Source organism: Ananas comosus, linkage group 3, assembly GCF_001540865.1.
Source record: "Ananas comosus cultivar F153 linkage group 3, ASM154086v1, whole genome shotgun sequence".
NCBI classification, from domain to species: domain Eukaryota; kingdom Viridiplantae; phylum Streptophyta; class Magnoliopsida; order Poales; family Bromeliaceae; genus Ananas; species Ananas comosus.
The window spans coordinates 15,998,308-16,140,294 of record NC_033623.1 but is presented as its reverse complement, the minus strand read 5'-3'; the positions used below and the strand labels follow the sequence as shown (position 1 = coordinate 16,140,294).

Genomic DNA, 141,987 nt, shown 5'->3' with positions numbered 1-141,987 from the left:
CGTAACTCCATTTTGGATAATAACAGTTTATAACTTTCGAAATTAAAATAATATCCTTTTAGGGCCCGTTTGGTTCGAGTTATGTAATATTACAAAGTATCTCAACATATCTAGATATTTTGGATTTCGGCGTGAGATTACTACTGATGCTGCATTAGCGCGTTTGGTTTAATGCAGTAATGTAATACTAGATTACAGTGTTTATAGCATTAATACTTTTGGTTCAGTTTATAAAATTTAGTAATCCTGACATAAAAGTATAGTTTTTCCAAAATTGCCCTTGTTGTGGTCATTTGAATATTATTTTTTGCGAAAATGACGAATGGAGGGAAAGAGATCGTGATGATTACCTGGGAGGACGACGCAATAGAAAATGATAGGTGTTCGTGCGAGAGAGAGAAAGAGAGAGAGATAGAGAGACATCGAGAGGGAGAGAAAGCGGCGTGCGAAAGAGAGGGGGAAGGCGAGAGAGAGATGAAAATAATATTGTTAATTAGATTTGGGGTTGTTGGAGGGTAAAATTGTCATTTTAAATAATATATAGTATTAACGGGTTTCAGTAATGCAAGATACACGACCTCCCTCCCGTTAATATTTTCGATGTAATCCTGCTCGATTTGTAATGCTACATTAACGACTAGATTACATAGCGGATTAACCAAACACAGTTATCCTGGCAGGATTGCCTGTAATCCTGTCAGGATAATTCGAACCAAACGTACCCTTAGGGAAGAATCATAGGCAGAATTTAAAGAATTTGAGATAGAGCAATACTATTTGGATGTATATCTTATATACCTTTCATCCGAGCCTCTGTTTAATTAGACTGCAGCAATTTGGGTGGGTGTTCCTATAGATTGTGCGAAAGTTGCAGCCAAACCTAATTAACATGCCTGGTTTAGATAGAGAGGTAATTAATAGATAGTGAATTCTAANCTTCGACCCCACCGAGGAGGCTCACCGCTACTCCATCCTCTGGACCCCTAACTACATCATGTAATTTACTACTATACATATTTATTTATTTATTTATTTTCTTGCTATATTTCTATCTTCGTTTGCTGCTCACAGAAAATTTAAGCCGCCACAGAACAAGAATTGTAGGCAGAATTTAAAGAATTTGAGATAGAGCAATACTATTTGGATGTATATCTTATATACCTTTCATCCGGACATTACATTTTTTACACTAGCCTTATTAATTTTATCATAAATTATTAAAAAAAATATTTGTATTTTTGGACGGAAGGATACAATTAACAAGATTTATGCATGACTTTTGGGCGTACATTTTCTTTTTCCTTTTTCTTTTTCTTTTTTTTTGTTTTGGAGAAATATAAAGACGCCTGTTTTGACATAAGCCAAAATAAGTGTTTGAGCCTCTGTTTAATTAGGCTGCAGCAATTTGGGTGGGTGTTCCTATATATTGTGCGAAAGTTGCAGCCAAACCTAATTAACATGCCTGGTTTAGATAGAGAGGTAATTAATAGATAGTGAATTCTAAATTTCTGCGCTAGAAATTATAACCTTTTTTGTTTTGGTATTTTTCTGGTTGATGCATATATGGTACGAGATTATTCGAATCCCAACCAATGCGAAACAGCGGATTGTTCTGAAATTTTGTGAATTGTGAATGTTCAGTTATATATATATTATTACTAATAGTGGACCACAATTTAATTTAATTTAATTTAATTTAATTTAATTAAGCTCCGTTTCGATTGTACTATCATGTAGATTCTACGTGGACGACGTGCCGATAAGAGAAGTCGTCCGGAGCGAGGCGATGGGCGGCGACTACCCGTCGAAGCCGATGTCGGTGTACGCCACCATCTGGGACGGCTCCACATGGGCCACCGACGGGGGCAAGTACAAGGTCAGCTACAAGTACGCCCCCTTCGTCGCCGAATTCTCCGACCTCGTCCTGCGCGGCTGCCGCGCCGACTCCGCCATCCAGCTCGATCCCTCCTCCGCCGCTGCGGAGCACTGTGCCGACGCCGAGCTCGAGCTCATGACCGCCGACTACGCCGTCGTCACGCCGCAGAAGCGCGCCGCCATGCGCCGGTTCAGGGAGCGCTACATGACCTACACCGTCTGCTATGACGCCGTCCGCTACGCTGCCACGTTCCCGGAGTGCAAAAACTCCCCGCCGGAGCAGGAGAGATTCTGGGACTGGGGCGAGTCCAAGTTCGTCGCCATGCGCCGCCGCCGCTCCAACAAGCGCCGGCCCGGGGCCAAGCGCCAGGCCGACGCGTAATTATTCGTTTAAACATAATATCATATCATTCCTGGGTTTACCCGCTCTTCTATTATACAGTGAATGATGGCTTAATTTAATTACAACCACTACGTACGTGTGTATATATATATATATATATATGGTTCTTCGTATTATTATTATTATTATTATTGTATACATATATTGAGTGTGAGGGGATGACAGAGGATGCATGTGATCGGTAGGATTAGCGGGGGATTCTTTTTCTCTTGTGTAGTTTAATTGTGTAGGGTTTGTGATTCAATATTTATTCATTCTTTTGGGTGGCGGAATAATGTATGTGTTCGGTCCATGTAAAGATGATGATTGGTTGGTTAGATTCACAGTTTTTGTAATTTCTGGTGGATTCTTTTGTGTAATTATTAAATAAACAGGGATTATTAATTATTTGTTCATTTTCTTCGTCAATGTGGACTCTCTCATTTCTTCTGCGCATTCAAAATATTTTGGTGGATGTAATTAATGGATTGCTTGATCAATATGCTTTGTTGTTTTGCTGTCCTTAATTTGTATATATATTAATATATAGCCCTGTTTTAATGGGCGGTAGGAGAGTCAGAAGCGGAATAACATTGAATGCAAACGGAGTTTTACTTTCACATGGGATGCAGCTCCCATGAAATATTTAAAGGAAGAACAATTTATGCCAAATGTACTCTTTAGATTACAATTAGAGAACATAATGGAACACACCACCAGTAATAACAACTAACTTTTATACACAGGAAAAAAATTTAGTGAAAATCTCTTCAACGAAGCGTTTAGGTGTCCAAATCTATCGCCACATGCCACCTTTTTTTTTAACCAAAATTACAATTTCTTTCTCTAGTATTTAAAATTCTTTTTAAATTTTAAAACTTAAAAATTTCTAATGAATTATTATTATCTACATGAAAACAAAATTAATACGAATCAAAACCTTATTAAGAAATATTGTTGAAAAGCTTCCTAAGAAAGGTTTATTCTTTTGTATGCGCTTGCCCCAGCCCCATGCGAGGTGGGATATATAGGGCTACAATGTGAACTCTCAAGTGTCAACCACTATGCTATTAATATGAGCAGCAGGTAAGTGTGCGTGGGGTCATGGATGCCTCCTCAGTGCCTTGGATGGTGAGGTAAAGCTATACATATATGCATATTTGAACAATGACATCCCACGTACATTTCTTTTGTATTTGGGGACTTGTGTGGAGTTTAGAGGGGGGTGGTGGTGGTGGTGGTGGTGGTGGTGGTTAGCTATTCGAGCTTAGTTGTTGCCAGCTATTAAGTCACTTGGAGGATTCCTTTTCTCGTGCTCGTGATATCGATGACCACTCCTCAAAAAAAGTAGCTTCTATGTACTAATCAATTATCTTTGAATTGGGGACCTTAGAAATGGGGCCTTTTTAATTGGTGGTTTTATGTTTATGTTCATGTTCATGTTCATTAGAGAGAAAATTATTCTTGTGGAATTTTACCTCGCCACTTCTAATTTACTTTCTTTCATTAAATAAACAAAAACAGTTACGTACAGCAGTCCTTTGTTTTCTCCTCTCTCTTTGTTTTCTTTTTCTTTTCTTTTTTTTTTTTTGAGATAATGATAACAAGTTATTCGCTTCAACCGTGATTATGAACTATTAAATTTTTAGGCAATTGCGTTAGCTGTCAGCTTCGTTCTTTTTTTTTCTAGAAAATAAACTTAAGTATAAATATAAAGTAACTAGATTTCAAATTTGAAATCTCTGACATCAAACGGTGAGCTTTTAGTCAAGAATGTTAATTAAGTACGGTCCGGTTGTTTCGTTCTCCCTCCTGAAATTTCATAAAAAAAAAAACAAAAAAAGGACTAGTATGAATAACATGTGGTGGGCTTAAATTTGCCGTAGCTTCCATGTATTGTAGGCCGGGCTGGGCCGGTCCGGGTTAGTTATGTAATGCGCGGGACTAAACGGAAATAACTGTTTTTGCAGAGAGTAACAGAAATAACGGTTTGACCCTCCATCTATTACACGAGAGAGAGAGAGAGAGAGAGAGAGAGAGAAAGAGAGAGAGATATGAAAGGAAGGAGCGAGAGAGGCAGAGTAAGAGAGCGAGGCGCGGCTCAGAGAGATGATATTGGGTTGTTTTTCATGCTTCTTCATCATCTTCTTCTTCCTAATTAGCTCTTATCTCTTCTCCGCGTCTCTTCTCTCTCATATGCATGCCATCATGATTCGATCTTTTTTGCTCTCTTTATTCTTGGGTTTTTCTCCGGGACGCATTATGATGGTTTCCTTAAGATCAGATCGCATTGCACAACAATATTAAAACCCAATTGAGATTTCCTCAATCGAGGAGAGTCGAATCTGTTTATGTACTTCTATTTTTTCGTTTGCCTTTTTTGGATTTAATTTGTTTACGAAGCACAGAGTGATGATTCTACGTGGGGTGTATGTAATTCTTTTGATCTCTGGGTAGAACGCGGCCTCAACGCTTTGTTCGGGCTGTAGCAGAGCCGCTTCTTGAGCTTCGAAAGCCAATGTATGATTTCGAGCGCTACAGTGTTTGGCTGTTTAGCTGGGAATCTGACCGAACTGACGGTAAGTTTACATCTTCTTTTTTTTTTTCTCGTTACTTTTCTCTGTATTATGAGATCTTCCTACAATATAATAACCATGTCTCTATAGCAATTTTGGGAACAATTAGGATAAATGCAAACCACTACGTAGTACGTACTTCAGTTATTGCCCCTTTCCAGTTAATGGTTTTTTGTGTCTTGTTGAATCTTGAACAAGTAATTGTTGTGGATCAAAATCAGAGACAGAGAGACTGACACCAAACTTGCTAATGATATAGGATAAATTAGGTGAATATTTCTTCGAAGCAGGATTAAGTCATGGTGCATCTAATATACCTATCTCATTTCTAATGACGCCACTGCCATTACAGAAAATCCTTTGCGATCTTCTATGTAGTAACTAACAATCTTGAGAATCAGGCCAATGTGGAGGGATTCCTTCTCTGCATTGTATATGAGACTGATAGCATTCGTATTACTACTTAAGAACGTATTTGTTCGTAAAGAAGGGAGTACAAAAAACTGCGAGTATGCAACATCTCAATTGGCTACTGCCGAGGAGAATGTCAGGTCATACATAAAGAACTCAAAAGTGATAAGCTATTTTTTTTTTTTGGGGGGGTTACCTTTATTACCGAAGATCATCTGAAGAAGAGAAAGACATTTCTCAGCCTCGAATTACAGTGTTTAATTTCAAATAACATGGCTGCAGCTAAACTGGAGATGAGGGACAGCAACCCTCAGGCTACATTTGAAATGGACAAGAAGAGATGTGAGACCTTCCTAGCAGAAAGACAAATGCTACTACGGAAGCATGAGACGGAGCATCAGCAGCTGCCGCTGCTGCACGTGAAGAAGGGCATTGAACACTCACAACTTCGGAAAGCACGGAGCTTAAGAAACCTATCATTTGGCATAGAGCAGTACTTGGACTCTTCGGCAACCAAGGTGGGCTTGTCACAGCCTAGCGAGTGTGAGCGGCTACCATCCATGGCAGCACCCTCTCTACAGACCTGGCACTCCGGTGAGGAGCAGTGCTTGGATCAACCGCCTTATACACGAACAAGCTCACCACAAGTTGAGCTCCAGCATGGTTTATTCATCTCAGATGCATGACTCTGTCCTCTTGGATCACCTCGATCCGCTTCACCTTAGTAGTCATTTCAGGAAATGCCACTCAGACATAGAACATGGTTATCAGATTAAACTGCACTTCATTTCCTACTACATTTGACAGAAAAGCAAGCACCTTGACTTTGCATTCACTCGCCCTTACACCGTGGCATTCAGATACTGTTCACCCTCAAATATTCATCTTAGCATGCAGCATCAGCATGATTTCCATCCACTGGTTTAGTAGTGATTGGAATAGGTGAGAGAAGGATTAAAATGTAAATGATACATGCACTGTGACCCCTTTTTTCTTTTTCTTTTTTTTTTTCCTTCGCATAATTCTTTCATTTCACACCATGTATCAAATATATTCTGGAAGAACATTTATGGAATCTGGCTGTGATTGTTTATCGTGCCCCTGCGGCCATAGAGTTGTATTCAAGAACGTGGCATGAGAACCATCTGTGCTCGCTCCATTACCCTGCCAGTTTATAAGGGTGTTTGGTTTTGAAAATAAATTCTCCAACATTTGTCATAATCATCCTGTGAATTCTCCAACCGTGCCGAGCCAAGTACCAAAAAACACAAGTAAATTAGAATAGAAAACGAACTGGTACAGAATTTCACGAGGCACAGACAAGTGCTTTTGGAACCTGATGTTCATCACTTTGCAATCAACAAAGTGAATGCTAGCGGAAAACAAAATATACAGTATCTAGGGTTCTGAGAGAGCTAACTTAATATAAATGTGAACCTCTATAGTCAAAAGGCGAGCAAGTCGAAGAGATTTCAGAACAACTGTTCGGCCTAAATATATGATGTAGCATTCCTACTACTTGTTTCGAATATAACAGCTGATTGGTCTGAGGCTGATATATTGAGACTCGAGATGTTGTATTTTATCTTCTTCTTCTTGAGGTTATATATGCCCTAGTACCCACACAGCACCGACAACGTACGGCGAAACGGATGAAGATTAGCAGCCTCTTAGTAGAAGATCAGCTCATCAGTTAGCTTTTGAAACTAAATCAAAGAGATGCAGCAGTAAAGCTTGGCCAGCACCTGAATATTTAAACTATCAAAGGTGTGTGAATAGCGGGATCTTCAATGTATTGGGACATTGCACCTTCGTGATTCCCAAGTCTTTCCTATAGTTGCTGGCACGCATGGCAGGTAAGTATTAATCATAAAGCTATGTTAAATCAGTATACCTGCAGGGACAAGGGGTATGTATTGCAAAAGGAGCCTTTACTGACAGAATTATCCTGGAAAATCTTTTGTTTCTTCATCATTTTGACTACTAATTTGTTTCCTGAATTTAATACAATGGAGCAATTTACTAATTTGTTTTCTGGATTCAATACAAGGAAGGGGGCAGTTTACTAATTTGTTTTCTGGATTCAATACAAGGAAGGGGGCAGTTTACTAATTTGTTTTCTGGATTCAATACAAGGAAGGGGGCAGTTTACTAATTTGTTTTCTGGATTCAATACAAGGAAGGGGGCAGTTTACTAATTTGTTTTCTGGATTCAATACAAGGAAGGGAGCGGTTTCTGAGCAAACATCAAGCAAAAGAATTTGAAGACTACTAAATTGCAGGAAAGATCCCATAGATCACATTCATGCATATAAACCTTAGAATTTGCAAACTACACAAATAAAGCCCTGCAATATATGTTAAAGAATACTCTAGATAAGCAGTTTAAGCGCTATCAGTTGTCAGTAGATTGCAAGTTTCGAAAGTATAAACAAAATTAGGTAAAATAAGAAAAACAACAGAGCACCACAACCATAGTTCATATTATCAGAACTTCATCATTAACTTCAGATGGTTTCTTCAAAATGAGCAGAGCATGCAAGTCAGAGCTATGCTAGCACCCATCAAATACTCAAAAAAGCTGAAAGTAGGTGGAAGTTTAAAAAAACTACACAGCAAAAGCATTGTCATGTCATTCGACATAGTCAGAAAAATAAACTTAACTAATTTTAAATTCTTAAACCAGAAAAAACTGGAAAACAGAATTTATTATGAGAATACCCAAGTCCAAATCTAAAGAAAGCAGTACCACATAATGGTCCCACAGAACACCATAACCAGCTATAGTTTCATCAGCCTGAGAATCTAAGATCAGAGACACCATGACCTTAACAGAAAGAATTTAAGAAACCCATTCATCTACACTCAGAAACCAGCACAACCACCACCACGAAGGCGCAGGACAAGATGAAGAGTAGACTCCTTCTGAACATTATAGTCCGACAAGGTGCGTCCATCCTGCAGCTGTTTCCCAGCAAAGATGAGCCTCTGCTGAAACCAGGGGATACCCTCCTTATCCTGAATCTTGTATTTGACATTTTCTACGGTGTCCGAGCTCTCCACCTCGAGAGTGATGCTCTTCCCAGTTACAGTCTTCACAAAAATCTGCATTCCACCGCGGAGGCGAAGAACCAAATGAAGGGTGGACTCCTTTTGGATGTTGTACTCTGATAAGGTCCGGCCATCCTCCAATTGCTTCCCAGCAAATATGAGCCGCTGCTGATCGGGAAGGATTCCTTCTTTGTCTTGAATTTTACCCTTCAGGTTTTCAATTGTGTCAGAGCTCTCAACCTCGAGAGTGATGGTCTTTCCAGTGAGGGTCTTCACAAAAATCTGCATCCCCCCTCTCAAACGGAGAACAAGATGGAGAGTTGATTCTTTCTGAACATTGTAATCGGACAGAGTTCTCCCGTCCTCGAGTTGCTTGCCAGCAAAGATGAGCCTCTGCTGGTCTGAGGGGATGCCTTCCTTGTCCTGAATTTTTGCCTTGACGTTCTCAATTGTATCAGAGGTCTCAACCTCCAGAGTTATGGTCTTTCCGGTAAGGGTCTTGACAAAAATCTGCATGCCACCTCTCAGACGTAGGACGAGGTGAAGGGTTGATTCTTTCTGAACATTGTAGTCCGACAGAGTGTGACCGTCCTCGAGTTGTTTGCCTGCAAAGATGAGCCTTTGCTGATCCGAGGGGATGCCCTCCTTGTCCTGGATCTTGGCCTTGACGTTTTCGATCGTGTCGGAGCTCTCAACCTCCAAGGTGATGGTCTTTCCGGTGAGAGTCTTTACAAAGATTTGCATACCGCCTCTGAGGCGAAGGACGAGGTGGAGGGTTGACTCCTTTTGGATGTTGTACTCTGAGAGTGTGCGGCCGTCCTCGAGTTGTTTACCAGCAAAGATAAGCCTCTGCTGGTCCGGAGGAATGCCCTCCTTGTCCTGGATCTTCGACTTCACATTTTCAATTGTGTCGGAGCTCTCAACCTCCAAAGTGATGGTCTTGCCGGTGAGAGTCTTCACGAAGATCTGCATCTGCTACGAACAAAATAAATATTGCACAGTAACAATCAAAAATTAAATATCCGAAAAAGAGAAATCCATCATAAGTTTAATTCTTTCGTGCTATCGTAAGATATCAACAGATTACAATAATTAGAAAGAAGGATGAATAACAGGATCAGTCGGCTTAAAAATCCACAACAACTTTTCTTGTACCATATGGTCTCTTGATCTTAAGCACAAAAAATAGCCAGTAATGTTCTAATCAATAGGAAAAGCGGAGCAACGCATTTAAGAACCATTAAACAAGACCAAATTTCAATCACATAAGGTCCTACACCAAGACTTGCATATATAGGCATCATAGAGAAAACCTTACTTGACTTAAATATCTCATTCCAAATAGCAAGAAAATTACGGATAATCTAACACAGTAAAGATCATTAATGTTGAAAAAACCATACGAAAGATAGAATTATTACAAAAAGAATCTAGGATCAACACATCAATGCCGAACAAAACATCCTAAATCATACAAAAAATATACAATTTTCCGAAATCATACAAACAACTCGCGATAATAAACAGATGATCGCAAACCACACACGACAGATTCCAAATTCTCAGAAATAAATAGCATTAAAAGCACGAGAGCAAAAGGAGAAACGAACAATAAACAATACCTAGATACATTATTAGACACAGCAATCGTACTATTACTTGGTATTATCAATATCAGATGAAGGAAACAACAAATTAAACATATAAACAAAAAAAAAGAAGAAGAACTCATAGATCGGAGAACAGAAGAACTCTAGATCTCCATCTATCAAGGATCTTGAGATCAGAAGAGGAACAAAATACCTTTCAAGAGCTTGAGAATTGCGAGAGATTTGTGAACGAGGCGAGAGAGAGAGAGAACGATGAAGAGAGAAAGAGATAGTAGTAGGGTACGTGTGCTGCGTTTATTTACAAGGGTTTGAGCGTGTATTTATAGGGAAAAAAGAAGTTCCGATCCGGTTGAAAGGACGGTCGAGATTCGTTTCTTTTCCCCCATATCGATTTGATTTCGGGCTGGTACCGGATTGCGTTACGTTCGGCTCAAGTCACGAAAAAGATCTGCGCCGGAAAAGATCTGGTGCATATCCTACTCGGATTCTGGATGAGAATGGACCAGATATAACAATTTCTTCGTGGACTGCCCTGTAGTAAGTGACAAAAGGTTTAATGGTTGATATTGGTACCGGATTGCGTTACGTTCGGCTCAAGTCACGGAAAAGATCTGGCGCATATCCTACTCGGATTCTGGATGAGAATGGGCCAGATATAATAATTTCTTCGCGGACTGCCCTGTAGTAAGTGACAAAAGGTTTGATGGTTGATATTGGTACCGGATTGCGTTACGTTCGGCTCAAGTCACGGGAAAGATCTGGCGCATATCCTACTCGGATTCTGGATGAGAATGGGCCAGATATAACAATTTCTTCGCGGACTGCCCTGTAGTAAGTGACAAAAGGTTTGATGGTTGATATTGGTACCGGATTGCGTTACGTTCGGCTCAAGTCACGGGAAAGATCTGGCGCATATCCTACTCGGATTCTGGATGAGAATGGGCCAGATATAACAATTTCTTCGCGGACTGCCCTGTAGTAAGTGACAAAAGGTTTGATGGTTGATATTGGTACCGGATTGCGTTACGTTCGGCTCAAGTCACGGGAAAGATCTGGCGCATATCCTACTCGGATTCTGGATGAGAATGGGCCAGATATAACAATTTCTTCGCGGACTGCCCTGTAGTAAGTGACAAAAGGTTTGATGGTTGATATTGGTACCGGATTGCGTTACGTTCGGCTCAAGTCACGGGAAAGATCTGGCGCATATCCTACTCGGATTCTGGATGAGAATGGGCCAGATATAACAATTTCTTCGCGGACTGCCCTGTAGTAAGTGACAAAAGGTTTGATGGTTGATATTGGTACCGGATTGCGTTACGTTCGGCTCAAGTCACGGGAAAGATCTGGCGCATATCCTACTCGGATTCTGGATGAGAATGGGCCAGATATAACAATTTCTTCGCGGACTGCCCTGTAGTAAGTGACAAAAGGTTTGATGGTTGATATTGGTACCGGATTGCGTTACGTTCGGCTCAAGTCACGGGAAAGATCTGGCGCATATCCTACTCGGATTCTGGATGAGAATGGGCCAGATATAACAATTTCTTCGCGGACTGCCCTGTAGTAAGTGACAAAAGGTTTGATGGTTGATATTGGTACCGGATTGCGTTACGTTCGGCTCAAGTCACGGGAAAGATCTGGCGCATATCCTACTCGAATTCTGGATAAGAATGGGCCAGATATAACAATTTCTTCACGGACTGCCCTATAATAAGTGATAAAAGGTTTGATGGTTGATATCCGAGATTTTAAATTCGAATCCTAGTTAATTCACATTTTTAGCTAAATTTATTTCTAATTGAAATAAACGGAGCGGGTAACGTGTTACCTATCTCTCAAAAAAAACAAAAAAACAAAAAAACAATTTCTTCGGCTCAATATTGATATCTTGGGCTCCCTTTAGCCCAATTTGTAGGATGAACACATTACATGTTTTTATTTTTTTGAGAAAAAGATGGTACGCTAACCACTTCATTCATTAGAATAATGAGCTAAGCTACAGGAATGAGGCATCATAGGTCTCAGAGAAGAGCAATGCTACCGATTACAGAAGTGTCTATTTGCCGAGAGAAATTAGTCCCATAGGTTCATCAACTAATTAATTTTGTAAACTGCTAGAATGGGGTCCGACTGACCCTTCCTAAAAGTCGCATAGTTTCTGACCTCCCAAGTAACCCACCAGCAGACTACTAGTCCAATTAGCCCTGTACTCTTTGATTGCGTTCCATTCCTAACCATCCACCTATCCTAGAACAAATTTACGTCATCTTCCAAATCTCTAGATTGAACACTCTCCAAGATCATCGTTCTCTTCCAAATTCTCTTCAATCCCACACAACACAGTGACACAAGAGCTGTATTACCGTGTAAGAGGCCTCTTTTTGAGGAGCCAGAAAACACTTTCACTTTTAGGAATATTTGAAGTCTCCAAATTCCTCATGCCCTCATCACTCAATACTGTAAAGGCAAATTTCAGCATGAATCGTCCGTCAGGCTCCATCGCCGATGCACACTATATTACGTGCTTTGTGTAGCCCAATACGATGGTGGGGTAATTTCTGATCGGACCTGACCAGTATTTGGGCTGAAGATGGTTTCTCTGATCCGCATCTTTAACACCCGGGCACCGCCCACCAATCAACCTCCAGTTGTAAGTTGTAACTGACGCGCCAATCACAAACCGTCTAATGAGTTGCAGCTATTTATGTATTGAAAAAGTAGGACAAGAAGAAATTAAAGTGTGAGGTGCTTATAGATGGTGTTTGGTTGAATCTTACTCTATTTCTCCGCGGTCTACAACACTCTATGGTAGAGGTGGAAATAATAGCCACAAGCTGTTCGAGCTTAGGCCGGGTTCAGCTTGTTGGCTCCTTGAGGTCCAGCACAAATATAAGGCCCAAGCAAGAACCGAGTCCCACATTGTGGGCTTCGTGAGTGTTTTCAATTGATCTGCTGCTTTTTTAAAAAAACAAAGGTTAAAACTGATGGGCATTTTACTAAAAAAAGGCAGTTCTTGATTATATAATTATAGAGTTTTGAAAAATAAAATAAATACATTTCCACACAAAGAAAAAAGATGTAACTATCCCCCAAACTAGGTTTAAAATGAAATTAATCTGCAGCTTCATTCGTTTACTAGTTATAGTAAGAATAATTATGCATTCCAAATTAATAGTTAATACTCGGTGACTCGATTAAATTTCTTACATTTTGCAACACGAAGTAATTCTAAGATATAAACATTATGCTTTTCTTTTGCGGTCCCAATCATATACATAAACATCAGGCCCCGGCCAATTTGGGTTATACTAAATAACTGATCAGAAACCTTTATAAACCAACTAAGAATAACACGGAATTATAAACTAGCTAGAGAAGGATTCAGTTGTACCCTCTATTTGGAAGAATCAGAATACGGGGCAATTCGGGTTGTCCGACTGCACTCCTTTCGCAGTCGGGCAACTCGCAAGCTCGCAGTGCTCACCGGCCGTCCCCCACCAATCAATTCCTTTGTTCTCCATCGACAGCGAAAAGTACAAAAGCACCCCCATGAACGCCACCCCGGCATCCATCGCCGCTGAAAGGATGTAATTGTACCTCTCCCACCACTTCTTCTTGTACCTAAACACAAAGTAGTTGAACACCGTCCCGACCGCCACCCATGCGTTGTAGTTGAGCGCGGTGGCGGGGGGCATACTAGCCGTCGCGCCGATGAGCACAGGGAGGTTTATCAACGGAATCCATGATTGTTTAGGAAAGATCTTGTGGAAGATCCAAACAATGACCGGACCAATGGCACCGCCAAGGAAGAACCAGTTAAGGGCGCCGTAGCTGCCAAGCGGGCCAAAGATGCGTCGCGGGCCAACCAGTCCCCAGATGACGGAGGCGTCAAAGAAAACGCGGTCTCCAGGGCACGTCCACGGGCTGTCCGGCGGGAGCAGGTTGTCTTGGCATATGTTCGTGATGGATTCGAGCAGCCACCACGCAACGCCGAGGTTGATAGTGCCAGCGATTATGGTGCCGACGAACTGATACAAATAGAAAAACAAATGATAAGATGAAAATAACTCTATGTAGAGGTTTCAATTGGAAAGGAGTTTTAGACTACCTGCACAAGGAACATGGACTTGGGGGGGATTTTCATGTAGTGGCCGAGCTTGAAGTCAGCAAGGAAGGAGACGGCTTGAGACATGCTCATGTAGCCGTATACTTTGAAGCACACGTTGGCAATGGGCTTCCCCGGCATTATCAAACCCATAATGTATTCCGTTATCACGTTCAGTCCAGGCGTCTTTAATTTATTGTTTGTTTATTTGTTTTTTCATACAAAAAGAAAGAAATGGTTAGTGACATCTCTTACTTAAAACTATTCATCAAAAATGGCTAGAGGCATGTATTACCTGGTTCGTAGTTGCAGTGATTATGCTGATAGGAAGAGTAAACACAAAGGCCACAGCACAGGAGAAGAGAAGGCCCCACCATGGAAGCTGAACTTGGTCCTTCAACACAGTGCAGAGTATTAGGGACACTATAACTGTTGCTACTAGCAACAAGTGAAACCACCACCCGGGTATGTCCTCATATTTCCTCATTAATTTTGTATGAATGTCGGGTTTTCCTTTATACGAAACACGGAAACGATCGTAGATCTCCCTGAACAATTATATACATACAAGTATGAAGCACAACGCAAATTAAAAGAAGATTGCAAAGTAAAAGCTCATTTGCAAAAGATTATGAGGTAAAATGCAATTATAACTACTGAAATAACTTCTTGCAAAATATTATGAAGTGAAATTTCAAAGCTAACACTTGATCAAAGGATACATAACAACTAACGAGTTGCAATTTGTTGTCAATCCTCCGTATCAGTTTGATGAGATAAAATGATTCATAGAAGCATAAATTTCATTTACACTCGAGATGGATTCACACCTTCCATAGAAGAAGCCGACATGCGTGAGAGTAGATGCAATAGTGGCAAAACTGAGACCATAAGAAAGAGCAAAGAACATGCTGAGATGTATCTTCCCCTGCTGCTGGTAAGCCTGCATATCTATCTCAAACTTGTTGTTCACGATTGCGGTGATATTATACGGTGCCCCATTGGCTGTGAACAAATGAGAGGAGAATATCGGGAAGGTCTTTGCACTGTACAAGTTGAGGCCCCAGTATGCCACCGGGATGATGATATAGAGGAAAATAACATAGCCAATGAAAATGTTGACAATAGCGAAGAAGGGACAGACGAGCGGGCTGAAGAGGAATGAGGCAACTGCAGTCCAGTCAAGGGTGAAGGCGCCAATCCCAAGGCCCTTCATGCCAGACCCAAGTTGCTGGGCTGTGACTGACTTGGAGAAGGCCCAGCAGACCCATGAAATGCTTGTGAGTGTAGGGAACAGGTAGCCTGGGACGACATACCATGCAAAGCTGCAGATCATGGCAATGACAAAGAATTTGGCCCGCGACATGCGACGATCTTCCTTTTCGTGCAAGGCCCTATAAATTCAAAAACATTTCTGATATTTAGTTCCAGTGCTTAATGGTGGGCTTATCATGTATTAAGTAAATTTGAAGCCTAGTAAGATGTTGCCTTTTGAAGTTTGTTGATCATTTACAGACCCAAAAAAATGTACATCAGCTAGTTAGATGTTTTTGTTAGTCTTCCATGCCAAATAGCACAAAAAGTGCTCATAATTTCAGTTTTCATCGCTATATAGATTCAGATACTGTGCCAGTGCAAGAAATCATAAAATTTTGTTTTGATAATATAAGATAAAAATATATCCAGCAATATTGGCATCTCAGGATATGAATACCTTTAGCTTAAGATATTGACATGTTGACCTTGTTATGTCACAGAAAGAACATTTCAAATTGAATACTGCATATACAGACAAGTGCACGCATGGCAACGTAAAGAACTCCAAAATTCTACAAGTCTAATGTCATTATCAGAGCTCCAAACCAATGTCCAACTGTTGACAGATGCTTTTATTTTGTTGAAAGAATATTGAAGTGCTAATAGTTACATCCGATAACCTAGGATAAACCTAATTTACTAGGTCATCCATGGAGCTGCCAAAAAATGCATCAAAGCGACTGGATTACAAAGAAAAAAATAATAATAAGCTCGTTAATCACATCAGCGCAATCCAATGACAACCTTGTAGACTGGATCTACAAAATAATTTCTAATCCCGTATCTTCTTCAAGTAACGGCCTAGGTATCATAGCATGTGCCCAAAAGAATAGCCCATAACTGGATACTGGATTTGAAAACTTATTAGCTCGGAGCATTTCAGAAAATAATTCAGTTGTGGACTATACCCAACTATTGACTACATTCAAAATGTGATTTTATATGTTACTGATTTGTTGGCATATGTAATTGAAGAGTTCTAAAGAGTTTAGACAGGTAACATAACGTGCCATCTACAATTGGTAGAATATCAATATCAATGCTTGGAAAATTATTTGTGAGGAAGCTGAAAGTATGTCCCTAACTTTAACCAATCTCACTACGTTGTATTTGTCCCACATGTTAGTTTTCCCTATTTCTTGAAAAGTCATGCTAGGCATTTTCTATATATCATTTTCTATATAAACTTGACGTGAAAATAGGATGAAAAAGACTACCTAACTTATTCCTATAAAACTTGTATAATATGACCCCTCTTTGATTAATGACCAAAGTCACCAAAGTGAAAGCAACATAAAGAATAGACAGCGGAATCTCTTGAGGGCTTGTTTGGTTCAAGGGTGGAATTGGAATGGATAATGAAATGGGAATGAATTGGAATGGTAATTGGATTGGCTCACTCCCCCAAGACATTTGGTTTATTTGTGGATTGGAAATTGGAATGAGTTATTCACATTTCATTATTTGGTTCGTATAAACTAAAAAATTATAGGATACTATAATACTAATTTAACTCTCAAATATAAGTTTATATTATTTAAAATTTATGAAAAATATAATACTATTCTCTAATAAGTTTTTCAAAAAAAATATCAAATTTATTTTTAAAAACTTTTATTGATGTGGGTTAGGGATAGGGTTTTAAGAGAGGATAGGGTTTTTTTTTTTTTTTTTTTTGATGAGAGAGGGGTAAAGAGATCGTATACAGGAGAGGATGGTGAGATGGTCGCATGGCCTCGAGAACTTAGTGAGTTTCTGGAATAAAATGTCAATCCGGGCTAGAAGACCGGAATCAAGTTGAAGGCTGATGGGCCATTTCCATTCCAGTCCGAAATAGGAATCCTAAACCGATTCCTGCGAACCAAACAAAATTAATCGAATTTGATCAAACCGATTCTCATTTCATATCCAAAATGGATGAACCAAACAAGCCCTTAGTGTGATAGTAAACAGCTAGCATTAGGGAGCAGAATCTCCTAAGATGAATAGAAACAGCTAGCGATAGGCAGTGGAATCTTCCAAGATGGATAGTAAACAGCTAGCCAGTTTTAACTCAAAAGAATAGATCCAACTATTTTGCTTTTTATAGTGAAAAAGGTTCGAAAATTGTATCTCTTCTTCCCTAATGCTGCAAAATGTTCTTTTAAATGTAATTTACCTAAATACCAAATTTACCATCCTATCAAATGCATAAATGTCCCAGCAAAATTTATAATATATATCCTACAAAAAACTAAATTATTTGTGTATACAAAAATTTGGATTAATTAAATACCTCGGTATTAGTAAGTGGAAAAATTAAGCAAAATCAATCATTTTGTATAAGAGAGATCATTAGTTTGTACGGTGGGCCTAACAACTATGCAAGTATCTCCTTTCTTGTCCCCTTATAATTGTTAGCCCGAGTGTAGTGGAAGACATAATGCGCCATCATTAGTAGAATATTTTGCTTGTAATGGAGGGTCGGGTCCAATATGAGTTTGTGAAATTAAGCACCATCCAATTTTTTCTCGGGTATTTCTCCACAAAAATGGAACACCAGGAGTTTCCTAACTAAATTTTGTCTCTTCTTTTTTATTTTAAAAGGATGGTTTCAACAATTTTGAAAGGAAGTGTTCATCGTGCCCCCAAATTTGCCTGTGTAATTTGTTGCCCATTTAGTTCATTTATAATTTACAAAAATACCATATTCTTCTCTCTGCTAATAACTAAAGTAACCCAAAAGTTAATTAACTTTTAGCTGTCGCCTACCTTTCTCCCATCCGTCCCCATCTGGGTGCACGGGTGGGTCAACAACGAGGAGAAAAATAATACCAATCCAAATCCTACCGATCAACATTTCAATAAAACATCATTTTCCACACGATCCTTAGTGGCAATCTTTATGCGGGCTCTGATAAGAAATACAAAGGAGAGTTGACAATAATATCATTATTTACCGTAACTTTTAACTAGTTTTTGTTTTTGTTTTTGTTTTTTACTTTTATTTTCTGATAAAATTTTAAAATTTTGTTTCTTATTTTAACATTTTTTAAGTAAAAAATATGTTCATTTGGAGGAAAATTACATATTTGGTATTTTTAGCACAAAATCTTATCATGTGATAATATCTGTCAAAATTAGCGCACCGTTTAGTGTTCAATGATAAATATTTCAAAAAAAAATTAGGAAACTAAATTTAGGGGGAAAAAAAACAGAAAATCATTCAAAAATTTTCATAGTTAGCTCAAAAAAAAAAAGAAAAAAGAAAAGAAAAGAAAATTTCGAAAACTTACCGGAAGAGCGAGACCTGGACGAGCGTGCTCGGCCACCACATGTGCGCCGGCTCCACCACGTACTTCCGCATCAGCCCCGCCCATCCGTACCCCAACACCTAACAAAACCCCACAAACAATAATAAACCCTCACCAGTAACTAAAGATCATCAAACCCCCCACCAAATAATAATAATAATAATAAGAAGAAGAAAAAAGGAATAGACAAAAAAAAAGAAAAATAATCGCGATCGATAGGGATTCGGGGGGGGGGGGGGGGGGGGGGGGGGGGGGTGGAAGGGGGGAAGAGGGAGACCTAGTGGTGATGATGAGCACTCAGCCGGCGAGGAAGGAATGGTTGCGCCTGTAGAGGCCTTGATGATGTTGACGATGCCGACGGGTAGGCGGGATTGCCGTTGCCGAAGGCGTAGCCGGCATTGGCGAAGATGGAGATGAGGACGTGCTCCTTCATGTTGAAGGGCCCCGGGTTGAGCGAGAACTCGCGGTGGCCGAGGCCGGGGATGCGGAACTTGGAGGAGGGGAGGACGCGGGCGAGGAAGTGGCCGGCGGGGAGGGAGGCGACCTGGACGGTGATCTGGGTGATGATGAGGGGCTCGGTGCGGTAGGCGAAGAACTGGTTCAGGAACGACATGAGCGCGCAGGCCAGCGTGCCGATGAACCACATGCGGAACGTCCACACGGGGAGGGACGGGTCGTCCGCGTTCGTCACCGTCAGCCGCACCTCCTCGATCGGCGACACCTCCTCCTCCTCCTCCTCCTTGTCCTCCGCCGCCGCCTTCTTCCGGTGGATCCGCGCCGCGTCGATCTCCATTGTCGCCGCCGCCGCCGCCGCCGCCGCCGCCGGAGAAGGAGGAGACCTGGAGGAGGGGGGTTTGGTGGGAGGTAATTGGGATTTACGAAGGGGAGCCCCACTTCAAGCGATTCGAGAGGGAGTGGAGAGGAGAGGGGACGGATTTGGATGGCTAGAATTTGGACGGCTAGAGATGCGAGTTGACGAGAACGCCTTTTTTGGCAGTGTGAGTAGCCCAAGTTTGGTTCTCGCCAAAGAGGAAAGCTCTCTAATCACACCAAATTAGTCATATAGAAATGATTAATAATATATATATAATAAAATAATATAATATATAATAAAAATATTGTTTTATAAATAAATTAAGCTATATATAGAAATAATTAAAAATACAAAATAAATATATAGATGGGATTGATGAATATTACTATATAATCGTGATTGATTAAGTCATATTAAGTAGGACATGTGACCAACAAAATTTTTTTTTTGAAATAAATATACTATGCTGTTCATTTCGTTTATTTTTTTAAAAAAAGAGTTAACTGAAAATATAAATTAATTAGGATTCAAATTTGGCAACTCGGGGATCAATCGCAAAATTTTTTGCCACTTGCATCATGGACGGTCAATTTTTTCTTTTAATTTTTCATTTTTTTGGTTCTAAAAAATAATTTTTTCATATTTTGTAAATAAAAATATTTTCAATTTTTAATTTTAAAAAATAAAAACTATTTTTTATAAATTATGAGAAATTTTATTTTTTTTTTAACCAGACATGTGAAAAATTAAAAAAAGGTATTAAAAAGGTTTTAAAAAAAAAGGATTTCATACTTTTCGGGAAACCGTTCTACTTCGAAGGGTTTGTTTGGAAATTTCAAAAAATATTTTTTTTTCCAAAAAAAATAAACCAGTTAGATAACTTTTTATAGGANTTTCCGGGAAACCATTCTACTTCGAAGAGTTTGTTTGGAAATTTCAAAAAATATATTTTTTTCCAAAAAAAAAAAACCAGTTAGATAACTTTTTATAGGAATGTATAAAATAATTGTATTCATATCCTATTTTCAGTTAAAATTGAAAAAGAAAATCTATAAATTTTAGAGAAAAATGAGCACAAAATATTTTAGCTATTGATAGTTCTCTCTCTATAAAGATGGGATATAATTTGGCAAAATTTACACCAACTTAGACTGATGCAAGCACTTTAAATTTAAAAAAAATCATTTAAAATAATATTATTTTGAACAACTTGTATATCCTTGGGGGTATAATCCAATGGTAAAATGACAGATAGTTTTATCCTGAACACGGGATTTTGTACTTTCATAGGTATTTAGAATTGAGACTCAAAATTTTGACTTTGAAATATGGGATTTCATACTTCCATCCATAAATTGAGAAAAAATATGAGATTTTGTTCTTTCATGTGTAAAAATTTTAGACTCGTAGTTTGACTTTTGAAAACATAGAATTTCATGCTTTCATGTGTATTTAAATTTAAATTAAGACTTTTGAAATATACACAAAAGGTGTTTAAAGAGGGGTTCTAAAGTATGAAAGCTACTCACTTTTTGTTTTGTTTTTTTTTTTTAAAAAAAAACAAAGCTGCGACTCCAGGGAATATATTTATACTTTTAATAATAATAAATACATACATACTTAATTGGAACATTTAGAACTGCTCATGAACTGATCACACCTTGGAAATCAAACTCTAGGGTCTGTTTGTTTGCACGTAAGTGCGGTGGAAGTGGGAAGGGGGAAGTAGTTTTCGGTGAAAATTGGTCACTTCCGTTGTTTGGTTCACCGTAATGTTATTACGCCCGTAAGTCTACTTCACCTAAACTAATGAACTTGACTTCACCCTCCCATAGGGCGAAGTCAAATTCGGTGAACTGGAAAAAATGCAAGAGTGTTAGGGTTACCTCTTCTCCTCCTCTCCTCCCGACCCAACTCTCTCCATTCTCTATCATTTCCTCTCCTCCCGACCCAACTCTCACCATTTTTTTTTCTCAGCAGACCCCATAAAACAAAAAAAAAACAATTTCTCCCTCATTTTGTTTCTTCAATCCTTTCTTCTCTCTCTAGCCATTCATCTCCTTCGATCTCAGATCTCGCATTCCATTTCCATCTCTTTCCCTATCGCAGTTGACAAGGTTTGCAAATAAATTTTTTCGTCTCTGATTTATTGCAGTTTTTTTTTTTTTATTGCAATTTTTAACATTTTTATTTACTGCAGTTTCAATTTTTTTTTTAATTTACTGCTATTTTTATTTTTTTGCTCTGATTATTAAAGATTTAAGATTAGTGTTGTACCAAATCATGTTTTTTTATTTACTGCATTTTCTAATTTTTTGGCCCTTTATTTCTGATGATGGTGGCTTTTTTTTTTCCGATGAAAAAATTTGGGGTGCGGTGGGGTGTGGGTAGGGGTGGGGGATTAGAATATGTCCTTTTTCATCCTATTGTTTCAATTCCTATGGAAACTTTTTCTTTCATGATGCTGATTCCTGTTCAGATTATTGTATTGATTCTCCATCAGAAGAAAAGAAGGAAAAAGAATTGATTCTTCTAGCTTTCAATCTTGGTTTTGCAATGGTGTTGTGAAATGGTTTAACCTTGTATTGTGAAATGGTTTAACTTTGTATACATGATGTTACCATGTAGAGTCAAGCAGAAAATTTGTTTTGTTGTATTCAAATGCACAAACTGTGTTTGGATTTGGATTATTAACACATGATGCACAAACTGTGTTTGGATTTAGATTATTAACACTAATGCCACGTTTGTTCTTTGATTATTAACACATGATGAAAATTATAAAGTTTCTTTTTAATGTAGAAAACTTTTAGTTTAGTTTATTTGTCACAGATATTAGTAATTTTTTATAATTCTTATTTGAATCTTCTTCAGTTTCAGATGGACAATAGAGATTTACTTTTGAACTTACATCGTGCTAATCAAGTTGGATTTGTTATTATGGTGGTGTGTGTAATATTCTTTTTACGATTACGTGAAAGGGATCGAACATTAAATAAAGAGCCATCTAAATTGAGGAATTTACATAGAAAAGCTCACATGCGTAGTTACGTTGAAACAAACAGCAGAAGTGAACTAATTTTCATCCCAATTCCACTTCAACCCAAAGTCCACTTCTACTCCAAGTCTACTTACGTTGAAACAAACAGGTCCCTAGTGTAGAAGAACTTCTCAATTTGTTGCTTGGCATTCTGGGGCGGTGGGGCCCGATCCTATTCCAGGCCGCCAAACTAAAAATTACATCTCAGACAGCTGGTACTAGTGACTGGAATCTAAATCCAAAATTTTCGTCTATTACTGCTGGAATGCCGACACTCTCAGTTGGCACGTGCATGCAGTTTCAATCCGGCAGCACTCCTTATACAAGTCAAAAATATTGACCTTGAACTTCAAATTTATATATATTTATTTATCTTATTTTAAAGCATGTGATTCTTATAACTGAAAGCTGTTATGCATATGTCATGAATAAAAGAAGCTATACTATCTGAAAATGAGAATTCCAGTTATTTTTGTGAAGGCAATGTAACTGATTAATGAAAATACATCTCAATCTACCATCATGTAGCTCTGTAATATAAAAAATCAGACATTTCGTGAAAGTTATATTTTAGATCATTTTATGAAAGAAATTTTAGACTTTGGCCCCATTTGGTTCGGAGACCAAACGGAGTCATTTTTTACCAGGATATTTTATCCCGGTCAAAGTTTGCTATTCCCGGTTATCCCGAAATAACAAGCTTTTTACTATTCCATCATTTTGGTGGAGTAGTGCTATTCCAATTCTTAAATTTAAACTTAATTAAAATTATAAAATAAATTAAAAATAAATTATATAAATATAATATAGTTAATTATTTTTATTAAATACTATTATTTAAATATTATAAAAAATTTTAAGATGAATTTGAATTTAAATTATTTTTCTTAAATAATATTATAAATTTATATTTATTATACATAATTATATCATGTTAATTATTAAAATATTATTTTTATTACATAATATTATATAATNTTTTTTAAAATTTAAATTTGATCTTAAATTTAAAGTTAGATTTTAAATTTTAAATTTTAATTTCAAATTTTGAAATTTAAAATTTTAAAATATAAATATAAAATATGAAAATTTAAATTCTAATATAAAGAAAGAGATAATATTATTATTTTTTATTTATAACTATCCAATTTAATTCTTATTCCATCTTACATAATCAAACGTTATTTTTTTTATTTCCAGGAATAACCCAATTTTCATCCAAACGCAAAATTAATCTAATTCCCGCTTATACCTCAATTTATACTTATTTCTGAAATATTAATTTTTAACTTATTCTCCAATATTACCTTATAAAATGAATACTTTTCTAGATTAGACGTGTGATTAAACAGCGGAACAACTTTTTCGTAAATACGTTTCCATAAATTACAATTCTGATTAGACTGCATAACAACTTGGTACTATGGATCGAGGACCACAGCAAACTTGCATTTGTACTACCATTATTATAACTTACTAGTCGAATTATAATTTTGTCAAATAATAGAGCCTATTAAATGTTATGTAGGTACTAGGTTGTCTTAAAAAATTAAAACTACCAATGATATATAACTCGGGAATGGTATCGAGAGTTTACTTGACAAGTCAACTCTAGTGCTGCAAATGTTTTTTTTATCTTGCTATTTGTTTCCGTGCATGTGGATAATTTTAAAATATAACTTATCAATTATGTTTCGGGATATCTTTTTGAATCCTTATAGCATATTTCATGAGCTTGCTTGCTCTAAGCTGGATACATATTTTAATTTTATTTCTGTTTTTACAAATTCATTCTCAAATCTATTGACTTTTTTATGAGGTATTTTGTCTTTCTCTTTTCTGACTATTTTAAAGAATTGATAGGGAGAGGTAAAATTCTAGTTACATCATATTTTGGAGACATGCTTTTTGTCAAACCGAACTAAGAGCGCTTTCAAAAACTTATTTTACTTGTGACTAAGCATCAACATAAATCTTGGCCACTGAATTATTAAGAATTTGTTACCTGTATCCGGAACATAAATCCTGACAATAACATAAAAAAAAAATAAAATTATTTGATTAAATAAAATAGATATTTAGTTTTTTATTTAAATAAAAAATATCTTAAAACATATCTAATAAATTGGTTTTTGATAGAAAGACCTTTGCTTTCCTGTAATAATTTATCTATAGTTAAGATCCTATTTTGATGTCGAAGTAAGCTATATAATGACAATTTCTCCTCTTTTTTTTTTCTGTACGATTAAGAGTTTTTTTTTTGAGAAATAGATAGCACGCTACCTACTCCGTTTATTTTATTAAGAAATAAACTTAGCTGGAAATGTGAATCAACTAGATTCGATTTGGGACCTCGGGTACCAACCACCAAGCCCTTTGCCACTTGCTCTAGGAACGGTAAGAGTTAGGAGTTTAATTTTTATTTCTAAAATTTTATTATTAGCATGCTACCTTTTCCTCAAAAAAAAAATATATATATATTTTTAGATTAGACAATATATCATATTATCTCAACTAAGTGGTGGTTTATCACATTCATTCTGTACCAAATATTCTAATACTTTTTTAATAAATTTAAAAACTTTTTTTTTTCTTTAAAGTTATAACGTTATCTTTAATTTTTAGAAAAACTTCAAAAACCCCCTTGTGGTTTTGCATTTTTTCATTTTAGTACCATATGGTTTAAAGTATATCAAGTAAGTACCCTTTGGTTTCGCACTTTCTCACTTTAGTATCCTGTGGTTTAAAATGTATCAAGTTAGTATTCTGTAATTTTATTTTTGTATCAAGTTAGTACCATGTGGTTTTAATTTTTTCTTAATGAAATATTAAACCACAGGGTACTAAAGTGAGAAAGTGCGAAATCACAGGGTACTAACTTGATACACTTTAAACCGCAGGATACTAAAGTGAGAAAGTACGAAACCACATTATCACAGGTACTAACTTGATACACTTTAAACCACAGGATACTAAAATGAAAAAAAATGAAATCATAAGGGGGGTTTTTAAAAAAAAATTGAGAAAGTGCGAAATCACAGGGTTTATCACATTCATTCTATATCAAATATTCTAATACTTTTTTAATAAATTTTAAAACTTTTTTTTCTTTAAAGTTATAACTTTATCTTTAATTTTTGGGAAAACTTCAAAAACCCCCCTTGTGGTTTCGCATTTTTTCATTTTAGTACCCTTTGGTTTCGCACTTTCTCACTTTAGCACCCTGTGGTTTAAAGTGTATCAAGTTAGTACTCTGTGATTTTATTTTTGTATCAAGTTAGTATCATGTGGTTTTATTTTTTTCTTAATGAAATATTAAACCACAGGGTACTAAAGTGAGAAAGTGCGAAATCACAAGGTACTAACTTGATACACTTTAAACCACATGGTACTAAAGTGAGAAAGTACGAAACCACAGGTACTAATTTGATATACTTTAAATCACAGAATACTAGAGTGAAAAAAAAAAAATGAAATCACATGAGGGGTATTTGAAGTTTTTTCTTATATTTTTTTTTTCCCACTGTTATCCTATAAGAGAGATGTGGTCCTTCTAACTAACTTGGATTTCATTAGGCAGATTCGACTCGGCAGCCAACACAGGATCGGGTCGCTTTCCGGGTCCGAAAGCGACGGGTGGATCGCCGGCTGGCAAAAAGAGGGATGGACCCCACCATCGGTGGGCCCGGAGTGGCGGGGTGTGTGCGGTTGCGTGATCCTGCTCCGACCTTTTGGCGCCTGATTGGGATTCCCGAGATTCCGGTTCCCAAAGCTGAATCTCCAGCGCATAAGACGCTCCCTCCTCACGCGATCCCAGCTGTTTGCTTTCCACCTATAAAGTATTCTAATCTAATAATAACAAATTTGGTGTTGATACCAAGATTTCAAATTCAAATTCTAATTGATTCGTATTTTTAACTAAATTTATTTTTAAATAAAATAAATAAAGCGGATAGCGTGATATTTATCTCTCAAAAAAATAAAATTTATGGGCAACAACGAAAAACCATGCCCGGTTATATATATTAGTTTCTAATCTAAAATTCAAACGAAAAGAGAAAAATTCAAACTCGCCATTCGAACTACTTTACAACCTGACATTTGAACAGATCGACTTTATAATGATCATTTGAATCTTAACCTTTGCTCTTTTGAACCGACTGTTTCTAGAGCAAGTGGCAAAGGACTTGGCGGTTGGTATCCGAGACCCAAGTTTAAATCCTAGTTGATTCATATTTCCAACTAAGTTTATTTCTAAATGAAATAAACGGTGCGGATAGCGTGCTACCTATCTCTTTCAAAAAATAAAAAAAACTTTTGGCCTTTTAATTCTGGAAGAAAAATTTGAAAACCTTTGGCCTTTTAATAGATGATCCATTGTAATTTCTAACTAGTCCAAGGCTTAAAATTATTCCAAACAATTTCTCATAGAAATATTTTTTTAAGAGATTAGGTAGAAAGTTATCCAATTTATTTATTTTATTTAAAAATAAATTTAGTTTGAAATATGAATCAATTATGATTTAAATTCAAGAACTCGAATATTAACCACTAAATTTTTTGCCACTGACTCAAAGTGACGAACGGTATTTCTCATAGAATATTAATCTAGCTTGAAATGGGACATTTTTCCTGTCGCTGTCTTTCCCCCGACGGCGCCTGCCAGCAGTGTGGGCGTTTACAATGTGGCTTTATTAATTATCTGTCCGGCATTTCTTTTTCAAAACTGGGCATTATTGACTTCATCCATCCACCCTTTTTTTTTCTTTTCATATTCACATGTATGTTCACATTCAGAGACTTCAGTATATGTATAGTTCATGCATATTCTACGCTGGGGCCCCTGGCAATATGATCTACAATTAATCGCATCTATCTATTATTAGGAAAAGAAGAATGGGAAACCGTGTAGCGATATCTAATATTTTTAAAAATGGGTTGAGTTTTGCAGCTTTTAGTTATTTGATCTTGAGTGACAAGTAGAAGTAGTAATTTTTCTACGACTTTTTCTGTTTGCTTTTATTTGTATTTTCTGTTTTGTTTACCTTTAATATTTTTCGAGGCCACATTGCCTCAACTCTTGTAGTCAAATTTATTTGCTAAATGAATGAAGCGGGTAGTGTGTTATCTTTTTTGTAAAAAAAAAAATTCAAAACAAAGGTGAATATTTTTTGCATGATAAGCCTACAGTGCGCCAGCAGTTTACAACAGGGGCGAGAAGCAGGAGGGTTTAGCTTGAAGTTTTTTTATGCATGTTCTTCTAATCGGTGAAGAAAAAGTATTATAAATTATTATTTAGTGTCCTCCCTAATTAAAATTGTTTGAAAATATAATGTTTTAGCTAACCAGTGAGTGAGAAAAGAAACTTGTACTTTTTTTTTTTTTTCTCGTAGTTAAATTATAGAACAAAATAATAATTTTAATATAATTTTAAAATTTTGTCAATCATCAAGTGTGCCAATCCTGCATATGAGTTTTGGCTCTGCCCCTAATTTACAATTATATGGTTAGAAACATAGCACAGTCGAGAGAGTGGTTCAAAGATCAATGACGAAGGATCGTTTTAGCCTAAGCCTAGCGGTGAAGTGCTAAACATGCAATATGTATAAAGTATCTTTTCAGTTTATACTGAACTGGATTGGTAACACTACAAATTAATTTTCAACAGCTCTTTTACTTTTTTCTAAGGCATGAAGCTAAAATCCTTTAGTAGTTTTTTTTTTTATTTGCTCACACTAGGATTTGAATCCGGAAAACCGAGTACCACCGTCTAACGCTGGCCAAAAGGGCTGCTGTGGCTGGTTGTAGTTTTTAACAGGATTACTTTATCACCTTGCTAGTTGGATTTTATTTTATTTTATTTTATTTTTTTAGAGATAGGTAGCACGTTATCCCTTCATTTATTTTATTTATAATTAAACGTAGCTGAAAATATGAATCAACTAGGATTTGAACTTGGGTCTCGGGTACCAACCACCAAGTCCTTTACCACTTATTCTAGAAACGGTCGGTCTAGTTGGATTTTATTAGTTTTGATTTTATCTTGAGTATCTTGTAGTATACATCTTAAATCAGTTATTTGTTTTAATAAAAATATCAGCAAATTAAATATCTATATAACTTATTTTTTAGAAATTTTGGTTTTATCTGTGTATCTTGTAGTGCATCTTCAATCAGTTATTTTTTAAAATAAAATATCAGCATATTAAATATCGATATAAGTTATTTTTTAGAAAAATGGATACTCAAATGGCAAAATACTATATGATCAGTAGCCAAGTCGAGTTTTCAAATTTGAAATCCAGTAAAAATAAAACCAGCTCTCAAACAAAAGAATAATATACGTAGATTTTTACTTTATTAAGAGTCTCCGCCGAAGGAAATTGCAACATTAATGTATCTTTCCGGACTTAGTATCTCGCAGACGCTCGTTAATTTAAACAGTTTGAAAACCAGATTTAAATTTCTAAACTTTATTTGCATAGTATACATCACTTCAGAATACTCTTTTAACTTATTACCAAAACAGCCTTATATATTATATTATTATATTATTATTATATTATATTTTATTATATTAGTAGAAAAACTCGATCGCTTCTCCTTAGTCGACGGGCGACGGCGCATCAAACCGTTCACTCCGCGGCCGCTCTGAAAAACACCGTCCCGATACGCTACGCCATTCCCCCGAAGATATTCCCACAGGGGCATTCTCGTAATTTTAACAACGCGAGATTCCCCTTCTCCCCGCCAATTATAACTGCCTCCCTCGTATCCCGCAACAGCATATCCTCCTCCCTCTTCATCATTGCTATTCCCGATCAGCACCCAATTTAATTACCAAGCACAAGCATTAGTCGCAGTAGAGCCCCAATGGCGACCGCCGACCCTGCCGTGCGGTCGCCTCCTTCGACGTCGTCGAGCAGGAGGAGAAGGAGAAGGAGAAGGAGAAGGAGGAGGAGGAGCTCTCGCCGATCGAGCAGGTGCGGCTGACGGTGGCGAACACCGACGACCCGTCCCTCCCCGTGTGGACCTTCCGCATGTGGTCCATCGGCGTCGTCTCCTGCGCCCTCATGTCGTTCCTGAACCAGTTCTTCGCCTACCGCACCGAGCCCCTCGTGATCACGCAGATCACCGTCCAGGTCGCCTCCCTCCCCGTCGGCCGATTCCTGGCCAACGTCCTCCCCACTCGCAAGTTCCGCATCCCGGGGTTCGGCGACCGGCAGTTCTCGCTGAATCCGGGGCCCTTCAACATGAAGGAGCACGTCCTCATCTCCATCTTCGCCAACGCCGGCTACGCCTTCGGCAACGGCCCGGCCTACGCCGTCGGCATCATCGACATCATCAGGGCCTTCTACAAGCGCAAGATCTCGTTCGCCGCCGGTTGGCTTCTCATCATCACCACACAGGTGCTCGCTCGCTCCATTGCCTGGTTTTCTCCTTAATTATATATATTAAGTATTATAATTATTGTTATTATTATTTAATTAATTATATGCGCGCATTGTGATTGTGGGGATATGGATTTTAGGTGTTGGGTTACGGGTGGGCCGGGTTGATGAGGAAGTACGTGGTGGAGCCGGCGCACATGTGGTGGCCGAGTAACCTCGTGCAGGTCTCGCTCTTCCGGTTAGTTAACTCTCAAAGCTATCCTTAATTTTTCCCTTTTTGTTGTTGCTGCTTCTGTTGCTGCCGTAGCGTTTGCTCAGTAGAATTAATTGAAGTTTGAGAAGTAAAGTGCTGAATCTAATAGTTTGAACCAAAAATTATAATGCATTCAGATTTGAGAACTAAGCCATTGTTTGGTTGGGGGTTAAGGGATGGAATAACCCCTTAACCCCTATTTTATCCCCAAACACTTCAAAAAATAGGTGGGGTTAGCTAACTCCACCTAACCTCACCTCAAATAAATTATCCCGGATTAGCTAACCCCACTTAACCCCACCAAACTCCAACCAAACACTATTTTTTATTCATAATAATCCACTATCTTTCTTATCACACCTACTCCAACCAATCATTATCCTTCTTTATCAATCATTATCTTTTTATCCCACCTACCCAACCAAACACTATTTTTCATTATTCTAGTCTAACTCCAACCCCCAACCAAACACAAAAAAATTTTAACCCCACTTTAACTCTGAACTTAACTCTATCCCTGGAATAGCTACTTTTTCCTTAACCCCGAACCAAACGGAGGCTAAGTGTTACATATCCTATAGTTTGAACTAAATATATAATTTATTCTTTTTGTATTTTATTTTTTTTTTTCCATATGAAGTAAGGGCGGAGCACCAATTAATTTTATTTTTATTTAATTAGTAACTTCATTCAAGGAAAGAATCTTTTAAATTGTTTAATAAAATTTAGAAAGCTTAATTATTAAAAATTAAAAGTCGAACAACCACATTTTAAATATTTCGGAAGATTCTGAAGGTAAAGTTAATTGCTCATCAAATTATAAATATAACTTTGAAATTTGAAACTAAAATCAACATAAAAGCATATAAAATTTTTCTAAACCATGGATCATTTTGAATCGATTCAAAATTTTATTTTTACTATCCAACTTTCAATTTGTTTGATTTGATTAATTTGAATGCGTCGTTTATCTTTATAGATTTAGTACACTTTATATAATTCTCGTAATTATCAATTATTAATATAAGTAGTTAAGTTCAACTTCATCAATTTTTTTCATCTTTTAAGTGCTCAGTTATAAAATTAAAATTTATATATAAACAATATAAATTATATAAAAAAATTTTATAATGAAAAATTGAGGGAAAAAATTAGATTAAATTAGAAAAATGAAAGCCTAACCCCGCTACCTCTGTGAGAGAGAGAGAGAGAGAGAGGAGAGAGAGAAACAAAAAAAAACAAAAAAAAAAAAAGAAAACCAAACCGCACAACCCCCACCGTATATAGATTTTTTCACGACAAACAAATCATCGACACAGATAAAAGTTTTGCGCTTTTTTTACTTAAAAAAAACGCGAGAAGAATTGTGCTGGCTTTTTGAGCAACGTGACAAAAGCTGTACGTTTGGTTTATCCAACTCAGAATTGTTGCTGTGTATATTTCCACCAAACTTTATGTAAAGTATTTCTCTTCCTATCTTTACAACGTAGAAGGAAAAAGCTTTTTGTTCGGCCATCGCTTTGTCGTGCAACTTTTTAAAGCATTACGTACGTTCTCTTCATTTCTTTGGCTATCACAATTATTATACTTCTTCTGCTTAAGAGAGTACAGTTCATATCTACTCCTTGATTAAGATGCATAGTTGTTGTTTGATTTAACTTGCATCCATGTGTAATAACTGCGTTACAAAATTCTTGTAATATGAGTCTCCAGAACCCGTGGAGATGGTACGTGTGAAATTAATGCTTTAGAAGGGCCACCTAATTGTGGCTTTTCTATAGAATCTACGCGCTACATCGACCTTTCAAACTGGGAATAGTTTCTCCATTGTCATGATTTGTTGAATTCCTTGGAGGATTAGTGCCTCATTGCGGCCTCACAAAGCAAAACATAATTCAAATCCATAAAATTAGCTAAAGCATTTTGAGAGTCAGTGTTGCAAAAAAATTTGCATTTTTTCTCTCCTCCTTGATTGTGTCCATTCGCCGGAATTTGTGGACCATTTGCATCGATTGAAGATTCTTATAGGGCTCCTATAAGGAGAGGATTTTGCTACGTATAAATGTCCCTACTCAGCATTAATTCCCTGTCACTTTCTGGATGGCACCTTTTAATTCTTCAATGTACTAAATAAATGTTTGACTTTGCTTCTGTAGTAATTTACTGGCGAAAGATCTTAATCATATGACAATTGACTTGTTACGTACCTAATTTATTTGGGTGTCTTAAATTTTTTAAATTTTCACTTTTAACAGGCATTTATTTACTTACTTTTCCGCCACACCAGCCATAGTCCTCTTTACGTTCTACCTTAATTTGCTACAGATTCTGGGTACAACATTGGTAAACACTTCTAAGGTCACTGAGGAAGAATCTTAATAGTTAAACACATGCATTGAAAATTTTCTATATTTTTAAGAGAAATTCTCTATTGTTTCTCTCTTTTTTCTCTAATATTTTCATATTTTTGTTTTCCAATTGTTCATACCAAGTTACCAACTGCGTGAATACTAACAATTCTACCTAAAACAAAACGGAGGAAATATACGAACAATTCGGACCTCCTTTATTTCTGGAATGCTCATGACATACAAATTATGTTATGGATAACGATGATCACTTCATCTGCAGGGCTTTACACGAGAAAGAAGACCGCCGCATGTCTCGGGCCAAATTCTTCGTCATCGTTCTGATCTGCAGCTTCTCGTGGTACGTCGTTCCGGGCTACCTCTTCCCGACCATTACGAGCATCTCGTGGGTCTGCTGGGCCTGGCCCAAGTCCGTAACGGCGCAACAGCTTGGCTCCGGCATGAACGGGCTCGGCATCGGTGCTTTCACCCTCGACTGGAGCACCGTCGCCTCCTACCTCTTCAGCCCGTTAATCACCCCCTTCTTCGCCATCGTCAATATCTTCGTCGGCTATCTCTTGATCCTCTACGTAGTCATGCCGGTGGCATACTGGGGGTTCAACCTCTACAATGCAAAGACTTTCCCAATTTTCTCCTCGGATTTGTTCACGGCTGCTGGCCAGCCGTATGATATCAACGCCATCGTCAACAACAAGTTTGAGATCGACATGACTGCGTACGGTAAGCAGGGGAGGATAAACCTGAGTTTGTTCTTTGCTATAACCTACGGCCTCGGATTCGCGACCATTGCGGCTACGCTAACTCATGTTGCTTTGTTCTATGGAAGGTAATAACCTACTACTATACTACATGCTCTGATTTTATGTGACTGTACCTATCTCACGTTACTCTGCCAAATTGCCGCTCTGTCTCTCTATGTACGCACACATTGGAAGCTATGTTCCACGTAGAATAGAGCAATGCAATGTAAAATCGGTGCAAACTAGTACCATTTTGATTGCCGGAGCCATTTTAGTTGAATTCTGAGATTTAGGTCCCAAAAAATACCAATTTTCTTAGAGAAACATGCGATTGTCACAAAGTGCAATTGCAAAATCATTCGGCCCAAAGATGTAATCCTCTTATTCCTCAGCAAGAACTATTTTACTTTTTTAAGAGATTCGAGTAAGTTATGTCACTCACGATCTAAAGCGAAACTTTTCCAGAGAAATATACAATCGGTACCGAGCTTCGTATAATAAAGGAAAAGTGGACATCCACACGAGGTTAATGAGGAAGTATGAAGACATACCCAGCTGGTGGTTCTATTTACTGCTGCTGGTGACAGTTGTGATCTCCCTGATTCTGTGCACTGTGTTGAAGGACCAAATTCAACTTCCATGGTGGGGCCTCCTCTTTGCTTGCGCCATGGCCTTTGTGTTCACTCTCCCCATCAGCATCATCACTGCAACTACCAACCAGGTACAAATAATCTATTTCATTTCATACTTCAATTTTTAGAGACATAAATTTATTTATTTGGTACATGATAATCATCCTGATTTGTTTTTTTTTTTCTTTCTTTTTCTGAATGAAAAACAAAGACTCCGGGACTGAATATTATCACAGAATACTGCATGGGTCTGATCCTGCCGGGAAAGCCGATCGCCAACGTGTGCTTCAAGGTCTACGGTTACATGAGCATGGCGCAGGCCGTCGCCTTCCTTTCCGATTTCAAGCTCGGCCATTACATGAAGATCCCGCCCAAATCCATGTTCCTAGTTCAGGTAGTATTCTCAAATCATCCTACTTGATCAATCAACTTAAAATGCGGTACACTTTCTGGCGCTACAACTTAACCATTAAATTTTACTATATTGATTGTCTGTTTTCAAGTAGATCGATTTCTTGCGAGTTGCAAATATGTTTAACTGATTCTGCTAGCCTACGTACATGTATGCATGTAACTGAAAAGCGTAGTTTGCGATTCTAACTTTTATTTGTGTGATGAAAATGGCTAAACTCTCGCCGCCGCTTAATTCAGGCCGTCGGCACGGTGGTCGCCGGTACAATCAACATAGGCGTGGCATGGTGGCTCCTGGGCTCGATCACCGACATCTGCCAGAGGGACCTCCTCCCGCCAAACAGCCCGTGGACGTGCCCCAGCGACCGCGTCTTCTTCGACGCGTCCGTCATCTGGGGCCTGGTGGGCCCGCGCCGCATCTTCGGCCCGCTGGGCAATTACGGCGCGCTCAATTGGTTCTTCCTCGGCGGTGCTGTCGGCCCGGTCATCGTCTGGGCCTTCCACAGGATCTTCCCCGCGCAATCGTGGATCCCCCTGATAAACCTCCCCGTGCTTCTTGGTGCAACTGCCAATATGCCGCCGGCTACTGCAGTAAACTACACGTCGTGGGCGGCGGTCGGGACGGTGTTCAACTTCTTCGTGTACAGGTACCGGAAGAAGTGGTGGCAGAGGTATAACTACGTCCTGTCGGCAGGGCTGGACGCGGGGGTGGCGATGATGGGGGTGCTGCTCTACTTTGCGGTGACGATGGAGAACAAGAGCCTCAACTGGTGGGGGACCGCCGGCGAGCACTGCGACCTCGCGACGTGTCCCACGGCCAAAGGGGTCATTGTGGATGGCTGCCCGGTCTTCTGAAGGCGTCAGGCTTCATTTCCGTCTCTTTCTTTGATCAGCTGTGTATAATTCAATTTTAGGGTGGTGAAACTGGATTGGAATTGTTACAGGTTAAAATCCGCAAACTTCGTTAAATAAAAACTTTAATTTATCATTTGATACAGAAAATGCGAGTAAAAATTGTAAAAGTGTTCTGCAGCATTGCTTAGTTTATCAGATTTTCTATAATAGTTACTGCTTGATTGATTGGAGTATGTTTTTACAGTATCATTTATTATTTCAAGCTCTACTAAGCCACATCCCTAATGTAACTTCTCTATCGGAGAAGTAGAAACATGTTGAGCAGTGCTTCTGTTTTTTATTTTATTTTTTTTTTTTTTGTGTTGTTATTATTGTTGATTAGCTTGCACTGACCTTAACTAGCTGTTTAATAATCTTTCCAGGCCTATATTTTAATGTCCGGATAATGTACAGTGATATAATGGTGTCATCTTTCCAAGTTGGTTTTCCAATTTCCATGAGCTTGCTTTTGCCGTTTTCAGCATTTGTACATGACCAGTTCAATGATATCGTTATATGTATTGCAAAATCACACTGCGAGTAAAAGACCTCTAGAAATCAAATTAACCTTTGATTTTAACAGCGTACTCATATGTTTCGGGCGAGCATATCCATTTAGTAGGCCGTCTACAATTAGGCTGTTGCGTCAATCGGGGGCCCATCTAGGACAAGTTGTTGCCGTCCTAGATCCAAAAGCCCGAGTCCCACATAGCACCAACAAATGGTCTGGGCCCATCGGACTATCATGGTTTTGGGCCGCTCGTTCTTTCAGACAATGTACAGTGGATCAGATCAGGCCCAACCTGGCCCAAAATATAGAAAGGGCCCAGATGTGACTCTGACCCTAGCTTAGGCTTCGTTTGGGATTGCGGAGAGATTGCGTTAGTTCGGTGAGAAAGTACGTTGAAAAAATATACTGTTTGTTTCCATACGTAATATTCCGTTCCGCAGGGGTGCAGTCCCACCGGAGAACGCAATAACATATCCCTATATGCTTTTTCAACAATTTCATTTTATCTAATAGCGTTACATAGGCCTTAATACCAAACTAAGCCTTAGCAGCACTGGTCTAATTCACCACTCAAGATGATTTAACATTAGAGCACTAATGACGAACGGTGGATCGGATAGCCTAAGCATGGGAGGAGGGAGGGTTCCTTAATCTCTCTATATTATCCAGCCAGCCGAATCAAGGGGAGGGATTTGACCTTCATTTTGATGAGAAAACTATCGTCCAGCAGAAATAATAATATTCAAACGAAATTTTTCATACTGTATGAAAATACGATAATAAAAAAAAAAAAAAATTGTTACATAACTTCAGCTCATATTTATCATAGTCTTTGATGAGATATTTATCATTCCAAATAGCTTCATAAAATTCACGAGTTACATATTCTACCTGGAGTCGCTCAGTCACCTGGGGTTCGGAAAATTCAGTTTTAAAAAAATCTCATTCACATTCGCCTAGCACTGTCAAGAAGAAAATTTAATATACTTTCAAGATTTCGGAAAATGACAACAGTGGAGGTGGTACTTCCAAGGACCCAAACCATCAATTACAGAACATGGCTCGGCCAATTCGACGCCCCTGCATGAAAGTAGAAACGAACATAAAAAGGAGGATTGGACATTAAAAGCTCAAAGTCATAAATACGGTCATAAAAAGCATTAACTCCACCCAACCAACCCCGCTGCGAACAAAAAGGCGCGCGCGCGCTCCCAAAAGGAGACCAAGCTAAAACGAAGAGTTACATTACGTACACAAACACGCCAAATTAAGCTAATAAAATTATGCAAAACAACAAAGGAGACCAACAACATGTTTAAAGTAACGCAAGAAGGAAGTCAATACCCGAACCAACACCCTTCTCCTTTCCCACTCCCCGCTTTTTTTTTAAGGCCCAGAAGCCATTTTGGGCTTCCTCTTTTCAAATTTTGGGCCTTAAAAAAGGGGGAGAGCATTCAGGGTCACACCTGGTGCGCTCTTGACTCCCCTCCTCCAACAAACCCTAATTTCACAACATTCCCCCAACCACTACATCACACTACACAACACAACACAATTAATTCATCGCTCTTGATCTTATTACATATATTAATAACTAGCCAGCCGGCCTTCAACATGTTTAATTCACTGGGAAGCATATCTTAGATGGCAGTGGGTAGGTGGAGATTGCCCGGATCCCATCAATGCCGCACCAACATGACCAAAATGCCCTTCGCAAATTTGATTATGAATTGCAAATAGAGTAAAAGCTCGGAGCAAGTGAAAACTTGACAACGCCCATGGACTATACACGCGTACACAAAATATAAGATAACCAAAATGCCCCTGACTCGATAAGGGTATTTTGGTCATTTTGCGGCTCTGCATGGGCCCTTGTCAAATTCTCTCTTGCTCCTGTACAAAAAATAATCTAGAGATTTTAGTTACTAAATACTCAACAATTATAATATATATGTGAAAAGCAGAGGTGTTGGGGGGGCATTTTGGGAATATCGATCGGTATAGACGGATTGCACCAGGCAGTATAGCAGTTAACTCCACCACCTTTCTGCTTCCCCTCACGGGTCAGGCGGCGCCGCCGTCCCGGCCGGTTCTGGCTGAGGCGGCCCGCCGAGGGCGGCGCTAATCTGGCGAACTGCATTGCAGAGGTGGTGGTTGACGGCTGTCACACTCGAGAGGTTCAGTTTCGCTGATGGGACTGCACTCGCCAGCACCTGCATGCTGATAGTTAGGAGGCATCCCGGGGCAACAGCAGCAGCGGTGGCGGCGGAAGCACCGCTGCCATCACCTTCGGGGGTGGCGGAGGAGGTTCGCGATGGCGGCGGAGGAGATGGGGAGAGGACGAAGCCCATGGGGAGGAGGGGGATGTAGGAGGGGTCCTCGCCGCTCATCGCAACCTGGACGGCACCGACGTCGACGGTGGCGTACACCACAAGGCTGCCGCCGGAGGGGTGGGTGTTGCTCTCTTGCAGCAGGAGTTCCACGTTCTGCGACGAGTTGCTTGACGCCTGCATGCATTCCACGTGGCCATGCATACATGCATGGTATATAAGAATTGGNAAGCGAAAATTCTCGTTCTTCAAGCTGTCATTCTCCGCCCGCAGTACTACGTTGTCCGCCCGATCTTGTTGCGCCTAATCCGTCCAACAACACCACAGCAGCATCAAAATATTTTTACCTTCTTTTTTTTTTTTTGATTTTTTTTGGTTGATACAATGGGAGTGTGCATAGTAGAGAAGGCAGGAGAGGTAGGGCTAACGTGCGCACCTTCATCTGGGTGCGGCGGTTCTGGAACCAGAATTTGACTTGACGGGGTTTCAGGCCGAGTTCCTGGCTCAGCTTCAGCCGCTGCTTGTCGTCCGGGTGCGGACATTCCTTAAACAACCTGATTAATTATTTTATTAACAAAATTATTATTATTATTAAACAAAAATACCTCTCGAACTCGATTACATTTATTTATTTTTGTTAAATACAAATATAACGAAAATCATTTTTTTTTCTTGTTTTAAAATATTAATAGTATGGAACAGGAGTACTGTGATGATAATCTCACGTTTCCATTTCTTGAATCTGGTGCGCGGTGTGGCGGTGGTAACGCTTCTTCTTCGCACTCCCCGACGGCGTTTGCTGCTGCTGCTGCTGGTGCTGCTGCTGCAGCTTCTGGTGTTCGTTATCGTGCTCCTCCCCGCAACTGAGGCCGTCCACGTGTCCGCTGCCGGATCCGAGGCCGTCCAAGTGTCCGCTACCGGAGCCGCCGCTCTCGACCTCCTCCTCCTTCGCCGCTCCGCCCCTCCCCATCACCATCACCCCCTCCTCCTTCTTCGCCCCCCCACAACAAAACAAAAAAAAAAAAAAACGAAAACGAACAGGGACGGGCACCATCACATCTCGCGCTTAAGATTTTTAGTGCCGGAAAAAGGAAAACGCTTACTAAAAATAGGAAGGGGAGGGGATAGGGAGAGATACGGAGGGATCGCGTACTCACAGGTACTAGAGCAGCGGAGAAGGCGTGGAAGGGCATATTGGTCATAAAACCCAAGCTAGGGTTTCGGATCGGCGAGGAGAAGAGGGAGTCGGGGGACACCACGTTCCCTCCCCCGCCTCCTCCCACCATCGACGACATCACTTGGCAATCCCCATACATTTTTACCGTGTACTAAAAATCAGATGAGCAAATCGATCATCAGATAAAATTTTTTAAAAAAATTCAAAAAACAATCGTGAGAAAATAATAGCGTACCACTGTGGGTGGGGTTGGTAGTATTGAGAGAAAATATGGGAGAGAAAGAGAACTCGCTCTTCTTCTTCTCCTCCTCCTTTGCAATCGCTTCTCTCTCACACTCACACCCAACTCAAGAAGACACTAGTCCCATGGACTAGAAGAGAGAGAGGAGCGTTCTATTTCTCTCCCTCTCTCCCTCTCTCTCTCTCTCTAACACTATTTCTTTGGGGAGACTTGCTCTTTCTCTTTCGCTTTCTCTCTCCTCGACGCGCCATTACTGGGGTAATTAATTACTGGGTTTTACCGTACGGGGTAAATGCGGGACTTTAACTGCGCGAGGGGACAGAAACCGATCACCCGCCAGAGAATTCGCCTCCCGAGCCACCGCCACGTGTCGGTCGGCCAGGCGTGGAGAAGGGGAGGTGACCGAACCCCCCAAACTCCTCCCACCAAAGTCAAACCCCCACCCAAAATCTCTTTTACACCCTTACTTCGCGTTTGGTGCAAAATATGTGCTGCCACCGCCCGACTTTGCAGAAATTTACAAACACGTCCATAACTTGATTTTTTCAACATTTTGATGCACTATTCAATTTTTTAATTTGTTTAATTTGAATTATAAATATTATTTTAATTTTAAAATTTATGTGTAATTTTTATTTTTTATAGAATTTACTTTATATACTTCACGCGATTCTTAAACTATAAATTTTTAAGATAAAAAGTAATTAGCTTAAATTTTAAACTCAAAGATCGTTTAGTTGAATCAATTCAAACAAACTAAAATATTAGACAGTAAAAGTAACTTTAAAAAATTTTACAGTTAATTTAAACCGGTCATACTTCAAATATGTTTTATATTTTCTTTTACCTAAACTAGGTAAATTCGTCAAAATTTTCATTGAATTTAATTATATTTTAAATCTCTATTTTGACTACAAGTCTGTGCGAGTCCAAAATAAACAAACGTTCCATTATAATAATAACAATAATAATGGGGGGTTGTTTTTGCTTCAGTTTTTGATGAGTGGTCGGTTGATGGACGGCTATGATTCAAGTAGAGGGGACTGATGGTGACACCGGGATCGTAGGATTAGTGGGCCCGAAAGGATAGGGTTGACGGATAGATTTATTTTGTCCAATAGGGGTTTCAGTGACGTGTTGGGTCAATAACAGACAAAGTGACATGATGGGGGTGGGAACCACCTTGTGGGGCTCACTCTCTCCTATTTGGGTCCAATTCAACTTACTATCTTGGACAAGCCCAACGTTATGAAATTTTGACAAACAGGCCCAATTTTATTTCGCTTCCTTGTGATTGATTTCCGAATTTTGCAATTAAACCCTCCAGTTTGAACTGATACAAAATAACTAACCGCTTTATGTTTTTAATTGATTTGTAACCATTTATTTTTCTTTTACCTTAATTCTTGTTAGAAGGTACTGCATTATAATGAGAGTTATAAAAGAAGCAGTAAATTTTAAAAAAGTAGAAATTTTAAATTTGAAAACAGCTAAAAAAATGTCTAAAATGAAACTACAAGCGATGCTAAAGAAAATCATTCATAAGATTTTATTAGACTAATATTAGGAAACGATCTAATTAGCAAAGTATTATCAACTGCATACTTGGAAGGTCTAAAATGTAGCTTGAGGACTCCCCTAACTAACAGAAAAAACAGAAAAAAGATACCAAGTAATGTTACAATACAATATAACTTCATAGCTCCACTCAACTGCACTAAACCAGATACAAAAATTGAGTCGTGCATTTGCAATTGTAGGGAAATTAAAATTGCATGAAACCAAATAGGTGCAAGTAATAATTTCTCCTTTCTCTTTCTCTATACTTTTCCATCCTCTCTAGGAAACTATTGCTTGCACCTGGTATACGAGTGTATGAAATAATAACCTCTATATTTGCATAAGAGATATGTCAAAATTAAAATTTTATCTCATTTAATAATTTTAATTAATTAATTTTATGCAAATAAACCTACAGTTATTAACAGTTGATTNTACCTTGATTCTTGTTAGAAGGTACTGCATTATAATGAGAAGTGATAAAAGAAGCAGTAAATTTTAAAAAAGTAGAAAATTTAAATTTAAAAACAGCTAAAAAAATGTCTAAAATGAAACTATAACCGGTGCTAAAGAAAATCATTCATAAAATTTTATTAGACTAATATTAGGAAACGATCAAATTAGCAAAGTATTATCAACTGCATACTTGGAAGGTCTAAAATGTAGCTTGAGGACTCCCCTAACTAACAGAAAAAAGATACTAAGTAATGTTACAATACAATATAACTTCATAGCTCCACTCAACTCCACTAAACCAGATACAAAAATTGAGTCGTGCATTAGCAATTGTAGGGAAATTAAAATTGCATGAAACCAAATAGGTGCAAGCAATAATTTCTCCTTTCTCTATGCTTTTCCATCCTCTCTAGGAAACTATTGCTTGCACCTGGTATACGAGTGTATGAAATAATAACCTCTATATTTGCATAAGAGATATGTCAAAATTAAAATTTTATCTCATTTAATAATTTTAATTAATTCATTAAAATTTTATCTCATTTAATAATTTTATCAAATTCATTAAAATTTTATCTCATTTAATAATTTTAATTAATTAATTTTATGCAAATAAACCTAGAGTTATTAACAGTTGATTACTAATAAATTATTAAATTTAATATAATTTTGAGCTTAGCTAAGTATAAAATCTGAAGTAAAAAAGTATACTAAATTAAAAGAAATATAATTCTTCCATTCGTAATTAAACAAATAAAATGAATATATACTAATTAAAAAAAACAAGATAAAGACATACTATATTAGTCAAAATAAAGATATATTAAAATAATTAAATTAAACTAGAAAAATACAAATAATAAATACATACTATCTTAATCATAAATTATGTATTACAATATTTGTAAGTGTGAGAGGAGTAAAATAGATATTTAAACTATATTTTTAATAGAATATGAGTACTATGAATGGTTTTAATAATTTTATAATTTAAAGGGCATTTTTTATTTTTGATATTGACATTTTTTGGAAGGTTGCTATGTTACTAGGGCGGATGGAAGGATCGTGATGAAATTAATTCTATTTTTTTTAAAATCATGCTTATATTATGCTGATGCAAAATTGATGTAATATTTTTGTGATTGAAGATAAGATAATAATTAATACCTCACCTTATTAGTCAATTAAATTAAAGCTATGCTAGTCAAATTATATGTTTTAAGAAAAATTATGCTACTTAATTTTAATAATTTAAAAAGTTCCTGCAAAAAGTGATCGTGAATTAAAATTTTGAAGACCAAAAGTAGTATACCCAATAGTTTCGGGACAAAAAGTCTAATTTAGCATTTTCCTTTCATTAAAGAAAAACTTCAAATAACTCTATTGTGGTTTTATTTTTTCTCATCTTAGGACCCTGGGGTTTAAAGTGTATCAAGTTAGTACTTTATGGTTTTGCATTTTTTACTTTAATATCCTGTGGTTTAAAATGTATCAAGTTAGTACGCTGTAGTTTCGTACCTTATCATTTTAGTACCATATGATTTAAAACCTTTTAAACCACATGGTACTAACTTGATACAAAAGTAAAAATACAGAGTACTAACTTGATAAATTTTAACCACAGGATACTAAAGTGATAAAATGAGAAACCACATGGTACTAATTTGATACACTTTAAACCATAAAGTACTAAATAAAAAAGAGAGGAACCACAGGGGGCCTTTTGAAGTTTTTCCTTCATTAAACCCCGATCGCTTCGTTGCTCCTTTCTTTGAACCTTTTCGCCTCTTTGCCTTCTTGCTACCGATCTCCCTCTCTTATTAAGGTATTCGAATGAACCCATTCTTTAAAAAGGTTTTGGAAATGGACTAATCTTTTTTTTTTTTTTTTTTAATCTCTCCGTCCAAACGAACCATCAATTATTTTGATTTGCTCCTCTTACGAAGGACGGATTTGTAGTTTATTTGCTAATATTACCATCTATCGATCTGAGTTTGTGATCCAACTAACAAAGCGTTCCCTCTGATGGGCTTTGATAATGGCTCTCGTTGTTGTTCTTTAATTTTAGAGAAGATGAAGTCTTCGGGCTTATCTTATATTATTATATTGGGATTTTATTTTATTTTTATATCGGGTGAATGTTATTGAAGACGCTCCAATGTATCTTGAATAGTTCGCTATTAATTGTTCTCTCGATTAATAATTAATTAATCATATTTTTTTTCCCCTTTAAATAGACTCCCATATCTTTTCGTTCGCTATTTGGTCTAAACCGATTTGCTAACACAAACCAGAGTTTACTTCTTTTTTATCTCTATGCATTCGTTTTTTTGTTTTGACCAAGCATTTTGGAGTCGTACGATTGATGTGATCTATGTTTCTATGGCATTTGGATACATAATACATAGGACATAAGGGTTCTGTTATTTTATTAGGGTCTCTGATGGTTATCTTTTGTCCGGAAAACATTTACGTGTTTTCTCAACTTTAATTTGACATGTTTGTGATTAGTTTCATTTTCTGACCTAATTTTTATGCGTCTGCTTTTGTCGTACACCTGATGCAAGTCAGATGCAAGTCAGATGTGTTGAATCATATTTTCCTCTTTAGGGTTATCACATTCGACTTTATCTTCTTTATGTCCTATCCGGCTGCTGCAAATTCTAGAATTATAGAGATTGCAGATCTTGTTTACCTATTGTTTGATTCTACTAGTTAATGCAATTTTAAGTAAATAATTCTGAAAGATTTTGGAGTATTTCTCAACAAGTTTTTAGAAATAAAAAGATTTCATTTCTAAATGAATACTGCCCGAGTACTTTTCATTCGAATTCTATTGATTTCCTCATACTATGTGTCTATTGGATTTCTTTTTCTCCTTGGAGTCTCTATTTTCGATCTACCGAAACAAACAATTATTTTCCATCTCAGCAGCAGCATGAATACCTTTGCCAATGGACTCACCGGCAAGGCCGTCTCTTGGGCGACAGAAATGGTGAGGCGTGGGAGGTTTGAGCTATGTATCAGAAAGTAGAAACGCACGTATCCGGATGCTGCAGAGAAGGAGCGACGATTTGCAATCTTTTGCAAAAGAATTGACTTTATAAACAAGTTCCGTGCAAAGAAGCGAATGGTTAAGGGACCACGTTGCCGGGTTGGGCTAAACCAGTTTTTCGACATGACGCATGAGGAGATAGTTGGAAATTATTGCGGGAGGACAGCGAGAAGCAGGGCAAATGAGGCCAGGGCAAATGAGGTGAGCAAGCGGATCCGTTCTCTTTCTCTCAACAATGCAGTGTTTTTTCAATTTCTAACCTTTTTTTCCATCAGCTTGGCAAATCGACAGAGTTTCCATCAGTTGAGGTGGGTGCTACCAGCGGGCAAGAGATCCAGAAGAAGAAACTCTGTCTGCTATGCAGGCAGCCACTCCAAAATATTGGTCCGGATGGTGCTGTTGCTGTTAAGTAGATTTTAGCCTTGCTGGTCTGTGGAGGTTTCCGCTATTCCACTGATGTTCTACTATGCTTGTGTTATAACTTACGACGGAACTTGTAGTACGTAGGAGGCCGTATAAGCTTATGTTATAACTTATGCTGAAGTCTGTCTAAGGACTCATTTACTCGTGATTTTTGCTTTTTTCTAATGTTTCTGCTACTTTTATATCTAAATTTGGCTCCATATAAAGTGTGATGGTCTGATGTTTCGAATCTTTAAGTTGGTTGTGGCAGCAAAACTCATAATCTTCATAGGATCAGTCTATTATAAAATTTTACAATCTTTATAATCTTCAATAATAATTGCGCGAATTAAATGTCGGAGGAATTATAATATTTTTAATTTTTTTATTACTATGAACGAAATTTCTGTTTTTTTTTTTAATATCTATGAATTTTAGATAATGTGATTCAAATGCCTCTTGACATAAACAGTGAAATACTGTTTTACTGCTTTATCTCTTAGTAGGTGAGCACGGTGTAGGGATGTAAATGGATACCGATATCCGAATTTAATTCTAATCCAAACCAGAATGTAGTTGATTTTACCTAATGTAAATGGATATCAATTCGAAAATAAATATTAAAAAAAATCTGACGAATTTGGGTTCGAATTTAGATATTTTTAAAAAACTCGAACTCAAATCAGAATAAGAACAAATTTAATATGATATAATATATAAAAAAATTCAAACCATTAGATTTGAATTTAAGGGCTAAAAAAATACTTAACACTTTTATAACCCAAACCAAAATACATATATGTTTATAACCTAAACTTTAATGTTCAAATTTCAAAGCCGTCCCAAGTTGTGCCGAAACCCTAGGAGTTAAAACATTGTAGTCTCCTATTAATTCCTCTTCAAGAAGTCAAGAGGGTTTCTCGCTTCTTTCTTCCTCCAAACCTATGAGAAAAAAAGGTGAGGATTTTTTAAAAATAATTTGAGAATGAAGGTTGTTTTTTTTATGTAGCTTTTTTTTATTCTTCTTATCTATATGTCTTTTTTCTTATTTTTTAAGTTTAGTTTTTTAGTTCTTGTGAATTGTTGGGTAATGAAGTTATCTTTTTTTTAAAATTTTTTTAAAAAATTTGTTTTGTTTTTCTCTTAATTAGTATTTTTAACTTTACTCTCTTAGATCTTGTGAGGTGTTGGGTAATGAATCTTTTTTAGTTTTTTAAAAATCTTTTTGTTTTATTTTTCTCTTAATTAGTAATTTTAACTTTAGTCTCTTAATCTTATGGATTTTTGGACAATGAAACTATTTTTTAAAAAAACTTTTAGAAAATTTTATTTTATTTTTCTTTTAATTAGTAATCTCTTGGTGCTTATGGGTTGTTGGGCTATGGAACTATTCTTTCTTTTCTAAATTTTTAAAAAAATTTGTTTTTTTTTTCTTAATTAGCATTTTTAATTTTAGTCCTTTAGTTCTTATGAGTTAATTTTTTAGATCTATGTATTTTTTTAAACTTTTATTTTTCTCTTATGGTATGAATATTTAATATTGTATTTGAATATGTATTTTTAAACTTTAGTTTTTTTGTATAATATATTTTGAAATTTGGTAAATATTATTTTCGGGTTCGGGTTTTCTGGTTTAGAATCGGGTTTCGGGTTTTTGGTTGCGTTCAGATTTGTTCCGGATTCGGATTCGAGTTTTTGAGTTCGGGTTCGGATTTCGAATTTTTGCTTGGGTTGGGGTTTCGAATTTTTGCTCGGGTTCGGGTTTGGATATAAATTTTTAAAATCCATCGGGTTCGTATTCGGATTCGGGTTCGGACTTCAGATTTGATAGTCATGTTCGAATTTGGATTTTTAAAACCCGTCGGTTGACATCCTAGCATGGTGGCTGCGTAACTATCCAGATCCAGATAGCGGTAGCAGGTGTAGAGATAATCACACACCCAATTTTAAGCCTGCTTACCTCTCAAGATTAGGGATGTAAATGGATATGAATATTTGAATTTTATCCAAATTCAAATCCGAACAGAATGAATTTTATCCGGATATAGATTCGGGTATGGATATAAAAAAAAATCCGATGGATTTGAGTTTGAATATGAATATTTTAAAACAACCTGAACTTGAACCCGAACTCAAACCCGACCTGAACGCGAACAAATTTAATATGATATAATATTTAAAAAATTCAAACCATTAAATCTGATTCTAAAGGTCAAAAAAATATTTACACTTTTATAATTTAAACACAAAAAATATATATTTTTATAATCTAAATCTTAATTTTAAACTTCAAAATCTCAAAAAAAAAAAAAAAAACTACTTCAAAACCTTCTCATTTTTCGAGCCCTCTCCAAACTCTATTTTAAAATGTCAAAAAAAAAACTATTTTAAAACCTTCTCATTTCCCAAGACCTCTTCAAATTCTAATAGTTAAAATCTCCAAAAGAGAACTAGAGAAATGATTATAGACTTGTATAGTCTCTTGTTAATTCTTCTCCAAGGCTATGTTTGGTTGGGAGATAAAAATGGAATAAAGGGTTTATTCCATCTTTATCCCCCAAACACAAATAGAAAATGATAGGAACACTAATTCTTTTCTTAACGAGCTATTCTATTCTAAAAATAGCTCGTTAAGGAAGGAATTAGTGTTTCCACCCCAAAGTGGAACAAGCTGGGTTATCCCAGTTTGTTAGCTGGGATAACCTAGCTTGTTCCACCCGTGAAGAGAGAGAGAGAGTGTGTGTGTGAGAGAATTTTAAATTATTATAAAATTTAAATTTCGTAAGTTTAAAAATTAAAATTTATAATTTTTAAAATTATAAAATTTAAAATTTAAAATTTAAAATGTTTAATTTTAAATTTTAAAATTTGATATTTTATTTTTTATTTAGAATTTGATATTTTGTATTTTTGAATTAAAATTTCCTCTTAAATTTAAAGTTTAAAATCTAAGATTTTAATTTTTAAAATTATAAATTTGAGATTTTAAAATTTAATTTTGATTTTTAAAATTTAAAAATTTATCATTTAAATTTTAAAATATAAATATAAAATATATAAATATAAAATATAAAAATTTAAATTCTAATATTGTGGTATCCCTGGTGTTTTGCAGTTGAGGCTTGTCGACAGCTCTAGAGAGTGTCGGGACAAGTCCGAGTCGCGTTGGCGCGAAAAAGACGCAAAACAGACTCAAAACGACGCAAGAGTAGGAAGTTAGCACTACAATTTGCAAATAGCAGATTTTTCAGCTTGCTGTACTGGTACAACTATCAAGGCGTACCGGTACATCTTATTGTAGCAGTACAACATCCGGGGCGTACCGGTACACTTCACTTGTTTCCTCACAGACTGCTCTCGGGTTGGCATTTGTACCGATATATGTGCCCGTGTACTGGTACACCGGGGTATGTAAGGGACTTTTTGATAATTTTCTTGCCTTGATTGTATCACCATTCCTTCTCCCTCCCTATATAGGATCGAGAGAACAGAGATGAGAGGATTTTCTGCTCTCTATTCTCCTTGTGCTTGACCGTGCATGGTGGAGGAGCTCGGTTGGAGTTCGAGTGTCACCGACGTGGCACCACGGTGCAGTTCGAGCGTGCGTTCGTCACTGTAGCATAACGAGGAGGCCAGGTGAGGGTGCGATTCCGCCGTTCTCGACATCGCGCCGGATTGGTATCGAGGTGGATTAATCGTCGGTTTAGTTTCTAAGCGCATTTATATATATAGTCGGCATGTGTGCGAGGTAGCAGGTTGTTTATTGCAATTGCTCAATTTATGGATTCTAGTATAGTTATTCATAAAATATGAATTGGAGCCTTGTCATTTGTTTGTATCTACTAGCAGATGTTGGACTTAGATTTGACTTATGAGAAAACTGCGACTATTACCTGTCATATGCTTAAACTATCTGATTTAGCTTTAGGAGCCGTTGTAATTTTGTATCGCTGCAGTATCGGTGTGGTGGATACCCCGGATAGTTTAGATTTTAGTTACGCTCATACTGGGATGCCGAGTATATTTTTTCGATAACATTCAGACTGTTCCGAACTGTTGGGAGCCGTCAGGGTTGACGGTGGATCTATATCGCCATTTTGACATCAGATTGTGCCGAGGCACGTGATTTGTTGATTGTTAGGCCAGTTGGACTTGATTTACTTGACTTTGGCTTGTGGGAGCTTGATTGAGCTCGACAGAGATACGCTTGCATACTCGGTTGGGTAGCTCCCACGAGTGTCACTCCGGAGGCGGGCGCTGTACTTTTGCGTTGGTGTCGTTCGTGCAGATTGGACTTGCTCTCCACGGACTGTTAGTGTGGAAATAGCTGTATAGTCTCAACCGGGCGGGACGGGTGTGTTCACAGTCCCAGGGACGGGTAGGCTTACAATCCCGGTTAGATTGGATCAGGATTGACATTTTCTACAGTTGATTAGTGTAGAGTAGGATAGTGTAATGATTTTTAGCTGTAGATTTCTTCCAGCTCTTCCTACTATCCTTACTTTTTACTGTAGACTTAGTGGGTGGACCGACGATGCGAGGGCCGCATCCACTGAGGACTACTTGTTTTTACAGTAGTTCTCATGCCCAGTTGTTATCCTATTTTTTGCAGAGCCTGCTGCTCTGGCTACTGCTTCCTCGGAGACTGATCATGGTAAGGGCGTTGCCGGTTAGAGCACTTTCCAGTTGCTGCTGTTCCAGTGGTTACCAGCTGCAAGTAGTACTAGTTTCTTAGTTTCTTATACATACTTGTAGTTGTTGTATCTCGCTGGGCGAGCATTTTTGTATACCTGGATGTTCGTATGTATATGAAATTTTTTTCTATTTTTACCCGTTGGACTCTTACAGTTCTATACTATTATTTGTAGTATTGTATGATTTACAGGTACAGCTATCACTTCGTATATAGGAAAAATTGCTTTGTATACGGCGGATTTGTCGACGTACCCGAAAAACGTGCAATCCGGGGCGTGACAAATGTAAAAAAATAATATTATTATTTTTTATTTATAACTACTCACTTTAATTTTTATTCCATCTTTTTTTTTTATTTTCAGAAATAATCCAATTTTCATCCAAACGTAAAATTAATCTAATCTCTGATTATACCTGAATTTATACATATCCCCGGAATGCCCATTTTTTACTTATTCTCGAACCAAACGCAGTCCAAGAGAGTATTTTGGCTTGTTGCTTTCTCTCCAAGAGACATAACCTCAAACTTAAGAGGAAAAAATGTGAGGATTTTTTTTTTTAAAATGAGAATTAAATTTGCTTTTTTATGTGGATTTTTTTTCATTCTTCGTATATATCGTTTTTTTTCTTATTTTTTAAATTTAGTCTTTTATTTTTTATGGACGGTTGGAAAAAAAAACTATATTTTAAAATTATTTTTAAAAAAATTAGAATATCAATCAAATCTTAAATTAATACTTAAATTAGTACAAAATTAATATTAAATTTGGAATATTAATTAAACCTTTCTTAACATTTTGCCTAATTTGATTAAAAAAATACCCTCACATAAAAATCACCTTGTAATCTGCTACATAATAAAATTATATTTTCAACCTTCGTTATTATCGTTTAATTTTTTTTTAATAAAATAAAATACTGAATCATTTTCCAAAAGAAGATGTATATCTTACATCCTTCCATTCAAAGGATCTTTTTTTAGGCTAAATTACAGAAAATCCCCCCGTAATAACCCGATTTTTCACTTTCCCCCACTTATATTTAAAAACCTACACTTTGTCCCCCTGTAAAATAAAAAATGTTCACAGAGGGATTACGGTGTGTAAAATGACCATTTTGCCCCTCGGCATTGTCGTCTTCTTCCCCATCTTTCTCGGCCGCCCCCTCGTTCGGCCGCGATTTCCACCTCAATCGGCCGCGATTTCTCTTCATTTCCTTCTCCACCTGCTCCCTTTCTCCTCCTGCACCCTCGCCGCCCTCGATTTCGGCGACAGTAAGAGAAAACCGAGGTGGGCGACAGTAGGAGAAGAGCAAAGAAGGCGAGGGCGAGGCGGCGGAGGACGGCGAAGGGGATATGGGTGAGGGTGAGGCAGTGGAGGATGGCTAGGCGGCGAAGCGGCGAGGCGGCGAGCCGGAGGAAGGCGAAGCAATAGAAAGATGGCGGAGGGGTATTTTCGGCATAAAAATATATTTTTTAACGGAACCCTAACGGTAGGGGGTGAAGTGCACATTTTTTATTTTACAGGGGGGCAAAGTGTAGGTTTTTAAATGCCAGGGAGGGAAAGTGAAAAAGCGAATTATTACAAGGGGGTTTTCTGTAATTTAGCCTTTTTTTTAAGCTAAAAATGCAAAGTTTTTAATAAACTTTGTATTGGGGCTGTAAATCTTAAAGTCCTGTGTAAGTGTTCATATAGTATTTTTCTCAAAACAGTTAAAGTTTATTTTTTTCACTTTCACAAAAAAGAGTTTGTCTTTTCTGCTAGACCATAAAAGATCATGCTAGCTTGCTTTTTTTTTAATGGAACTAAATAATTTTAATCTAAAAAAATAAGAAATTTTATCAAATTCATTAGCAATTTTATCTAATTTGATAATTTTAATTAATTAATTTTATATAAATAAACCTAGAGTAATTAACTGTTGATTACTAATAAATTATTGAGCTTACATGTATAAAATCTGAAATTATAAAGTATACTAAATTAAAAGAAATAAAATATAATTCTTCCATTTGTAATAAGATAAATAAAATGAATATATACTAATTAAAAGAAATAAAAAAGGTTACAAAATTAGCGATGTTGAAATGTAGTCGAGTCGACTACATTTCTTGAGAAAATTTATGCTACTTAATAGCTTGAGGACCAAAATATTATGTCAATAGCTTGAGGACGAGAGGTATAATTTAGTTTTTTTTTTTCTTTGGGATAATTTAATATGCCCTTCTGGGCACTATTAATTTTATCAATAACTTTCTAAAATTGATAATATAATGAATACCCTCTAATATATAAAAAATTATTATAGATATCCTCCACTCGTTAAAATTCGTTAATGTTCATATGAAATGGGGTTAAATTTTTAAAATATCATTTTTACCTTTATCTCTTATCAATAGTAAAATTACTAATAAGCATTTCAAGACAATTTTTGTAAATATAAATTTTTAAAAATAAAAAATTAGTTTATATTTTAAAGCTAAAATACCATTGACTAATCAAAATCAAATAAAGTGAACAATTGCAAAGTAAAATCAAATTTTGGAAGATCGAATATTCAATTCAAAATGATTTATATCTCGGATAAATTTTGCACAAATTTATCTTATATTTATTATTATAGGAGTCCGACTACGATACTATTGATAGCATCAAACACTTAGTTCTATCACATTTTCTGTCGTTAGATTAACTCCTTTAACCATTTTTCTCTGTTAGATCATATTATTCAATCAACCAACCACTCAACCCCAGGGGACTGCTATCATCTTAACTGTATATCGCTTCATCTAAGGGCTAAAACTTTAATCGCACCANAAAAAAATCCTCAACTTTTATTTTTATTTAAATTTTTATACATAGTTATTTATTTGCTAAAATAAAAATAAAGCTACTAGATTTAGTGAAATCATAAAAAAAAAAAAACAAAATTCTCATTTTTTGTACACTAAAATTAGTTAATTTTATAAAAAATTAAAAATTAATGCGATGTCAACTAAAATATAAAAGTTGTGGGGAGCTGTTTTAAAATGATATATAGTTGAGGGAATCTCCATACATTTTTACTAAACTGGTGATATTAAAAGTTAACCCATTTTTAATGTTAATTTTTAATGTTTATAGGGGTTTATGTTATATTTTAAACTTTAGAAGGGCATACATGATATTTTGGGTATCTATGAAATTGTCCCTTTTTCTTTCATTAAAGCCCGATCGCTTTCGTCGTTCCCCTTTGACCCTTTTCGTCTCTTCGCCCTCACTCGTCCGATCTCCCTCCACATCTTTGAGGTATTCGAATGAATCCCTTCTTTAAAGAGTGTTTTGGAACTAGATTACCCAATTTCTTTTTTTTTTTTTTTTATAATCTAAGTTCGTCTAGTTTATTGTCGTTTTCAATCTGACGTCGTCTAGGGTTTTGTTTGTGTTTTAACACGATAGGATTTTATTTTATTGTTGAAATTCAACCTCGGTTTGGCCCAGATGAGAAACAGGGAAACCCTAGACGAAGGAATATTGAGAAGTTCTGAAGACGACCTATCCCTTTTGAAAGCACTGTAATTGATGGCATCTAGGTCTCTTTTTTACCTGTGAAATACATGTTTTTGTGCCTCTTCTGCACTATTCCGACAATCTCGGAGGAGGATTTCGCGTAGGGTGCTCATCTGGGTTCATCTAGGTTCGCTTCCTGTTCAGATTTTCTATTTCTAGTGTTTTTTTTTTTTTTTTTTTAAATTCTGGAATCGGACCGCTTTTACCCCTTCTTTCTCTTTCCAATTGCTTGTAAAATCTATGAAAGTGTTACCCGATGTGGGGATCTTCATCTTCTTATTTGTAATTCAACAAACAGCAAAACATTAGTCGTGTCCAGGTGTGAGTGGTTTGTCGTTCTAAATTTTTTTTCTTTAGGTTTTACTCTTTTCTAACCTTTTTTTCTTGAAATTGCTTTCTTTTCTTTTCATTTTTTAAATCTCTCCATCCAGACGAAGCATCAATTATTTTGATTTGCTCCTCTTATGAAGGCAGGATTTGTACTATATTTGCTAATATTACCATCTACCTGGGTTTGTGATCCAACTAACAAACATTGACTCTGATGGCTTTGATAGTGGCTCTTTTTGTGCTTTTAGAAGCATGAGTGCAAGGCCAGTTTGCCAGAGAAGTTTTAGCACCGAGATAAACGGGTTGGCTGGTTGCTGTTCCGGTTTGGAACTGGAACTGGAACTGGAATACTGGTTTTTGAAACAACTGATTCTGTACTGAAATATATATATTCGCCGACCTGACCTAAATCGATTTGCTAACACAAATCAGAGTTTACATTTAATATATATATTTTTTCCTATTCTTTCTCAATATCTTGTAATCTGTTTTCTTCTTGCTCCAAACAGTTTTATGTTTGTTCTGATTATTTTTTGTTGGTCAAGCAATTTGGAGTCGTACGCTTGATCTGATCTATGTTTTCTTTGGCATTTGTATACATAGTGCGCCAGACATAGGGTACTGTCATTTTTGGGCCTACGATAGTTATCTTTTGTTGAAAAGAATTTAGATGTTTCTCAACTTTTATTTGACATGTTTGTGATTAGTTTCATTTTCTGACCTAATTTTTATGGTCTGCTTTTGTCGTACACCTGATGCAAGTCAGATGTGTTGAATCATATTTTCCTCTTTAGGGTTCTTACATTCGACTTTATCTTCTTTATGTCCTATCCGGCTGCTGCAAATTCTAGAATTATAGAGATTGCAGATCTTGTTTACCTATTGTTTGATTCCACTAGTTAATGCAATTTTAAGTAAATAATTCTCAAAGATTTTGGAGTATTTCTCAACAAGTTTTTAGAAAAAAAAAGACCCCGAGTACTTTTCATTCGAATTCTATTAATTTCCTTTTACTATGTGTCTATTGGATTTCTTTTTCTCCTTGGAGTCTCGATTTTCGATCTACCGAAACAAACAATTATTTTCCATCTCAGCAGCAGCATGAATACCTTTGCCAATGGACTCACCGGCAAGGCCGTCTCTTGGGCAACAGAAATGGTGAGGCGTGGGAGGTTTGAGCTATTGATCAAAAAGTTCAAACGCACGTATGCGGATGCTGCGGAGAAGGAGCGGCGATTTGCAATCTTTTGCAAAAATGTGGACTTTATAAACAAGTGCCGTGCAGAGAAGCGAATGGTTAAGGGACCACGTTCCCGGGTTGGGCTAAACACGTTTTTCGACATGACACATGAGGAGATAGTTGGAAATTATTGCCGGAGGGTAGTGAGAAGCAGTGCAAATGAGGTCAGGGCAAATGAGGTGAGCAAGCTGACCCGTTCTCTTTCTCTCAACAGTGCAGCATTTCAATTTCTAACTTTCTGTCCATCAGCTTGGCAAATCGACACAGTTTCCATCAGAGGTGGGTGCTACTAGCGGGCAAGAGATCCAGAAGAAGAAACTCTGTCTGCTATGCAGGCAGCCACTCCAAAATATTGGTCCGGATGGTGCTGTTGCTGTTGAGTAGATTTTAGTCTTGCGGGTCTCTGGAGGTTTCCGCTATTCCAGTGATGTTCTACTTTACTTGTGTTTTAACTTATGATGGAACTTGTAGTATGTAGGAGGCCGTATAAGCTTATGTTATAACTACCGCTATTCTAGTGATTTTCTACTTTGCTTGTGTTATAACTTATGATGGAACTTGTAGTATGTATGAGGCCGTATAAGCTTATGTTATAACTACCGCTATTCTAGTGACGTTCTACTTTGCTTGTGTTATAACTTATGATGGAACTTGAAGTATGTAGAAGGCCGTGTAAGCTTATGTCATAACTTATAATTGATGGTGGCCAAATCTGAACCTTATATATAAAAATTCTTTACTCCTTGCTCCTCATTTTTCTACTGCTGCTTCTACTGCTACATTTACTTTTTTTTCCTTATTCTGCTACTATAAGTTTTGGATTTTTTAAAGTCTTCCATTATCTCCTGCTCATTTTGCTATTTCTGTTGTTAATGATGCTACTATTAACAAGTGGTGTTGATGGAAAAGTAAAGCATAAGGCAAGCTTGATGGCCTAATGGCAATTCTTTATAGTACCCAAGGTATTGTACGGTGAACATTCTAAAGAGGGTGTCTTTTATTGCAATTTTTGCAATTGGCGAAAAAGGGGCCACATGCGAAGGAGTTATTATTTCATATGAGAATTTCAGAAATTTCTGTGAGTGGATGGACTCATGTGAAACTAGACTGGGAGTGGATCATGTAGGTTCAATTTTTTATGAAATTTTGAGATTCCTGTGAAATTTGGCACATAGTTGAAGCTAGAGAAAGGAAATCATTGGGGAACCTTTCACAAAAGGATGATGTTTAATGCAGTAAACTGCAAAATTTTTCAATGAGAACGGTTCTGTGCAAATTGAGCATCACTATAAAGATTGTGTGCACGAGAAGATTAAATTGTATTTGTTACATAAAATTATATAGTATACATATATAGCTATATATATATATATATGTATCTATATAAGTATATGCCCTAAGCCTACCTACCTTGATCAGCTTCGTCTGGTTGACCTGAGGATTATTTGAAGCCCTGCAACTCGTGCCTTGCTGTTGGAGATTTGGTGGAAGCCGAGCTTGGGTCTCCTGCCGACGCCATCATCATTGCCGCCGGCAGGTGCAAGCTCCGGCACCTCCACCATCAGGCCAACCTTCTATTCCATGGCCATGTTTTATGTCTTTCTTGGCAGCAATTATGTTGTAGGTGGTTCCGGTACCGAAATAAGTACCCCGGAGCCCGATTTGAGTTGGTTTTGGAGCTGTAGCTCCCGTTGATGCATAGGTTATATTTGGCCGTCCCAAAAAGCTAAAATATGGTATCGGGGGACAGCGGGCATGAATTAGAGACATTTGGGGTGAGCTGTGACACTTCATGAGATGCAGTGGTATCTCGGTTTGTTTATGCAATTTTCAACGAATTCAGGAGATCGGTAAAAGTATCTAATGTTCCTTTGTGTTGTGGTACTGTGTGGGTGACTTTATGTCACCAATTGATGATGATCATGTTGATATTTTCTATAGACAGTTGACTTCTAGAACCATCACTTCGAGTTGAGGACTCGGGTACTTGGTGAGATGGGTGATCCATTCTCAAGTCGGTAAAGTTGTATCTAACCACGTTTTCTTTCCGTTTGATCTATTCTATTAATTGAGTAGGACAACTTCCATTGACTTCATATTGACTCATGCTTTTACTTTACATACCTATTGATTGCCATGTTGGTTATCGTATAGATTGGTAGACTCTTGATTGAGCTCTCTTGTATCTCGTGTATGACATGTAGGGTAGGTGATGACTTGGCAGAATATACACTTGGTGTTTATTCCTTGATGAGTTGTGATTACGTTAGTCGGTTGATTTATCTAGTATGAGATTGACCTAGTCGATCGGTGTTCATTCCCGCAGATTTTGATCTAAGGATTGGATAATGTACTCCGTCGTGATTGAGTCTTTAGCATGCTCACGTCTGTCACTTGCATTATCTTTCTCTTTTCTACATACTCGTTTAGTGTAGCATGCTAGTCGATCCGGTTAGTTTGGATTTTGATATTTTCATTGACATCCACTGTGGTTATCTCTTAGCTCCTAGCTCCTATTGTCGTCTACGAGCAGTGGTTTGACTGTTGAGTCTAGATTATTGGGATAGGGTTACTAATCCAGGGTACTTCAGTTGCCAGCACAGTAGGAGGTGATGTTTCGTAGACAGGGTTCGCCACCCTGAGTTCTCACCCCTAGATTTGATATACATCGCGCTTAGATAGAGTTAGCGACTTTGAGTACGTTTTGATGTGTTCCTCCGGAGTGGTATTTGGTTTACTGTACTTGAGACCTATAGGCAAGTTTAGGCCGAGTCGTTGTGATGAGCCACAGGGATTGGGTATACTTTGAACTATTCGTATGTCCAGTTGATGTATAGTATCTCGATTTGAGTCATGCATGGTATTTAGTAGTTGTTTAGCCTACGGTAGCGGCTTTCATCGTGAGTGGGTCATGTTACTGTGCGTTCTTCATCTTGCTACAGTAGTTGGATCCTTCAGGTTACAATATGACTTGTTTAGAGTAGCGATACCTCGTACTTGATTGTTTATGATGACTACTCGTTAGTTTTCTTTTCTACTGTGGTTGACTTGTATTCTTCATTTTAGTATCTGATTCATGTTACAGTAGCGGCACTGTTCTTGTATTTAGTTCATGATATCTGTTTGCCTAATCTTTTTCCTACTATTGTTGATTACTCGTTTACCTTGCTTATTGTACTCATTGTTTGCCAGTGAATGCGGCTTGCCCTCGTCGGCTGATTGCCCTATTGGGAAATATATTTATATTACTATATACCGACGATTTAGAACTGTTCTAGTAATTAGTTAAAGCCGCTGCTAAAATATATTTTTGCCAGCGCTTGTGTTAAGTGTTACTAAATTAACTGTCACCATAAATCACCTGTTTTGTAGTGATCTCAATTTCTAGTTTCAGATTTAATGTATCTCAGTACCTTGTGATCTGCTTGTAGTTATGTGATATCATATGTAATTGGAGTTTTGTTGCTTTTTGGTTTTTCCTATTGTAGTGGTTTAGTTGATTCTGGATTTTGATATTGGGTTGATTGGTAGTTGTACACTTAAATCATCTAGTTCACTTGATTGTGGTTCTGTATTTGTGCTTCTACGCCGTGTATGTATAGGAGAGATTTTATCCACATGAATAGAGAATACCCTGTGTGTGTGGTAGGTCTGTGCATGTCTCGAGCAAGGCTTATAAAAAAAAATTGATATGCTTTCTGTAATTCTGTTTTCAAATTTGGATGAATTTTTCAAAAATTAACTTTCCAAAAGGATCTGGGACGTGACATTCCTACATTTATTAGTGATTCGAATACTTTTGATCAGCATGAAAGGGGACAAAAAAGAGACAAAATCCTACATATCTGATCATCATGCAAGGCGATACTCATTTTCTTATGAACTCACATTCATATCCTAGCTTTAAAGTGCATCTTTTACACTATTTGTTACCACTAAGAAATTTGGTTAAAAATATCTAAAAATATAAAAAAGATAAAAATTGTCCGTGTCCTATATTTTTGGAGTCGTCAATTTCCCTACCAAGGGCTTTGCAAATTCCTTCACCGAATTTCAACAAGAAATAAGTTTTTGATTCTAAAAGAGGTAATAAGCATTCTATAAGTTTCTACCTATTTATTATTGAGCTATTTTACTGTACTAGATTAAACAAAAATATTGAGTTTCTTTTCAACTATCTAGGCATAGCAGGCTTGGGTGTTTTTTATTTTCAGCTTGCTTGGTAATTTTTTGTTTCTTTTCTATGTTTCACTAATATCTAGAATTTTTTTAATGTGATATATAGATCAATAAAGAATTCATAGTAAGACTTTGAAAGGAGATTTCTTTTGCTTTATTGGTTGCACTATTTCATCCTTACCATTATAGTTCTTAGATTTGTTTTTTTTTTTGTTTCTTTTATTGCTTACCGATGAATTATATTAATCTGCATCATTTTTTTTCATATTGCTTAACTTATATGTTTTTTATTTTTATCAATTACTTAGATAAATATATGCCACATTGACATCTTTATAGTATAATTTTGTACACTCTATGAGTTGATAATTTTACGTAGACTTTAATTAGAAAAGAAATTGCTTGGAAGACGTTATCAAGCACTTTTTACTAGGTTTGTTTCTTTGTGCTTCAAATTAGTTTGTGAGAACTTTAGACATTTTATTTATTTATTTAAATAATTTTAGTTTTTTTGGTGCAAATGACAACATATTAAAATGATATATCTTTTTGAACTCTTTGTTAAATTAGTGTTCTCTTTGTAGTAATTTCCTAACAAACTTACAGAAAATTAAGGATTGATTATTATTATTTGATCATATGTTGTTGTGTGATGCTAACAACTTCTAAAATTTTTTTTCATCAGTTTCGTTTTTTGGTCGCTAAAGTTTTTTTTTTTTTTTTTTTTTTTTTTTTTTTTTTTTGAGAGAGAAAGAGAATAGTAGCACGCACCGAGCTTCGTTTATTTCATTTAGAAATAAACTTAGCTAGAAATGTGAATCAACTAGGATTCGAACTTGGGTCTCGGATACCAACCACCAAGCCCTTTGTTGCTAAAGTTAAACAAGAAGTTATTTGGGTTACGCAATAACTGACAGAGTAGAATTACCATAAATACTAATTAAGTAGTCATATTCCTTCAACAGGCTAACTATAGTATACAAGTTGTTAGTTCATAGCTATATGAAAATTGAACCTTTATAATTTTTCAGTGAGCCTTATTGAAATAAAAGTAAGTAGCTAAAACTACAATTGTTAATTTCTAAATTTTTTGCATAGTTGTTGTATATTCCTACAAACTTTTCTTTCAATTTTCTTTATATTTTACCGATTGTCCCTAGCAAGTGGCAAAAGGCTTAGTGATTGGTACCCGAGGTTCCAAATGTGAATTTTAGTAGATTCACATTTCTAGCTAAGTTTATTTCTAAACAAAATAAACGACGCGAGTAGCATGCTACCTATCTCTAAAAAAAAAAAAAATTTACATTCTTTGCTAATTCTGTTTCGTTTCTTTGTCAGTGAAGTTAAACAAAAAGTTATCTGAGTTGCATAATAACTGAGAGAGTAAAATTATCAAGAATACTGATTACGTTGTCATATTGCATCAACAGGCTAACTGCAATATGCAAGTTGTCATAAAATATATGAGAGCTGAGTCTTTATATTTTAATTAATAGTGAGTCTTATTGAAATAAAAACGAATAGTTAAAACTAACTATTATTATTATTATTTTTTTGCATGGTTATTATATATCCCTTCATACTTTTGCTTCAAATTTTTTGCATTCCTTGCTAATTTTGTGATGGTAGGACAACTTAATATCCATATGCAAACATCATAGTCATTGACTTTTAAGTGAAATTTGATTTGGATAAGAAAAGGGAATATATAGGAAGGATGAATTTCTTTGTATGATTATATGATTAGTTAAATGCGAATTTTAATTTGTTTTTTTGTATTTGCACAAGATTCTATGTGCTTTTTTAGAATATCTATGCATTTGTAATTTTTTATTCATCCAGAATTCTTTCTTTTCGTATTCTTTCTCTGTTCTCTCTTGTGTTGTGTTTTTATTCTAAAAGAATTTTAATATATTTTTTTACGTTATTAACCAATCAAATATGATTTTTTTTTTTTACGTTTTTATTTGTTTATTTAAACTAGATACCTATCTCTCTCTCAAAAAAAAAGTAACCAGTTTTTATTATATTTTAATGTGCAGACTACATGAAAAAGATACTACAATTTAATTAATTTATTTTTATCACATTTTAAATATATAAATAAAAAAAATAATTAGTATCATAATCAAATAAATATAGTTAGCATTATTGATTGTATTTTTTTTATTTACCTTTTTTCATGATAAATGACTTTGGCCTAGCTCAAAGTAGGCCGAAGTTGTATATATAACTCAAATTTCGAAACTATTTTATGGTGAACTAAATAGCAAAAGTGATTATTTACAGATAAAAATACTCTTTTTACGAAAGGGCCCTCGATTGCACTCGAGCTTAATTATTTTGCTTCACATGTGCTATTTGATTGCCTATACTATAAGTACAATAGATTGTCCTATAACTTGCATCCTCCAAACATTTGTAAGCAAAAGATTAAAGGTCTTACCCGAACCAGTCCATGTTTTAAGACGGAGTACCTGGATTCTAAAAATATAAATTTCACAATTTAACATTGCATTCATTTTTCTTTTTAAATTATGCAGAAAATTTTAACAAATTTTGAGTAGATATGACTGTTTCTATCAAAAAAAGAAAAAAAAACTTATCTATTCTATTAACCAATTTCAAAATATTCCATCAAATAAGTCACAAAGACTTAATGCACGATATATTATAAAATTAGAAATAAAGTACAATTCAAATGATAAAGTTCATCTGTTTGTAAAAATGAAGGCATCGCTGCATTAATTAATTAGGCCAATAGTATGAGAGCTTATGCAATTGTGAATGCACATACAACACAAAATGAAAGAATAATATGGAAAACGAGTTGGGTTTTAAGTTTGAGATATTTCTTGTTTCGTCTTCAGTTGAAGAGTTAGAACTAACTTAGAAGGACAGATCAGCACAGTTAGAAATAAAGTTTTAGCAATCAATCAATAAGAATAATACATTCATAAATGAAAGCACCCTTTTGGATTTCTGGAGATCGCCATTCCATACGAGAAGCTGAATAATATTCCACAACTCAAAACAGTAAAAAAGCCATTGAAACTAGACAAAGAGTGCTGCTGAGCTTTAAACTCCAGAATTAAAAATACATTTTTTGCATTCGGCCAGCACAAAAGTTCCACAGGAATTAGGACATTACTCAATTCAAGCTGTTACACTTTGCCTCTTCTCTATTGCCAACAAGAGAAAGACAGTATTCCTCATCAACTCATTACCAAAGAACTATGAAGCATAAAAACGGGTGTTCTCTGCCAATCAAAATAGAAAAACAAAAAAGTTTAAGCACATTATCTATGTACTGACTAGAATAAACAGAAAATATTCACATGCATAGATCAGCCAACAAACATGCATGCGCGTTCATCTGGTACATGCACACTCTGTATACCAAAAAAACAGAAAGGTAAAACAGCACCTGTCTACTAATTAACAATCAGGCACAAGGAAGGGACCTACGACATGGATTCACCATTTCATTATTATAAAAGTAATAAAAAAGCGACAAGAAACTGCTAGCCTACATGAATACACCATCAGGAATCCCATTCCAAACATGGTTACAACACCAATTAACACTCAACAAACAATACAACAATCACTGATTAACGGTTGTAGGAATCTAGCATAAAGTATTTTAACAGATGTTCTTTTAACAACAAAAAGAAAACAACTAACCAAATCCAGCACTCTTTACCAAAAAAAGAAAACAACAAAAGAAAAACAGTATTCCTCATCACAAGGCTCACCAAATCCAGCAGGACCATCACCATCATCAGCATCTCCTAGCTAACAGCTAGCCCCTAGTTCAAACTCCTTCATCAACTCATTACCAAACAAATGCATACTGTGAACATCAAAACGGGTGTTCTCTGCCAAAGAAGAATAATTAAAAAAGTTTAAACACATTATCTATGACTAGAATAAACAAAAAACATGAACATGCATAGATAAGCCAGCAAACATTGACGTTCATCTGGTACATGCACACTCAAGTATACCAAAAAAACAGAAAGGTAAACAACACCCGTCTACTTAACAATCAAGCAAGCACATACTTAACAATCAGACACACGAAAGGGACGACATGGATTCACCAATTCATTATTATAAAAATAATAATAAAGCGACAAGAAACCACTAACCCTACATAAATACATCATTAGGAATGTCATTCCAAACATGGTTACATACCAATTAAAACTCAACAAAGATAACCTGCTTCATATAAAATGAACATTTATTGCTAACAATACAGCAATCCCTGATTAACAGCTATAGAAATCCAGCATCAAGTATATATTTTAACAGATATTCTTTTAACAACAAAAAGAAAACAACTAATTAATCATCTTCCTTTAACAACAAAAAAGAAAAAATAGCTAACCCGTCAAAATTTAAAAATGAAAAGAGAATAATCTAGAAAAAAGAGTCAGAAATTGGTTACCTGATATCCAAGTGAACTGAATGGATGTAAACAATTATACGGGATAAGATGCTTCCCGATCAATTCCTGCAATCCCTACTCCACGTTCCATTCTCGCATACCCTCCTTCGCCCCAGTCATTTCCCCAAAAATTTTTTACTATCCAATACTTTGTCCCGTCCTCTTCTCCGTATCCAACAATTAGGACCGAGTGATTAAGTGTGATAACACTCTCTGGCATGTCGCTTCTGTTTATAATACCGCCTTCGTAGCGGCCAAAATAGTCGTTGGTTTGGATTCCACAGACAACCGGTTGGTGAGCAACCGCTTTCAAAATTGCCTCTTCATCACAAGAGGGGATATATTCAAATCCCCGAATATTAACGGTAATATAATTAAACCCTATGTTTTTATCTAGATGCACTAACTGTCTAGACACACAATAGTCGAGTTGCCTATTAAAATTTCTAGACAATGTCAAACACCTACAACCTACGTGAGGATAAGCTTGCTCAGTAACTAAACCACGCTTTTGCACGACTTCCCAACCATCGTGCTCAGACCCGCCATTGCATCCCTTACTAAAACCATCCAAAATATACTGCGTGGATAATTCGATTAAATGGCCGGTCTTTATCTTGACCAAACCTTCAATTGCGGCTGAGGTAGCGAAAGCCCAGCATGTTCCTAAAATAATTCAAAAGTTCATTTAAAATAATTTAAAAATCAAGTTACTTTTAATAAAATAATTTTATATATTCCGTATAATGTTAGATTATAAAAATCATAAAAACTATATGAAAAATGCATGCTCATGTTAAAAAGGGCACCCTAATGGTAGCTTTAATTTCGACCATCATTGTGATCAATTAAAATACAAATTTGTTAAATAAATTGATATTTTTGTAAAAGTTCCTACTTTAGATCACAGTTTATCATTAAAAAGTAGTGGAATGTACTTGTTAATTCAAAAGTAGAAGTAATCTTATAATTTAAAGATTTTGCATCAATTTTTTTATACTAATCTCATTACTCTATGTGCATTTTTTTATATTAACGACTTGAACAGTGAGATTTAAAATTTTGACAAATTTCATATGTGTATAATAAGCATTAATTTTCATTTCATAAAAATAAACTAATTAAAATGGCAGATTGAACAGCATAAACGGAACGATAAAACATATTTCTTTAAAATAATATAAGATCCAATATATATTAAAACAATTATTCAAAAATAGTAATTCTATTTATTTTCTTGGAATAAAATCTTACCGTCGATTAGCATTTCTCTTACAGGAGTAACGACCCCCCTCTCTCTCCAGTCTACTCGGGCTGGGAGGTCAACAGCATGCGCATAACGAAATGTACTTCCCCGACTCGAGGTGGTGTATAGACGCTAATAAAAAATAAAAAAAATATTAGTAAGTGAAATGTTGTATTAACTTATATTGGATAAAATAAAATTTATCCATTAAAATATAATGAACCATTTAATAGGAAGAGGGAAAAGACTGCTTGTTCTAGGCAATGTCAATCTTAGGACATCTAGAGTTTAGATTAATTACTTGAATTTTTAAATTAAAAAAGAGCGATAAGATCATTATAAAAAGTGGCTAGAAATAATTATTGAAACGGAAGATACAGGTAGATGAATTGTCCTATGATGAAAAATTATATTTATTTTTTTGAAAAGAACTCACACGTTGATAATAGTTTGAAAAACCAATTCGATTAAACAAGAAAACATACAGGAATACAACCGCAGCAACTGATATATGACTTAACAGGAAGCAAAATATATAATAACTCTTCTCAATAATCTGGTCCTGCACAATGATAAACCTATATATATATGACCCTATTATAATACATTTTGTATTAATTACTACTTTCTTATCATGTTTTTTGCAACAATAATATACTATTTATCAGATAAGGCGACCCTCATTCATAATAAGAATTTAAAATCTTAAATAAAACATCACTAAAAAGAAGAAAAGAAGAAACACACAAAGAATTACTCGAACATATACCATTTTGTCTTTTTAAAAATGGAGAAACTAAGAGATTATGGCACCCAGAAAATTAAGGAGTTGAAAAATGTACTACCACCTGTGCTAGAATGAGGGTGGCCCTCCTGTAACTCTTGAATATATATATATATATATGACTGTATTATAATACATTTTATATTAATTACTACTTTCTTATCATGTATTTTGAAACAATAATATTCTATTTATCAAATAAGGTGACCTTCATTCATAATAAGAATTTAAAATCTTAAATAAAACATCACTAAAAAGAAGAAAAAAAGAAACACACAAAGAACTCGATCATATACCATTTTGTCTTTTTAAAAATGGAGAAACTAAGAGATTATGGCACCCAGAAAATTAAGGAGTTGAAAAATGTGCTACTACCTGTGCTAGAATGAGGGTGGCCCTCCTGTAGCTCTTGAAAACGTGCGTGATAGACGGCCTCATCTTTCAGCTGGGAAGGAGGGAGAGAGGGTGGCTGGGAGTGCAACGGAAGAGTGAGACGGGCCTGCAGGGAGGGGGTTGGAGAGAAGATGAGCTGCGGCTGCGGACAGGGTGGGAGAGGGCGGCGATGAGCTAAAAGGTGCTAGAGGAGGAGATAAAAGGTAGGAGTGAGGCGGAGGTACTTAGGGTTCTTAAGAGTTCCTCTTTTTTTTTTTTTTGTAGAGTTTTGAAAAACTATCATCTATCCAATGGTGGGAGAGAGTTTAAAGGGAACTGCACCTCCGCGACGTAAAAGAGAATAGTAGGCTAAATAGGGCAAAGATCAAATAAAATATTTTTTTTTTGCGAGCTCGGAGAAGAGTGGAGCCGCAGGTGTAAAACAAACTGTACGGATACTCCCGCAACGGACAAATCACTGCTCTCCCCACAGGGATTGAGGAGGAAGTTATTAGATGCACCTGGTGCACCGGCACCAGATGCACCATACACCCTAACTTTATTTATTTAACCCTTTTTTATTTTTTTCAATCTTTTGATTAAAGGGTTTAGATTTCAGGGGTTTAGTTTAGATTAAAAGGGTTTCAGGTATTAGATTTTTTTAGAGTTTAGGATTTGAATTTAGGGTTTAAAATCTACGATTTAGAGTTTTAACTTTAAAAATATTTTATATTATATTTATACAATCAAATAAAACTCTTAAGCTCTAAAAATACTGGTGAAAATCAAAATTCTAAACCCCAGAATGTAAATTCTAAATCTTAAAAAATTATCACAAAAGTTACTTGCAAGTGCACCCAATATTCCCACAACAAGGAGCGATCGGCGCCAAAGAACTTTTGGCCCTTCTCAACGGTTGAAAAGAGAGCCATTTCTATCTTCTTTTTCTTTTTTATTCCTTTCTTTTATCTGATTTTATACCTAGCTAAGTTCAAAATTATATTAAATTTAATAAGTTATTAGTAGTTAACTGTTAATTACTCTAGGTTTATTTACATCAAATTAATTTATTAAAATTATCAAATTAGATAAAATTGCTAATGAATTTGGTAAAAAATTTTATTTTTCCTCATTACAATTACTTNACGAATGCAATAATGCCATGCTATATGCGAATCATGCAACTATACAAGTAGAATGAAGGATTTTACTTTCTATCATGCTATTCATAGCTTTTCCATAATTTTATACATCTTGTCACTTTACAATCATTGGTTACTTGCTTCTAAGGTTTTTCTCTACCCTAGCCAAGCTAACCACCCGACTCGGTCTCGAGTCAATCAACTGCGGAATACCGCACCAATACCAGGCTCGAGGTAATGGACGTCTCACATACACCTCAGTCCCAAATCCACTCGACAGGGATACTCAATCTATAGCTCATAACGCTTAATGTACATTCACTTGGCTTTTACCCAATTGCATCGAGGTTCACCCAGTTCTCCTCGAACTCAACAACTCAAAATCCCTTTTTGATCGTGGAGGCTCTAAGCACTGCAAGACCCGAGGGACCGTCTTTAGGGACCGCGCTCCCGTGGTGATAATTCCGGAATGCACCGCTTGAGGGGGAGCTACCACCCTTAAGCAAAGACTCAGGGCCTGTTTGGCCTCGCTTCTGAAAAAATGATTTCTGAAAAAGTGATTTTAGTTTGGAGAAGTGATTTTGGTTAAAAGCTATAGAGCGTTTGGCCGAGTTTAAATAAAAGTGATTTTTCTAAAATAATTTTGAAAAACTGTTTGGCAAAATTTTTTTTTATGTTTGCATAAATTAGTATTTTTATTAAATTTTATTTTAAAATAATTTAAAATCTAAATTTAAATTTGAATTAAAATTAAAATTTTAAATTTCACAAAATTTAAAATGTAAAAAATAATTTAAAATTTTAAAATTTTAAAATTTAAAATTAAAATTTAAAATTTTAAAATTTAATATTTAAAATATAAAATATAAAATAATTATGAAATTTAAAATTTAAAATTTAAAATTTGAATATTTAAAACTTAAAATTAAAATTTTAAATTTAAAATTGAATATTTAAAATTTAAAATTTAAATTTTAAAAATTGATAATTTGAAAATTAAAACTTTTAATTTACAATTTAAAAGTTTAAAATTTAAAATATAAAATAATTATGAAATTTAAAATTTAAAATTTGAATATTTAAAATTTAAATTTTAATATATAGGATTTAAATTTAAAAAATTAAAATTTTAATTTGTTAAATTTTATAATTTGAAGATTAAAACTTGTAGTTTAACATTTAAAATTTTTAAGTTTTCAAAATGTCAAATTTTAAATTTAATCTTAAGTTGAAATTTTAAAATTTTAATTTTAAAATTTGAAAATTTAAAATCTAAAATATGAGATTTGAAATTTAAAATTAAATGTTTGAAATCTATTTTTCAAATTTTGAATTTTAAAAGTTAAAATTTAAAATTAAAATTAAATTTAAACGTTGAATTGAAAATGAAAATAAAAATTTGAAGTTTGAGTCCAAAATCAAAATGAGATTTCTGGAAGTAGTTTTTTTCTCTTTCTGATTCTGAGGCCTTCAAAATCAGTTTTGTGATTTTGAATCAAATTTTAAAAATGAGGTTGGCAAACTATTTATTAGGCGGAAAATCACTTTTCAATCCAAAGTGCTTTTTGAAAGTTAGGCCAAACACCCCTAAGTTTATCGAATATTTACCTTAGTATCTTTTAGTTTTAACTTTGTCACTGTCTCACTGATTATTTTTTCTCTGTTAATATTTCATTAAATTATATAAAAAAAATCAGATAGCTACTTAGGTTTATCAAATTTTCACTTTAGTACTTTTTAGTTTTAATTTTGTCACTGATTTATCGAAAAAAAAATAGTAAAATGGATAATAAAAAAAGAAAAATGAAATCATAGAATACTAACTTGATACACTTTAAACCACATGGTACTAAAGTGAGAAAGTGCTAAACCATATATATAGGGGCTAACTTGATACACTTTAGACTATAAAGTATTAAAATGAGAAAGTGTGAAACCACAGGAGTATTTGAAGTTTACCCTATTAATTTTTCCTACCTCTATTTTTATTTTTAAATTTAAAAGTTTAAACTTTAAACTTTAAATATAAAATTTTTAATATTTATATTTTGTAATATAAAAATTAAAGTTATAATTTTAAATTCTAAATTTAAAATTTAAAATTTGATATTTTAAATTTTTAAATTTTTAAATTTTTATTTTATATTTTTCAATTTAAATTTGATCTTAAATTTAAAGTAGAAAAATATAAAAATATTGAAACTTAAAGAAAGTATACAGATAAGGAGTAATATCATAGAAATTTATAATAATTTATAAAAATAAAAATTAAATAAATAATTTAATCTAAATATAAAATTCTAAACAATAATATATATATCGTATCAGAAAACAACATATTTTTTATTATTTTTGGGAGCAGTACTTAATTTTGGTGTTCAACGTAAAATTGCAATATAGGTTTTATTTATACCTGAATCTATAATAATTTCCTGCGATGATGTGGTTTATACTCAAACCACACAATACCGTGTTACCTTATGCTGTTAGATTTTTTTTAAAAAAAAAATAATTTTTTTTTTCTTTTTTTGGGAAAACTATGGCATTTAAATCATAAAAAGAAACCCGAAAAAATTTCTCCTTTACGCTGGAGAATGCACTGTTTTTAGGTAAGAGGTTACTTTTTATTAAAGTGGTTGGGTACTAATTAATTTGTGCGTTTATAAACTTCTTATAAATTGAATCTTACTGTCCAACTGCAATCTTTGTAAGAAAGGAGTTAAAGAAAAATTATTTTCCTGATTATCCCCAATGCATCTTTTGTAAGAAAGGACGTACAAGAAAAGACTTTCCTTGATTAGTCTCTCTTTTGCTGAACCAAGAAAGGCGCAAAAAAGAGTCGCCTTCTGCTAGGATCCTTGTTTTTGTAATTTTCTCTCTCTGTAAAATATTTGATAAGCGTACGCGGACATTTTTTTTTTCATATTAAATAATTTCTCAGTCAATATTCGTTCTTAGTGGGACTTCCGATTTTTCTGATTAGATAACAAAATAATTTAAGTTTTACACTGGATGGTTTAATTAAATTTCGCATCATCTCATATCGTATCTCTAAAAAAAAGAACCGGCTGTTTTAAAAGTAGTAATATTTAGTAATTAAACCAAGCGAGTACTGTTTAATTATCGACAGATAGGGGGCATGGAGCTAAAAATTTTTGTAAAAGATTTAGTAACCAATGCAACAATACTAGCTTTGGTGATTACTAACTGTAGGCTAACATTCTAGTACTAATTCTTGCAAAGTGCAAAAGTGCATGTTTTCAATAAAATAAAAAATTACAAAATTTAACCCGATGAACTATGATGTTTTAAAATCTGGTTTCGGAATATGTAACAATATAAGGATTGTTTGCACCGAATTTTGTACGTTTAGTTCATCTAGACTTAGATTGAACGAAATGTTGGTAGCTGCTACCGTATTCCTCAAAAAAAAAAAAAAAAAAAAAAAAAAGAGAAAAAAAAAAAAGTATAACAGGGATTTGTCAATAATTACAAAAGCATTCACGATGAAATATGAAGTTTTAAAATCTGTTTCGAAATTATGTACAACCATAACGATGAAATATGAAGTTTTATAATCTGTTTCGAAATTACAAAAGTTTTATTTTTGCGAGAAAATTAAATGGTCAATATATGTTAAATTTAAATTTAATTATCTACTATGACTTGCATTAGTCAAGAGAGTTGAATTCTTGAACAGCTTTATCTATGTCATTTAATTATTTAAATTCTGAATACTTCAATAAAAGATTGTCGAAATTTTTTTAGTAAATAATAATATATATAGTTCATGAAAGAATAGGTGCTCAAAGTTTCTACTTTTCTACATGCAGGTCTTTTAATAAGTTAAAATTATAAATTTTGTAAAATATATCAATAATTGTATTACATTGAATAGTTTTAATCATTCAAAACTAATATAGTTATTAAAATTAACAAGATTTTTGTTACGCCCGGAGTTTTTTTCGAAAATTCTTTTTAGCAAAGCTAGCAGAAAAACGTGTAAAATTTTTTTAAAACACCTTTAAAGAACACCCCCGTGACGTGCATAAACCTATCACATGGATAAAAAATTTCCTAACCAAAGGGGCATAATTTTCTTTTTACATGCACAACGTAGCACGTGAATGCAATTACCAACCATACAAACAACCACACACAGGTACAACTATAACAACCAGCAGGTAGATGAAGAAAGAGTAAACTAAAAATTGCTAACAAAGAGATGATCATAGAAAACTGATAATCTACTTAAGAACTAATTAACCAAAGATTCAATCCCCACTATCATTTTATTATTTTAATTAGCAAATAATGACTAAACTAATTAAGAGATCTGAACCAAGGGACTAATCTAACAGAAATCAAGAATTGAGCTAAGCGTGGGAATATGATGGCCGACGCGAGACCAATCCAACACGCCGCTATCTAAGACCATTCTCATACATCATATCGACCTTCACCACCTGAGCTACTTGAAAGAGGGTGAGGAGTGAGAACATGTAAACAAGCCTCCCCCTCTCAGTGAGTACCGCAAGTGAATGAAGGCAACCTGTATATATGGCAAATAGAGGAGATAATTAGCAGTAGTGAACAAGTAAATTAAGTACAGTAGTAATGAAGTAACAGCTAATAATGAATGTAAAAGTAGCTAGCTACTACTGTAAGGTAAGATAGAAAATCAATGAACAACTATAATCAACAGATATACTGGTATAGTAACAACAATAGCTGAAATGAAAACAACTATAAACAATAGTATAAACAACCTCTACTGCAATGAGAAATAAAAAACAACTATGTGTTAACAGAAAAAGATATTTCAAATACACTCAATGAATTGCTATATTGGTCTAAGCACCTTAAGGTATGCCATGCTTGCTAGAACTGGCATATGACTCTAGCAATAAGCCGCATAGGGCTCATAGGTTAGAATTACGATTATTTTTTCAAAAAAAAAAAAACACTCTCTTGCAACAGATAAAACCGCTGGTATACATGAAAATGCTCACGAACTGTGACAATCAGTGCAATATATATGCTTTATGGCCAACGATGACAAATAGTCGAAAGAGTAATCAACAACTATGTCCGACCAAATCAGGTCTAATATTCTCAAAAGAATGTCCCCATGTTATTGTCCTATCAGATCTTTATAATCAAATCATCATGTACAAGATATCACCATCAAAAAGTCATGCTATGATAATTAATCACAGAAATGCTACTCTATCAGTAGACTAATCATGATAGCAATGAGATGAACACGATCACTGAGCTGACCAACAAGAATCAGGTATTGTGCAAAATACTCAACAGATCTATACTCATGATATACTATGTAATCATAAAGAAAAAGAAAAGAAAGAAGTCATCGAGCAGACACCATTAAATCGACTTCAGAATGAAGTACCTAGCTCCAAAAGTACTCCAAGTCACCTGGACCTATGATAGAAACCATTGAATCACAATCCACATGATGAAGGAAAATGCTAACCCTAATATACTCATAAACATCTATCTCTATCCCGAAAATCAACCGAGCAATCAGTGTCTAATACCGCATCCCGAAACTCGCCGGAATTGCCCGGCAACCCGTCGGAACACTTTTCTAACCCAAAAAGTGTCCTAGAGTATACCAACGCCTACTAACCATCACCTATTGCCCCGAAACACACTTATTTGGGTGTCCGAGTAGCTATGGACAAAACGATGCCAACGTGTATCAACAATCAAATGTTTCACCCAAATAATTGTAAGCATTAGTACCTCGGATTGTGATCTTTTAACTTACTCTCAAGCAACAAAAATTAAGACCACTTCGATATTAACCGCATCTGCTACTACCTTAAATTATCAGGGGCAAAAAAAAAAAAAAAAACAAAAAGTTTATTATATATCTATGCACAATTTGTAGAAGTAAAACCTGGGAAATGCTAAGAAATGGAAATTACCTACATGAAGGATGATATTTGAGAGTGGAAAAAGAGATGGTGATGAAGGGAGTTTTGGACATGTCCAACATTATGCCACAAAGAAACCGGCCCAATTTTATTTCGCTTCCATGTTATTGAGTCATTGACTTCCAAATTTTACAATTAAACCCTCCAGCTTGATCTAATACAAAATAACTAGCCTTCTTATGTTTTCAATTGTGTTGTAACGATTTTTTTATATTTATTCCTGAAATAGTCACTTTTAACTTATTTTCGAACCAAACGATACCTAAAGATCTAAAATGGAGCTTTAGGGCTCCACTAACTAGCAGGAAAAAGAAACTTATGCAAAGTTACAATACAATCTAACTTCATAGCTCCACTAACTACCAATAAAAATAAGAAAAATGAAAAGAATACCGATCTTCAAATTAGTGGCAAGAGCGCAACAAATTTACAAGATAGAATTTGCAGGAAGTAATCATAGATAAAGCAATACATCACAAAAGTAATAATGAATACCTTCCATCCTCAGCCAGCTTAGAATAAAATTGAGTAAACTGCACCAAACCAGATACAGAATTGAGTCATGCATTTGCAATTGAGTAAACTGCACCAAACCATTAGATTTAATCTTTAATTATTTTTACCCGTTAGATTATACTATTCAATCAACCACTCACTCAATCCTAAAGGGCCCACATCATCCTAACTAGGGCTGGCAAATGAGCGAGCTGCCTCATGTTCGACTCGCGTTCGGCTCGATATTCGGCTCGCTCGAGCTCGACTCGAATTAATTTCAAGTCAAGCTTGAGCCTAAATTTAGGCTCGAAATTAATTTCAAGCCAAGCATGAGTATTACCGGGCTCGCTCGAATTAAGCTCGAAAAGCTCGAAATATATATACATATAGAAAAAATCTACTATATTATTAATAATACTAACCACTTGCTATTAGGTCTTCGGCCATTGGATGAAGGGATGTGTGGTTAGGATGATAATCATTAAAATGTTTTCTTCTTGCTCCAAACAGTTTTATGTTTGTTCTGTTTTTTTTTGTTGGCCAAGCAATTTGGAGTCGTACGCTTGATCTGATCTATGTTTTCTTTGGCATTTGTATACATAGTGCGCCAGACATAGGGTATTGTCATTTTTGGGCCTATGATAGTTATCTTTTGTTGAAGAGAATTTAGATGTTTCTCGACTTTAATTTGACATGTTTGTGATTAGTTTCATTTTCTGACCTAATTTTTATGCGTCTGCTTTTGTCGTACACCTGATGCAAGTCAGATGTGTTGAATCATATTTTCCTCTTTAGGGTTATTACATTCGACTTTATCTTCTTTATGTCCTATCCGGCTGCTGCAAATTCTAGAATTATAGAGATTGCAGATCTTGTTTACCTATTGTTTGATTCCACTAGTTAATGCAATTTTAAGTAAATAATTCTGAAAGATTTTGGAGTATTTCTCAACAAGTTTTTAGAAATAAAAAGATTTCATTTCTAAATGAATACTGCCCGAGTACTTTTCATTCGAATTCTATTGATTTCCTCATACTATGTGTCTATTGGATTTCTTTTTCTCCTTGGAGTCTCTATTTTCGATCTACCGAAACAAACAATTATTTTCCATCTCAGCAGCAGCATGAATACCTTTGCCAATGGACTCACCGGCAAGGCCGTCTCTTGGGCAACAGAAATGGTGAGGTGAGGGAGGTTTGAGCTATTGATCAAAAAGTACAAACGCACGTATGCGGATGCTGCGGAGAAGGAGCGGCGATTTGCAATCTTTTGCGAAAATGTGGACTTTATAAACAAGTGCCGTGCAGAGAAGCGAATGGTTAAGGGACCACGTTCCCGGGTTGGGCTAAACAAGTTTTTCGACATGACACATGAGGAGATAGTTGGAAATTATTGCCGGAGGGTAGTGAGAAGCAGTGCAAATGAGGTCAGGGCAAATGAGGTGAGCAAGCTGACCCGTTCTCTTTCTCTCAACAGTGCAGCATTTCAATTTCTAACTTTCTGTCCATCAGCTTGGCAAATCGACACAGTTTCCATCAGAGGTGGGTGCTACTAGCGGGCAAGAGATCCAGAAGAAGAAACTCTGTCTGCTATGCAGGCAGCCACTCCAAAATATTGGTCCGGATGGTGCTGTTGCTGTTGAGTAGATTTTAGTCTTGCGGGTCTCTGGAGGTTTCCGCTATTCCAGTGATGTTCTACTTTACTTGTGTTTTAACTTATGATGGAACTTGTAGTATGTAGGAGGCCGTATAAGCGTATGTTATAATAACTTATGCTGAAGTCTGTCTAAGGACTCATTTACTCGTGATTTTTGCTTTTTTCTAATGCTTCTGCTAGTTTTATATCTAAATTTGGCTTCATATAGTACAAATAATTTGTTTGGCTGTGTGCAGCTAGGAAATAATTTTGTAAATTTTATCTTTATCTATTATCTATTAAACATAATGAATCCACAATATTTCTTACCACGTGGCAACAAATCCTTCATTCTTAGGTTAATAAATAATATCCATCTCTTATATGAATCCCTAATATAAAATTTACGTTTCTTCTCCACTTCTAAATGCTTAACCCTTCACCTCTCCATTTTTAATTACATGCATTATATTCTACCAATTAGTGAGCTTTGTAACTCCAATCCACTCCTCTCCATCATTAATCCTCACTTCTAAATGCTATGCTAAACCCTTCACCTCTCCACATTTAATTACATTGCATCATATTCTATCAATTAGTGACCTTTGTAACTCCAATCCATTCCCCTCCACCATTAATCTCCACTTCTAAATGCTCAACTCTTCACCTCTCCACATTTAATTACATGCATTATATTTCACAAATTAGTGAGCATTGTAACTCCAATCCACTCCCCTCCAATTTGGAACTTCAATTGCTTTACCTGGTAGAGAGAAAGAGATTAAGGAGAAAAAGAGCGAAAGAGACTTCGAAGGTGGCGAAAATAGATGTCGGCTACAATTGATCGTGATGTTCACCTGGTGAAGAAGTTGTCACAATCAATGGGAGGTAGTGGCTGATACGGCTATGTTGCGGCCCATATAAGTGCTCACTAGGTCGGTCTGCACCGCAGCCGTCGCTCGCCATGAACCGCCGCCGCCTCGGCTGCCTCCTCGCACGGCTCGCGCGCGCCCGCAACTAGGCCGAGGGGAGCACCGTCCTAGCCTCCTCTTCGCGGGGATGTTGTGCGGGAGCTCACTTCTCAAGAATCGCAGAAACTTCTTGGTAAATCAAATTATTTAAGAATTAGGGTTTCTGTGGTTGATGTGATGGTAAGGCTGTGTCGGTTTAGATATCGCAGTTTGATGATACAGATGAGGTGTTTGTTCATAGGTTATAATGGAAATCCAGCAATGACTCGGCACGAGGAGCAATTACCAGCTGAAGATTAAGAAGATGTATAAGGTTTGGATGAGTGAGAGAAGTGCTCCAAACAAATATTAGTTTTTTTAATATTGATGTTTTTTGTTTTATTTTCATATTATGATCATTTTTTTGAGTAGACACTGTTGTGGGCAAAATTTCTTTCATAGATTAAAAAGTATGATGCGGAGACTGGAGCCTGAGACGCCAACCAAAATTTTCTTAAGCCAGATACGTTAAATTATTATTTATGTATTTCATATGCTTCTAGCTATTATTTTATTTTTTAACAACTGAATTTAGTCATGCAAATTGACTGTGCTTAACATGTCATAGCCTTCTATAAAATGTAAATATAAATTTTATTAAAATATTAAAAATTTATTTCTATTATCTACCCGCTGCATCGCGCGGGTCTCTACACTAGTATATATGATGATAGAATTAACTTGAATGTAAAAAAAAAATATTTTTTGTTTATTTTTGAGAAGGTAAGTTTATATTTTATTTAAAGTTATTTTTTCATGAACTATGGTAAATTTGGGCTTAGTTTCAATTACTAGTTGAATTTTTTCTGGCAGTCTTTACTGTAGCAGTTGAAGTTAAATAGATTAAATCAAATACTAAATTTGTATTTGTATGCGGTTATAACTGCTGTGCAATTGTAATTGCATGCAACCAAAAGATCCCGCAACCAAAAGGTTCCAAAATGTGTGATAGTCTGATGTTTTGAATCTTTTAAATTGGTTGTGGTAGCAAAACTCATAATCTTCAAAGGATCGGTCTATAATAAAATTTCGGTCTATAATAAAATTTTGCAATTTTTATAATCTTCAATAATAATTGTGCAAATTAAGTGTAGGAGGAATTATAAAAAATTTTTAATTTTTTTATTACTATGAACGAAATTTGTGTTTTTTTTAATATCTATGAATTTTAGATAATGTGATTCAAATGCCTCAGGTAAGGTACATAAACAGTGAAATACTGTTTTTTGTTATTGTTTTATTTTTATCCCTTTGGTGGGCAAATTGCCTGCTCGGCCCTCCAGATTGCGGTAGCGGGTCTACAAATGTAGACACTAGACACACCTATATTTAATTTTACGAGAGATGTAAGAATATAATTTATTAGATATATTTGTGCTGTTTAAATATTTTATTATTGCGCATATTAAATTAAATTTAAATTTTGAAGTGCAATTTTGAAGTGCTAGTCATCTAACATGACGTAAGGTGTAGGACCTCATTTCTGATGTAGCAACTAATGAGGGTTGATGTAGCAAAAGTCCAAGCATATTTCTAAAATAATTTAAAATTTTTAACTTGAACAATTTAAAAAATTAAATTATTTTTAATAAAATAAATTTAAAATCTTTATGTATAATTTTAAATTATAAAATTGATAAAACTTTACGAAAAATGACTTAATTATAGCTCATTTTGAACAGTGTAGCCTAAATTTTTCTTTAATTAATCACAAGTAATTTAATAAATTAATAAATAAATTAGTTAATAACAATCAGATATTTAAATTAGTCAAATTATAAATTAATTAATCAATATAAATGTTGATTATTGAATAAGTACTTTAAATAATTAATTATTTAATCAGAAAATTAATTAATAAATAAATTAATTACTTAAGGATGTTAATTATTAATAAAATAATATTTTAACAAGTTAATTAATTAATTAACAAGGAATATTTTATAATATGATGGAGCAACATGTTAATTATTAATAAAATAATATTTTAACAAGTTAATNTTAATTCCTATTTATACCTAAATTTTTATATATTTTTTAAATAAATAGTTCTTACTTATATCTGAATCAAATTAAGGCTTAGTGAATGCCAAATACAATAATAGACTAATAGCAATTGGCAAAATATTGATTTAAAAAAAAAAAATCTTTTATTCCCATTCTAATCTATAGGTGATAGGTCCAATTACCACAGGTATCAATTTCAGGGGCGTATTCAGTTTGGACACTTCCCATTCTAACTGTTTATTTTAACTATTTTTTTCTAACGATCGTTCCTGAAGAAATTTTATTTTAATTTTTAATCCTTGAAATTAAATTATTCTAGGTAATTTACTCAAAATATTTAATTAAATTTAATAATTCTGTTTATTATTAGCATATAATCAATTTTATTTTTAAAAAACATATTGAAAATCATTCAAAACTTTAATTGAGAAAATTATTAATAAATTTGATTAGCTTTCATTCAATTTAACTAAAATTACTTAGTTTATAATATCAAATTTAAAATTTAACAAGCTTCCTATTAAAAGTAGTAAAAATGAGAAGGCTATTTAAATAGACCTGTCGTGGAGGGTTTTCATCTACTTTTAGGGTCCGTTTAGTTCAGCGTAAAATCGTAAAAAATAATTTTTTTGTGAAAAAAATTTTCATTGATTTTTTTTTTTTTACATTTTATAGTATTTGATTTATAGGAAATTATTTTTCATTATCATTTATTTAGTTGAAAGGAAAACAAAAAATCTATATTTTTTTGGTTCGATGGAAAAGTAACAAATGAAAAAATTTTAAAATTAATGACACCAATGGTCCCTAACCTTTACACTATTTTTCAATTTGGTCCTCAATATTTTTTTTTTCAATCAAGTCCCTAATCTCTTAATTTTATTTCAATTAAGTACTAGTCATTAGGTAGTTATTAAAATTGACGAAAAATACTACGTCAGCATCATGTCAGTGCCACGGAGGCGCTATGTCAGCATTACGGAGGCGTCGTGTTAGCACCACGATGGCGCTGTGTCAGCGGATTACAAAAAAAACAAGGTTGGGACCAAATTAAAAAACGATGCAAATGTTGAGGACCAATGGTGTAATTAACCCATTAAATTTATAAATTCAAAAAAAAATTAATTTAAGATTTAAATTTAAAATTTAAAATTTGATTTTGGATTCAAATTTAAATTAAAATTCAAATTCCAATTTCGTATTTAATTTTAAATTTTTAATTTTAAATTCAAATTCACATTTGGAATTCTAAATTCTAATTTAATTTCAAACATCAATTTGAAATTTCAAATTCAAAATGTGAATTTGAATTCGAAGTTTAAATTCACATTTAGAATTGAAATCAAATCTTAAATTCAAAATTTAAAATTTAAAATCAAAATTTTGAATATGATTTTAAATTTAAATTCAGATTTTAAATTTAAATTTCGGTTTTAAAACTTTCATTTTAAATGTAAATTGAAATATCAAAATCAAAATCAAAATTTTAAGTTTGAATTTAAAATTTAGATTCAAGTATAAATTTAAATTTAAAATTTGATTTTCAATTCAAAATTTTAATTCAGCTTTAAATTCAAATTCAAAATTCTAATTTCTTGTTAGTTTAAACTTTTAATTTTAATCTTATTTTTGAATTTAAATTTAAAATTTTGAATTTTTATTTTTATGGACTAACATAAAAAACGTGCAAAATTTAGGGACCTAAGATGACATACAAAAGATTGCCAAATAGACGCTGACGTGGCGATTATGTTAATTTAACAGTTTTTTTAACGATTGGAACATAATTGTAATAAAATTAAGAGATTAGGGACTCAATTGTAAAAAAAGAAAAGAAAAGAAAAAGTTGGAACTCAGGTGAAAATTGGTGCGAAGGTTGGGAACTACCGGTGTAATTAACCTAAATTTTATGCAGTTTAAGTTTTCATTTCTTGTCGAAAATAAGTAAAAGAAAATAAAAACTTTAATTTTCTCCAAATTCATAAAAAGTAATTTTACGTTGAGCCAAATAAGCAAAAATAAATTTTTTTACATTTGAAAATAATTATTAGGTTAGTTTTACGCCGAACTAGGCATTAGCAGGAAAATAGTGCCGGCAATCTAGGAGGGAAATTTGGGCCGGTCCTTTACGGGTTGGGTTTCGCTGTGCAGGGCTGGGCCGTAAAAGCTTTCTTAATAAGAGACCAAAAAAGGGGCAAAATCACGCACGAATCTTGAAGCACGGATTAAATAGCGACTGGGGAAGCACCAGAGCCGTGGAGATAGAGAGAGAGAGAGAGAGAGAGAGAGAGTGTGTGTGTGTGTGTGCGCGCGTGCGTTGATCATGGTGCGGAAGGCGAAGGTGGAGTTCGACGAGCAGGCGCCGGACGGGTTCGACCCGGCGAATCCGTACGGGGACCCGGTGGCGATGCTGGAGATGCGGGAGCACCTGGTGCGGGAGAAGTGGATCCAGATCGAGACGGCCAAGATCCTCCGCGACCGCCTCCGCTGGTGCTACCGCATCGAGGGCGTCAACCACATCCAGAAGTGCCGCCACCTCGCCCGCCAGTACCTCGACGCCACCCGCGGCGTCGGCTGGGGCAAGGACTCCCGCCCCCCCGAACTCCACGGTCCCCATCTCCTCATCCATCTCCTTCCCTTCATCTTCTAGGGTTTCTTTGCGTGTTTTTGATCTGTTCCTGTTGGCACGTTCCAGGGCCCAAAAAGGATCTTGATGATTGATTAGTTCTTCCTCCCTTCTCAAGAAGAATAAGGAGGAGAACAAGTCAATTAAGCTGCGGTGAGGTGAGACCCCTTTCCTCTTCTTATTTAGTGCTGATGCTGCGCTGAACTTCTTTGCTATGTCCATTTTCTCGTCTAATTCGGTGGTGTACATCTCTTGATTCCAATTGGTGCTAATGCAGTTATTAGTGTTATTCGAATTACGTGCATGTTCTGTAACTTCTGTTTCTGCGTGATAGATTTTGAATCACAACCTATCTTTCTGATCACCATAATCACACGCCCCAAAATGTCGGTTCCTTATTTTATCATCTGAACTAAACTAATATATACATTGATATCGATGCCTTTCGTAATTTCTGACTGGTTGCCAAGGCATTTCTGAACAAAATCTTCATTTATCTTTGACACTGCACATCAAATTCCTTTTTCTTTTTTTTCTTTTTTTTTTTTTGTTTCTCCTTCAGTATTTGGTCCATTAAGATACTGTTTAGTTGGGAAGTGATAGTGGATTGTGAGAAGTATACTCAACGTCTCTTACTCTGATTATATGCCGTTAGGATTTGTAGAATTTACATCCAACATGGCTCTACCCAATTGTCCCTTATGCAGTGGTGCCGTAGGGCGGTAATTCCATGGAGTAAGATGGAATAATGATATCCCCATTGGCAGCGCATTATTCTGCTCTATCCTGGCTAAACCCCAGTGAAGTACAGTGGAGGAGATAACACGTCATACTATAATACCCATCAAGGATTATTTACCCCCTTCGTTGGGATGGAATCATAGGAATCCCCAAACACTGCCTAAAGTCCTTAAATCAACCCCTTATTCCACATCCTCTTGATCTTCTAGGGGCTCACTCTACACAAATTTATCTTATATTTATGTCAAAAATCCCTGATCTCTCTTAAAATCTAACTTACGTATTTAAATTTCATTGCCTTGTGAACTCTAGCTCACGCTGAGTTGTCATTTCTGTAACAAAACTTGTTTTTGTTCACTGAGGTCCTGTTTGGATGTTGGGACATGATAGATATACTTTGATAATTAGGTCCTGAGGTCCTAATTATGATTTTCAAGATGGCATATTTCACCTTTGAGGTGATTTATTTCCTTGGATTTTGGGATATTCAATCTTCTTACACTTCTTTAGCCAATTTTCTTTATTCTTCCCGACAACAAACTGATAAATGGACCTTCAGTAACGAAGGGACATTTGTGAAATGCGGCATAAAAACAGGTCTGATAGTGGAGTACTAAAAAATTTCAGTTTTACGCAACTGGTGTCAATTTACCAAGATGACATCAGGTAGTTTACTTGAAAATGTAGGCTTAAGCATGGTTGTTTAGTAGAGGATTTTTGTAGAATAATAGGTTGTGTCTTGTAATCATCTGGTATTTCTCGTCAAGGCCATCTATTATCATGACTGTTCCATTACCATTTTACCATCTGTTTTTTGAAGCATTTAAGAGTACCTTTAGAGCCTTAGATTTTGAAAATCAGTTGATGAAGAAGTTCTAGAGCGCTAATCAGATGGAGTGGAAATGATTGGAGGATCAAATTCAAAATTAACGACCATGAATTGCCATATGATCTGTTGTAGAATCAGAGCTAGATGTCTGCACATTCTAAGGTGAGAAAGATGGTGTGTATAATAGAGAAAACATAAAACTGGCTTATATCGCAAATACTAAAATTATAGATATTTTCTCCTACAAAAAAAGGAAAAAGAAATTAAATTGGCATGGGGAACAAAGTCTGTTGGATGTGAGAAAAGAGAAAAGTAATCTGCGCTCCCGAATTGAGTCTGTTAATCACTTAACTAGATAGATAAATAAGGTATTGAAATATCGGCACCATGACTTCGACATTAACAATAGAAAACAGTCTATGCTAATGTGTGAATTATAACTCCTATATGACTGTTCTTCAATTTTCTTTTTCTTTTTTTTTGTCTTTCACTGAGTAGCTGCTTAAATAGAGAGAAAAGAACCTATGGTTCGTAGGGGTGAATCTGCTTTGTTCCAAATTTGATAAAAGTAATTATGAAAATGTACATGATTTTAAGAATAATACTTGTGTGGTTCTTATTTGCAGGCGGTCAGGGTAAATGAGGGCAGTGCCAACCACTTGTTTAAATGGTTTTTTGTCTCTTAAACTTACTTCCCGGCACGCGGTGCCTGTTTTCAGAAGTCCATTACTTGTTGAACTTCATAATAATGGATAACGGAGAAGTTTGCATTGCTTCCTCCTTTCTGTTTTCTTTTGTTGTCAAAAGAACAAAATATTTATTACCGTTTGCTTTGCACAGCATCTGATCTCATATTTTGTCGGTTCTACTTCTCATTTCAAATGGTGATCTCCAATATAGTAAGTCGAGCATCAATGGCTAGCACGGAACTGCGTGTGTTTGCTTCGGAGTGAAAATAAAAAGGTTCTTCATTGGCCTAGTAATGTACTTGAATTGGGAAGGTTGCACAGTCCACAGCCTTGGTACTATTGCTCCATAAGCATACTATATATGCATATCCTCAAAATGGTCCTCGCAGAATAATATCTTTTTGATGATTTTTAGTATTTTAATTGTGGGTAATTACTAATTAGAAATTAGTTTTTCTTTTTATGGTTGACTATCTGTCAAGTATTGTATTTGAAATTAAGAAGAAAAAAAAGAAGTTAAATTAGATATTCCTTTGTTATGTTTGGAATGCAGAGGGGTCTAAATCAACAACTTTTGGAGGAACTTTTTCACTCTTTTATAGATGAGGCATCCATTCAAACCACTTCTGCTCACGTCTAAAGATTTTAATTTGAACTCCTTAATCAGGGCTGCTGCTTCTTTCTCTTTTATTATCTTGTGGTAAGAAAATAAACTTTTTTTTTGAGAAATAGGTAGTAAGCTTCCTGCTTCATTCATTAAGTTAAATGAACTGAGCGTACATGTTGGAAGCAGCTAAGGCTTCCGAGATACAGGCAAAAAAATGGAGGGGGGGGTGACAAGCAAAAGATGAGGGCGGAGGCAGGGGAAGAAAAGAAATAAAGAAAAGAAGAAAAGAAAGTAAAGAAGCACTTTACAGCACGGCTGACCAGCTACTCATGAGTAGTTTGACACACTCTAGCGAACGAGAAGCGTTGGGTACCGATCCACGAAAGATAGAGTGATTTTTATCCCTCCAGACCACCCACCAAATCGCTGCCAGAAGGGTCAAGCAAACTGACCTCTTCGACTTGACGGGGTTGGCTGAAGCTCCGATCCAGAGATTTCGGACATCACTCGTGGTGTGCTCTGGTGTCTCCAGTTCATCGATACAGAGTAGCAGGAATCTGAAGAAGACGCAATTACAAAAGAGATGGTCGCAGTTTTCCGTTTGAACCGCGCAGAAGATACATTGTGAGTCTACAGGCATGCCTCGGTTGAGCAGTTTGTCAGCGGTAGGTAGTCTTTTCCGGAGTAACAACCAAATGAAGACTTTGATTTTGATTGGAATTTTTAAGCTCCAAATGTGTTGGAACATCGGTATTCGCATTCCGGCATCTGAGGCGAACTGGTAGAGTGACCTGACTGAGAACTGCTGGCTGGAGGACCATCGCCACTTGATCAAGTCAGCACCATTGCTTGGACTGTGGAGTTGTAGCAGATCCTTCAACAACGTGTACTGTCTGCGGCTTTCGACAGATTGGGACACTGGGAAGCCATGGCGGATGTAGCGCCATCTCCATCCGTTAGAGTTCCAGCATTGGCTTATTCGGGCCTCTTTGTTCGTGATCTTCTCGAAAATGGTCGGGAATAGGATACGAATTGGGGTTTTCCCGATCCAGATATCAGACCACATCCTGATGTTTCTTCCATCGCTTAGCTCGAAGGTTACTCTACAAATAAACAACTCACGGCAACGTACCATACTCTACCACCACTGGGAGTAGGGGACGAAGGCTATACTCTCATGCAATGGCCTTCTTCTGGAGTAGTAAAAGGAACTTATCAATTTGCGTCAAAAAAGATTTGGCTCGGTAAAGAAGCGCCACCACCACTTGGTGAGTAACGCTACATTCATGGATTTCATGTCTTTGATCCCTAATCCACCTTCTTTCTTGCTTTTGCAGACAGTTTTTCAGTTAACGAGACAGTCACCTCCATAACTTTTTATTAGAAGTTAAGGAGGATGATGTATGGCTTAGCGGGTGCAGGAGAAAATAGAACGTTTGAATACCATAGTCAAATGGATAGATATTATTCTCGCCTAGTAATGGTGAGCTAAAACTGTTTTCTTACAGCTCCTGATGAGTTCAGTCCTTTTTAGTACCAGCTCTTCAACTGTAGAGGAAACGGAAAACAAAAAAAGAAAAGAAAAGAAAAGAAAATTATTAGAACCCACCTTGTTGTTTTTCATATTCTTTGTTCGTTCGTCCTTATTGTACGTGCATTAAAATCTCTCACTATCAACTAGTTAATTAACGAACTAGTTATTAATTAAATTAATTTCTGGGTCCATGCGGCGGTGGCGCAGTCACCGCACTTGGCGACAAAGGGGTGGGCGAGGAGCTCGGCCGCCGTGGCCCTCCTCCTCCACTCCCTCTCCAGGCACCTGCCGACGAAGCTCCTCAGCTCCGGCGACGCCTCCCCCTCGGGGACCTGCAGCTGCGGGCCCCCGCCCAGGCACACCGCCCACGTTATCCCGGGTCCCGCGAGGGGCAACCGCCCCACGAGGCACTCCAGCAGCACCACCCCGAGGGCCCACACGTCCCCGGCGAATCCCCCGGCCTCCCCTTGGAACCCCTCCGAGTCGAGCCGCTCCGGGCTCATGTACGCGCGCGTGCCCTCCTCGCACGCCGCCTCCTCCGACGTCGCCAATCGGCTGGCCCCGAAGTCAGCGATCTTGACCTCCCCCTGCCGGCTTATGAGGAGGTTGGAGGGCTTGACGTCGCCGTGCACGACGCCGGCGGCGTGGAGGTGGAGGAGCGCCCGGAGCACGCACTTGGCCACCCACGCGATGAGCTCTTCGGAGAGCCTTCCTCGGGCGCGAAGGACGTCGAGGAGGGAGCCGCCGGGCATGTACTCCAGCACGAGGCAGCAGAGGCCGGCGACGTCGAGCACGCCGTGGCAGCGGACGACGTGGGGGCAGTCCTCCACGCGGGCGAGGACGTCGGCCTCATGATTGGTACTGCTGTTGCTGTTGCTGTGGAGGACTTTGAGGGCGAAGAGGGAGGAGGTGGGGAGGTGGCGGACTAAATAGACGGTGCCGCCGCTGCCGTGGCCGAGGACGGAGAGCTTCTCCAGGTCGGAGAGGCTGAACAGCTGGGGCGAGGAAGGGTAGGCGGCGGCCATGGAGGGCGTGGGCAAGCAGAGCTTTTCAAGCAGCGCTTGCTTTACGTGCATTCTTCGCTCGCTCACCATGGCACACCCCGACACACACTCCCGCCCCTCCCTCTCTCAAATTCTGACTAAAAGGCCGCCGGGGTATAGTATATGTAATGTGAAACAGTGATTATCGACATGCATGGGAATTGGGAAGAGAAGATGAGCAATTTTTAAAGGAGGATCATGAGGGGGATGGATGCATGGATATGTATGCAGGGGGAGGGCGGGAGATGCGGGGAGAGACGGGTGGCGAAACGGGCGAGGGAGATCCGATTGCGCAGCTCCCGTTGCTGACGTCATCGGCAGATCTTGGATGGCAGCGACTCGCGTCGTTAACTCTGTTGCTGCGTATGCGGGGAGGAACCCTGTTAACTCCTCTCCATTCACGCCACAAAATCGTACCCCAAAAGGTATTGTTACTGCTGGTAGGTAACTCACAATTGGTGCACTCGATATCGCATTTGCAAAACTCTAAAACATATCAAACATATTACATAGAAAAAAGTATTTTACGGGGCACCTGGCAGTACCCGCAGATTGTAATTTAATGCATGTGATTAACCTTACTTAACAAAGAGCTTCACTGCTCACACATCATGCACGGCACAAGTAGAAAGTATACGTGCAAATATAGACAGCTTCTGGGACAAAGATGCAAATATCAATTTCACTTGCACATAAAATAGTAGCAATGAAAAGGTGGAGATGTAAAATGCAATTCTCAGGCACGATATATCAGTATGTAAATTAGTTGTTTTTGCTACATAAATTGATTGTTTTTTTTTTCCAGTTTCAAATTTTGACTTTAATTTTGGGTGTAATAAATTAAATGCCACATTAAACAGTTAAGCCAACTAATTTTATTTTCGAACTTCTCATTGAATTTAAATATTAAAATCTTGCGAATCAGTTTGGCCTGTTATATGGACTGGTTGCATTAGATAAAGCCAAACGAACCTGTTTCTTACATTTAAAATTGTCAATGGGAATGTCTGATGTAATTATCATTACCTGACCAAACTGAAATTTGCTTTCAATTTGGAACAAATAATTTGTACACTCTCTCATTCACGCCCAAATATATTATTGTTCTGAGGTAATAATTTACAGTTTCTACACTAGTTACTTCGCATTGAATGCTGAAACCACAGCACATAAGGTAGCCTGCAGATTAATTCATTCCTCTTCACCACATAAATCTTATCTTTCTTGAACCGTTGACACTACCACAACAACTTAAAAGTCATTTACATAGATACTTCACACGTACACGGAATACACACCAAAGCTAAACTCAAGTCTTAGTAGATCCTAAATACATGAAACAAAGTAGCAAGATAATAAAGTTGATTACCTCAGTCGATCATGATGGGGCTGTCGGAGCTCCGACCATCTTCGATGTTCCTAACCAGAGATGGAATTTCCCCTTTGAGAACTCTAACTCCAAAGTTCAAGTTCTCATTGTCCATCAGCTCGAACACGCACCCATCTCCAATCTCTAGATTGTTCTCAATGGCAAACCTCTTCCATCCAGTCTCGAATCGCTTCAAGTAACGGTCCCCGCAGTATCTCACCTCCCATGTCTTGTTCTTGCAAGAAAGGGTGAGCCATACCGGGCTAGGTGGAAGTAATTCACGGAATTCCTTCGGAACCACCTATACAGAAGAAATCCCATGATATATGCTTTGGAGACTACATGGTAAAAAAAAAAAAAAGAAGAAGAAAAAACTAAATTATTTACACCTTCACTCATTTTGTTTTTTTAACACTGAAAAGCCTATGCAATTGAATAGGGTACCATATGGCAGATTTTTTGCAATCTACATGCCCGCGGGTTCATGTTTAGCAACGAAAAATAAAAATTTTGCGGTAACTTCCTTTTTTTGCTTCTTCGTTTTCTTTGAAGACGAAGCTTCTTAGCATCAAGCTGGGATGCATCGCATGCTAATCAATAAAAGTCCATCTGCTAGTGCATTCCAATCTCATAGCCAGTAAGACTTAGGATGTGAAATGGATAAATTTTACATTTACAGAATTCATAGAAAGAATACAACAAATAATGGAAGCTAACACCAAAGGAACTTAAATGAGGAACTTACTTTTTCTTGATATATTCGTTCACACTTTCTGTTTATTACTGCTATAGTACATCTGTTTACTTAGTTTCAGTAGTCACTTTTCTTTGCTTATTATCTTTTTCTTTTTGAAAAATTCTTTGCTAATTATCTTATTTATTCAGATTACACAGTACAGTTGTTCAGCTTGATATATTATTCAGGCTAATTACCTAACTCCTTTTCTTTTGTGGTTAACAGCTTTAGTCGCATGCTTTCAATTTTCTTTGGTTTCCTCTTTTTTCTTTTCTTTTTTTTTTCTTTTTTTTTCTCTTTTTACTAATCAAAGATATAACTTCCAATTCTACTTCAGATCATTTTTTCTTAACCTTTATTTGTGAATGATCTCTCCATATTCTTTCTTTTCGTCAGACAAAGTTGGAAACAACACATTGTTCCCTTCTTTTCCCACCAACTATTAGCATCTATGAATGCTTTTGCTCCAAGTTGTAGCAATTTGAGTAGATTCTACACTAGAACAGTAAGCCTTCCCAAAGAACTTTAATAGCAATCAAGCAACACACACACACACACACACACACACACACACACACATATATATATATATATATATATATATACACACAAAATAGCTGCAAGGCAAGAGAAACAAATCTGCACATGCAGGTTCATGTCGCTATATGTTTATTTTATACATACTCCAAGGTGAGATATTATATTACCAATCTAAAGGGTTGCTGGATTTGAGACTTGGAGATAATTATTGTGAAGTATGGATTTCCTGAAAGCGGAACAACTTCATCTTGTGCTTTGCATTCTGCAGGCTCTGCAGACATCGTGATAGAAACGTGAGACCCGACAACAGCTCCCTGACTCCAAAGAAACAACACAATAAGGTGGTGGAACTTTGAATGATTACTTAAATAACTGAAACACTATGAGAGACACAAAGTCATGCCAACAACTTCTTTAATAACTGAACTGGAGCATTGAAGCCCAACAACGGAATATTGAAGATCTTAATATCAAACTCTTTCCTCATACAAAGTAGGAATAAACAGAGGCCCTAATTTAGTTCATTACAGTATTAAAAAAAAAAGGAATATTGGAAAGCATCAATTACACACACAATTAAACATCCATGGCACAAATAAACTCACTGTAACAACCTTTTCATCTTTAACCTTTAGCACAACAAAACTTAAGAGCTCTGCAAATTGAAGTAATGCACATCTTTGTTTAATCAACGAGACGCTAAAGTGTGAATAGATAGAGGAAACTATGAGACCAGTGACACTTAAACCCACAGAGCGCCTCATACTGAATAGTATAATAAACATATAACGATTATATTGATGATGCTATCTTGAAGCTGGGAAGAGCACTGTAATCAAATTCATTAATCTTCTACGAAAAATGGAACTTGTGGCAAAGAATAGAGCAAATTAGATTAATTAATCACATTTCAAAACCCATATCCACCCATGGAGAAAATTGCATGCTAAGATTAACTTCAAACATTGGGTTTAAAAACTTGGTGTCAACAATCAAATGTTTCACCCAAATAATAATAAGCATTAGGACTTCGCATGGTGATCTTTTTAACTTACTCTCGAGCAACAACAACAACAACAGCAAAGAATGGAGCCATGCGCAAAAATTAAACCCACTTTGATATTAACAGCATCTGCTACTACCTTAAATTAACAGGGATAAAAAAAAAAAACAAAAAGTTTATTTTCTATGCAAAATTTGTAGAAATAAAACTTGGGGAATGCTAAGAAATGGAAATTACCTACGAGAAGGATGATATTTGAGAGTGGCAAAAGAGACCGTGGTGAAGGGATTTTTAGGGCGAGAGTGTCGGATTATTTTTTTTTTTTATTATTATTGTATTTTTTTTTTTGGGTCCTTCAAGTGTCGGAGGGAGAGGGGGTGGCTCCCTCTCTCTCTTTCTCTTCTCTCGAGAGTCAACGCGGTCTTCCACTCTTCACCGTGGAGCGGACCCCGTCGTCTTCGAGAACTTATGCGTGGACCTCGTCCACCACGTCAGCGATGGACCTATACGATCGAATGAAATTTGGGTAAAAATGTGTGGAGACTCCCAAATGTTTGAAATTTTAAATAGTTTTTTAAAAAAAATTAAATTTATCAGACTTATTAGTAATTTAATAAAACTTAATAATTTAAGCATTTTATTATATGTTAAATTTTTTAGTTTAACTAAGTATAAAAATCAAATAAATGAGTACAAGATAAGAAAATATATTTTAATCAAAATTTTGTAGAGTACACAAAATAAATTATTGTTCAATGAATTATTAACTCCTTAAGCTTAGCAAAAAATAAATTTACCTAATTATTNCGCCCAAACCCTCCCAAGAACTCTGGCGCTTCGCTTCTCCTCTCCCTCTATGTTCGTAGAATAGGATATAGATACGAAGAAAAAGCTCTTGCTTAAGCTAGAGGAGCGATCCAATTGCCTTCACCATCACCCTCTCCTTCGCGGTTTTACACCTCCTCCTCTGCTTACTCCGCTTGCTCCTCGCCTAAGCGCTGCTCCTTCTACTGCTATCCCCGACCTATTTTCGGCAACCCAAAAAAAAATTTTTTTTTTTTAGTTAAAAAAAAAACTCATTTTTATAGGACGTGGTCCAGAATGTGCAGTATCCCTTCTAGATGTCACTGGTCTTTATATTGATTAATTAAAAAACCTGGTTAATAATAGGATTTATATATTAGTAATTATACATCTATACTAGTATACTTCAACCCACCATGGACGCCGCTCCCAATCTCCGTCGATAGCTCCGATGCTCCGCCGTGAACGGCCGCGGAAGCTTCGCGCCGCCGCAGCCGCTTTGATAACCGACCCGGACGATTTCGAGGTCGGAAGGTTCGTTGGGAGCTACGGGTTCATGAACATCACGAGGTTATGTGATCTTTTTCCTCTCCTTTTGGTGCCTTTTTAATTCTTCTACGTAGCAGAAAATGAGACACCCATTTGATTTTAGGTTGCTTTTGCCGATTTTGTTATAGGATTGGAATATTTATTGATAATTATATTGATTGCCTAAGGATCGTAGCGATTCTTTATCATAAAGGTTTAGTGCAAATTTTAGAGACCTGGGTTTTTGTTCTTCAACTAGGGTTTCGATGACAATCTTTTCGTGTTCCAGTTGCAACATTTGGGAATTTTTCTGGCAGCAAAGAAAGGGGAAAAAATGAAAAAAAAAAAAAAAGGGAAGATGGTCCAGCTTGATGTCATGTAATTCATAAATTATCTACTCTTTGCGAACTACGCTTCTTTATTTGGAGTTTTCAACCAGATCTAGTGTGCAGAATTTCTATAGCTTTGTTATATTTGACTAGTGTCCTATATTAAACAGCTACTCATCATTTCGATCGGGAGGATTCTTGAATAGCGGTGCATTGCAAGAACTCGTTCCTGGGTATTCTCCGGAAGAGATTGAGCGTCTACGGGTCCAGGATGTTGGAGAGGGACAAGTGAAGATCAGGTTCATTTTCTAGGACTAGAATATGTTTCCTTTTTTTTTAAGATTACCAGTGTTTCATAAGAAGATACTAATATTATCAATCACAGTTTCATTGCAGGCTTTATGAGGGAAGAGTAGTCCAGGGTCCGCTTAAAGGAACACGAGTTATATTTAAGGTACTCTCTGTTCATGCTTTGTCCTGTCAAATTCTGTTCTAAATACAAATCTGAGAGTGCTTATCGATTAACAGTTCCATTCTCTAAAAATTTTGACATGTGTGGATTAAACTTTCAAGCAGCATTATGTTTGCTGATTCATGCAATATGTTGTTTGTTTTCTAAATGCATTGGCAAATGAGAGGACCACACAACCTTTTAAAATATAATGTAGGTGAAGGTATAGTTTGTCATAGTTTCTACAAATGTTAACAGGCAATATAGTATTGACTAAGGGGTTGTATACAAACCAATTATATTACATAACGTCTTGGAAGTTAGCAGATATGTGTTATAAAGCTTGCCAGCAAGCAAAAATTCATCTTTAGTGCTTAACTTATAGTGCATATTATGTGCTAATTTTAACTTTTGGAGAATTATTTTTGCATGAAAAAGGCAAACTATGAAATTCTATGATATATGCGCTAAGAGGTTCGCCCTTTAATTAAGGTATATCCGGGACAACGTGCTGGTGGTACTGAAGCTGATATGATGGCAGCCAACGAGCTAAGTGCTCATGCTTCTCTTCAAGTAAACTGCTCAATGCTACATATTTACACAAAGGCTAAACACGTGATGCGTTATTAAAAGGAGCAAATTCTAAATTTTAAAATTTATCTGGTTATTATACTTATTGCAGAGTGACTCCAAGAACATTTGTCAGAATATCCAATTTCTGTTAGGAGCTTTTGAGACAAAAACAGGGGAGCAGGTTCTCTACAGCAACAACTCTAGTATACCATTTCATATTATTCTTTTAGTAAATGGTGTAATGAATCTTTTTTGCAGTGGCTTATTTTTCGCAATGATGGAAAGTATAGTGCCGCAGACTACGCTAAGATAGCAAGTGAAGATGTTTCGAAGGACCTTTTGCAAAAAGACCAGAAATTCTGGAATCCATTTGATAAGGGGCAAAAAGTAAAACGCAGAAGATTTTTTGTTCTCAAACTGCTTAATGGTGCTATGAACGGCCTTGCCTACTTGCATGACCATGATAGACTACACCAGAGTCTCGGCCCTTCTTCTGTTGTTCTCAAGTATGTCATTTATCGCATATGACAATTCTCATTTGTATTATTTCTTTTGGAAAAAAATATTACTGTCTGTACCCAATCTATACTATATTTTGAAATGGGTGCCTGAAAAATTCTAATCTTACCATGACCCTACATTTATTTTGATTTCGGAAAATTCAGTTCTGTTAGAGTTTGACGGTTTCCTTAAAAAAATCACAGATTATTGTGTTAAGTCACAAAACATTACGTTTGGTTACAGAAAATTCCATCAAAGAAAGTCAAATTATCATTCAGTTCTGCTGGAGAGGTAGTGAGATCGACATAACTATAAGTTTAGGTGGTAAGAGAAAAAAAAAAATTAATTGATGTTCAGGTATCACTAATTTTGAAATAATCTACAGTTTAGGCAAGTTCTGTGCACTTTTACCTGCATCATAGATATTTGTTTTTCAAATCAAGTAGTTGATCAGGTTTCTTTCTATTTGACAGTACGGTAGTGGAGAAAGACGCAACTTATCTCATTCCACGACTCCGTGACTTGGCATTTTCAGTTGATATTGGGTATGCTGATCCTCTTCACCTCTCCTTTACTCTTTCTTATTGATTCAAACTGACGTGACCCAAACAACTTAGTTTTCGACTGAAATAAGCAGTAGACTCCAATATGATCGAACACTATGCAAATTGACTTGATATAATAATTTACATAATGACAGATGATGCTTTAATTTCAATCCTTGGCTCAAGTCTCAAGCAACTAGCCCAAATCGACTCAAACATATCTCTGTCTGGCACAATCAATTGGTCCTTCAATTGAGGCCCAAATTTGCAAACTTTGGCTGCATCAGTAGTAGTGAAAGAAAAGTTGGCTAATAAAGATATATACTGATTGAGTTATATCAGTCTTCTTGCTTCGTTATGCTAATAATGCAGTGCATGAAATTTACTGTTGATATGTGAGAAATGGCAGGCTTTCTTCTATAGGAAAAGGAGCATTGTCGGAAGGACTATGGCGACGGGCTTCGGCTGCTGGGGCCTTCACTCCGTTGGAAAAGCGAGCTTTTGGGATAGCTGATGACATGTAAGTTTCATATAAACCTTCGGCATTGTATGCTACAAGATACACGTGGGTATATTTCACCTTTGTTTCTTTTCTACTATTAGTTTGTTTGTACCACCAAATAGTTGTCACAATAGTAGATACTCTTGAAATAATAGTTTTTGCATATTCTTATTCTCTTCATGTTTATGAGCAGATATGAAGCAGGGCTTCTTTTTGCTTACTTAGCATTTGTTCCATTTTGTGAAATGGGCATCATGGATAGCATTTCTTTGCAAGTGAGCAATAGTTTTCTCATTGCACCATGCTCCTTATTGTGTGAAGAAAATCATGTGATTGTTCTATGATTGTTCTTTAATTCAATTGTTAGTCTTATAATTAAGTGCAATTGCAATCTTGCAGAGGCTTCTTGAGAGCACTTTTCAGCTTGATCTTGATGCTGCAAGAGAGTAAGAACTTTCTCTATTTTATTACTATATATGGCCTATCTTGTTTGTTTGTTTTTACGTTCATTGGAGAATGCCTAAACGTATTAGATACTATTATTGATGATGCGGGTGTCCTAAAGCGCATTTGAACTAATTTTCTTAGGTCTTGATTTTCACCGACCTTGTTAATACCCAAACTTCTCATAATCATTGTTTTGCCCTTTTTTGTCTTTGGATGGTGCACATGACAGAAACCTGAATAACGCTTGAATTTTGTCTACCCATGTCAAGGTGTACTATTAATGCTCCATTGGCTTATACACATATAAAGATGATTATTTTAACATGATGTTGTAGATATTGCCTAGCTGATGACCGTTTAGTTGAAGCTGTCAATTTTCTGGATCTAGGTGATGGTGCCGGTTGGGAATTGCTTAAGGTTTACTCTCTCTCTCTCTCTCTCTCTCTCTCTCTCTCTCTCTGTGGCAGGTGTATATTATTTGATTTCTAATGCAGAGCGAGTACTTTCCTATTTTATATCTGTTAGTTTGGGCCTTGGATAGAAACAGAAGTAACTGTAACATATAAAAGGAAAAGTGCTCTCTCACTTCTATCAAACCCCAGTTACGGGTACCTGTTACTGTTAATTGAATTAGATTATTAACCACAATTTAGTTCAAATGAGAAAACAAGCAAGTTTGTTGTGTGTTTGGATTGTCGTTTATTTTCAAATTTTATCTTTTTTACCTGTCCAATACTTCATTTTTATGATTATTGTGATGCTTTATTGCATTCTATAACACAAAAAATTGGTATTTCTCATGCTCTAAAATTTCACAAGCATGTATATAGTTCATGCTCCTCTTTTTTTTTTCCTTTTCTTTCCCCTTTCTTCTGGAGTATATACTTCCATGTAAATCTTTCCATCCTTCATCTATTTTCTATAACAGGCAATGTTGAACCCTGATTACCGTCAACGCCCGATTGCCGAGGCAGTACTGAACCATCGGTTTATGACAGGAGCTGTTCTATGAGATCTGTTTAATACAAACATAAAGAAATCGAACTTGCTTTTCAACTGGGAGCTACAAATCTTCCAGCAGTTCTAACACCAAGGTATGAATCAGTAGCTCTCAGAATGTGCTGTAATTAGAAATACATCTTGTCATCACTAAAAATTACCCATTATGGGGTTTTTGATCCTAATTGTGCTATTACAAACTTCATATGGTCTCGTAAACCTATTTTCAACAGATTTTCTTTTTCCCTGAAATTGTAGTTGCAAGATGAAGTAGACCTTCTGTTTGGTTGTTCACTATAGAGTTTGAGTTGGTTTAGGTTCTAACCCAACACAACCCAATCTGACCCAACTTGATAGGTAAAATCAAAATTTCTATTGTGTATGCATCCATTCCATATTATGCTTTATGTTACATAAGGTCCATAATCGTAAATCGTAAGATGAGCTTCATGGTGATATTGTGGCTGCAATTGATTGTCGTGGTAGTTAACATCATAGACTGATTGCGAGTGCTAGTGATTTCTGAATCTCTCTTTCTGGAATCATCGGCAATCAATCCTATATTTTCTTTCAAAATGGTGACCCTACTTGCATGTTCCAAAACTCTCTGGTTGCAATAATATCTCTGGGGAAAAAAAAAACGCCCTGTTTGACTGACATCCTGTCCTCAATTTGTTTGATGTCAGTAATTTGATAGCTCTTTAGATAATCTTAGTTAATTGTTTATTTTAAATTTATAGTCATGTATATTGTATAAAATAATATTAAATAAATTTATAAGGATAAACGACTATGTTCAAATCTTGAAGTTAAAGGTTTACTAACTGACTCAAATTAAATAAAGTAAAATGTTAGATAGTAAAATTAAAAATTTGAAGGTTATCAAAATGGATGATATTGGGGATAAGTTTTATATAATTTTAACCAAAAAAAAAAAAAAATCTAAGTAGATCCAATATGGACGGTTGGGAGTGAAAGCTTGACCCCAAAACGCTGGGCCCCATCACGATGGGGACAGGGGATGTGGATCTGGGCCCATTTGGGCCAGTACTTGACAGGGACGGCCCATATTGTTTTTCAGCCTGCCACGTGTTGCACTTCCACCCTTGCTTCAACTGTTTGGCTTTGGTAGAGGAAAAATTCTAGAATGCAAAAGGGTATATTGGTGATGTGGCGTAACAAATTAATTAAATATCTTTTTTTAGTGGTATATGTTCCATCATTATTGTAAAAAAATATTTTTATTTTACTTTTGTTTGAAATGAAGAAATGTGATTGGCTTGTTATTAATGACGTGGCGTAAGTGTGATAATATAGAATTCCTCCTGGTAGAGACGGCGAATCGACACGAACGCATGCCTATGCAACTCTCGGGTACATGGGAATTATTAACGTTTCGATTCATTAGATTTTCAATTATTACATTTTCTTTTACTCCTATAAAAATTATATAGAAATTATTATAAATCAAATTTAATATTAAATAATACAAATTAAAGTTTAACCTCCCTATGTTGTGTTATTATCCTATTATTATCCAAATTCATGCTGTTGTAATCTGGGGTTTCTTTATTCGTACAGATTCTCGTCTCTATAAATAGGATTGTTTTACTCTAATTAATTATGTAAGTGATGTATTGTTATCTTAATGATATCAATCACTCTAATCATCCGATCAATACTAATCCTCTGTAAGTTGTGTCATTTCCAAAGGGACTTGGCAGGAGATAACAGGATTATGTGGAGTTATAAAACAAAAAAATAGAGTAATTAAAATTAATGTAGTTAAATAATTAATGTACGGGATAAAATGATGGTCTATTTTTTGGAGATCAGGCAATAAACAATAATAGAGTGAATCTTACTATTAAAAGGTACATTTATCAAAATTGATCACTACTAATAATCAAATTTAGTAAATATAATCAGCTTCAATATAATGACTTCATGCATATCGTTGTTGTACCGCAATTTGTGATGTGAAGAGTTATAATTGATTCAATCTTGGTTATTCTTTAGTTTTAATAAGTTCTACCTTGGCCATTCTTATCTTTTATTTAATTATCTTTATATAATGTATTAGACCTTTTCGATCAAACTTCTAAAAAAAGAAGCGGAAACTGTCGAATTTTATAAATCTCAATTTATCTAAAAATAAAATAATCATAGCAAACCAAATCAATAATGGGCGTTGTTTAAACCTGACAATTTCTATCTGTATTCATGAGTTTTTAAAATTTTATATTATGTATTATATGTTGTGATATATTTTTAAAAATTGTTTGTATCTACTTTATATTTGAATATGAATAAAAATATTGACTATTTAAAAATTTATGAAAAAATTTTATTCATGATTATATAATTTGCGGGTATAATCACTCGCCCGCGCCAATCCGCGGAGCCCCCGCCACAAAATGTCGTCGTGACACACTAGGGTAAAACATATCCGCAGGTACAACTTATCCTCCCATGTGCTCACCTAACGATGCGATCTGAGCGGCCCCTGTTCCTCCTGGGCCCACCGAAGCACCAGCTTTTTTCTGAAATTTGATCCAACGGTGGAGAGTAATCTCTGTGGGCCCCCCAGCAGGGTGTATTTGGTTTTCGAAAAATAACTTAGATAATAATTTTTTGGTTGAAAAATTATTTTTCGCATGTTTGATTTTTTTTAAAAAAAATAATTTTTATATTTTATAAAAAATTAATATTTTATTTTAAAAATTTTATTTAAAAAATAATAGTAATATAATTGGTGCATTTCAGATTTTTTTCTCATACCGGTGGGAAATCCGTAGAGTCAAATATGCACCAGTTCACTTTTGTAATGATGATTTTCATTGATTTTAAATTTGTTACTAATGTACATTATTTTTTCAAAAATTTACTGATATTTATTTAAGAGGGGTATATAATCACTACATACATTTTTCTCATTTTCAACAATTTAGTATTTATTTGAGACTGGTATATGATCACCACATGCTCTCTTTTTTTTTTTTAAAAAAAAAAAAAATAAATAAAATATAAACTCACTGTTCTCTTGCTTGCACAGTAAACAGTATCCAACTCCTACAGTGCCACCTCCATACCCTGCACTATGAAAGGTGGTGGAGAGTGAGGGGGGAATCAGTCACTTTTCTATCTGCACCCTCCAATCCATTTGTTGTCACTACCCAAAAGCTGAGAGAGAGATAGAGAAAGAGAGAGAGAGAAAGAGGGACTTCTCGGGTGTCACCAGTCATTTTTTCTCTCTTTATGCCAAGAGATAACTCTGCACTCTCTTTCTCTTTCTCTTCTCCAAAACTCCAAGACCATGTGTCAATAAGAGAGAGAGTTTGGTCAGGTACTCTTGTCTTTTTCCTTGCTTGTATTTTTACCAAGTAATAAACTCTGTTCTCTCCATTTCTTTATGGGTGGTGATATTTTGCAATCTTCTCTTCATATCTAAAGGTAACTTCTTTTAATCATCCATGATGAGTTCTCCAATAGCCCTTTTCCCCACCCCATTCTCTGATTCTTTTGCACTGTTCCCTTTCCCCTCTTTTTTTCTTGTGTTTTCCTGCTTCTTAGTTTCCATCCCAGCTGCACCTCTCTGCAACTAATGCTGCTAGCCCTTCAAAGAGCTTCATCACCAACAAAAGTGGTAGTTTTTTTTTGTCTGGTATCCATCTCTTGGATGATCCTCCATTTAGAAATTTTTTCTGATCTTGCATGTGTGTTTCTGTCCTTTTTTTTTTTTTTGGAGCTTGCATGGAAGTGTGGGACACTAATTATATTAAGTCTATTGGGCTACTGATTTGGTGTTTTGGGGGTTCAGGATGAGAGAGGAATAGCAATTTGGTGATTTGAAATTCTTATTCCTACAGTTTGTGCATTTTCATTTGATTTAGGTATTGCAATAATCACAATTTTACTCCCAAGGACTGCTCAAAGAAAATGATCTAACAACAAAAAGTCCTGTCTTTTTCTTTTCTTTTTTTCACTATGTTCAAATGCTTAGAACTTGCCATTTTTTTAGTAGTAAATTTATATTTGTTGATGATCCCACCAAGCTATTCCACTAGTTAGGATTATGATTTATCTGGCTCAGATCTGCATTAATGCTCTGCGCATTTGCGCCAAAATTTCGATTATATATTCCGCTGATGTTTCTGACACAAATTGCTCTGATCTTCTTGTAGAGAATCTTACTGTGAATTAGCAAGAAGAGAGAGAGAGAGAGAGAGAGAGAGAGAGAGAGAGAGAGAGAGAGCATATCTTAATCACATTGACCCTTCTCATACTGCGCAAGGGATTGCACTCGTAAATGGTTTCGAGGTCTTATTCGAACCTTTTGGACCTCGTGTCTGGCGAATCGCCAACATTGGGCCGCTGCGCAAAAAGGCTACCGAGAGTGAATACAGTGGCTGGCGTCATCTCTGATCTAGATGAGGAAAACCTGGGCAGCATCAGTTCTGATGCCCCATCCTCCCTCTCTCAAGAGCGGGTGATCGTTGTCGGAAATCAGCTTCCCCTTCGGGCCCACCGAAGGCCCGACGGCACTGGTTGGAACTTCAGTTGGGATGCGGATTCACTAATATTGCAATTAAAAGATGGTCTTGGGGATGATACCGAAGTAATCTATATCGGTTGCTTGAGAGAAGAGATAGAGCCAAGAGAACAAGATGATGTTTCCCAAACCCTGCTGGAGATTTTCAAATGTGTTCCCACTTTCCTTCCGTCCGACCTTTTCTCTAAATTCTATCATGGTTTTTGTAAGCAACATCTATGGCCTTTGTTCCACTACATGCTCCCCCTTTCCCCCGACTTGGGCGGGCGGTTCGATCGATCCCTCTGGCAAGCTTATGTCTCGGTGAATAAGATATTCGCAGATAAGGTTATGGAGGTGATAAGCCCGGACGATGATTTCGTTTGGGTCCATGATTACCATTTAATGGTCTTGCCCACATTTTTAAGGAAAAGATTTAATAGAGTGAAACTCGGGTTCTTTCTCCATAGCCCATTTCCTTCTTCCGAGATTTATCGAACACTTCCTGTTAGAGATGAACTCCTTAGAGCTCTTTTGAATGCCGATCTTATTGGTTTCCATACTTTTGATTATGCAAGGCATTTTCTTTCATGCTGTAGTAGGATGCTCGGCCTTGCTTATCAATCAAAAAGGGGTTATATAGGGATTGAGTATTACGGTCGTACTGTTGGTATCAAAATTCTACCTGTTGGGATTCACATGGGACAGTTAGAACAGGTTTTGAATTTTCCTGAGACCGAATCTCGAGTTAAAGAGCTTAGAGATCGGTTCAAGGATCAGGTTGTGTTACTTGGAGTGGATGATATGGATATATTTAAAGGAATAAGCTTAAAGCTTCTCGCCATGGAGCATTTACTTATGCAACACTCTGAATGGAGGGGAAAGGCGGTTTTGGTTCAGATTGCTAACCCAGCCCGAGGCAGAGGGAAAGATGTGCAAGAGGTGCAAATTGAGATTCATTTCACGGCTAAAAGAATAAATGAGACATTTGGAAGGCCGGGTTATGAGCCGGTTGTACTAATCGATAACCCACTTCAGTTCTACGAGAGAATCGCTTATTACGCGATTGCCGAATGTTGTCTTGTTACTGCAGTGAGGGATGGAATGAACCTAATACCTTACAAGTACATAATTTGCCGCCAAGGAAATGAGAAATTGGATGACATTTTGCAATTAGACCCTTCCATTCCAAAAAAGAGCATGTTGGTTGTATCCGAATTCGTCGGTTGTTCTCCGTCACTAAGTGGGGCGATTCGTGTCAATCCATGGAACATCGAGTCAGTGGCTGAGGCCATGGTATCTGCTTTAGAAATGAAAGACCCTGAGAAGCAGTTACGCCATGAGAAGCACTTTCGGTATGTGAGTACTCACGATGTTGGGTATTGGGCGAATAGCTTCATTCAAGACTTGGAGAGGGCTTGCAGGGACCACAATAGGAGGAGGTGTTGGGGGATTGGGTTTGGATTAGGGTTTAGGGTTATAGCCCTCGATCCAAATTTCAAGAAGCTATCTGTTGAGCATATAGTTTCCGCTTACAAGAGGACCAAGAACCGCGCTATCCTGTTAGATTACGATGGCACTATTATGCCTCAGACATCTATAAACAAAAAACCAACATCTGAGGCTATTGATATCTTGAATAGTTTGTGCAAGGATCCAAAGAACATTGTATTTCTTCTAAGTGGGAGAGATAAAGAGACACTGAGCATCTGGTTTTCCTCCTGCGATAAGCTGGTAATTGCCGCAGAGCACGGCTACTTTATAAGGTGTGTGACCTGGCATTGTCATATATGCCCTTCAAAAACTTGCTTTCTTATGTGTAAAAAGACAACTACCACCTATGTGCATAGATTTTGCAGGAATATGCATGTAAAAGCACCTTACTTTTTTTCCATCCTATCATTTACTTTGCCTTTTGACCTATGTCATCTGTTTTATCAATCAAGAAGAGAAGGGGAGATTTAATTGATAATGTGACAAAATAATATCATCATCTTATATGTGTTTAATTGTGCATTATTGGGTTAGTTCGAGTCGTTCTGAACTAAAACCGTGTCTTAGGCAAAACAATGACGCAGAATGGGAAACATGTGTGCCTGTGGCTGACTTCGCTTGGAAGCAGATTGCTGAGCCGGTTATGCAGCTGTACACGGAAACAACTGATGGTTCCGCTATAGAGGCTAAAGAAAGCGCGCTTGTTTGGCATTATCAGTATGCTGACCCAGACTTTGGATCATGCCAGGCTAAAGAACTCCTAGATCATTTGGAGAGTGTTCTTTCTAATGAACCTGTTTCCGTAAAGAGCGGCCAACATATTGTAGAAGTTAAACCGCAGGTCAGCTCAAATTTTCATTTGATAGCTCAATGTTACGGGATCTGTCACATATTTATGTTATGGTTTATTTTGCTTAAGTTTTCTTATTTGGGATTGAGTTTAATGTTTAAAACTTGTTAGGATTTGTTATTATGTTTCTCTTTAGGCTATCATTATGTTGGGATACGTTTGTCAAGAGAATACAAAAATTATGAGCTGCAAAAAATTTTTTGGGGAAAAGTGGGTTCTCGATAAATTTTTCATGTAGGTGGTGTCGTGCCAGGTGCAAGTCCTCCTGAAATTTCTAGGTTCTTGAAGAAAATTCTCCTTTCTATCCTACATTTAAGTAACACAAATTAAATCTATTCTTGTCATACAGGGTGTCACTAAAGGCCTGGTGGCGGAACGACTTCTCTCCAACATGCAGCAGAGGGGGTTGCGAGCGGATTTTGTTCTTTGTATTGGCGATGATAGGTCCGATGAGGATATGTTCGAGTTCATCAACGGCACGATCTCGGGGCCTGCCTTGTCTCCTGTGGCAGAACTATTCGCTTGCACAGTTGGTCAGAAGCCGAGCAAAGCAAAGTACTATTTGGAGGATACTACGGAGATTGTGAGAATGCTACAGGGCCTTGCTTCGGTTTCGGACCACACGGCTCAGGCTTCTGCTTCTCAAAGTTCCACCTGACAAGTTAGTTGTGAAAAGCCATGTTAGGTTTACTCCTGTGTATATATTGGTTCTTATTAGCATGTTTGAGTTCAGTGAGTTATGCTGTGGTTTGTTTATTCTCACCGTCGCAAATGTGAGAGAGCTTAAACCTTCATCAAGATGCTGTGATATATACATTTTGGTTTGGCCTCATATGGATTGGTAATATGTTTCGTGTACATATTTTTTTTATTCATCAAATGACTCTTCAGTGACCAGAATGTTTTCCATAAATCAGCTTTTTTGTACACAATTTATAAATGGTTGAGTTTTTCAGAGTTGAACGTATTAATCAAATACTAATTGTTGTGTGGCCGAATTTGACGCTTATAAATTTGTCAGACTACTCTTTAGGTACCCAGGGGAGCATTACTATTGGAAAGCAGAATCAGGTAAGCTGTCATGTTCTTCGAGGTACTTGCTAGTTGACGCAGCTTTCAGATTTCTCTCTAGAAGATGTGCTCGAACATGTAATCTGAAAATTTTCTGAAGGTCGTCGATATGATGCTAATTACGCATGGCGCATGTTGATTGTTTTGCTCGCGCACAACGAAGGACTGCTGCTGCATCAATAGCAGTTTGAGATCACAGAACACAGGTACAGCAACAAGTATGGACAATTTATCTCTCTCTCTCTCTCTCTCTCTCTCTCTCTCAAGTTAATTAGAACAATACAAATGATTGTCGCGCTGAGAAACAACCACCTTTCTCTAGTCTCTGTCAGATTTGGTGCTGTTGCAAATTAAGCTGGCCAAGTTAATAGAACAGGGCATATGACTGGCACATTAACAAACAGCCACCATCCCCCAGTCTCTATCAGATCATTGCTGTCAGCCTGTCACTCGATTACTATCAGCATCAATTGGATGTATTCTTAAAATGAAAAATAAAAGAGAAAAATGTGAAAATGCTAATCTTCTTGAAAACAATACATAGGAAATACATCCATACGCAATCTTTGGTACTCCACTGCAAGCTTTTAGATTCCAAAAAAAAAAAAAAAAAAGGGTATCCATCCTTCAAAACTCCATAACACACTACACCTTACAAAAATTAAAGAAAAAAGAATAAAAAGAAGAAAATTCTACTATATAAAGGAGCACATAATTTCATATTCCATCCCTTAAATTAAAGAATTATCAACGTCTCTCAATTACCTCTCTCTTTAGTTCCATCAACATATCACCCAGGGGTTTAAATTAAACCAGACCCAAAAAAAAAAAAAAAAGTAATACTTATACAGTTTGCCCTGATTTTTATAATTCAGCCAATAGACTGGGGCAGGCCGTGTTGGGCCAAAACCAGGTCCGAACCGGATATGTCGGACCTAGATGTGGGCCCTATATGTCAGTCTCGTAACACTAATTTATAGGAGGGGTTCGGCCTAGCTTTTAAAAGCCGGCTTTGACTTGAAAAGTGGTTTTCAGCTCAACAATTTACGGGGCCTTGTACTTTATGGCCCATGGGCCTATAATTAAGAAAATGAACCGAAGCACGTGTTTGCCCCCGAGGCCTGTGTATATGAAAACGAAGAAGAGTCTCCATTTGACCCCAGAGGAGGTGTTGCAAGCAGAGGAAACGAGAACGATCGGATCGATCGATCGATCGAGCGACGCGTGTAACGATCTCTTCCACTTCTTTGGATTCACGGGTAATTCATGTTCTCCAATTCACTCTTTTCGTATCGAGAATCTATGATGTGTCGGACAATTCTTTGTTTTCTTCTTCATTCGTGGACGGATTTATCGGAAAATTGCCTAAAATTTGATGTAAATCAGTAAGAATTTCATATGATTGGAGCTAATTGTGCTTTCCTTGCATGCACCTAGGGTTAGTTGTACAAACTAATGAAACCGATTTCGGGGTTAGGGAATACTAGGGTTTTACTCTACCTCTCTGATCGGTTAATGGTGTATAGGCAATCGAGTTCATGAGTCATGCAATTGATGTTTTTTTGATGTTGAAAAAGGTAGTTCTTTTGGATCGGGATTATCTTATCTTATTATGGGGAGTGGGAATTTAAGCTGTTGCTTCAGATTGGGCATGATTTGCTTAAATCAAATATTTTCTTGTTGATCTTTATTAGATTGTATAATCAAAGATTTTGTAGAGAGCAATTTTGTGTTCTTGTTTATTTACTTGCGTTTCTAATGTTGTTCTGCTGATTTATAATAATATTGGTGTTTGTCGTCATACAAAATTTAAGAATATTGTTCTACGAAGCTTTTCTTATCAAGGAATAAGCTGGCAAAATTGGGTACGAAGAGGTGTACGAAGAGAATAAGATCCACCCTCTTCCTTAGTAGGAATTGTTTTAATGGCTTCCTTTCAATATTACAGGAAACTAGCTAGTTGCAAACTTGGTATGGCACTTACAGGGGATGACAGCATGGCTGATGTATCGTTTGTGTTTTGAATGGAGCCAGAATTGTATTTGGATGTTCCTCAAGCTGTGGCATTGCGAAGCTTCTGATGTTAGACCGTAGTTCTGCACACCGCCCATCCATAGTATATAGGCCAATTCGACCCTCTGATATTGAAATTCTTGAGCAGATTCATGTTAACTTATTCCCAATAAGGTACTGAGATTCCAGATAATTTCTATTTTTGTATGTATATGCAACTTTTCTTTGTGTGAATACTAGCGGATGTTCTCAGTTCTCTGGATATTCATAGGTATGAGAGAGAATTCTTCTTGAACGTTGTCAATAGCCATGGAATTGTCTCGTGGGGTGCTGTTGATATCAGCAGGCCAAATGGTGAAAGTGATGAGCTTATTGGATTTGTCACTACAAGAATAATCGCAGCAAAAGATAGTGAGGTATCTGAAAGTTTATAGTAGAAATGCCATCGTTTCAAAAAATTGCCATGTAACTTATTGATTGCATTTACAGATTGAAGATTTGGTTAGGTACAATAGCCCAAGGAAAGATCTAACACTTGTTTATATCTTAACTCTTGGTGTAGTAGACGAGTACAGAAACCTGGGGATTGGTAGGTACCTGTAATAAATTTTTGGATTCACCAACTTCTCTATAACTCAATTTACTTACCTTTAATACTGTTTTTTCAGCTACTTCGCTTGTTCAAGAGGTAATAAAATATGCTACAAGTATATCAAATTGCAGAGCAGTGTACTTGCATGTCATTTCTTACAATCAGCCTGCCATCAATTTCTACAAGAAGATGTTATTTAAGCTTGTAAGAAGGCTGCCAAAATTTTACTATATTAGAGGCCAGCATTATGACTCGTACTTGTTTGTGTACTATGTTAATGGTGGTCGGTCGCCTTGCTCACCACTGTAAGTTTTTCTGGCTTTTCCTAGAATCTAACTCGTTGGTACTATTGTTTAAAAATTTGGGAGTTGCATAATCTCATTTTGCTATAATATGCAAAAGCACACTTGGCCTTGTACCATCGGATATGCACTTATATTTCATCTTGTTAACTCCTTGGTTCATGAGAAACTGGTGATGCATTCTTGTTTACTTGTAAAATTGACTAATTATTATCCTCTAGTATTTCTATTTTACAACTCTTCAAATGTTTAGCCATGAATTTTATGGCTAATTTTCAACTATCATATGGTAGATCATTTGATATAGGGGTAGTAGAAATTAGAATACTCTTGAAAACATCAAAAACAACTTTCACATTAAGTAAAAGCAGTAATGAAAGCAGCCTATAACATCTTTTCCTCATACTCAATGAAAGTGCTCCTTTCTGAAGCTAGTTGATTATCAGTCTAAACTTGATTGTTTTACTTATTATATGAGGTCATAAAATTAGGATGCCTTTGAGGAACGACCCAATGATACATATAGAAAGGAGACAAAAGAGAGAAAAGGGGGATCAAAACTATATCAACGGATCAATATGATCCAGATGCGCATGAAAGATCCACTAATAAGAAAAGAAAGTTCACTTAGTTATACAAGCCCATACCATTTCAAACCCACGATATGATCCCCACTGCAAATTCAAGTTCAAAGCCTCCCCAAACATGATTCTGACTTGCTTAATTAGCCTCTTATACAACTGTAAAGATATACCCTGTTTGCCCTGGAAAGTGTGGAGAGAGTTCTTTTCTCTTATCTTCAATCTTCTGTTGAGTGGACAAAGGCTGAAAATTGATCCAAATTGGCATGCAATTTGCCAACATACTAAATATCCTCATACATTTTTATGGCTGAACACAGTTTTTAAGACGAGTAAAGGTTTGCCCCTATTAAATCAGATTCAACTAAGAGAATAGGTCTGGTATGGCTAGCATTGACGTTTTCACTCCATCCCTTGTACATCGTTAACATCCAGGAAGTGGTTTACAAGACTTCGTATACTTCATGGTTACTTGACACTTGATATGTGAACTTATATATCCACTCTTAGTTTCTGCAGTCTTAGACAGATCTTAGTAATGTTCACCAATTCTGTGCAGGGAAATTGTGGTTGCATTTGCGGTATACTTCAGGGGATTCTTAAAGAAGGTGCTTGCAAAGATATGGAAACATGAGGAGAAAAATATCCCTAGATGGTCCAGATGTAAAGAAGCAAGCACTCTTTTAGTAACCCAGAACAAGAGGATACTTGGTGGTGGAGATACTACTTGTCAGTGTGTTTAACTAGCTTTTGAGTCAGTGACCTCCTACCATTTCTTCTTCTTTTTTTTTTTTAACAGAAACTTAATTTGGCATCAATGGAATTAAAAAATCACACCTCCTTTTATTGCTTGTTGTTGTATCCTTGCTTCACTTAGCATGATGTTTATTCTGTAAAATTATATTTCAGTTAACTTATCCTGGTATATCAATTATTTTTTTGCCTATTAAGATAAAATTTCCAATTTAGTATTGTAGTTGGAGGGATTGGGCATAGTTATTGCGCTGGCTTAATATTGAATCATACTCGGGTGTGATTTCCAAGCCACACTTGAGATGCTCATTAATGGTTCGTTTAAGAGGTGGCTTGCATTGAGGTTTTCATATCAATGCAACTTATCCTGGTATGCGAATATGTGATGAATAATAGCAAACTCTTTATAAGAATCAATAAGAATAAGACAGAACTTTCAATGACTAGCATATATTGTAGGTTGTTGTGATATTAAACTTCTGAAATTCAAGTAAATTAGTGTGAGGAAGATATGCCGAGTATGAAATAATGAATAATGAGAACAAATCAACAAAGCTCTACATATCAAATTTGGTATTCAAGAGTTTGAATAGGTAATTATAGAAACACCAAACCTACTTATCTTTGCTTATCATACATGATACTTGGTGGTCTATTCATGTGCTCATTGTCCAGTGTTATGCCATATGCTGATGGGATCTATGGTTCATGGCCAAGCCTTTGATCCGCATATGCAGGTTCAACCACTGCATTTTGGAACATTGAATGGTGTATGATTTGATGGGTCCCTATGAATAAATAGAGATTACCCTCTGTTATCTCTCAGTGTGCTTTTCTTGCATTCTCATTTATCGGCCATCATTCATGTATTAGGGAGTGCTGGAGATTTGAGCTTAGAATATTTAGGAAAATACTATGGTATTTTCATGTAGAATGTAGGATCAGGTGTGCATTAACCATTGGATATAAATTGCTTCTGCAAGCTAAAAAGAAAAAGACTAAAATGCCCTGCTTATGTACATGTATGCAATAGATAGTAATAAGTAATACCCTTATTTTTTGCATCACAAGCAACACCATTCGTTCTTGCTGTTTTGTCACTTTATGGCTTTTTCTATGACTCTTTCTTTCACTGTCATTGGAACTGGATAAACTTGATTTGCACTGAATCTTGTGGGCAATCAATTGAGAGTTATTCTTGTGGTCATCTTCATAACCATTAGCAAACCATAGATCTGTTCATTTGAAGTCTCTTGTTTTTTATGCTGATCTTTGGTTGCATTGTTGAAGTCTCTTGTTTTTTATGCTGATCTTTGGTTGCATTGTTACGGACGAGAGGTTCTCTCAATATCTCATTGTTTCTTTATCATCTCTATATGTAAGATTAATTTTCTCCTAAAGTTTTTCTTTTTCGCTCCAATAGTCTGAGATTAACTTTTGTTTCAAGTTGTCAGGATTTAATAGTGCATTGTTTCTATAGATAAGATTTAAAATTTCTGAACAGCAATTGATGAAATACTGCAAAATTTCTAGCCATTCCTCTCTGCATTAAAATGAAGGTTTTCCTTTTGTTTTATTTGATTTATTTTTATTTTATTTTTATTTACTATATATGAGATATTCCCTCTAATCTTTGATGCCTTACAGATGAGGATTACTCAAGGAAGTTTTGCATTGCCTGTGCTGATTTAGATTCTTATGTGCACTTCTGTCCTCTATACTTATGTTCATGTTGTTTTCTTTTGATTTCTCTGATAAAATTAGCTGTTGTCTTAATCATACTAACACTAGAACGACCAATTGACGCACAAAGGTTTGTTTTTTTTAAAAAAATTTTGTAGAAATCATTCATTGTGCATGTCGGCTTATTAACATATTCAACTTGATATTTCTATCATTTCTTCACTGAATGATCTCTGTAAATGCACATGCACAATAGTTTTGCCAGACATGATTTCCGTTAAGATGCATCTTGTTGTTCGGTTATAAGAGAATGTCCGGTCAATGCAATCGTGTATTTTGTGAGATATGGATTTAGAAAATCATTAAAATGTGGAAGATTCATGCATGGCACAACTTGTAGATATTGACTGCTAGTTATTAGTTCTATGCTGTTACTATTAAAAATTTGAAGATACTAGTTTTGTGGACATTGTGAGTATAGAATAAAAAAACATGCATGTAGGAAACCGGTAAAACACTATTCATTCTAGAAAATTGTACACCAAGGTGCTTATGTCTATTTACTCGGTCAGTATTTTAAATTCTAAGACGTTATATTCAGGTATAATCAATATAGCATTTGATTTATAAGTATACAGTGTCCAAACTTAGTGGCAATTTCGTATGGTTTTTACATTCTAAAATCCTTTAATTGGGACACTTTTATGTGTATGATGTAGTCTTACAGAAGGTAAATTTTAATTAGTTTAAGTATTGCAAAGCATTGTGATCTCGTAGCAAGGACGACGTTAAGAAATGGGAATAGGGGAAAAAAAATCTATTAATTTTGACTTTTAGGAGTCTTCAAACACTTTGTTAGTCTAGAAGTGCAAGTCATAGGTAATTACTCGTTATATTTTGTTAGTCTAGAGAATAGATGTCATAGCTGATTGGTCATTATATTAAACTCGGTACCCTTAATATTCTATTTGTGACAATGCATACAAGCTATATTTTGTATCGCGTCGCTGAAAACAGGATATACCAAAATTAGATTGTCTAAAACTTCTCCGACAGAGAGTGAAGTATTTATATTGTAAATCAATAGTATTTAATTTCATCTTACAGAAAAAGGTGGGTTGTGATGTTTTAATGAATTACATACTGCAGGTGATGGCTTTCTCGAATGTAATCATGTTTCTGCTTTTACAATTCTTCAGAATCTACCACTTTACTATTGAACTATCCATTTTATGGATATGATATCAACCTAATGTAACACATCAAATAAAAATTATACTTTTTTAATACCTAGTAATTTTCATGCATTTTGTCGAGTAATAGGAATATTTTGTTTAGGGTAGTTATGATTTAAGTTTTGATATAAATTATTTTAGATTAAACATATTACAACCTTTAGTAGTACCGTCAAATTTCTGAGTCCCATAGCTCATTTAAAATGTGCTATACATAGTTCAAGTAAGATCCAAAAAAGGACAGTTTAAGTTTAGATGCAAACACCTCATATAAATGAGTTGGCATATCATGCTAAATCCTAGATCCAAACATTTATCTAGATTGCAAATTAAATTATTAATCTATATTAGATAAATAAGCTTTCTTTATTACTTGAGCTTTCAAAATTTACATTTTATTAAATAAATTTATTTTCTTTTGTAATTTTATTTCATGAAATATAACCATTATCATTCAATAACTTGTTTCTAGGAAGTTTTTGCCTCCAATTTTAATGATTATTTTAATTAATTGTTTTGACCTATTAATTAAGATAAATACAAGATTAAAACCTATTAATATTTATATGTAAGGTGTGATTGAGATGTGGATCAAGGTGCAAGTGGGCTGTTCTTATTTAACTGTTTTCTTTTTATTTTTATTGGTAGTTGGCTAACATGACATCAGCCTTCTGTAGCATAGCAGGATATATAGCAGGAGATTTGCAATAAAAAAAAAACTTTTACTAATAATTTACAAATATATGTCATTAAGATCTACATGGATCACGAGATTTGGATAAAATATATTTTAGCAAATTTTTTTTTTATTTCTATACATGTTTGTTTAAAAATAAAAAATAAAAATCTTACCTGGCATGCACCTTATCAATACGTTATAATGCACTATTATTACGTCTTCAAATAGTTGTATCCCTACAACATACAGGGTTGTGCATTAATTGCCTATATTCTAGCGTGCAGGATTTTCTCACATTGATCATCTCATATGCGTAATTAAAGGGTTAAAAAAAAATAAAAATGTTATGCGCATCACCGTAAACAATGCCGTTCATGGGCTATTTAAGTTTTCTATATTCCAGGTAAGTTTAGTTCAATTATTAATCCGAACTAACTCAAGAGGATTGTTCTTTGTGTATTGTTCCTATCATTATTATTATTATTATTATTATTATTATTATTATTTTGAGAGAGAGAAAGGTAGCATGCTATCCGCTTTATTTATTTCATTTAGAAATATACTTAGCTAGAAATTTGAATCAACTATAGAATTCCAACTTGGGTCTCGGATACCAACCAACAAGCCATTTTGTCACTTACGCTAGAAACGGTTGGTATTCTTTATGTATTGTTCCTATCATTTTTATTATTATTATATTTACTCCTACGTATCCTTTCATGAAGGCACAATCTTGATGTAAATATATAGTTTGAGAAACTTTCATTTTTTTCGTTTTTTTTTTTTCAATTTGAGAAATTTAATTAGATCCCGATCTTCATTAATTTACGTAAGAATATATATTGCATCTATATATATTCTTTAGGTACCGATATAATTAAACGAGATTTGTTCTTCGTGAATGCCAATGGGAGAGCATGCATGGCACAGTTGATTAGACGACAAAATATCTTTTTTGTCATTTATTTTTCTCTCTCACAAACCAGTACATCATCAAATAGACATAAGAATAAGAACAACAACAACGAGGCACAACAACGAGGAAACGGATCGATCTCTTTATTTTCTTGCAGCACTCGAAAGGAGGCTTAATTAAGAGCTCGGTGGAGAACTCTTCTGATCTTTGAGGTACTTCGCGATGACTTGTGCAATCGTAGCTACGAGGTCGGTGGTGACGAGAGAAGCATTGCTTGCGTGCTCGTCGTCGATCTCGTACTCGACCGTCGACCTTATGACGGAAGAGTCGTTGTCCTTTTTGACGATCTCAAAGCGCATCAAGTAGGATTGAAATCCAAACAGCAGGAACCCGGCTTCAATCACCTTCGCTTCCTTCACGCGGTTTTCGTTGTCGACCTTTACAAACTCCTCTTTCTGGTACGGTGGGCCGGGAATTCCTGTCAAAAGCATGCAGAAACTAGTAAGATCGAGAACTATATTATAGAACTCGATCGTAAAGAAGTTACATCAATCGGGTCGCATAAAATGTTTGCAATATTGTGGGATCTCGACTTCGGATTCCTCCAATAAATCAACAAAACCTGCAGTGCAATTCTTTCAAGTCTACCAAAAACGCCGAAAAGAAAGGTAAAAATGTGCAGGTATCGTTAAGTTCTATACTGTGAGATATCATGTACATAGTGGCGAAAAATTACTGAGTCGGGTTTGGGCTCGAATAACTCACCGGGAACAAAGTTGACCTGAATCACAGTGCCAACCTCGCCGTCGCCGTGGACGGTACTGACCTTTTGCACGATGTTCGGGAGCAACTCTGCGGCCAGCTGGACGAGGCGGAGCGTGCCGTAGACCGCCCACAGCTCGTCGACGGGGAGGTCGGTGTCGAGTTCATGGCAAACGCTTCCCTTCATTGCTTCTTTTTTTTGGTCCTTGATCTGGCCGTTGATCGGGACTACTGCTATATATATATATATATATGTGCTTGGATGATAGTTTCAGAAGCTTTTGTGGTTCTTGCAATCTGCTTTCTCTAAAGAGCTTTTATAGCCAACTTGTGACGGTGCGTGAATCACATCCATGTGATGCACATTGAAAAATAAAACAACTTGCTTATATTATATATATATATATATATATATATGCATTATAAAAAATACCCTGATGGAACACGAGATTTACATAAATTTTGCTGTTTAAGGAAAAAAACAAATACATGTGGCCGTGTCAGGTACAGATATAGTCATTGTTGGGCGCCTAACATGGGGGTGCAATTATTCTGCGAAAAATGCTAGGCATGCAAAAAAAGAGACAAATATTGTGAAAAAAAAAGATGACTTTGATTAGTAAAGTTGCATGATTATAATTTAAATCGAAGTGCATTTTATTTTTGTTTTTATTTTTGTATATATTACCATTAAATCGAAGACAGATATTGAGCAGGTTGCATCTAGTATGCTCTCAGCTCTGGACTAAAATGGACCGCACGCATTCTGCAACTCTTAAAGACAAGATCAAATTATTAATTTTATATATTATATATATATATATATATATATATATATATATATATATATATATATATATATATATATATATATATTTATGTAGTTATAAAGGGTTGAATTTTATGTTACTAATAAGTTTGAATTTTAATATTTTCATAGTTATCCAATATGTACAAGTTGCCACCTTAATAAAGATATTGCTTCTCCACTTTTTATTTTTATTGCCTCTTATTAAAGAAATTTTGATGCCACCACCTGGAGTAGTGCGATGACTTTGAGAGATAGGTAGCATGACTATTTCGTTTATTTTATTTAGAAATAAACTTAGATAGAAATGTGAATCAACTCGGATTCGAACTTGAAATCTCGGATACTAACATCAAATCCTTTGTCACTTGCGCTAGGAACGATTGGTTGCTTAACCATAGTTATAAGCAAACTTAGATGAGCTTTTGAGGGCTCCCGGTGGCCACCCTTAGGGGTGTAAAATCAATGTTTTAAAAATCGGATGGAATATGTTGGTTTGATCTTTTATAATTCAGTCTATAAAGTGATTCGGTTCAATCTTTTTTAATTGTATAAGTAAAAAAATCGATTTGTACTGTTAGAATCGGTGGTCCAACCATCTAGCTAGTGAGCCGGTTCAGTTTTAATCAAACCTATAAGTTTTTTAAATCAAGTCATATTAAATCTAATGACTTAAATTAAATAAACATAGTTAATTTTTTATATTAGTGGACGTTACTCTAATAAAAAGTAAATATTAAAAACTTATATCTACTTAATTTAATCTAAAAATCAATATTTATAATTAAGTGTGATACCATAATATAATAATATATATATTTATAATATATATTTATTTATGGAAAAACTTCAAATAACCCCCTTGAGGTTTCACTCTTTCTCACTTTAGTACCATGTGGTTTAAAGTGTATCAAGTTAGTACCCTGTGGTTTCGCACTTTCTCATTTTAGTACTCCGTGGTTTAATATTTCATTAAGAGAAAAAAAAAACCATATGGTACTTATTTGATACGAAAATAAAACCACAGAGTACTAACTTGATATAAAAATAAAATCATAGAGTACTAACTTGATACATTTTAAATCACAGGGTACTAAAGTGAGAAAGCGTGAAACCACAGCCACAAAGTACTAACTTGATACACTTCAAACCATATGATACTAAAATAAAAAAGTACGAAACAACAAGAGAGTTTTTGAAGTTGTCCTTTTATTTATTTAATAAAATTGAAAATAATAATTAAGTATATGTGATGTTATGCTAATGCTGGTTCAACCATTGACCTTTCACCTAATAATATTTTTGAATCACTATTTCACTGATTTTTAAAACATTGTGTAAATCATTAAGTCTTTTATTATTTGCGTTAGAAAGGCTGATATCAAACAGCAAAATATATGGCCAAAAAGGCTTTGATGATGTTTCTTATGTAAATCATTAAGGCTTTGATGATGCTTCTTATGTAAAAGAACCATTTGTCCTGACCATTTAATTGCATTTCTTCTGATGTCACAGGAGAAATTAGATCGATGGTGCGTAATTTTGGAATAAGCTATCTTCAATAACATTTGTTCTGGAAAATAAGAAATTATATTACTACACGATCATAATGCAGGAAACATGCATTTTCAAAGAGTACAGCTTGAAGTTTCTTTCTACTGTTTTTGTTTTCTATATTCTTACATGGACATTATTAATTGCCTAACATTCACATATTGCACTGACCGTTCCTAAAATAAGTGGCAAAGGGCTTGATGATTGGTACCCAAGACCCAAATTCGAATCCTAGTTGATTCACCTTTTCAGTTAAGTTTATTTCTAAATGAAATAAACAAAGCGAATAGCGTGCTACCTATTTCTCAAAAAAAAACAAAAACATATCGCAAAAATATCCTTCTCCCTTTTGTTATTCCCTTTTGACAAAAAAAAGAATAAGAGAAAATAAAAACTTAGTATTATGAACGCTTCTCAAGATCACAACACTTATTAACAAGCATTTAACTTAAAAATTCTTATATTCTCTAAACTTGATTATAGCTTAAGAGATTTGAGGACAGTACAATAAAATATATTTTAAACCACGCTTCTTAGTCGACACTTTATTCTGACATCTTCAATATTTGGCATGACCGACGCCATAACTAAGCGTCGCCAATAAATATATTCTTATCAAATACTGATAAAAATTTTTCGACGCTAATATTAAAGCATCGATATATTTATTCCGACATGCATATTTACTTCACGATTTTTTATTCGATGCTTTTATAAGGGTCGAAATTATACTTGCCGACATTTCAAAACATCGCTAATTATTGTTTAAAGTATTTTTAAGTGCAAGATTTGTTGTAATGACGACCAGCACTCTTTTGCTTCATGAGATGACTGGAGATTGCTTCTGCAATAGAAACAAGGGGCCCAGTTGTCACAAAAGAAGCATTTCCTGCGTTCTCGTCGTCGATCTCGTACTCGATCGACGACCTTATAACGGAAGAATCGCCGTCCTTTTTTACGATCTCAAAGCGAACTAAGTATGATGTAAATCCGAGCTCCAAGTACCCTCCTTCAATCACCACGGCCTCCTTCACGTAATTATCATTGTCGACCTTCGTGAACTTCTCCTTGTAGTACTGTGGCCCGGGATTTCCTAGCAAAGAGATAACCAATTAATCAGCAATGGAAACAAAAATGGATCAATACAAGAGAGATAATTAACTACACTTGAAATGATTAATTAATTAGAAATTAATAAATTGGAATGGTATTTTCAATAGAACATGTGCTATATATTATTTTGCTCCTTTTTTTTTTTTCTTTCTTTTGGCCTTTTTCCGCAATTCATTGTTGGACAGTTCTGCACCGTTCGTATACATGAAACGATTAATAATCTCACCAGGAGGAAATGTGAGGTGCAGAACTGTTCCGACCCCGCCGTCGCCGTGGACGATGTCGGCCTTTTGGAGGATATTCGGGAGCAGTTCCACGGCCAGTCGGGCGAGGCGCAGCGTGCCGTAGACCTCCCAGATTTCGCCGGCCGGGAGGCCGACCTCCAGCTCATGGCAAAGGCTTCCCTTCATCACTTCTCCTGGGTTTTTTCTTTTTTTTAAAAAAAAAAAGAAAAAGGAATAGTATTGGCTTTAGATGATAATGTAGTTGAATTGAATAGGCCCTAATGATTGTTCTAGTAGTTGGATTTTCCTTCTGATCTTTTAGAGCCAATTCATTGGGGGGGGTGGCCCTTAATTAATCACGTCCATTCCTTGCTGTGGAATCTTATAGGGATAAGATGCCTTAGCTCTCTATCGGCAACACGACAATTGGCTCTTGGCGCGACTAAGAACTTCTCTCACAAATATACCACCAAAAAAAATATATGTATATATATATATCCCTTGAAAGTATACAAATAATTGATATATTGTTTAAAAAATTCACAATAATTTATATATTCTTCTAAAGTTTTAGTATTTCACAAAAATATTGTTCCATTGGTGTACGTATCATCATTGTAATTTCACTTTAAGACTCTCTTTAAAAGCTATACTAGTAAAGCATCTAACGCGGCATAGGTTATATACTCCTCTTTTATATTTTTTAATTTTTTTTTCTTTTAAGGAAAGCTTCTTCTTCTTCTTTTTGTTGTTGTTGAAATTGTAAGCATTTGAAACATTATTTTTATTAACAACTTGTCACCTGCCACTAATAAGTTATAAGATTAAGATGACAATGGGTCTGGTTAGAGGAGGCCCAATTGCTTACCATTCAAGCGGTTTTGGGTTAATGGGCATGGGTATTGCGTTTTGGACTTCTCCATTTGGGATCTATTAAGGAATTTCCACCCATCTATCTTAAACACTTTTTAAATACTGCAATAATTGGAACAATTAATAGTTTGGAAACTAAACTAAACCTCTTGAGAAAATATGGGACAGTAATAGCTAATGTTTAATTTGTGTCGCTTCTCAGTTAAGGATGAGGATGACACATGGACAAATTTGTTTGATGTGACAATTTGGTTAGTTGGAAAGTTAGGAATAAATGATATACGCATAGGTAATTGGTATATATAAATAGAAGGATTAAGCATGCTGGTTATAATAATTAAATTTAAATATTTTAGATTAGTAGTTTAGATTCAATAAATTATTAGTGCTAATAGATTGGAGCATTACATATAAACTAATTAGCTTCGCGCGCACCTAATTAATTATTTTGCGTCATATATGCGAAGCAGAAGCTAATATGTCGTGGGCATGGCCTTATGCCATATCATTTAAGTCTAAAATAGAGGGGTAATTAAACAATAACAGACACAAATTAAGTTTAGCCTGATTATAAATTATGATACGAAACTAAAATATTAAATTTATCAAAATAATTTACTGTATTTTAATTAATCTTGCAATCCAAATTATTTATAATCGGCTTTTCCAACTTCAGTGAGCACGCTTCTGTTCCATGACAAGGAAGAAAATAATGTCTAAAGTTGTTTTAGTAATACTGAAATATGAACTTCGATTGTAATAAATAATTTGATCCAATCTAACTCGATCGGTGGACCCAAAACTAACTCGATCCAAATCAGGCCTACTTTTTACGACTTTAAAAACAAGATTAAAAACGGGAAAAAAAAAAAAAAAAAAAAAAAAAAAAAAAAAAAAAAAAAAAAAAAAAAAAAAGACAACATGGCAATTTGCCGATTTTGGATCGAGTTAGGTCCGGGTTGGGCCAGAATTGTTGCAATTAATTTCGTTTCGGCTTGAATGAATCTTTTGGTCCGTGTCGGTCCATTTTCTTACACATTCACGTAAAACTTTCTTGTTTTTTCATTAACACTTTCTTACTACTTAATCTTTTAAAATTAAAAAATTTTAGCCAGATATATTTGGGACTTTAAAATCAACTTTAACTTTATCTGTAGTCCGTGGCTGGCCATTTTGATTGCAATACAAATTAAACTAGATAGTTAATTATAAAAATTAAAAATTTGAATGTTCAATATAAGAGCAATGTCACTCGTACATCTCAAAAAAAGTATAAATCTTCAAGAAGCCGTACAAAATAGAATACAAAAGTGTAGGCATTCTGAGCAAAATTCAAAAGAAAATATAATTTTATTAGCACGAAATTAAAAAAGGCTCTATATCCTTATCTAACATTCAAAATAACTCTGGATGCCGATTTGCATCAGTAAATAAAAAAGATTGAGCCGAGTTAGTTCTGGTAGCCAATCGACTACCATATCTGCCTCTCTTTTAATAAAAAGGACTTGGGTAGCAGCAAAATTTTTCATGGTGTCAGATATGCCAAGCATCAGAGCTCTTAGAGGTCACACCAGATAGTTTGAAGACTAAGGCAATGTTTGGTTCGAGAATAATAGACGGAATAATCTATTATTCCCCTCTTTATTCCCAAACATAAATTTTCATACCCGATAATAATAGTTTTTGGATTTTTGGAATAAGCTTGTATAACTAGGTATAAGTTTAGAATTATTGTTTCTTCCCTTTTTTTTTTCTAGAACAAGCTTATTTCCAAGTGGAAACAAGATTAACTAAAGTCTATATTTAATTTTAATTATGAACTAAAGTCTATATTTAATTTTAATTATGATATTAAATTATTAATTAATTTAATTAATATATTTAAATTATTATCTATTGCTTAAATAATAAAGAACTAATTAACTTATTACTTATAATTAATCAGCTAATTAATTATTAATAATTTAATGTGTTTATCCATAAATTAATAATTAAATATATTGATCAGCCATTAATATTTTAATTAATCTAATTAATTTTTTTACTAGTTATCTAACTAAAAAATTTACTAACTAATTAAAAAGTTAAATTATTTTTTATATTTAATTAATTAATTAATATATTTTCATTATCTTATACAATATTCATGTTTACTAAATTTATTAATTTATTAAATTATTTTTAATTAATATTTTGATATCAATTAATTAGATAAAATATTTTAAATTTAAAATTATATCTCTTATTCAATCTATTCCAATCTAACCATCTAAATACTATTTATTTTATTTCCCGAAACAATTCATTTTTCTTACAAATGCAAAATTAATTAGTTCCTATCTGAACTTGTAGTTATTCTTAAAATAAACAGTTCGTACTTTTATCAGATTTCTAGGTTCGCTATCTCTTTTTTTGCAATAAATTCTCTCAAATGAATCACTCATTTTCTTTATCGACAACCATCATCTCCTCAACCGTCTTCTAATTTCTAATTTAATTATGACCCCTTACTTAACTCCTCGAACATTTGCAATATCTCATCAACACATCGAACTCACAGCTTTATTGAATATCGACACGGCCCAACATCAGCTTTCCAACCACTACCCTGTAGCTTAACATGGTCACATACTGGTTCGCACTACATCTAAACCTAAACTGGCTCCAATTGGGTCCAGCTGTTTTTTTCGCCCCGAAGCAAATCACTTAGCTAAGCCTAATGTCACAATCATCTGCTAATCGGGTCCAAATTTAAGTACAACAATTCGTAATCCGGACAATTAATCCCAAATTAACCTGTGTTGTAGAACCTTCTAATTATATAATAACCCCTTCTCGTGATATAGAAGGAATATTCTTTTGATCCAAAATGGAATGTCCGCAATCGGGCCGGGTCGGGTCAAGTTTCACACTGTTCATGAGTTAGTCCTTCAATTAATGCATTTTTGATGGTGTTCTAATCATGTTGTTATTATATTATATGTTGAGCCAATTTGATCCTCTCTGAAAGACTTTTTTTTGTTGAGAAAAGGATAGCACGCTATCCATTTTATTAATTAGAAAGATAAACTAAACAGTGAGGCAACACAGGTCTCTAAGTGTGCGGAGAAAAAAAAAAATGCTACAAATTACAGTAGTGTCGATTTACAGATAGAGACTACTCCCAACTGTGTAACAAATATTTAATCTTATTATTATTGCATGATTTGGGAGATGTTCACAGCTCGAACTGACTCATGCCACCTACTTACAGACCCCAATTCTTCACCCTCTGTAATTAATGACACGCATTCATAAATCTCCCTCTCATTTCTCCATCACAACAAAATAATAAATTAGAATAAGGGACAATTGCTTACATACTTTTGAAAAGTTACCGACTTTCTTATTTATCGCTCTTAGAAAGTTATCTTTTAATATTTCAAAATCTTTCAAATATATTTCCAAAGTTAATTCTGTCGGCGAATTATTAGGAACAGTCATTATCTTTATAAAATTGTCATTTTTTCTTTCAAATATAACCTTCTACCGAGAATAGAAGGGAATGGTGCTTCTACCTAGATGTTCCTAACGTAGCGAATGACATAAATATAGATAAGATAAAATTTGATTCTAACCTCACCAATATTTTTTATTTGCTGGTAAGTTATGGACAAAAAAAGTATTTTAATTTTTTACCTTTTCAAATATATTTTTTTTATCGTCATTAACTTTTTTCTTATTTGCTTTTAAATTAGCGATAAAATAAATATTTTTATTATGTTTTAACTATGGTAGAAATTTAAATCAAATTTAATTGGAGATGACTTAACGTGCACCAACAAAAAAAATATTTTAAAATAATAAAAAATATATATGAATAATATTATTTGAAATAAAAAAAAAATAGAGACAAGTAAGATAGTTTAAAAGTTTTGAATGGTAAGAATAAAGTTTACTCCCCCTCTTTCCATCTTTCCTTTGCCATATATAACTACAAGACACCCTCACACCCTTTGATCACATCCCCCACCCCCTCTCACTCTCTATAGGCCAAGAAAAGAAAAGGCAAAAGGAAAAAAAAAAAAAGAAAAAAGTATGAGCTCAGTAGTAGGCCCTGAGAGGAGCCATGCAGGAGACATGAACAATAACAACAAGAGTGACCACGAGAGAGAAAGTGGTGGTAGCCATGATCAAGGTGAACAAGCAAAGAAGAACCAAAACAAGGTCCCCTTCCTTAAGCTCTTCGCGTTCGCCGACAAATGGGACTATCTCCTCATGGCCCTGGGCTCCATCGGAGCCTGCGCGCATGGCGCCTCCGTACCCGTCTTCTTCATTTTCTTCGGCAAGCTCATCAACATCATCGGCATCGCCTATCTCTTCCCGACATCCGTATCGCACAAAGTCGCCATGGTAAACAATATCATCTAATTTGAAGCATGTTCTTATTAAAGATTTCTTTACTATTCGTTATTTTGTTCAAATTAATATGCCTAGCTCTTTATTTCTTCTCTCTCTATCTTTCGTTTTTTTTTTTTGTGGTAATTTTGTAGTACTCACTGGATTTCGTCTATTTGGGTGTTGCCATATTGTTCTCTTCTTGGACAGGTGCGCAAAAATTTCTACGTGATTTATTTTGTGTTGAAGAGGAAAATTTGATAGTTAGTGTAAGTATGTTTTTTATTTTTGTGCATATTTTTAGAGGTGGCTTGCTGGATGCATACGGGCGAGAGACAGGCAACGAAGATGAGGCTCGCTTACCTTCGATCGATGTTAGATCAAGATATAGCCGTGTTCGACACCGAGGCTTCCACTGGAGAGGTGATCAACGCCATCACCGCCGATATCATCGTCGTACAGGATGCAATCTCCGAGAAGGTTCGCAAAAAAAAAACTTTCTATCTTACAATTTTCTAATGAATTTTATGTTAGTGTCACTTAATTTACTTCAGTATATATTTTCTCAATTTGGTTCGTTGTTGCATTAGATTTTTGGATCTATTTATTTTCTGGAATGATGGTGTTGATACTAATGGGAGTAGGTGGTAGGGATATACATATAAAGGGACATGAACTCACTCTTTCATTCCACATGATCTTTATTAATTTCATCCGTATTGAGTACTTCATTTATTTTATTTTATATTTATATTTATATATATATATATTAAAATTTTATTAATTGCTCGTGCCATTTTGTCCAAGGAGCCTTTTCCGTGTCCCATATAAATTTGGTGAAGTTGTGCAATTATTAGAGTAGTTGCATGCATTAATTGTAGATTTCTAGGTGCATGGAGTAAAACTCTTTTTACCATGTACGTACCAGTTCACGGTGAAAAGCTCAACTTTTATAAGTGCACGAGTTTTTTTTTTTTTCGTTTATTATTGAATGGAATTCAAATATAATATTTGAAAGTTGGGTAAACTTTAAATTAATACCAACTCCCGTAGTTTCGCACTTTCTCATTTTATTACTTTGTGATTCAAAATGTATCAATTTAGTATTTTATAGTTTTATTTTTTTCGTCAGCCTTTCTTTCTGTTAATTTTTCGTTAAATCATATATAAAAAAAATTTCAGATACTTCACCTATAGTTTATTAAATATTTACTTTAGTACTTTTCAGTTTTAACTTTGTTATTAATTTAACGAAAAAAAAATAATGGAGTAAATAACAAAAAGAAAAAAATAAAATCATAGGGTAGAGAAGTGCACTTTAAACTATAAAGTACTAAAATAAAAAAATACGAAACAACAGGGAAGTATTTGAAGTTTTTCTTTAAAAGTCTAAAAATTGGTTTAAATACATTTAGTACAGTAAGCTTTGAGACTTTTTTCATCTGTTATGTTGTATTATTTTTTTTGTAAAAAAAAAAAACCCACCAAATTATCACTTTTTTCTTACTTAATTATGTTTACATTGAATTTTAATATTTTTTTCTACACCATATTATTTGGTTTCTATAAAAGACACTATAAAACTACTATTTGTTCATAAATTTTTACACGACTATTAATTAAGTTAGCTACTGTGTTAAATAAAAACTAATAGTTCTTTAAATAGGCACCGATTGGAGAAAGCACAGAGTACAAGAGGCATATTTTGGAGGAAAAAAATAGACCTATTAAAAGTTGCTATTAAATAATTATTTTTAATCTTTATTTTGTTATTTATAAAATCATAACAAAATGGAGAAATATGGACATTACGTTTGTTTTAACCAGCGTTTCTCAATTACGATACTATTTTCCATCTAAAACAATAAATTAATTTATTAATGGAGTGCGGAGATTGAAAAAGGAATAAAGTTTAGTTATGTTTTGGATAAATGAAAACAGCACCAAAATTTAGTGAAGTAGTGTATAATTGAGCTGCAAAAGTTTTTTTTTTAATGTTATATTTGAAATAACTTATTTACAAAACTTTAATGTAGTATATATATATATATATTAGTAACTCTAAAAGCACTTGCCCAGAATATTAATTAATTAATGGGCTTCTCAATTTCCACCTATAAATCAGGCACCCAACTGGAAATCATGAGACCATTGAATCACAAACATCTGCTTCAATATTTACCGCACGATCCGCCAATTGGACGGCTGTGATTTTCTCGCGCACAGCGAATAACTTTGTCCTTCATCTGCTTCGTTACACCTAAGTGGATAACTTTTTCGTTGCACTAGGTCCACCGGTACACGTACTGAACTAGGAGAGACTACGGTCATCGGACGGTTGAGATTAAAACATGTCGCGGGATAGGCGCGCGCTGATGGAGGAGGTTCACGGGATGCGCAAATGCACCGAGTGCACCCCCTAAGTGGGTGTACACTTCTCAACTTGGTCTGAACATTTCAAGGCCCCGATTTAAGGTATGGACCCCACGTGAAGAGCGTCACGAGCAGCGTCAGATCCTAATCGTACGGTCTCAGTGAGAGCCAGTGGTGATAGGAAATTAGGAATCCCCCGTTAGGGAAAAATGTATAGATAGTCCCTGTAGTATTCCTCGATGGCAACTTGGTTCCTCTCCAACCGAAGAATTAAATGGCTATTTTAAAGTAAAAATTTTAACCCCTTAAAACTTTCTAGATACTTTAGACCACACGAAGGAAAACCAAAAAAAGGGTTTAAATGAGGGGCGACATTACAATTTCTACAGAATACAGGGACTACCGGGACATTTTTACCCTCCCCCTCACACTTATTACGTCTCGTAACCTCCTCCCAATCCCGGGGCCGAATTAATTGGTGGTGTCATTAAATGAGGCGTTGGTGTTCCCAAAATGCCCCCAACAGTTGCGAGAGGGGAGGCTCGTGAAGGTGCGTTTGAGCTTCTAGTATTATTGTATGTCGCTCCCTTCTTGTTAGCTGTCAATGTGTTGGGTGAGTCACGTTGCTCTTTATTTACTCCCAGATTTGTGGGCACCCCTTTGTCCCCCTATCCCTTCTCTTCTCTTCTCTCCTCTTCTCTTCTACGCGCAAATCATTTCATCACTCATTAATAGTAGATTGCATATCAACTATATGATCTTCTCTTCTATACGCAAATTATTTCGTCGCTCATTAATAGTAGATTGCGTATCAACTATATGATCGATAATTTATATTCTTTTGAGTCATTTAATCAGATACTGTTTATATGCCGTCCCTACGTCTATCTAGTCTAGATATAATTTACAATACTTAAACAAGATTTATTTCCATCCTAGGAATAAACTTTATTTAACTTGTGACACTCATGGAGGAAAAGGCTAAATAAGGGGTCAACCTCTCTAATTAAATGCGTATATCGATCTCGACTTCATTAATTATAGGCCGTAGAAAGTGGTTGGGTCCTTTTATCCGTGTTAGTGATCGATCGACATTTAATTCAACTAACTAATTGCTGAGTGGACAGAACACGATCAGCTAGGTGGCACCACAGATTACATTTTGTTATCCCATGCGTTGCATCTTAATTCAAGGAGAGTCGAATTTTAAATATTTTTATCATAAATGCTCATTGCCGATTTAAAAACTGTCATTTTTATGTTAGGTATATAATTAATTTTCTGTAAATACTTAGGCCTGCGAACAATCTAACAGGAGAAGGCTACATTTATTAGTTTTGACTTGAACATTAAGCATTCCACCATTGAATGCCAAATAGACAGACACTTGAGGGACCTGTATTAAGAATTTTTGCGATCAAAACATTATACGTGTGCGCCACGTTTAACGATAATTAAACATATGCAGTTAATTTTTCTAGAACACAACCAAAACCATCACAATTTATGAAGGCATGGAAAGCAGTTGTTTATAGGTTGTTTAAGTACTAATGTAATAAATTAAGAAGATAGCGTGTAGGAGAATTGAAATTGATCTGTTGTACATAATTTATTTATTAAGGAATAAAAGTTTGTACTAGCTTTTGTTTAATGCGTAGTCCCAACCTGATTAGTTCAATAAAGTCTAGTAGAGATATAGCTTCATGAGCTAGCCCAAAGTGATTCTAAGTAGGTCCATCTTAAACAGGCTTTATATAGGTTGATTAAAAGGATAAGTACCGTGAGTTGGAGACGTGGACTAGATAATTGGTTCATAAAAAGGAGCTCATTTTAACGTACATATATATTTTGAAATTAATTTTTTTAAAAAAAAACGAAGCTTACTAAGAAATGGAGCACGTACGGTGCATGAGTTACGAGTTATGAATGAGTAGAGCATAATTGAATTTTTTTTTATTAAACAGGGATATACCCTATTTTAAGTGCATAATTGAATTGAATTGAACTGCATGGCGCGCGCGTACGTGCAGGTGGGGAACTTCATGCACTACATCAGCCGGTTCGTGGCCGGCTTCGCCATCGGCTTCCTCCGGGTGTGGCAGATCAGCCTCGTCACCCTCTCCATCGTCCCCCTCATTGCGATCGCCGGCGGCCTCTACGCCTACGTCAGCATCGGCCTCATCGCCCGCGTCCGCAAGTCCTACGTCAAGGCCGGCGAGATCGCCGAGGAGGTCCCTCTCTTCCTTTCCTTTCCTTTCCCCTTTCTTGTCTTTTCGTTTTTTTTATTTTTTTGCCTAATTCTGATCTTACGTAGAACACTATATATGTTGGACGTACGGCAGGTGATCGGCAACGTGCGCACGGTGCAGGCGTTCGTCGGGGAGGAGAAGGCGGTGCGGTCGTACCGGGACGCGCTGCTGACGACGTACAAGTATGGGAAGAGGGGCGGGCTGGCGAAGGGGCTCGGGCTCGGCTCCATGCACTGCGTGCTCTTCTGCTCGTGGGCGCTGCTCGTCTGGTTCACCGGGATCATCGTCCACAAGGACATCGCCAACGGCGGGGACTCCTTCACCACGATGCTCAACGTCGTCATCGCCGGATTGTAAGCCCCCCCTTCACAAAAATGCGAATGTGACATGCGCATATATATATATTTCCCTGCTTGATTTCGATTCGATTGCTTCTTATCAGTTGGTGATTAACATGAACTTTTGGTAACATGCATGAGATCTTCATGGATAAATTGGAGGATATGCACCATCAGTCACGTACTTTGTTTGTAGGATTATATCCATATGTATATAAGTGTTGATCTTACTGCGAACGGACTCGATGTCGCTAACAAATGCCGTTGGAATTGGCTACAGATCCTTAGGCCAAGCGGCACCAAACATTTCGACATTCCTGCGAGCCCGTGCGGCCGCGTACCCAATCTTTCAGATGATAGAGAGAAATACAGTAAACAAAACGAGTGCCAAGACCGGGCGCACGCTTGCCAACGTCGACGGCCACATTCAGTTTTGTGACGTCCGGTTCAGCTACCCTTCCCGCCCCGACGTCCTGGTCTTCAACGGCCTGAATTTGGACATACCGTCTGGCAAAATCGTCGCGCTCGTCGGTGGGAGCGGGTCGGGTAAGAGCACGGTTGTGTCGCTCATCGAGCGTTTCTACGAGCCACTCTCGGGGTCGATCTTGCTTGATGGGCACGACATCAAGGAGCTGGATGTCAAGTGGCTGAGAAAGCAAATCGGCTTGGTTAACCAAGAGCCTGCGCTCTTCGCGACGAGCATTAGGGAGAACATCCTTTATGGGAAAGATGACGCCACTCTCGACGAGATCAATCGCGCCGCCAAGCTATCCGATGCCATTACTTTCATAAACCACCTTCCTGACCGGTACGACACACAGGTATTATTCTCTTCTCTTTTTTTTCCATGGATCAAACTCAATATTTTGAAAATACAGGAAGTAATCATACATATAACGCAAATGAATGAATCATTGGCCTATAGAGTGATTTTCCACTATGATATAGGTTGGCGAGCGCGGGATCCAACTGTCGGGCGGGCAGAAGCAACGGATTGCGATATCGAGAGCAATACTTAAGAATCCTTCAATTCTCCTCCTCGACGAGGCCACGAGCGCACTCGATTCAGAGTCAGAAAAGAGCGTGCAGGAGGCACTTGACAGGGTCATGGTCGGACGGACTACGGTGGTTGTTGCCCATCGGCTGTCGACAATAAGAAACGCAGACGTCATAGCCGTAGTCCATGGTGGAAGGATTGCGGAGACCGGAACTCATGAGCAGCTCATGGCGAACCCTCACAGTACCTATGCCTCTCTTGTTCAGCTGCAAGAGGCCGGTCATCTTCAGCCGCGGCCGTCGTTTTCGGAAAGCGGCAGCATGGGACGGCCTCTTAGGTATTTCGTCCTCTTAGTTTTGAGGGTTAAATGTATGCATTGTGCATTTTTCACTGCAAAATACATTTTTGCACCTCGGTGTGCCGGATAAACTAACATAGCTCCTCTCTTTCTTAGTTTCAAGGGTTCGCGAGAGCTGTCGGGTAGAACGATGAGCTTAGGAGCCAGTTTCCGGTCAGACAAGGACTCCATCAGCCGCTTTGCAGCTGATGGCAACGATCAACCGAAACGCAAGCCCGTGTCTGCGAAAAAACTGTATTCTATGGTCCGGCCCGATTGGATTTTCGGCATATTTGGCAGTATAGGTGCCTTCGTCGCCGGTGCTCAGATGCCGCTGTTTGCTCTTGGAGTAACGCAGGCGCTCGTCTCATACTATATGGGTTGGGAGACCACGAAGAAGGAAGTGAGAAAGATCGCGATCCTGTTCTTATGCGGTGCAGTGCTCACCGTGTTCTTTCATGTTCTTGAGCACATCAACTTCGGCATCATGGGTGAAAGGCTTACTCTTCGAGTGAGAGAGAGGATGTTTGGAGGTGAGTCGTTATAGTAGTTTTGATGAAAACTATTAAGTGAGGTAATGAAAGCGAAGTTTCTAAGTTTAGTTAGCATAAAAGTTTCTTCCTGAAAATTGTTTGCTGATATGAGAATTATTAGGCGAAGGAACCTTGATGCAGTCTCTAAAGGTTTCAATATCTTTTGTTAGTGTTTTAGTGCAAAAGATATTGAAACATTCAAGGGATGAATATAGATAATCATGTTACATGTTTCTTAATTACATCACGATCTTTTGCTGATATATGTTCTTGTGCAAATTCTTTATTTCCAGCGATTTTGAGAAACGAAATAGGCTGGTTTGATGAAGTGAGTAACACAAGCGCAATGCTGTCATCTCGCCTGGAAACGGATGCAACCCTGCTGCGTACAATAGTCGTAGACCGCTCAACGATTCTCTTGCAGAACATTGGGATGATTGTTACCTCTCTCGTTATTGCCTTCATACTGAACTGGAGAATCACTCTTGTGGTCTTGGCAACATACCCACTGATGATCAGTGGTCATATCAGCGAAGTGCGGTTTCTCTTCTCATGCTCTCTTTACCTGTAAATTAAGCACATTACTGTTTGAGTAGAACTCTTCGAAGAAGCTCATTTCAGCTTCTGCAAAAGCAAAAACTCCTGACGCCGAGTCACTGATTCACATTTATTTGTTTGTTGATCCACCGCAGAAACTATTCATGACAGGATACGGAGGCAACTTGGGCAAATCTTATCTGAAAGCCAACATGCTTGCCGCTGAGGCGGTGAGCAACATTCGAACTGTGGCCGCGTTCTGCTCCGAGGAGAAGGTGATTAAGCTCTACGCCGATGAGCTTAAAGAACCCGCAAAGCGCTCCTTCCGGCGGGGACAAACTGCGGGAATTTTCTACGGAGTCTCCCAGTTCTTCCTCTTCTCTTCCTATGCCCTGGCCTTGTGGTACGTGAAATTTACTACTTAAAATGATCTGCCTCAAAATGTTATTTTTATATTGTGCCCTGCATGTACTCTGTTTTTTCTTGTAAAAAAAAAACTTTTTACTCGAGGAATCAGGAGCAACACAGAAAGATTTTCCCTGCATTCCTATCGCAGTCCCCAATAGAAGTTGCTAGTCCATGATTCAGTTAGTAATTTGGTTACGCTCTGACATCGTGGGATTGCAACAATTTATAGTAGGATTAAGGATGTAATTGAAACAATTTATATGATACATTTTGCGGCTAATTTTGGAGCGTTTAGCAGCAAACATTTTTGAATTCAGTGTCACTTGCATCGTTTGAATATAGAACATTTAAATTGCAGGTATGGTTCAGTCCTTATGAGCAAAGAGCTCGCAAGCTTTAAATCCGTCATGAAATCGTTCATGGTCCTTATAGTGACGGCATTAGCCATGGGAGAGACCTTGGCACTCGCCCCGGACATCATTAAAGGAAATCAAATGGCGGCGTCGGTATTCGAGGTGCTAGATAGGAAGACCGAGGTTTTGAGTGATGTTGGAGAGGATATCGCGAAGGTGGAGGGCATAATCGAGTTGAGGGGAGTCGAATTCCGCTACCCGTCGAGGCCGGATATCGTGATATTCAGGGACTTTGATCTCAAGATGAAAGCCGGAAGAAGTATGGCGTTGGTCGGAATGAGCGGATCCGGCAAGAGCACTGTGCTTGCTCTTATACTACGTTTCTACGACCCAACCGCTGGAAAAGTTATGATTGATGGTACTTCTTCTGCGAAACGCCTAGTTTCTAGAAGCTTCTGCTTTCTGAAACAGTCACTGACTTCCGATATATATGTATGTAAATATATATACTGACATTACTGATCCCTTGCAGGCAAAGACATCAAGAAGCTTCGGCTGAAATCTCTTCGCAAACACATTGGTCTAGTACAGCAGGAGCCCGCGCTCTTTGCCACGACAATTTATGATAACATCCTCTATGGCAAGGACGGCGCAACCGAAACGGAAGTAATAGAGGCAGCTAAGCTTGCAAATGCCCACTCCTTCATTAGTGCCCTCCCCGAAGGCTACTCGACAAAGGTCGGGGAGCGTGGGGTCCAACTGTCGGGTGGGCAGAAGCAGCGAATAGCCATTGCGAGGGCTATAATAAAGGACCCTGCAATATTATTGCTTGATGAGGCTACGAGTGCTCTCGATGTCGAGTCCGAGCGAGTGGTTCAGCAAGCGCTTGATCGAGTCATGAAGAATCGAACCACGGTTATGGTGGCTCACAGGCTTTCTACTATTCAAAATGCTGATGTTATATCAGTTCTGCAGGACGGAAAAATCGTAGAACAGGGAAGTCACTCAACTTTGGTAGAGAAAAAGAATGGGGCCTATTTTAAGCTGATCAGCCTGCAGCAGCAGCAGCAGCAGCAGCAAAAGCAGCAATAGAGCTAAATTGCACCGATCAGTTTTGCTGTTTTAGTCACATTGACTCGCGCGGTTAACCGTGGCTCATGCATCAGAGCTGATCTTGCTGGTACAGAAGAGTGAGGTATTATTTATTTACTATTGAAGCCTCCTCTTGCCTAAATTTCTCTCTCTATTAAACTGTTAAATATTGTTAATTCTAGTCACATAATTTTATACGTGATTATTCTTTCGCGATTTGTAACTTGTGTTATGAATGTGGCTTGACAAGCAAGGTTTATGATAGAATCTGTGGCTTTTAGCTGGTGATTGAGTCTCTATCTCAATATTTTCTCAATAATTTTTAGTTTTTCTCATCTGTACGTTTGCAAGGTTGTGATAAAACAGATACTATGAATTTAACTGTCGTCATTTAAGATATACAAGGATGGAGTTTGGATTTGTTTCTGTCATGGATTTGGATTTAATTCAACCTATTAAAACCCCCTCGACAGACCATCTCTCATGAAATGCCTAGACAATATCGATAAAGCTGTGTACTGGGCTTTTTCAGGACTCTTGATTGAATAAAACTGTTTGAAGAAGTACGAACAGCGTCTTTTATTAAAGAAATTCTCGCAACTGTTTTATTTGTTACATTAGTAGAAGCTTCAAATGAGAGACTCAGGAGCTTGATTCTGCTTCCCTTGCAGCAAAAGTTCTAGACATTATTTAGCAAACGCCTATCTGCTGCTTCTCGAAGCAGAGAGCCTGCTCAAATGCATCTAATCGTGCTAATTCTATACCACTGAACAACCAGAAAAGCAAAGATTTGGATTCAGCGAGGCACACATATTTGGTTCTGAAGTGGCTAAACTTGAGTCTATGTTTTAATTTGAGATCACAAGAATTCTCATCTTAGGCTTAATATGAATTGGATTTACTCATACCACATTTCCAAGTAACTTTTTGAGCTAAACCACAAAGTCCAAGTAACTTATCTCACTACTGAATTTGATCAGCATACGTTACACTGGTAACCATACTACATATGCAAGTTGGACTATTGGCTGAGTGTTCAATTCATCTACAATACTCTTATGAAGTTCATGTTTCATGAATCTTGAAAGATTAGAATGTGAGTCGACGCTCGAGGATTATGGAAGGAATATCCAGAGGAATGTCCCAAAGTATACATTTAAGTAAAACAAATTGTTGTTGGCTTGTTAATTAGTACTATATATATATATATATATATATATATATATATATATATATATATATATAGATGACGATTTTAGCTACACCATTGTATTTAATATCCCAAATCAATCTAATCCACTGCCTTTTAAACATAATGTCACATCCAGTGGAAATGGATAAGCCCGCATAATGAGTGATAAAGTCGTCCTTAGTTTAGACTTTGTTGGCATGCGCCAAACGTTCTAAGAATCCCGACATAATGTGCAATGTGAGACTTGGCATGCTGAGAGGCATTTGAATGCATATTTATAACCGTTGATCCAGTGCCCTTTTAGTTAAAAAGTACAAGATTCACGCCATTTTGAGCTTCTTTCTCTTTTTTGATACTTTGAATCCATGAAGTACTATGGATGTGGTAGTTGCAATCTCTTCGCCTAATCGTAGAATATCTCACACTTACTACAGTTTTTCCTAACGCTTGGGACATGCACATACTTGTACTCTCAATATGCTCTTCGATAAATGTATTGAATATAATCAATACCATTTGATTTATCATCTCATAGTGTACGTCACCTTTTCATTATATTGCAACATTTTCAGATTTTCCCTTCCTCGCTTATATGTTCTTTTAAACTAAGTATGCACATATATGCATGTTGAGTTTAGTTATATTCAATAAGGTAACAACTTGGAGCATCCAAAAGGAATTGCAAAGAAGAATCGAGGTTCGAACAATTTATATGAGCAAGATATCCATCAAATGCATGCGTTCTTTATGTTCTGTAGTAAGAATATAAGATAATGTGATTTCTTGGCTGCGTAGAGTATACAAAACACATTTTTTTAGTTCTTTTTTTACCTTGTTTTGGGGCAATTGTTTCCCCCTACATTGTAATTAAACTACTTATTATTCAAAACAGCATTAGGCCCCCTGCACTAACCTTTCAAAAAGGAAAAAAAAAAAAAAAATACAAAAACCAGACTATTTGCCTATTGTAGTTCACACTGAAGTTACTCCTTTCTTTTTTTTTTGAGAAAAGGAAGCGTGCTACCGTTTCATTCATTTAGAATATGAACTTGACTACAAAGTGAGGCAGCCGGGGCTTCGGAAAAAAAAAGAAAAACAGAAGATAAACTACACTAAAATAAAATAGAAAGTAAAGTAAGAAAACATCAACCCATAGAATTATGAGGGCAGCAACTAAACCAAAAGTCTATGAGGGATCTAATCTCTACCAACAGGTACCCCAACTGCCGTTTTGTCTTCACGAAAATTCTTCTATTCCTTTCCAACCAGACAATCCACCAAGTAGCAGCAATAGTCGCTAACTCTCTACCCCCCTGTGCTCCTTCGATTCTACCGTTCACGTCCCAAATCCCCTTAACCGATGCACTGTTATGGAAGAAACGTTTGTTTGGGAGAAGTCTCTCCAACAGAGCTGTGACACAAGCACACCCTGCGAACAGATGATCGACCGTCTCCGATTCCTCCAAACAGTATACATATCGGTCTTCTCCGCTCCAGCCCTTTTTCAGGAGATTCTCTGATGTTATAACTTTATTTTTCAACAACAACCACGTGAAAATCTTGACTTTAAGGGGAGTGCGTATCGTCCATAGCCGGTGGAAGCATTTAACAATAACTCCGCCATCACCTAAAAACTGGTATGCAGATTTGACCGAGAATAGTTCGGAACTAGACCATCTCCATTTTATGCCATCCTGTCTAGTATCGAGAGACCACCCAGAAATCAACTCCTTAAACTCCACTATTTGTGCGCACTCAGACTGCGAAGTTGGGGTGAACCCTGACAATATCTTACTCCACATCCACCCGTTGTCCCCCCAACACTCCTTGACTCTGAATTTTTTGCCAGTAATTCTTTCAAAGATGGAAGTTACTCCTTTCAGAAGGAAGATATAAGTAACATAAAAGGATTTATCCACCATACAGAAGAGATGTTGTGAACTGACCAGCTTAATTAAGATAACATGAAAACTAAGGAATATGTTGAATTTTACTAGTTTTTACTTTTTCGGTCTTTTTTTTTTATCTATAACAAATTGAGTGGAAAGATCCTATGAAACAAGGAAAACCTTAAGATATATTAAGATTGCTTCTGATTTACTTACAGTATCAGCTTAATTTGCCCGTCAGTTACAAAAGCCATTTAAGTGTAATCTTCTATGGCCTTCATCACCTTCAACTTGTATCCAGGTTGTCACACTCAGAAGTCCCACATTTGCACATTTTAGTTAAGTAAAATGGCTTTAGCATTCTGGGTTATGTTTTTAGGCTCAATTATTACTAATACTACTTATTTAGCCCTTGACTCTACATGTGTCTCCTTCAAGGTAGCCAAATTGGAGAAGCAATCTTCTTAATTAGAAAGTGATATTTCTATATTTTGATTGAGTTTTCTAACACAGGTACATGATTGCTTTGAACCACAGTTTTTCTTATATAAAACGAGACTAGTGTATGTGATACATGAGGTGAGAGGAGGGAACAGTTGGCATACAAAGTCTGCAGAATATAGTACTTTTATTGACCATTTGACTGGGATGTTGTAAGCATAAATTTATTAAAATACTCAGAGGGAGCAATTAACCTCTGAAAGAAACAAAAAGAGGAGTTTTATGTATGATAACTAACACATGATGCATACACAACCAACTACCCAAGGCCCAGCCTAGAGAGTGGGGGGCGACGTGATCTCGGTCTGGGATAGATGGATAACGAGGTCGTCAAGTACTACGTTTTCCACATTGGTAGCTTGCTGGTAAGTAATTTAAGAGGTCAGGAATGACTTGATCTTTAAAAAAATCTAACCGGACCCCTTCCTTACAGCTTACAAGATTAAGCAGCTAATGAATCTTTGAAAGCAATTTCTATCCACTAATCGGCGGCACGCTTGTAGTCGGTGGTAGTTCTTCTTCTTTTTTTTTCGCCCCCTCCGAGGTTTGTGTTGTTTCGCTCATATAGTTTAGTTTATCTTTTCAATAAATAAAACGAATAGCATGCTATCTTTTTCTCAAAAAAAAAAAAAAAACTACCCAAGGCCCAGCTGCTATATATTGTAAGTCTTCAACACATAGGTTACTAGGTTAAAATATTCTTTATTGTTATTCATTGGGACATTTTTAGGAATCTGTTATTAGTAAGAAGTTTTCATATAATTCCTTCATAAAGAAAAGGTCGAAGCTGGTGACAGTGGAAATGCTCAGAAATATGACTTTTTTTTTTTTTCTAGCTTCTGAAATACAGGTATGATTTTATATGGAAATGACCTACTATAATTTCAGAAAGAAAATAATATCAGGTGAGTTGTTATTTGTAATGCAATAATGCACTCTATGAAGCTTTTTAAATATATTTAATGATTACCAAATTTAAAAGAGATTGTTCAGAAATACAATTGTATGTGGCCACCAAACTTCTTTGTCATATTAATTTCCGGATTCTAGCACCTACATTTTTTTTTTTACTGTAAAATACAGAATTAATTATCTCTGCGGTTCATTTAAAGAATAAAAAAAAAAAATGTATAGCATAGACTCATGGTCCCCATTAAATCACTATCGAAAAGGTCTGCGATCAACTCAAATCAATTTAATCTAAAAGAAAAAAAAGAAGAAAAAGTACGTTCCTGCATGAATCGATTTGTCACCAATTTTGTTTAGATGGTTTTATTGATCCCGGTACTTTTTTAGTTTGTCAATTTACATCAATAATTTCTGGGCATTTGCCTCTTTCTTAATTACTCGAGTAGATTAAATACGATATTATCCGGGCAATATTAAATCTTATACCTTTATTTAAAAACGAAACAAAAACGTATACCGTTCTAATCACGTGTGGGTCAAATCACATGCACTCATTCATAAAAATATGAAATACGTTTATATTAGCAGAAGATCAAACAAGCTGAATCATAGTATGTGTGCGTGTGCGTGTTTCATATATGAGTTTTGTAAGGAACTTCTAATTATTATGTATTATTTTTTACCTCATGCCTCGTAGCTTACACGTAGATATTTGCACATATTTTTTATAAATTGACAAAAACACGATTCCGAAATGCTTGATTGCGATAGTTTAATTGTCATAGATATTCGATGATTTAGAACATCAATTTGCCAATCAAGTTGTGTAATTATTTCCTTTTCTTTTATCATGGCTTGTTAATATGTTAATACAAAATAAATATAATTGTAGATGGAACAACGTACGTAACAACCTCATCAGAAAAGAATGACCATAACAGGCATGTATACATATATAGAATTAGGCTGGAATACTATTAATAGTAAAACGCTCTTTTTGCTATCAAATTTTTAATCATTAGATGAAAAATTGTAGGGTCAGAATGATATTAGTCGGTTAGAGTTGAGTGGTCCCCGTAGGGTTGAGTGGTCCTCACTGGGTTATAGTATTTAATCCAATGATTAGAAATAATGAAAAGAGTTGATCTAAAGGCTAAAAAACTGGTAGCAACAATGAAATTTTGCTACTAATAGTAGCTCAGTCCAACTCTATATATATATATATATATATACACACACACATTAAAAACGAGGTNTAATCATTAGATGAAAAATTGTAGGGTCAGAATGGTAGCAACAATGAAATTTTGCTACTAATAGTAGCTCAGTCCAACTCTATATATATATATATATATATACACACACACATTAAAAACGAGGTATATTAATAATGATGTACTTAATTTGCTATGAAGTAAGTTTATTGAAAAGACGTACTCTATGCGCTGCAAGTTGATTGTCCACTAGTGTATGATTATTGAACCAATTGCAGGTACTTACACATTGAACTTAATTTTCTAATTTGAAGTTTTTAAGATCGCATCTTTTACTACGCTTAGGATTTCTTTGCCCAAGCCAATGATACGATGACAACCTTCGAGGATTCTTGTTTGACGAGTTATTCCACACTGTTAATTCAAAGGTCTTAAATAATTAATTGGTTGTCAACCTAACCACCCTATTCTAATAGTCACTAGTTGCATAATTCAATTCTTATTACGTAATATCCATATTTGGGAAGTAGTACTAAAAAGGCCGTATATGTTAACTAGAGCCCCAATATCTAGTTGATTAAATCCTATAAAGTGTAGAACGTTTTTTTTTTTTTTTTTTTTTTTGAGAAAAAGATAGCGATCGAGCTACCCGCTTCATTCATTAAGAGGGATGAACTAGGCTTACAGGATGGATGCAGCTAAGGCTTCCGGGGAAAAAAACGAAAAGTACAGAAAAAAAGCAAAAAAATAGGCGAAGAAGAAAGGAAAGAACAAAAGGAACAATCCGCGCTCAGCAGTACTTGCTCCAGTTGGTTAGGAGAATGTTAATACGGTCAAACAAGGGCAGAGGGTTGGGGGATGTCGCTCGGAAGATAGTGTTGTTTCGCTCATTCCATACCACCCACCATGTTGCTGACAAAATGGAAAGTCTCTTCAATCTTGTCTTGGCGTTTTCTTGACTGAGTAATTTGGTCCATAGTTCTCGAGCCTCTGTCTGAGGGTCGGCGAGTAGCTCCGGGCCGTCTGCGTTGATGAGCAGGTATTTAACATATACACAGTTACGGAACAGGTGATCGCATGATTCCGGGTCACTGGCGCAAAGAACGCAGACTTCCTCCTCAGGCCCTCGCAGAGTGCGCAATCTATCCTTAGTGGTAAGTCTGTTCCGTAGTAGCAACCAGGTGAATATCTTGATTTTGGTGGGAGTCTTAAGTTTCCAGATGGACTGGCTTGTCAAATCTCTACGGCCAGCGTCAGTAAGAAATGAGTATAATGATTTGACAGTGAAAAGTTGATTTGCAGTCCAGCGCCAGTTAACCAAGTCCGGTCGGTTGAATGGTTTGAGAGGTCGAAGCACGTCTTTGAACTGTAGAATAGAGGTCGAAGCACGTTAACCAAGTCCGGTCGTGAAAAGTTGATTTGCAGTCCAGCGCCAGTGTAGAATGTATATTAACGTGGCCTTATTTATATTGTTTTTTTTTAGAGAGAGAGAAAAGTATTATGCTATCCACTTTATTTACTATTATTTTTTTAAAACTTGAAAATTTTGAATACCAATCATCAAACATTTTACCGGCTATGTTAGTCTTATTTATATTGTTATTTCTATGAAAACGCTTCTCCAGTAGGATTATTAGAAGAAGTATAGTGTAAGCAAAGTGCTCTTGATAATTCTTTGCGGCAGAACCGCAAGCGCTAAATTAGAGTTTCTTTTTTTTTTTAGAGAGATAGGTAGCATACTATTCGTTTCATTTATTTCATTTAGAATTAAACTTAGCTAGAAATGTGAATCAACTAGGATTTGAACTAGAGACTTCAGATACCAACCTACCATCAAGTCCTTTGTCACTTGCGCTAGGAATGATCAGTTGTTTCTTCTTATTTATGTATCATCTTTATCAGCATTATTAGATCGGAAATTGCTGAAAGTAAAAATAGAAGCAGGAGTGAATAATATTAATAAGTCGTTACGTGCTATTTTAAGTAAATGATCAAGATACACTTAATATTGTGAAGATATGGCGGCTGCTACGTTTTATATTAATGTTTGGTGGGGAAGCTAAACAAATCAACTCAAGGTGATATATGATGAGGGAATTGCTGATAAATTAAAGAAGCAAATCACATGCTCTGGCTGCTGCTACTTGCTCTGGCTGCTGCTGCTGCTGCTGCTGCTGCTGCTGCTGAAGTTCACCTGGCTCTACTTGCTCTGGCTGCGGCTAAAGTTCAACTTTAGTGCTGCTCCTAAAAAGCAAAAATAAAAATAACCTGTAAAGGTTGAATAATTTAACTAAAATAATTAGGACTAGTAATGGGTTGTGAGATTAGCCATTTTAACGTTGAACAATCAAATTTGAAAATGCTACTGTAAATACCTGCTTTCTTTCTTTTCTTCCTAACTTTAAAAAACCTATATTTTACCGTACAGTATTTCAAGTTGTTGCATACAGCCTCCCTTCGTCAAGTTTTTATCGTTGTTCCGTACATTTCTTATAATTTATACAGAAAATACCCTTCAAAATAATAAAAATATATTAAAAAATTATTTTTTTAATAAAAATAAGAATAATTTGGTCATTCTGTCCTCTCCATTAACACCATATCCTCCTGAAAATATTTCTGAAATTTTAAGAGAGTAAAATGTAGAATTTTAGAAGTCAGAAAAAAAAAAGTAAAAAGATAAATATTTATAAAGAGATTTTTTTTGTAATTTAGGCTCTTTTTTTTGCGTTATTAACCATTGTAAGCAATTCCTCCCACACTATTTATTCCATTTCGTAGCCAGATTTAGTTATTGATATTTTCTCAGATTTTAGTTTTTTTAATTTGAATTTTGGAAGTCAAGTGGTTAATGGATTTTGTCAAACTGATAAGTAAATTCGTCAAAATTTAATGGCTCTAACTCTTAATTCTTCCGCCAAAAGAAATCCGATCGAATTTCATCGATAAGTTGAAGAGAATACACAAGTTGTGTGACAAAGCTGTTAGAAATAAATTTAGCTGAAAATGTGAATTAACTAAGATTCGAACTTCGGTCTCGGGTACCCACCACCAAGCCCTTTGCTCTAGGGACGGTCGGTTTTAATAAAATTTTTAATTCAACTTATCACGTGTAAACTATTTTATAAGTTTATAATTGTATTTTATAAGTTTATAATTGTACATAGTACGATTCAAAACACCTAATTTTATACTTTGAAATAGTCAACTATAAAAGTACTTGAGAGAGAAAGATAGTATGCTATCAGTTTTGTTTATTTTTTTTAAAAAAAAAAGAAAAAAAAAAAGAAAAAAAAAACACTTTTATAGCTATAGTTGTTTGACTCACTCGAAGGCCCCATTGTCTCAATTTATGTAGTAGAATTTTTTTTCCAAATGAACGAAACAGAGAGCTTGTTATTTATATCTCAAAAAAAAGCTATAAAAGTACTTGGACAATTTTTTTTTATTTTTAGAAACTATCATTAGCTAGAGAAGCAAGCAGTTAATTAAATATTTCTCTGGCGACAACTCCCACTACAATATTAAAGTATTTATGAAAATACATATTTTCAAAATATAAAGTAGAGGCTTTGGGAGACGCAATCCCAAACCAGCGCTAAGGCAGTCAATTAAGGTTTTATTTCAAAACGACATACAGTCTGAGGGGTCTACATACATCTTAATTTAACAAATATTTTATGAGACAAAATTTACATGCATGAAGGATACATATGCATGGTACGTGGCCACATTGGTCCGTGCATTTCTTCTTAGTTCAAACTACATATAAATGTAGCATACGTTTCTTTAATAAATAGAAATCCATGAAGACATAAAATGTTTTACGTACCAATTGCGTTAGATTTTGTTTGCGTGCGTACGTACGTGTTGGACTCAAGCCTAGCATTCATTTGACTTTCTAAATATAAGTTAATGGATGGATTAACCTTAGAAAATTGAGACAAATTGAGTCCCTGACCCTATAAATAAAACCATGCACAGCTTTGATTAACACCATAATAATCTCCTTATAATTAACCTTCTCCCCCACCCCCCACCCCCCCTTCTCTCTTGAGTCTCAGGTTCTCTCTCTTTCTAGATATCTCTCAGATAAATAAAGTAGTGTTTGATCATCGGATGGGGAGGGCGCCGCGCGGCGACGAGCAGGGGGTGAAGAAGGGGCCATGGACGGCGGAGGAGGATAAGAAGCTGGTGGAGTACATCGAGAAGCACGGACATGGCAACTGGAGAAGCCTCCCGACGAGCGCAGGCTTGAACCGCTGCGGGAAGAGCTGCCGCCTCCGGTGGACCAACTACCTCCGCCCCGACATCAAGAGGGGCAAGTTCTCCGAGGACGAGGAGCGCCTCATCATCCACCTCCACTCCATCTTGGGAAACAAGTAGTACTTCATTGTCCCCTCATGCATGCAATTAGTGCTAGCTATATATATATAGCTTAATTAGATTTATTTACGTAGAAATTAAAAATCTTATTATAAGAACGATCTTTTGACAATGCTTGAGGGGAAAAAAAAAAAAGCATTCCTACATGTTTTTTCTTTTCTTTTCTTTTTTTGTGTGTTGCCTCTTTCTCCTCATCTCTCTTCAAATGGTTGCTAGAAGCTAATGATAGGGATTAATTAATGCACCTTATCTTATCGTATAATCACAATTCCTGCTTTTTTACCATTATCACACCTTTTCGATCGAGAATAATATGATCAATAATGTTTGATCTTGTATCTTCTTCTATATATTTGATTCTCGAAGGTGGTCCGCGATCGCGTCCCGCCTTTCTGGAAGAACGGACAACGAGATCAAGAACTACTGGAACACGCATTTAAGAAAGAAGCTCCTCCGCATGGGCATCGACCCGGTCACCCACCAACGAAGAACCGACCTTGACCTTCTGACAATAAGCTTTTCAAATCTTCTCGCCGCCGCCTTGAACCTCGGCAACCTAACTACTCCTCTAGACATTACTGCTCTCGGCTTACGAGCAGATGCTGCAAACTTTGCCAGGCTACAAATCCTTCAAAACCTAACCATCAATTCAACTGCTGCTGCTACTACACCAACTTTAGGTGCAATGAACAGTACTATCTTGGGCTCATCTTCCCTTCACAGCTCCCAATTCAGTGATCTGCTCGGATTAAACCGCGAGATCGAGGGGCTCGTGAATGGGGCTCTGGGTCTTCATGAGGATCAAATTGTGTCGAACTTGGGCTTCTCGTGTTCGAACATCTCAAACATCCTAAGCAGTTTGGAATATTGT

General features: G+C 36.1%; 16 protein-coding genes, 1 long non-coding RNA gene and 1 pseudogene across 30 annotated transcripts in view; 11 read left to right on the top strand and 7 right to left on the bottom strand.

The window, feature by feature from the left end:
• Positions 1-2,686, top strand: part of LOC109708092 (probable xyloglucan endotransglucosylase/hydrolase protein 30) — a 4,533-nt gene extending 1,847 nt beyond the window's left edge. Inside the window, exons 4-5 of one of the 2 annotated variants that reach the window (XM_020229690.1) lie at positions 953-996; positions 1,738-2,686. In XM_020229690.1, the coding sequence (XP_020085279.1) occupies positions 953-996; positions 1,738-2,257 (564 nt within the window). In that variant the 3' untranslated portion in view covers positions 2,258-2,686. The remainder of the gene's footprint in view (positions 1-952; positions 997-1,737) is intronic. The other variant, XM_020229689.1, reaches the window with a different exon arrangement.
• Positions 4,519-5,941, top strand: LOC109708096. Its single transcript, XM_020229694.1, has 2 exons — positions 4,519-4,836; positions 5,527-5,941. The coding sequence occupies exons 1-2, from the start codon at positions 4,776-4,778 to the stop codon at positions 5,928-5,930; spliced, it is 465 nt and encodes a 154-aa protein (XP_020085283.1). The 5' UTR covers positions 4,519-4,775; the 3' UTR covers positions 5,931-5,941.
• On the bottom strand, positions 7,899-10,186 carry LOC109708090 (polyubiquitin-like). The gene is made up of 2 exons (XM_020229686.1): positions 10,099-10,186; positions 7,899-9,267 (listed from the first exon to the last, which is right to left on the bottom strand). Exon 2 carries the CDS (start codon positions 9,265-9,267, stop codon positions 8,110-8,112), a length of 1,158 nt encoding a protein of 385 aa, XP_020085275.1. The 5' UTR covers positions 10,099-10,186; the 3' UTR covers positions 7,899-8,109.
• On the bottom strand, positions 13,040-19,694 carry LOC109708100 (annotated as a pseudogene).
• LOC109708087 (oligopeptide transporter 4-like) lies at positions 29,079-35,361 on the top strand. Its single transcript, XM_020229684.1, has 6 exons — positions 29,079-29,886; positions 30,009-30,106; positions 32,753-33,316; positions 33,696-33,951; positions 34,074-34,256; positions 34,514-35,361. The coding sequence occupies exons 1-6, from the start codon at positions 29,518-29,520 to the stop codon at positions 35,126-35,128; spliced, it is 2,085 nt and encodes a 694-aa protein (XP_020085273.1). The 5' UTR covers positions 29,079-29,517; the 3' UTR covers positions 35,129-35,361.
• Positions 36,875-39,640, bottom strand: LOC109707871 (homeobox-leucine zipper protein ROC3-like). The gene is made up of 5 exons (XM_020229397.1): positions 39,421-39,640; positions 39,166-39,336; positions 38,734-38,999; positions 38,445-38,562; positions 36,875-38,311 (listed from the first exon to the last, which is right to left on the bottom strand). Exons 2-5 carry the CDS (start codon positions 39,322-39,324, stop codon positions 37,736-37,738), a joined length of 1,119 nt encoding a protein of 372 aa, XP_020084986.1. The 5' UTR covers positions 39,325-39,336; positions 39,421-39,640; the 3' UTR covers positions 36,875-37,735.
• On the top strand, positions 52,762-55,465 carry LOC109707121. Of its 5 annotated transcripts, none has more exons than XM_020228216.1 (4): positions 52,771-52,881; positions 53,074-53,269; positions 54,567-54,891; positions 54,962-55,465. In XM_020228216.1, the coding sequence occupies exons 3-4, from the start codon at positions 54,574-54,576 to the stop codon at positions 55,094-55,096; spliced, it is 453 nt and encodes a 150-aa protein (XP_020083805.1). In that variant the 5' UTR covers positions 52,771-52,881; positions 53,074-53,269; positions 54,567-54,573; the 3' UTR covers positions 55,097-55,465. The 5 variants fall into 5 exon arrangements, with proteins under 5 accessions (XP_020083804.1, XP_020083803.1, XP_020083805.1 ...); XM_020228217.1 differs by having other exon boundaries at positions 52,772-52,881; positions 54,570-54,891; XM_020228215.1 differs by lacking the exon at positions 53,074-53,269 and having other exon boundaries at positions 52,762-52,881; positions 54,570-54,891.
• Positions 74,400-75,089, top strand: LOC109707986. Its single transcript, XR_002215624.1, has 2 exons — positions 74,400-74,790; positions 74,861-75,089. It is a non-coding gene; the product is annotated as an uncharacterized LOC109707986 (long non-coding RNA).
• Positions 80,253-83,180, top strand: LOC109708116 (NADH dehydrogenase [ubiquinone] 1 beta subcomplex subunit 10-B-like). Its single transcript, XM_020229719.1, has 3 exons — positions 80,253-80,610; positions 80,697-80,785; positions 82,824-83,180. The coding sequence occupies exons 1-2, from the start codon at positions 80,325-80,327 to the stop codon at positions 80,720-80,722; spliced, it is 312 nt and encodes a 103-aa protein (XP_020085308.1). The 5' UTR covers positions 80,253-80,324; the 3' UTR covers positions 80,723-80,785; positions 82,824-83,180.
• LOC109708114 (mitogen-activated protein kinase kinase 10-like) lies at positions 85,193-86,584 on the bottom strand. The gene has a single exon (XM_020229716.1). The coding sequence runs from the start codon at positions 86,119-86,121 to the stop codon at positions 85,198-85,200; it is 924 nt and encodes a 307-aa protein (XP_020085305.1). The 5' UTR covers positions 86,122-86,584; the 3' UTR covers positions 85,193-85,197.
• LOC109708115 (B3 domain-containing protein Os04g0386900-like) lies at positions 87,251-90,126 on the bottom strand. Of its 2 annotated transcripts, XM_020229718.1 has the most exons (4): positions 89,956-90,126; positions 89,771-89,857; positions 88,883-89,029; positions 87,251-87,740 (listed from the first exon to the last, which is right to left on the bottom strand). In XM_020229718.1, the coding sequence occupies exons 3-4, from the start codon at positions 88,994-88,996 to the stop codon at positions 87,441-87,443; spliced, it is 414 nt and encodes a 137-aa protein (XP_020085307.1). In that variant the 5' UTR covers positions 88,997-89,029; positions 89,771-89,857; positions 89,956-90,126; the 3' UTR covers positions 87,251-87,440. The 2 variants fall into 2 exon arrangements, with proteins under 2 accessions (XP_020085307.1, XP_020085306.1); XM_020229717.1 differs by lacking the exon at positions 89,771-89,857 and having other exon boundaries at positions 89,956-90,125.
• On the top strand, positions 90,933-95,677 carry LOC109707893 (the record flags this gene model as incomplete). 2 transcript variants are annotated; one of them, XM_020229421.1, is given in 12 exon segments in its annotated part: positions 90,933-91,092; positions 91,550-91,678; positions 91,776-91,833; positions 92,323-92,403; positions 92,513-92,584; positions 92,662-92,909; positions 93,378-93,449; positions 93,859-93,969; positions 94,145-94,226; positions 94,351-94,397; positions 94,734-94,815; positions 95,327-95,677. In XM_020229421.1, coding segments are annotated over 12 exon segments (1,226 nt in total), but the record flags the coding sequence as incomplete, so codon positions are not given.
• Positions 98,736-103,181, top strand: LOC109707537 (alpha,alpha-trehalose-phosphate synthase [UDP-forming] 5-like). Of its 2 annotated transcripts, none has more exons than XM_020228863.1 (5): positions 98,736-98,850; positions 98,971-99,043; positions 99,582-101,694; positions 101,990-102,263; positions 102,622-103,181. In XM_020228863.1, the coding sequence occupies exons 3-5, from the start codon at positions 99,707-99,709 to the stop codon at positions 102,928-102,930; spliced, it is 2,571 nt and encodes an 856-aa protein (XP_020084452.1). In that variant the 5' UTR covers positions 98,736-98,850; positions 98,971-99,043; positions 99,582-99,706; the 3' UTR covers positions 102,931-103,181. The 2 variants fall into 2 exon arrangements, with proteins under 2 accessions (XP_020084452.1, XP_020084453.1); XM_020228864.1 differs by having other exon boundaries at positions 98,971-99,061.
• LOC109708130 (histone acetyltransferase MCC1) lies at positions 104,454-107,765 on the top strand. Of its 6 annotated transcripts, none has more exons than XM_020229745.1 (6): positions 104,454-104,602; positions 105,292-105,530; positions 105,628-105,772; positions 105,846-105,945; positions 106,025-106,253; positions 107,391-107,765. In XM_020229745.1, exons 2-6 carry the CDS (start codon positions 105,424-105,426, stop codon positions 107,572-107,574), a joined length of 765 nt encoding a protein of 254 aa, XP_020085334.1. In that variant the 5' UTR covers positions 104,454-104,602; positions 105,292-105,423; the 3' UTR covers positions 107,575-107,765. The 6 variants fall into 6 exon arrangements, with proteins under 6 accessions (XP_020085334.1, XP_020085329.1, XP_020085330.1 ...); XM_020229740.1 differs by having other exon boundaries at positions 105,610-105,772; XM_020229741.1 differs by having other exon boundaries at positions 104,601-104,728; positions 105,610-105,772.
• LOC109708147 (S-norcoclaurine synthase-like) lies at positions 112,144-113,154 on the bottom strand. The gene is made up of 2 exons (XM_020229770.1): positions 112,863-113,154; positions 112,144-112,575 (listed from the first exon to the last, which is right to left on the bottom strand). Exons 1-2 carry the CDS (start codon positions 113,044-113,046, stop codon positions 112,274-112,276), a joined length of 486 nt encoding a protein of 161 aa, XP_020085359.1. The 5' UTR covers positions 113,047-113,154; the 3' UTR covers positions 112,144-112,273.
• On the bottom strand, positions 115,664-116,899 carry LOC109707180 (S-norcoclaurine synthase 2-like). The gene is made up of 2 exons (XM_020228294.1): positions 116,561-116,899; positions 115,664-116,314 (listed from the first exon to the last, which is right to left on the bottom strand). Exons 1-2 carry the CDS (start codon positions 116,742-116,744, stop codon positions 115,998-116,000), a joined length of 501 nt encoding a protein of 166 aa, XP_020083883.1. The 5' UTR covers positions 116,745-116,899; the 3' UTR covers positions 115,664-115,997.
• On the top strand, positions 121,422-131,451 carry LOC109707934 (ABC transporter B family member 2-like). Its single transcript, XM_020229477.1, has 12 exons — positions 121,422-121,823; positions 121,964-122,018; positions 122,113-122,288; positions 126,212-126,412; positions 126,524-126,783; positions 127,049-127,589; positions 127,717-128,102; positions 128,220-128,635; positions 128,929-129,170; positions 129,328-129,575; positions 129,939-130,351; positions 130,466-131,451. The coding sequence occupies exons 1-12, from the start codon at positions 121,509-121,511 to the stop codon at positions 131,023-131,025; spliced, it is 3,813 nt and encodes a 1,270-aa protein (XP_020085066.1). The 5' UTR covers positions 121,422-121,508; the 3' UTR covers positions 131,026-131,451.
• LOC109707989 (myb-related protein 330-like) overlaps positions 140,789-141,987 on the top strand; it is a 1,900-nt gene continuing 701 nt past the window's right edge. Inside the window, exons 1-2 of the mRNA XM_020229544.1 lie at positions 140,789-141,112; positions 141,483-141,987. The exon at positions 141,483-141,987 is cut by the window's right edge and continues 314 nt beyond it. Coding sequence (XP_020085133.1) covers positions 140,850-141,112; positions 141,483-141,987 — 768 coding nt within the window. The 5' untranslated portion in view covers positions 140,789-140,849. The remainder of the gene's footprint in view (positions 141,113-141,482) is intronic.

Bases quoted from the DNA above. Each gene is read 5' to 3' on its own strand.
- LOC109708096 (XM_020229694.1), top strand. From the start codon at position 4,776: ATGTATGATTTCGAGCGCTACAGTGTTTGGCTGTTTAGCTGGGAATCT. The intron at 4,837-5,526 runs GTAAGTTTACAT...ACATGGCTGCAG, and splicing joins GGAATCTGACCGAACTGACG to CTAAACTGGAGATGAGGGAC.
- LOC109708090 (XM_020229686.1), bottom strand. From the start codon at position 9,267: ATGCAGATCTTCGTGAAGACTCTCACCGGCAAGACCATCACTTTGGAG.
- LOC109708087 (XM_020229684.1), top strand. From the start codon at position 29,518: ATGTGGTCCATCGGCGTCGTCTCCTGCGCCCTCATGTCGTTCCTGAAC. The intron at 33,317-33,695 runs GTAATAACCTAC...AAACTTTTCCAG, and splicing joins GTTGCTTTGTTCTATGGAAG to AGAAATATACAATCGGTACC. The intron at 34,257-34,513 runs GTAGTATTCTCA...CGCTTAATTCAG, and splicing joins AATCCATGTTCCTAGTTCAG to GCCGTCGGCACGGTGGTCGC.
- LOC109707121 (XM_020228214.1), top strand. From the start codon at position 52,772: ATGAAATTGTCCCTTTTTCTTTCATTAAAGCCCGATCGCTTTCGTCGT. The intron at 52,882-54,566 runs GTATTCGAATGA...TTTCCATCTCAG, and splicing joins TCTCCCTCCACATCTTTGAG to CAGCAGCATGAATACCTTTG. The intron at 54,892-54,961 runs GTGAGCAAGCTG...TCTGTCCATCAG, and splicing joins ATGAGGTCAGGGCAAATGAG to CTTGGCAAATCGACACAGTT.
- LOC109708116 (XM_020229719.1), top strand. From the start codon at position 80,325: ATGGTGCGGAAGGCGAAGGTGGAGTTCGACGAGCAGGCGCCGGACGGG. The intron at 80,611-80,696 runs GTCCCCATCTCC...GGCACGTTCCAG, and splicing joins CCGCCCCCCCGAACTCCACG to GGCCCAAAAAGGATCTTGAT.
- LOC109708114 (XM_020229716.1), bottom strand. From the start codon at position 86,121: ATGGTGAGCGAGCGAAGAATGCACGTAAAGCAAGCGCTGCTTGAAAAG.
- LOC109708115 (XM_020229718.1), bottom strand. From the start codon at position 88,996: ATGTCTGCAGAGCCTGCAGAATGCAAAGCACAAGATGAAGTTGTTCCG. The intron at 87,741-88,882 runs GTAATATAATAT...TCTTCTGTATAG, and splicing joins TCCAGCAACCCTTTAGATTG to GTGGTTCCGAAGGAATTCCG.
- LOC109707537 (XM_020228863.1), top strand. From the start codon at position 99,707: ATGGTTTCGAGGTCTTATTCGAACCTTTTGGACCTCGTGTCTGGCGAA. The intron at 101,695-101,989 runs GTGTGTGACCTG...ACCGTGTCTTAG, and splicing joins GAGCACGGCTACTTTATAAG to GCAAAACAATGACGCAGAAT. The intron at 102,264-102,621 runs GTCAGCTCAAAT...CTTGTCATACAG, and splicing joins TTGTAGAAGTTAAACCGCAG to GGTGTCACTAAAGGCCTGGT.
- LOC109708130 (XM_020229740.1), top strand. From the start codon at position 105,424: ATGTTAGACCGTAGTTCTGCACACCGCCCATCCATAGTATATAGGCCA. The intron at 105,946-106,024 runs GTAGGTACCTGT...CTGTTTTTTCAG, and splicing joins GTACAGAAACCTGGGGATTG to CTACTTCGCTTGTTCAAGAG. The intron at 106,254-107,390 runs GTAAGTTTTTCT...AATTCTGTGCAG, and splicing joins CGGTCGCCTTGCTCACCACT to GGAAATTGTGGTTGCATTTG.
- LOC109708147 (XM_020229770.1), bottom strand. From the start codon at position 113,046: ATGAAGGGAAGCGTTTGCCATGAACTCGACACCGACCTCCCCGTCGAC. The intron at 112,576-112,862 runs GTGAGTTATTCG...TGCTTTTGACAG, and splicing joins TCAGGTCAACTTTGTTCCCG to GAATTCCCGGCCCACCGTAC.
- LOC109707180 (XM_020228294.1), bottom strand. From the start codon at position 116,744: ATGAAGGGAAGCCTTTGCCATGAGCTGGAGGTCGGCCTCCCGGCCGGC. The intron at 116,315-116,560 runs GTGAGATTATTA...TCTCTTTGCTAG, and splicing joins GCACCTCACATTTCCTCCTG to GAAATCCCGGGCCACAGTAC.
- LOC109707934 (XM_020229477.1), top strand. From the start codon at position 121,509: ATGAGCTCAGTAGTAGGCCCTGAGAGGAGCCATGCAGGAGACATGAAC. The intron at 122,019-122,112 runs GTGCGCAAAAAT...GCATATTTTTAG, and splicing joins ATTGTTCTCTTCTTGGACAG to AGGTGGCTTGCTGGATGCAT. The intron at 126,413-126,523 runs GTCCCTCTCTTC...GACGTACGGCAG, and splicing joins CCGGCGAGATCGCCGAGGAG to GTGATCGGCAACGTGCGCAC.